Here is a 144,179-nt window from a genome sequence, read left to right on the forward strand (position 1 = left end):
TCTGCTGCCTTCACTACTTTATCCCTCAAAGCTACCCATTCTTCTTCTACTGTATTTCTTTCCCCCATTCCTGTCAATTGTTCCCTTATGCTCTCCCTGAAACTCTCTACAACCTCTGGTTCTTTCAGTTTATCCAGGTCCCATCTCCTTAAATTCCCACCTTTTTGCAGTTTATTCAGTTTTAATTTGCAGTTCATAACCAACAGATCGTGGTCAGAATCCACATCTGCCCCTGGAAATGTCTTACAATTTAAAACCTGGTTCCTAAATCTCTGTCTTACCATTATATAATCTATATGATACCTTTTAGTATCTCCAGGATTCTTCCAGGTATACAACCTTCTTTTATGATTCTTGAACCAAGTGTTAGCTATGATTAAGTTATGCTCTGTGCAAAATTCTACAAGGCGGCTTCCTCTTTCATTTCTTCCCCCGAATCCATATTCACCTGCTATGTTTTCTTCTCTCCCTTTTCCTACTGACGAATTCCAGTCACCCATGACTATTAAATTTTCGTCTCCCTTCACTACCTGAATAATGTCTTTTATCTCGTCATACATTTCATCAATTTCTTCATCATCTGCAGAGCTAGTTGGCATATAAACTTGTACTACTGTAGTAGGCATGGGCTTTGTGCCTATCTTGGCCACAATAATTCGTTCACTATGCTGTTTGTAGTAGCTAACCAGCACTCCTATTTTTTTTATTCATTATTAAACCTACTCCTGCATTACCCCTATTTGATTTTGTATTTATAACCCTGTAATCACCTGACCAAAAGTCTTGTTCCCCCTGCCACCGAACTTCACTAATTCCCACTATATCTAACTTTAACCTATCCATTTCCCTTTTTAGATTTTCTAACCTACCTGCCCGATTAAGGGATCTGACATTCCACGCTCCGATCCGTAGAACGCCAGTTTTCTTTCTCCTGATAACGACGTCCTCCTGAGTTGTCCCCGTCCGGAGATCCGAATGGGGGACTATTTTACCTCCGGAATATTTTACCCAAGAGGACGCCATCATCATTTAATCATACAGTAAAGCTGCTTGTCCTCGGGAAAAATTACGGCTGTAGTTCCCCTTGCTTTCAGCCGTTCGCAGTACCAGCACAGCAAGGCCGTTTTGGTTAATGTTACAAGGCCAGATCAGTCAATCATCCAGACTGTTGCCCCTGCAACTACTGAAAAGGCTGCTGCCCCTCTTCAGGAACCACATGTTTGTCTGGCCTCTCAACAGATACCCCTCCGTTGTGGTTGCACCTACGGTACGGCCATCTGTATCGCTGAGGCACGCAAGCCTCCCCACCAACGGCAAGGTCCATGGTTCATGGGGGAAGGATAGACTACTGCACGTATAGAAATAACTCAAATGTGACATAGAGAATGTCTTGCTGCAAGGCGAGAGAAATGGAGCAATTTGCATACAAACGGGTATTCTGTTAATCGTCAGAGAGAAGGAGACAGAGAGAGAGAGAGAGAGAGAGAGAGAGAGAGAGAGAGAGAGAGAGAGAGATAGAGATAGAGAAAGAGTATGTATACGAAGAGGTAAATGTTAATGATCATTATCTACGGGAAATAACAAACTAAAGTTCAGTCAGGGACAGTGAAAAGCACTATCACGCAAACATTTATAGCTTTGGTTACCATTCAAGTGAAACAGTACTAAGATGTAAGGTCCATGACTGCTACCGACAACGGTATGCAAGCACTGTATGCAAAGACGTACAAATAGCGGCAACTTCTACTGAGATCTACGGACCTGCTCCGTGTAACGACTGCAAGCAACTGAACACGAGATGCACTCTCCCGGCAGTTCTCTTACTAATAGTATCGTAACCCATAAGCGCCCGCAGGCAGAAAGAAGACCCCGTAGCCAACCAAACCAGAGTGGCGGTTACGTTCTGATCTGGTCTGCAAGACTTGGTCTCAGGGTTTAGAAATTCGGTTCTCTGGAATGGCGGCAATTCGTCCAAAGCGAAGAGACAGGAGCCATTCTCTGGTAGTCAAAATAACGCCTCGAACAGCCCTTCTGACCCTTCGGCGTATTGCAAATTATGAGGAATATTTAAATCAAGGCCGGTAAAATTACTTTGCCCCCACGAAACAACGGTTCTCTAGTTAGGCAAGTCTATGGTGGTATCTGTCTGCCGTGGAAAATTAGTTTTATGTGATTTAACTGACTATTTATTTCATTGACTTTCGAAACCCTGAGACCAAGTCTTGTAGACCAGAGCAGAACGTAACCGCCACTCTGGTTTGGTTGGTTACGGGGTCTTCTTTCTGCCGGCGGGCGCTTATGGGTTATGATACTATTAGTAGCAAAACTGCCGGGAGAGTGCATCTCGTGTTCAGTTGCTTGCAGTCGTTACACGGAGCAGGTCCGTAAGTAGGTTTTTATGTTGGTAACACCACGTAGCGCTCTGTACGAAAATCACTGACTGTGCTGTGTGCAATCTGCGGCTGGTTTGCATTGTGGGAATATTTGCTATTTTAGTGTTGGGCAGTTGGATGTGAACAGCGCGTAGCGTTGCGCAGTTGGAGGTGAGCCGCCACCAGTGGTGGATGTGGGTAGAGAGAAGCCAGAGTTTTGAGATGTTAATATGAGCGGACGATCTGGACGTGTGTCCGTCGTAAAAGGGAAATTTGTAAAGATGGATGTCATGAATTATATATAATGATGACTTTTGAACATTATTAAGGTAAATACATGTTTGTTCTCTATCAAAACCTTTCATTTGCTAATAGTGTCTATCAGTAGCTAGTGCCTTCAGTAGTTAGAGTCATTTATTTAACTCGCAGTTGGCGCTCGCTGTATTGCAGTAGTTCGAGTAATGAAGATTTTTGTGAGGTAAGTGATACATGGAAGGTATGGGTTATTGTTAGTCAGGGCCATTCTTTTGTAGGGATTATTGAAAGTCATATTGCGTTGCGCTAAAAATATTGTATGTCAGTTTAGTGTTGATCAGAATAAGTAAAGAGCGAAATGTCTGAGTACATTTAGTTTTGCTCAGTTGTTGGAAAATCAAATAACTAAGAGGTTTACCAGCACAGTCATTTACAAATTTTTCTAAGGGGCTGTTTCAACTTTCTGGGTATTAATCGGATCCACCTTTGTGATGTATCAAATGATTCATAAACTTGTGTAAAGTTTGAATCTACTGTTAGAAAACTATGTATGTTGTTATAAGTCTCTCTCTTTGTCAGAAAAGCTGGACAGGGTGGCAGTCGTTCCTAATGCACACCTTGTGGTAGGTTACAGAAACGTCTCTGCTCTACAGCCACAGTGCCACCTGATGATGGAGCAACGCCTCCGAAACAATTCGCAATTTAAAAAACTTAAAATTTAGTAACTGGTTATGTTATGCTTTTAATCATAATATTATAACCCTAAGTTTATCGCCTGTTAACCACGTTTACTGGCCTTCACTACGCCACATCTCAGAAGGCAGTTGTTGAAGTTATTGTTGCGGCCACATGCAGTAAGCGTTGCTTCACACAGTGGAGATTGGCAAACAGAGGCACGCCGGCGACCGAGGTGTTGCGAAGTAAGCACGCACAGATAGCCTGTCTGACAGCAGCAGTCTACCAACAGGCTGATGGAAGGACGCACACAGACCGAGCGCCGAGCGAAGCCTGGAGAGTGCTGAGTAAGGGGAAGTGAGGCCAGCACGCTAAGTTACGCTGCAATATACTGCAGGAGTAATAACAAAAAGCTACCACTGAGGGTAGAAAACGTCCTCCTGCCGGATGTAAATAGTGGAGCGCAGGCAGAAACAGACAGAAGCCATTAGGAAGCAGTTCGGATCTGAGGACGGACGTGGTCCGTGTCCGAATGTTCAATCTTCGTAGGTGACGGTTCCGGAAGTCTGTTCCAGCTCGCAGGAGTCATCCGTTCGCCGCCAGATGTCAACTTCAGCTCTGGAGGTCGGCCCGAATTCCGTCGGCACCATGGCTGACTACCTACAGCGAGAACTTCCAGCAGGACCGGCCACAGCGCGATATTGGTCACAGGAGCCGCCGGGTACTGACGCCCAGACTTCACGGCAACCTGGAGCCACAGCGCGTGGTCCGTCCATGACGGGACCTCGCGGACATCGCGACTGACGGCTTCCCAGCCGCCGGTGCAGCAGCAGTTCATCTCAACCAGAGGGCATCCTGGCTTCAGCGGAGCTCTGGTGGCCTGAGGCTCCCGAGTGCGATCAGCAGAGCGCGTTGCGCGCATTGTCAGAGAATCTACACAGTAGGAGCCAAGCGCAGGAATCCGCAGGGCTGGGCAGCGACGACGAGGGAGAAATTGTAAAGAAAGTTCAATAAATAATTGTAAAACTCCACGCCATCTCAGTCTTTGGCGCAGCCACTGTGTCTGCTGGTAACAAGTGGTGCAGAAGTCGTAACATTATACATTAACACTCAACCAAGTCCCTGATCGTCTGGTGCATGTTCCGCGCCAAACTTACGCAACAGAGAAATCGTCGCCACTAATTTTATCAAAACACAGACCTCCCACTGCGCTGTTTTCGCTGACCTCGCCACCTAGCAGTGCGGAGGAGCCGACCAGGTCGCAGGAGCGTGCGTCGAGTAACATTTCCCGCGGCGTAAATCTCGTGCAGCACAGTGTGCGGCTGGCTTACAACACGGCAGAGTGGCGGCTCGTTTTCTCCCGTCATCGGCAGAGGAGCGTTCGCCGTCTCACGGGCCCGCTGCTGCTCACGCCGTCACGCGCCCCCTCTGCTCCCTGGTTATTAATTACGCGCGATAATGGTGAGTTGCGCGCAGCTGGGTCGGCTGCCCGCTCCGCTGCTCCCGGCTGCACGGACGGCGCCAGAATCGCCGCTGGAGATCTCCTTCCAGACCGCCGGCCGCAGCCGAGGACGAACCGCCTGCCGCTGCTCCTGCAGGCGTGCCAGGGAGCTGCGCTTCTCGGTTTAACACGCAACAACAGCGCGCAAATTCGCGTTCAGGCGTCGCCACGAAGCGGTTACTCGTAGACAGCCCGCAAATGAGAAGGTGTGAACCGAGAAGCAATTGCCAGTACAACACTATTCTCGCGTCTCACATTGGCTCTTACGACAAAGGCGGAACTGTTGTAATGCGTCGCGCAACATGGAGCTCTATACACGGTACACCAAAGGATTTCCGACAAGTGACAGTGAACTGCTTCTCGAATCTGCCACTGGTAATCTTGTAATGCGAATTTATTTACGCTTCTGTGGCAGAATGTCACTGTTACAGCGTTGCTACACTTCATGTCTTCCAACCAGTGTCTCAGCAGCCGTTGGTTGTGATGATGATAATACACGAGGGTTGGAACTTAAATAGTGGCAACTATTTATTCACGAACGAGTTACATCTTTGCATCTGTTACTGTCCTTCAAAGTAGTCACCAGCGTTGTGTAGAACCCGTTGGAACTACACTACTGGCCATTAAAATTGCTACACCAAGAAGAAATGCAGTTGATAAACGGGTATTCATTGGACAAATATATTATACTAGAACTGACATGTGATTACATTTTCACGCGATATGGGTGCATAGATCCTGAGAAATCAGTTGCCAGAACAACCACCTCTGGCCGTAATAATGGCCTTGATACGCCTGGGCACTGAGTCAAACAGAGCTTGGATACGTGTACACGTAAAGCGGTCCTTGCAGCTTCAACACGATACCACAGTTCATCAAGAGCAGTGACTGGCGTATAGTGACGAGCCAGTTGCTCGGTCACCATTGACCAGACGTTTTCAATTGGTGAGAGATCTGGAGAATGTGCTGTCCAGGGCAGCAGTCGAACATTTTCTGTATCCAGAAAGGCCCCCTACAGGACCTGCAACATGCGGTCGTGTATTATCCTGCTGAAATTAAGGGTTTCGCAGGGATCGAATGAAGGGTAGAGCCACGGGTCGTAACACATCTGCGCAACGTAACGTCCACTGTTCAAAGTGCCGTCAATGCGAACAAGAGGTGACCGAGACGTGTAACCAATGCCACCTCATAACATCACGCCGGGTGCTACGCCAGTATGGCGATGATGAATACACGTATCCAATGTACGTTCACCGCGATGTCTCCAAACATGGATGCGACCATTATGATGCTGTAAACAGAACCTAGATTCATCCGAAAAAATGACGTTTTGCCATTCCGGCACCCAGGGTTCCAGCCAGCACAACAACGTCCGTTCCATGGCTGGAAGGGCAACGTGGGATCTTCCTGTCTTGGTTGCCTCGTTTCGTCGAGATTCCAGCGCCTGAAACCGGTGGTGGTGGGGGGGGGGGGGGGGGGAGTGGTGAAAAATCTCTGTAAATAGTTCAAGACAGTGGCCCGATGGAGTTGTAATGTACCTGGAGATGTGTCCATAAGTCCGCCTCATCGAAGATGGTTGATAGCCATGCCACTGATCCATGTGATGGCTTGCCGCATAGATGATCGAAAGTAAGATGCTTCAGGGTATATTAGCTCGTTAGGACAGATGTGATGTAGGGGTACTGGGAGGTAGAAAGCCACGATCATCTGTACAAGGGTCCAGACAGCTTCTGCTGCCCCCACTCGAAACGGTGTAAATCTGTATCTTAGACATTGCACTTAAGGCACGGGGGTAAGTCCAACATCGCGATGCGATGTAGTTCCTTACTTTTTGTATGTTTGCCGTTGTCGAGAATGTACCACGTCGCTGTGGTATCAGTTGTGCATTATTGATGTTGGATCGTTTTCCAAACTGTAGGTCATGAAACCTACGGTGACAAGCTTCAAGAGGTTTCGGGGCAGGTATGATCGGAAAAGATGATAGATGTCGCAGGTGGTCGTCTTCCTGGTCCTGGAGAGTTCCGTGTATATGTAGCTGTAATCCAAACAGAACCGGGTGACGTGTGACATCGGAGGTGGTATACGTGCCAATGATGTTGGCGGGCGTCTCGAAGCAGGCGCGAACTCGGTGGTCAACATCCCATGAAACTAATATCATGGCTTCTCCATAGCAGGAGAATAGTTTTGGTGTAAAGTGTCATGGTCCTAGTTCTGATCTTAACCAGATGAAGACCACAATTCCGCTATGGTAAGATGCGAGCATCATACTGGAATTTGAAGATGTGTCCGGAAAACGTGAAATACCGGAAATCCGCCTGTAGTATGGCTGCTATTGTAGCAGTGACGGGCAGAATCTGCACGATGTGGGGTATCGGGGCTGCCAGATGGGTATTGGCGCATGTGACTCTCTGGCACGTATTCAGCGGGCGTATTAGGTGCTCCTGTATTATTTCCCGGATGCGTTGCAGTAGCGCCCGAAAATAGATCGGCGAGGTACGGCGAATGTCTCGCGTGCACACGAGACAACGGAAGGTGTCCGCCAGTTGAAAGGAGATACGCTGTATGTGGGAAGGCACGGCCGGTCTTCATGGCGCATGATTTTGCGACGTTCATAATGATCCCTGTCCCTGCACTGTAACGGGTAATCCACGGCATCGCAGCTTATACGTCGGCCGCTGAACGTACGACGAGGGCCAAGTCGGCCGCGTAGGCTCTGCAGTGGGAGACATGGTTCCGGAATGGAATGCCTGTCAAGCGACGCCGTAATCCGCAGATGAGTGGTCCCATCGCAGTCTCATAAAGCACGGTCGAGCCGCATAATCACCTGCGTGAAAGTCGTGCGGATCACCATCTGTTCCATTATTTGCTTTGAGGAATGCGTTACTGACACAGTCAAATGCTTGGTTGAAGTCAATGAAGATTAAAGCGCTTGGCAGTGGGGAGTGTGTTGCCATAGCGATAACATCTCGATACTCGTTAAGGGCAGTCTGGATGTTATTACCACCGCCTAAGGATTTGTCGTAATACATGTTTGAGTCATATAGCCAGAAGGCCTGTGAAAATCCCGAAATCGGAATTGAGTAACATGGTCGACCGTTAACTATCGAGCCGCGTTCGTCCCGCAGGTTTCGGGACTGGTATGAGTAAGACTTACATGAACACTCGTGGTGGGGGTGCCGCGCCGGACAAAAGTTCCCAGTACATGTCTCTCCATTGTGGCAACATCAAATCTGGGAAGGTTCTGTAAAACTCATCTGTAAACCATCCGGACCGAGGGACGAATTCAGTGATCATTCGGCCACAGCTCCAAGGATACCGTCGGTGACCACTTCTGCAGTAAGGAGGACAGCTGCCGCAGCGTGTAGAGTCTAGTATACGATGGATCTCCTGGAGAACCTCGGCAATAGTCCCTGCACCGGCCGGTACTTCTTAATTGAGACGTCTGTAGTGCGTTGTGGAGGCCTCAGCGAACGGAGCTTCCGATGTCACACATCGTCCCTGAGCTCAAATATTGACCTTAAGACCTGTAGATGTCGGCAATTTCGAATGAAATGATGACTCGAAGGTCCTTCACCGTTAATACTGTGAAAGGTCTCTGTTGGATTCCTTTCATGTTAATTTCTTAAATCTATTGTCATTTACGGCATAAATTCCTCTTCTAAATTTACTGTGGTGTTTCTGAGTATCTGGGAGGAGACTGAGCAGTAAAACGTGTTACTTTTACACATAAACAAGAACGATCTGTCACACTACTACACTTTAAAACACAGTTTATATGTAATTCATGTCACACAGTCTCATACGGAACCTACATCCGCTTTCTTTTATATACTGTATATGATAAGATACTGTCATCCCCCTTCCCTTCTCTGTGAAAGAATGAATGAGCAAATGTATTTCTAGTTGCATGCTGGATGGTAGCAGACAAGCCTGTCTGCTAGAGAACAGTAGGACCAACGTCGGAACAGGTAGCTACGCTTTCTAAAAGCAAAGAGGTTTCTATCCTTAGTATGGTCCTGTCCGTCCCTTGTCATGTTGGTATAGGAAGCTGCCTCTCTGGTCACTTCCGTTTGTATTTGTGAGGCACCCCTCAGGAAGGGACCACGGCAGTCGGTCCGCGGCGAGCGTCTGAAGTGGTAAGATCTCCGGCTAAGCGCGTGTCGGCTAAGTCCGTAGGACAATGGATTTCTTAAGTTCAGCCTAACTGAAAATCTAATCACCTTTATTTCAGGTTTAGCTCTAAAATATCTAATGTTATCTTAAATTGCAACGCAGTGTAATTCGCGTGTGAAGTTCAGAATATCTTACGGTAGTTGCTTTGTCACTACTTTGTTTAGAAAGTGGAACCACGTGTTGATCAGTAACTCTAACTAAGATCTTCATTCTTAAATGCGAATCCTCGTGTGATTATAACGTCTCGTCTTGACAATATTTTTCAATATAGCAACTTTTCTTTATGTTCAACCCACATGGGGTGTACTTTGTGAGACCAGTACCACGTGCTTATACAACTGTTTGACCCATCAGGTTAATAGTATGATGATAGTAACCAGTTCGAGGTTTTTCTTTAGTAAATTGCGTTTCGATGTAATTTATTTTAACTATCAAAATTATCGTGGAGTTACACTCTTTGTGTAAACCAAGTTGACCACGTGAAGCATGTGGTGAAAGCATCAAAGTAGCCCTCTGCTATTCTTTTCGGGAAGATTTCACAGAGAGTTAATATGAATTTAATATACCAGTGTGTGGTAATTTCATGACGGACAGGATTGCGCTACGAACGTAACTTCTTTGGGTAAAAATTGAATCGGTTGGTTGTGGTTAATTTCCTCTTGCATATGTTTCAACGTTCTTCGTGTGTTATTTTAGGAATGCAGTGTTGTATGCAGTCTCCCAATCTTGGCTCCCTATTTGATGTGTTCCGTAAGATTACAAACCCACATTTTCACAGTCCTAAATAAGGCACCAGCTTAGTTATGACTCAAGTTTAATATGCTGAAATTTCAATGATCAATTGAAACAGTTGCTCAGTAATGCGAGGTTAACTTCCTCAGACAGCTCACAGCTTTTAACCCGCTTTTATTGTCTATCAGCACCGCTTTCATAGAAAATTAAAGCAACAACGTTACAACTGTCTTGCCCACATCCACGTATAAGGGCTCCTTCCAGATGTGTCAAGGTGCGGCGGATGTCCGGCTTGGCTCACATTAGCCATCATTGCTGTGTGGTCTCGTAAAGCATGATTTGTTTATCACAAGCTTGCCACGTTTCTGTCACCTATTGTCGTCATTCGAGCTCTCATAGTAGCGTGACGTCGAGTTTCCTTGGTCCTGCACTGCGCCATGTAGACTGTCTACGTAGGTTGATCGTATAGATCTCATGATCCTAAGAGGCAGTGCCAACGTTCCGCATCGAGACGCTCGGATGTTAGAGCGTCAGCGATATATATTCTATCGAGTTGGCTGGCAGAGTGGCTCGTGATGTGTGAATGCTCCAGACGGTCACCGTGTACCGATCTCCAAGTGTCGACGAGACAAAGGCGGCGAACGTGGGAGCGAAGTTCCGGACATGTGGTGAAACGTGGGTATTTGTCTGTACGCTCGAGAACACAGTTGAAATCTCTGCCTACTATAAGGTGATCGAATCTGCCAAGAAATAAAGACGTGGTACATCGGGAGCGATTCCTCCGTTTATCTGTGCTCGATGGGGCATAGAGATTGATGATCCTGTTTCCCTCAATTAAGACCATCCCTCTTGCCGTTGGAAGATATTCCACATCAAAAACTGCAGTCTTTTCTCGGAGTAGGATGGCCTCCCCTGTATGTTCTGTACCCGCCGGGGCGGCGTACGTCTCGTGTCCGTAAGACCCGGACCAAATTGCTGTCCTCAGTTCTTGTAGTAGGTCGATGTCAATGTACGCTGCCCTTAGCGTGTCACGGAGCAGCTGGTTTAACTTGGGAGCCGATACTATTGGTGTTGATGGTAGCTATTCAGTATAACTGGGGGATCCGTGTTGCCGATATGCACATAGCTGGTGTAGGTTGTTTGGTGGAATGTGAAATTCCATAGTGGTCGCAGAAGTCGTCGTAGGAACATCCCCCATGTTAGTGTTGATCTAACGGGGGAAAAGATAACATTTCCGCATCGGGTGAAAGTGGTAAATCCACGTCATCTATCCATGAAAACGGTACCTCAGTTTCAGCACTGGCGAGACTTGGAGGCGCTGGCCGAGTCGGCACAATCGCTTCGGTGACGACGGGCGCGATGTGTTCCATGTCTTCCGGGATCGTTTCTTCCTCAGAATCTCTGTTGGACGGCTCCCCGTCTTGCGGAGGACGCGTCTCCGTGGCAGTCGGAGAAGATTTCTCGTGTATGCCTTCAGATTTATGCGCCACCTCTTCGTCCTGCGAACGTGGCTCAGTGGCCGATTCTGCGGCGTTTCCTTCAGCGTTTAAGTGACTTTTGCTTCCGGCAATGTGTATTGGTGTCTAAGGAAGGAAAAGAAACGCGTCCTCCGGTACAAAAGCTGCAGCTTCTGCGGTCTTCAATGTGCATAAGACTACCGCTGGTATCCTTGTGAACCTTGAGAGGGCGGCACTGCCGGTGGCAAGGTGCTGTGACGCTTCCGGATAAATCTGACCTGAGAGACGCTTATGACCTGTGCCCCGTTAGGGCTGGACGTGCAGTATCGCCACATATGTGACTGGAAAGGCGGCTGTGGTTCGGTCGGTGTTCGTGACGTCATGTCGTAGTTTCGTGACGCGGCGTTGCAGGCATTCCTTACGGACGCCAGCCTTCTTTGCCACAACTGATACATGTTAGCGGTTGTAAATCACCACTTCTCAGCAGCCGCCTGTAGAAATGTGTGATGGGACATGCCGTTTGAGATCCATTCAGACTTACACCATGAAGCACCTAATACGTCGTAAATTGTGCCCATGTTTCGGCTACATGATTGTGGATTTTTCCATTCGGGCTTGGCGCCGCAATGACATCGTCTTCACGCACCCCGAAAGGCAGTTCGAAAACACGGACCGTTCTAAGGCCGAGTCCTGCGTGGTCTACATCCACAAACCCGTCGTTGCCGTCGGAGTGTCGAAATTTTAGTGCATGTCGCGTTTGTTCAAATGGTTCAAATGGCTCTGAGCACTATGGGACTTAACATCTTAGGTCATCAGTCCCCTAGAACATAGAACTAATTAAACCTAACTAACCTAAGGACATCACACACATCCATGCCCGAGGCAGGATTCGAACCTGCGACCGTAGCAGTCGCGTGGTTCCGGACTGAGCGCCTAGAACCGCGAGACCACCGCGGCCGGCGTCGCGTTTGTTGTATAATATTGTTGTAGGCAGTGTTGGAAGCCATCTCAGCATAAATGACACTGCTAATGATCGATAGGTGTATGCCGATGAGATCGTCACGGTATGGTTCAAATGGCTCCGAGCACTATGGGACTTAACATCTATGGTCATGAGTCGCCTAGAACTTAGAACTACTTAAACCTAACTAACCTAAGGACATCACACAACACCCAGTAATCACGAGGCAGAGAAAGATCACGGTATATCTTCACATTTTCACGTAGGAAGCGTTCGACGGTCAGTGCTTTGGATCATGCGAATTCATTCGAAAAGGTGAACTGTAAGAGTTGGCCCAGATAGTTTGTTCGACTTAGAAGAGCAGTGCCGTGGAAGTAAACAAACACTCCACGCAGAGTGGACGGTCGAGCGCGGTCCGCATTGCTGCCCTGCCTAACGCAGACTGCACGACCGAGCTATCCAACCACGACTCACGGCCCGCCCAAGTAGCTTCACGTATCTCCTGCTTTCCAAACTTCATTGACGATCTCCTGCATACCTTCTGGGACTAGCAGTCCTGGAAGAACGGGTACTGCAGAGACACATTTTAGCTACAGCTTACCGAAAGGCAAAGATCCCGGATTCGAGACACGGTTCGACATCAAAAGTTTTAATGTGGTATTAAGTTTCAGGAAGCCGTCTGTTAGAAGACGATGCCAGTTCGGAGTCGGGTCAGGATCACTTCGTACCGCGGAAGTGATCTGTATGGTCACATAGTTCAGCCGTTGGCATTTCGTAATTGAAAGCTATTAGCTATGATGCTAGCTGGCTGGGATATCCTCTTGCTTTACCCAGTACGAATATAACTACCTGGAGCCAAAGATATAGTGACAAGAAAGTAGTATGAGGAAGGCTCCAAGTTCAAAATGATTCAAATGGCTCTGAGCACTATGGGACTTAACAGCTATGGTCATCAGTCCCCTAGAACTTAGAACTACTTAAACCTAACTAACCTAAGGACATCACACAACACCCAGTCATCACGAGGCAGAGAAAATCCCTGACCCCGCCGGGAATCGAACCCGGGAACCCGGGCGCGGGAAGCGAGAACGCTACCGCACGACCACGAGCTGCGGACGAAGGCTCCAAGTGCTGTTATAGTGTATAGACATGGATAGTATGGGAACATCGTCATGAAAATTATGGTACAGTAGTTAAACTGGTACCAAATGTCACACAATGCAGAGGTTAAAATTTTGTCCGTGAGGATTTCCACATAAAAGAAATATTTACTTTTCTAATGTAAGAGTTGCGCATCTTCCTATTACAATAAAACATGACAGTTGTCATTACGTCCAGACCAACGAGTTTCTTGCATTCACAAAGAACGTTAAATTTTCAGTGTCACGAATATGTTAGAATGTTAACCTTCGATTTCCCGCTTCTTCAAATCCGATAGTTCCGTGTTTTCACCTTGCCTCTTCAGCGAAATTATGACACACCACACGACGCTATGCTCTCAGCCAATTCCTTGTTTTCGTTGAAGCGATATAAAATTTTTCGCCGAGCTCCTCATGAGCCTTTGCTGACCCATTTCTTAGCGCCACGTGGGAGCATTTTAGGACGCTATACTCGTACTGTATCTCTTCGTTACGGTATCTCCCTTCAGAAGCTATTTATTTAAATAACATTTACTAATCCATAAGCCAGCCCGGATAGCCGTGTGTGTTACAACGGTCCTTCTGGAAAGGGAAATACGCCAGCCACGGATCGAATCCGCTAAGGATTAATGAGGAGGGTCGGTGTGCCGGACATCCTGGATCTGCATAAAAAGTTCTGGGTTTACTTGCACCTCCATCATCTTCGACAGGGGTAAAACTGACTGTCGTGGACCGATTAGGCTTCAGCTTTTATAAGCAATGGACGGCTACTCATTGGCTGGATGACGTCACGGTGAAAACGGCGCGTACGGAGGTGGCGGCCTCTATGTCCATAGATTTTGTTTGCGCGCTTTATCCAGTGTTGCTTGCAGCGCCATCCATCGCAACAAGCGGAGAATTGCGAGAAATGTATGAAGTCGCCCTCTGTGCCATTCTTTACCAACTGTGAGCTTCCATGCATTGCTGAGTGCATATCCGGAGTCTCTGTTGAAATTATTTTCACAAAGTCTAATTTCAACTGCTTTCCTGATGACAGAGTCCCAATACTTTGAAGCGTGAGCCAGTATTCTTGTTTCATCGAATAAAATCTTACGTTTATTTAACAAACTGTGCTCAGCCACCGCTGATCCTGTACACTGCTGATATGCCCAAACCTCCCCCTCCTGTTCATCTTCTCCAGTTCGCTGATGACACCGCCTTCCTAGCCCTTTATCCTACCCTTCAACGGTCCCAACGTACTCTCCAAACCAACCTTGACCAATTCACCGCTTGGTGCAACCAGTGGTTCCTCCGTGTAAATCCCTCCAAGACCCAGGCGATCATCATAGGCCGCATCACCCGCTCCTTCCGCCTCCATGATTTCTACCTCACCATTTATGGCCGTCCTATCCACCTCACTCCTACCCTCAAATACCTTGGCCTCACACTCGACCGCCACCTCACCTGGACTCCCATTCTCCTTACCATCCAAAACAAAGCTCACAACCGCCTCCGCCTCCTGAAACTCCTGTCCGGCCGGACGTGGGGTCTGCATCCTTCCACCATCCTTCACACCTACAAATCCATGATCCGCCCCATCCTTTGTTATGCCAGCATCGCTTGGATTTCTGCTCCTCCCCGGTTCTATAAAGCCCTCCAAATCCTCGAACGCCATGCACTCCGCCTCGCCTTCCGCATCCGCCTTCCGTCCGCCACGCGCATCCTCTACGACCTCATCCCCTTCCCCCACCTTCTCCTTTTCTTTGAACACATCCGCACACTCTATATTGTCCGCCGCCTTGATCCCCCTCACCCCCTGGTGTCTCCCTTCCTCTCCACTCCCAACCAGTTGCCGCGTCTTTACCGTTGTGTCCCTCCCTCTCTCCATCTCCACGGCCTCCATCTCCTTTCCCAACACAACTTCCACCATCTACCCCTCCCAGATGATGAGCTTCGCCCTGACATCTACCCTTCCTACCAACTCTAACCCCCTCTTCCTGCCTCCTCCTCAGGGCTCCCTCTCCTCCCCCTCCCTCTTCCTGAGCGGCTTTCCCCTCCTACTCCCCCTCCATCTCTTGTGCCTCCTTTCAGTGTCTCTGTGCTCCCTCCTTTCCTGTCTTCCCTTTTCCTCTCCCAGCCCACGTGTCTCCTGCCTCTTCGTGAACCCACGGTTGCCCTTCCTCTCTTCATCCCGCCGCTTCCTCAGCTGTCCCATGCTCTCCCCTCCTTTTCCATCCTGTCTGACCTTTCCCTCAGCGGGTCCCACCTGGTAGTTTTACTCTTCGTCGTGTGTGCTCGAAGTGGGTTTTAAGTGTGTTGTTTCGGAGTGTTTTTAATACTGTGGCCGACTTTTAACCTGTGCATTCGCATTCAGTGTCTTCTCTGTGTTTCAAGAATCGCCAACTGTGTTTTTTAACTTTCTGGTGACTTTTTTTTTACTGTCCCCCATGAACGTCTACATGTCCATGTCTTTTTACCTCCATTTTCTCCCCTTACTCTGTTTTATGTTCCCCTTTTTTATCTCCTTATGTATGTATCATTTTAATCTTGTTTTAGTTGTCGTGTCTCTCGGCTGAAGAGCGGCGGATTGTGCCGCTGACAGCCCTCCCCTGCCCATATGAGGCAGGGGAATGAAATCACAATAAAGAAAAAAAAAAAAAAGCCACCGCTGACTTTTATAGATACCTGTTTTTCAGGTGACGCTGATGCTCAACACAGCGATTGGCAACAGTTCTTATAGACTGGCCCACATAATTTTTGTCACACTCGCAAGGAATGCTGTAAATTTACGGTACTCTCAGGCCAAGATTATCTTTCACGGGTCGCGACATTTCCTTAATCTTCCTGGGTGACCGGAACACTGGTCTGATTCCCTGCCGGCTCAGGACTCTGCCGATCTTGCTGGTCGTTGCACCGCAAAATGGTAGCCGCGTGATGTGTTGGTCCTCTTGATCTGTTCGAACAGCGTCCTTGCGAGGTTTATTTGCCAGAGTAGATCTGATATCACGATCAGAGTATCCATATTTTCTTTTTTCTGAATACCCTCGTCAGATGGTCAACCTCGGAGCCGAGATGATCCTTGTCCGAAATAGTCCTTGCTCTGTGCACCGAGGTATTCAGCATAGCTCCCCTCTGTGCTGGGTGGTGAAAACTACGTGCGTTTAGATATAAATCTCTATGCGTCGGTTTTCTGTTCACGGAATGTCCCAGACGTCCATCTCATTTTCGCTCCACCAGCACATCTAAGAAGGGTAGCTTCCCATCCTTCTCCACCTCCACTACAAGTCTTATGTTTTGGTGTTGTAATTTTTCCTCCTATCTACGTAATTATGTAGCTCTCAATTCGTTCGAGCAATCAATCATTAATGATAGGAAAAACAGTCATAGCTCAGTCACTCAAAATGATTCTGAAATTTTACTTGTTAGAATGAAATCAGGCGATGATTCTTCTTCTCTGCAGGCTCGTGCTTTGCGGCAGTCTGCTAATCTGTACAAATAAAATGCCTCGTAATTTTGGGAGCGTTGTATAATCAGTCGGGAAACCTCAGATCAAGCGGATATTTGGCTTTGATGAAGTTTAACCTTCCGAAGAAGTAATGGAGCTCTTGGATTATTAAATGCAGGTTCGTATCCAGTCTTTCGGAAGTCCCTTCTGATTAACAACTACGCAATATATCGATAAATATCATTAATTCTCAATTTTCAAATACACACCTTTGTATGAAGGAGCAATCTATATATATATTTCCTTTTTAATCGTACAGTTCGTATCAGTTATCTTCTGTTATAAATCTCAATAGTCAGAATACAGTTCTTCAAACAAAGCTCAGGCTAATCGGCACGAAGACAATCTCGGAATCTCCCTTTCCTTTTTTTTTTTTTTTTTTTAACAACCACCAGAGAGAGTACTACAAAGAATACTTATGCGCTCATGGCATAGCTATTGTATGAACTACTTTTCGCATGGATTCTGCGAGTATGAAGATAGAAAATTAGTAAACGTCATTCAAGGGTAGAATTGTATCTGAATAATTCATCGAATATAAAGAGATATTACAATTGCCCCTCGCAGCGAGCAAAGTTAATGATAATACACTTTGCGAGCTAACAGAAAAAAATTAGTTGGGTTGTTTATTCAAAAGATGAATATTTTGAATTAGTAGAATTTTGCTATAGAGAGTATGGGTAACATGTTAAGACAATAAGTTACGATAATACCTAAGCTGTAGCTTTTACATGTACCGGGGTGTACCCGCATCCCAAGTACATAACCAGGGAAGATGTAGATTGGTGTAATTACGAAAAAGGTCTACCCATTTCGGAATTGGCCTTCACAGGGAAACCCTGGAAAACCCGGAAGAATAGACCCCAGCTCAGGTATTAAAGAAGATAGGAAAGCCTAAATCCAGTAATTTTGAAATATATAGAAGCTCCATGGATTAGATCGAAGGAAAAGTGCCTCATAGCCAAAAAAATTTACAATGTTGCTCAAAAAAAATTTTTCAAAATTCTTCTTTCGACGATGTAGCCGGCGATCTTGTTCTGAAGTCGATGGAACAGGAACACTGGGTACGGACGCTGGGTAGGCGACGTACAGCGTTTGGTGGAGGCGGCACGGAGGACAGGCGATGGCTTATTGTACAGGATAGAAGCTGGTAATGTGCCGTAGAAACAGGAAGATGATCTCAGGAACAGATGGTCAGGGACGTGAACATGAAACAGGTTTGAAGTGGAATAAGAAAAGGTTCTGACTGAATAAATCCCTGGAAGAGAGTGGATTAAGGCAACGAAGTCCATATTTCATCGTTGAACTCCAAATCGGAGTGGATTCTTATATTATTCCATCTGTACTAGACTGGAACATCCATCAATCCTGAGAATCGCGAATTTTTTTTGTAGTCCTCAATACCAAAGTTGTTTTGCATTACAACTGCTGATTGTCCAAAACATTGCCAAATACACTGTGGGCATTTAAATTTTGTTGTAGCTCATATCGAATGTATTCCTCTCAAAAAATTTTTTAATCTAATCTTCGTTTTGTTATAGTGCAGGTGGAAGTAGAGCATTGAATCTGTCCGAGGTTTGCTTTCAATTACGAAATTATGGATAAAATTTAAGTTTACACCTGACGAAAAATTTTAAACATAGGCATATGACACTGACTCCACAAAAGGAATAATTTGAAAAATTTTTATTATTCTTATAATTAATTGATTTATAGATCCACTTGCAAATAAATACACTCCTGGAAATGGAAAAAAGAACACATTGACACCGGTGCGTCAGACCCACCATACTTGCTCCGGACACTGCGAGAGGGCTGTACAAGCAATGATCACACGCACGGCACAGCGGACACACCAGGAACCGCGGTGTTGGCCGTCGAATGGCGCTAGCTGCGCAGCATTTGTGCACCGCCGCCGTCAGTGTCAGCCAGTTTGCCGTGGCATACGGAGCTCCATCGCAGTCTTTAACACTGGTAGCATGCCGCGACAGCGTGGACGTGAACCGTATGTGCAGTTGACGGACTTTGAGCGAGGGCGTATAGTGGGCATGCGGGAGGCCGGGTGGACGTACCGCCGAATTGCTCAACACGTGGGGCGTGAGGTCTCCACAGTACATCGATGTTGTGGCCAGTGGTCGGTGGAAGGTGCACGTGCCCGTCGACCTGGGACCGGACCGCAGCGACGCACGGATGCACGCCAAGACCGTAGGATTCTACGCAGTGCCGTAGGGGAACGCACCGCCACTTCCCAGCAAATTAGGGACACTGTTGCTCCTGGGGTATCGGCGAGGACCATTCGCAACCGTCTCCATGAAGCTGGGCTACGGTCCCGCACACCGTTAGGCCGTCTTCCGCTCACGCCCCAACATCGTGCAGCCCGTCTCCAGTGGTGTCGCGACAGGCGTGAATGGAGGGACGAATGGAGACGTGTCGTCTTCAGCGATGAGAGTCGCTTCTGCCTTGGTGCCAATGATGGTCGTATGCGTGTTTGGCGCCGTGCAGGTGAGCGCCACAATCAGGACTGCATACGACCGAGGCACACAGGGCCAACACCCGGCATCATGGTGTGGGGAGCGATCTCCTACACTGGCCGTACACCACTGGTGATCGTCGAGGGGACACTGAATAGTGCACGGTACATCCAAACCGTCATCGAACCCATCGTTCTACCATTCCTAGACCGGCATGGGAACTTGCTTTTCCAACAGGACAATGCACGTCCGCATGTATCCCGTGCCACCCAACGTGCTCTAGAAGGTGTAAGTCAACTACCCTGGCCAGCAAGATCTCCGGATCTGTCCCCCATTGAGCATGTTTGGGACTGGATGAAGCGTCGTCTCACGCGGTCTGCACGTCCAGCACGAACGCTGGTCCAACTGAGGCGCCAGGTGGAAATGGCATGGCAAGCCGTTCCACAGGACTACATCCAGCATCTCTACGATCGTCTCCATGGGAGAATAGCAGCCTGCATTGCTGCGAAAGGTGGATATACACTGTACTAGTGCCGACATTGTGCATGCTCTGTTGCCTGTGTCTATGTGCCTGTGGTTCTGTCAGTGTGATCATGTGATGTATCTGACCCCAGGAATGTGTCAATAAAGTTTCCCCTTCCTGGGACAATGAATTCACGGTGTTCTTATTTCAATTTCCAGGAGTGTATCATTAATGATGACGTATGTTCATTTAACAAATCATCCAATCGCAGAATCTTCTTCATCCTCTCATGATCATTTATGGAAATATATTTCAACAATTATGTCCATAATATGAAACACACAAACTGCTATTCTTAAAAAGTTAATCAAAATTCTTAAATTAATTCTCCTGGTCGAGAAGGCATAATGAAAAATCTAAAAATTATAATAATTTTCTCTCGCGCAACCAGAGAGTTTCTTCAGTTGTTTGCAACAGTGACATTATCGACTGTTGCTTCATTTCACAATTCATTTGTTTTCTCGCGCGAACAGCGCACATCATACTCACAGCGTATTTACCTACATATCCCACACTGTTCAAGTTTCACACGCAATTCTCACATAAGAGCCGTGTCTTGAGGAAATGTAGATGCACTTTGATTGTATATCACTGTGGCTACTGCTCATAGTCCACACTTAGAAACACTAGTAATTAACAAATTCTTCTACCTATCTAAAATTTTTTGTGCTAAACTATCACAGGAGTAATCTCACTGTCTCTTAACCTATCACAGGAGTAATCTCACTGTCTCTTAACCTATCACAGGAGTAATCTCACTGTCTCTTAACCTATCACAGGAGTAATCTCACTGTCTCTTAACCTACCACAGGAGTAATCTCACTGTCTCTTAACCTCTAGACAACATAAACTTCTTGATATTTATATACACATTCGACTCATAGTCAAATTCCACTCTAAATTCTTCTCCATATTTGGTATCACAGATCTACGATCCTTCAAAAAATTTCTTAATATCATTATGCGGGAATAGTCCCTTTATTCTTTTCGATTCGGGATATGCCAACAAGTATGATCCAGGATTTGGTATATTTACAATAACATATGGTCCGGTATAAATAAGATTCCATTTCTTTATGTTCTTCATCAGTTTAGAGGAATGGATGTGTCGCCTCAATAAAACCTTTTCTCCAAGATGAAACGTCTGAATCCGGTGAATCCGTTTGTCATATGTCAATTTCCGTTGTATTGCCTTTTTAGTTAAATTGACAAGTGCGAGTCGAATCTTTTCCTCCCATTTTAAATTCTGGTCTTCATACTTCGGCAGATGGTTTATCCAGAAGTTCTTTTCAATCTGACTAAACATAAGCTCTGTTGGAGTAAAGTTAGTTGAGGTATGTGTCAGATTACTAAATATTTGTTCAAATTCTGACAAATAATCAGCCCATGATGTTTGTTCACTGTGACAGTATGTACGCATAAATCGGTTTCATTCTCGGAAAACTCGTTCTATTGGACTACCTTGTGGATAGTAACACGATGTCAAAATTTGTCGAATACCAAGTTGTGTTAATGTTTGCTTCCATTTAAATCCAGTAAAAATTCTGGCATTATCTGTAATTATGGATTTCGGTAAACCTACTTGCGGAAGATAGTCACGCACCAATCTCACTACAACAGCTCTGGCAGTAGCACACTTTAATGGATATAGTTTTACATATTTTGTAAACACGTCAAAGAATCCAACAATGGATTTGAATCCTCCTCTTGATCGTGGGAGAGGGCCGCAGATATCACACGAAATTAACGCCCTTGGCTCTCGTGGAATAATTGAATGCAGAACATGCTTACTACCTCTATTATCAGGTTTTGCCTTTTGACAGAGTAAACAGTTTTGTATTGTTTGGTGCACTTTTCTCCGAATATTCGGAAAATAACAGTATGCTCCTATTTTATTAGCACATTTAATTACACCAAAATGTCCCCATGGTAAGTGGGTAAACCAAATTAATTTTTCCTCATATTCCTTCGGGATACATACACACCACCGTGGATTGTTGTCCTTCCCACAATTGAAGAATAATACTCCATTTACTAATTTATAATGATCTAAACTAGCCCTTGAATTTTGTTGTTCCTTTAGCTGAATTATCTTCTTGCATCGAGGGTCTTTTAGTTGTAAATTTCCCATATCTCTACAAAGATGTACATAATAAGTCTTGTAGATATTGTCCTGCAACAGTAATACTGGAAAATCCGAAGTATTTACTGATTCTATTTCCGGCGTTAAACCTTCTGGGGATCTTGACAGTGCATCCGCAATAATATTTTCTTTGCCAGACACATGAATAATTTTAAATTGGTACTGTTGTAGTGTCATTGTCCAACGTGACAGTCTAGGATGTAATAATTTACATGTTTGCAAAAATGTTAGTGATTGATGGTCACTATACACAATCGTTTTCGAACCATATAAATAATAGTTAAACTTCTTGAATGCCCAGATAACTGCAAGTGCTTCAAGTTCTGTGGTCGTATAGGCTCTTTCACAGGGCGATAACACCCGACTAGCAAATGCTATCGGACAGAATGTTGGTACCCCTTTTATTTTCCTTATTTGGAAGAGACAAGCACCTAATCCAACATCCGATGAATCCGTGGACAGACAGAACTCACAATTCATATCAGGGTGATATAATAAGGATGTGTTAACGAGTCGGTCTTTAATGTCTCGAAAAGCTAGTTCACTTTCTTCAGTCCATTGCCATGACACATCCTTCCGTAGAAGCCGGTTTAATGCCTCAGAATTCATGGCTTGAGTCTTTATGAAACGACGGAAGAACGGTGCCATACCTATAAATCCCTTCAGCTGTCTTTTATTCCGTGGTGATGGAAAATTTCGAATTGCACTTATCTTCTTCTCGGTAGGCAGGATACCTTTCGCGTCTATCATATGTCCTAAGAACTTAATTTGTGGGAAAGCAAAATGAGACTTTTGTAAGTTTACTGTAATTCCGGTTTTCTTCAAAACAGCAAAAATCCTTTCCAAAATATGCAAATGCTCTTCCCATGTTTTCGTGGCTATTAATAAGTCGTCAACAAACACAGTTATACGACTACGCAATTCTGGTCCAAGAACATAATCCAACGCTGAAATAAATATTCCGGCACTAATATTAAGTCCGAATGGAACAACTCTAAACTGGTAACTTCTCCCAGCATAGATAAATGCGGTATATTTCCTAGATTCTTCATCCATTTGGACCTGCCAGTACGAACTTCTCAAATCAACACTAGTTAAGTACGAAACATCCTGGAAATTTTGAATTAATTCATCTATATTTTCCGGATGAGTTCTTACAGGTACTATTATTTTATTAATCTCTCTCGCATCCAGAACTAATCTAACGTCACCTCCAGGTTTTGGGACGACTAAGAGCGGAGAACAATATGGACTAGTTGATGGCTCAATCAAGTTCCATTCTAACATTCTATTTATCTCCCTTTGAACGGATTGTTTTAAACGCCAGGGGATCGGATAGTGCGTGTAACAGTAAGTCTGATGTGGCTTCACTTGTAGGTGACAAATATACCCCTTAATAATTCCTGGTTTCTCATCAAAAATCTCTTCATATGCCTCTAACAAATAATGAAGCTGCTGCCTTTTTTCTCCGGTAAGCTGATTTGATTCACTAGCTTTTATCATTGTTGTTTGGTTAAAGTCCTCCTGTTGTACCAAATCCTTTGATAGCTCCTTCCAACGACCGTTTGTAGTGTCAATTAATTGAATTATGGCACCACGACAATATTTCTCATGCACCGTTTCCTTTCTGTTTAAATCCAGTGCTATCTCTTCTCCATTTAATCTAAATTTAACTATTCCTTCCAAAAAATCAATCTGACAATCGTACTCCTGCATACTCCCAATACCAAGAATACAGTCCACTAATAACTTTTCCACTACAAGGAACGTGCATTTTATTGCTACATTTCCCATTTTCATCTCTAATTGTGTTTGTATTTTGACATTGGGAGAGCGTGCTCCAACAGCTCCGATGATTTTGCAGTTCTGTACTGGAAAAATTGGTACCTTCTTCTTCCTAATAATTCTCCGAAAAAGAGCGCCTGAGATGACATTGGCGGAAGCGGCGGTGTCTAATATCACATTCGTTGGAACTTCCTCTATTTCAACAAATACTTCCGATACCGGAACACTCGATCTGTCATTATGACACGTTATTAAATCCTTTGTTAAATCTTCAGTCAAGAGCTCACCATCATTATATCTTAACAATTGTAATTTTACTGTTTCGCCCCTAACAGATCCCCTGACCGCTCCTCCGGGGCACGATGCGGTCATGTTTAGTATGACTGATTGTTGGTCCGATTGGTATTTGTCTCTTCAGCTACTTCAGTGATTATCGGTTGTTGTGGTGAATCCTGTCTATGTTGTCTTCCTTGATTCGTGTAATTATTGTTGTTGTTGTGCTGGTCTTGGTAGAACTGTCCTGTGTTGCATACATTGGATTATATCGATTAAAATTCCTACTGTTCCTAAAATAGCCCCACGCTGCACCATTACTAAAGTTTCCATTATGGTACTAATTATTGTTTGCATTTTTTCCATTGCTAAGTCTCCTCGGAGAGTGTAGTAGGTTATGATTATTGTTACTGCTACCATTACTGCCATTCCCACTCGAGTTTTGCAGCTCGGATTCACTTCTATTGCTCTTCTTTGATATGACATTTCTCTTGCCCTTTTATTGTCCTCCTCAATTATATCAATACGATCGAGCGTAGTCATAAATGAGTCTATATCCTTATCATTTATATATAACAGCTGATTCCTTATACTGGCGGGTAGTCTGGACTATTCTAAGTATATCCGGCAAAGGAATCGGTACATCCCAATACAAAGATTTATTAATGTATTTCTCAAAATATCTCTTTAGAGATCCTCTAGAAAATGAGAAAGGCTCAGGATATAATACTTCCTGCCTAAGTCTTTTTTGTACTCCAGCAGACCAAAATTTTGCTAGAAAAGTCTGCTCAAATTCTTTGTAACATTTACAAGAAGATGTTTGTTCGGATGCCCACAATGCTCCTGATCCTTGTATATATCCAGATACAAAACTAATCTTTTGCCATTCTGTCCAAGATCGTGGAAATAGACCTCTGAAACTTCGAATAAAGACTACAGGATGAACATTCTTTTTGTCAGGGTTAAAGATTTGAAATTGTCTCTGTTTAATCATCTTTTCCTCAACGGTACTACGATTCCAAAAATCATCCTGTTCGTACTCTTCCCTGTGGCTATCCGTTATATCGAATCTAACTTGTGACGTTTCAGTTCTGTCTACGAGGTGCATTCAAGTTGTAAGGCCTCCGATTTTTTTTCTCCGGACTGGAAAGAGATAGAAACATGCGCATTGTTTTAAAATGAGGCTGCGTTCATTGTCAATACGTCCCAGAAATGGGAGCACTGTACGGCAGATGGAATTTTAGCGCCAGCGGCGAGAATGAGAACTGTTTTAAATACTTAAAATGGCGACGTTTTCCTTACTTGAACAGCGTGCAATCATTCGTTTTCTGAATTTGCGTGGTGTGAAACCAATTGAAATTCATCGACAGTTGAAGGAGACATGTGGTGATGGAGTTATGGATGTGTCGAAAGTGCGTTCATGGGTGCGACAGTTTAATGAAGGCAGAACATCATGTGACAACAAACCGAAACAACCTCGGGCTCGCACAAGCCGGTCTGACGACATGATCGAGGAAGTGGAGAGAATTGTTTTGGGGGATCGCCGAATGACTGCTGAACAGATTGTCTCCAGAGTTGGCTTTTCTGTGGGTTCTGTGCTCACAATCCTATATGACGACCTTAAAATGCGAAAAGTGTCATCCAGGTGGGTGCCACGAATGCTGACGGACGACCACATGGCTGCCCGTGTGGCATGTTGCCAAGCAAAGTTGACGCGCAGTGACAGCATGAATTGGACTTTCTTTTCGTCGGTTGTGACAATGGATGAGATGTGGATGCCATTTTTCAATCCAGAAACAAAGCGCAAGTCAGCTCAATGGAAGCACACAGATTCACCGCCACCAAAAAAATTTCGGGTAACCGCCAGTGCTGAAAAAATGATGGTGTCCATGTTCTGGGACAGCGAGGGCGTAATCCTTACCCATTGCGTTCCAAAGGGCACTACGGTAACAGGTGCATCCTACGAAAATGTTTTGAAGAACAAATTCCTTCCTGCACTGCAACAAAAACGTCCAGGAAGGGCCGCACGTGTGCTGTTTCACCAAGACAATGCACCCGCACATCGAGCTAACGTTACGCAACAGTTTCTTCGTGATAACAACTTTGAAGTGATTCCTCATGCTCCCTACTTACCTGACCTGACTCCTAGTGACTTTTGGCTTTTTCCAACAATGAAAGACACTCTCCGTGGCCGCACATTCACCAGCCGTGCTGCTATTGCCTCAGCGATTTTCCAGTGGTCAAAACAGAGTCCTAAAGAAGCCTTCGCCGCTGCCATGGAATCATGGCGTCAGCGTTGTGAAAAATGTGTACGTCTGCAGGGTGATTACGTCGAGAAGTAACGCCAGTTTCATCGATTTCGAGTGAGTAGTTAATTAGAAAAAAAATCGGAGGCCTCAGAACTTGAATGCACCTCGTACATCAGATCTTGACGTGGACGGAATTTCACGCGCAGATTGAAAATGTTGTTTCCTACTTCTCGCTGTTTCTAAATCCTCCTGCGAGAGATTTAGTGATCTTTCGATATTTCCTTTCCAACGCGAGAATTCTTCGCCAAGTTGTTCACGAACTTCCTTTAACCATTTGTTGAAAAAATTCTCCTCGGAACTCTCTGAGATTGACTGTAAAGCTACTTTCACAGTTTCTTCTATGGTTTCCGAAGGAAAATTTTGCCGCTGTAATGTCATTTCTGAAAACTTTCCCGCATGTACATTCATTCTATCTTCCACCGTCTCCTGTTTTTCCTTCACTTCGTCAAATTGCTTCTTTAGATTATCTTGGGATTCTATAATTTCTGGTATCATAGCTACGGAACACTGTATGTCCTCTTGAGCTTGTATTACTTGAGGAAACAGTTCTACTTGTTTTTGTATCGTGTCAATTTTGACGGATACATATCCGGTTAGTTCCGCTTTTAATTTACTATTGTTTTCTTAGCATTGTTGGCGGACCTGCTCAATTTGAGCAATAAAATTCTGTTCGGTCCTTTCTGCCTGTTCTTTTATTTCCTGTGTCTGGGTATTTAATCTATGATCTAATTCGGTAAAGGTTGCTCTTAATTGACTTTGTAATTCTGTTTGATTTTCGGCTAATTGATTTTGGAGTTCATTTTGTATAACGGATAAGTCTCGTTTTACCTCCGCTTGGCCTTCGGCTAATAGAGACAACTGTTGCATAATAACAACTAATGTGTCAACAACAGTCTGATCAGCTGTTGTATGAATGTTTTCTGAACCAGCGGGATTATTTATATTGCTACCGCTAGCCACAACAGTCTCAGAATTGCTATTCGTGGCCTCTGCTCCCGCGCAAACAGCTGAAGGCTGTAGCACGTCTCGTTGCTGATTCAATGACATTTTAAATGCCGCTCTAGTCAATACCATTAAATAACTGTCAATATCAGGTACTAATCACTAAATACAGTTTCAAATTTACTGTCGTAGACACACTTAACTTTCAAATTACTTCACAGATGGTATAAAGTTCAATGTCCAGATACGAAAATCACACAATATACAGTTCTACAATCTAACTACTACCTGGAAAAAAGTTCTTTCTAAATTGATTTCAAACTATTTTAACTACAGGATAAAAAAATTAGATTTCTCTGGCCTTTTTCTGTAGTCTCGGTGTTGTCCAATAGTTGAAATCGTTTCTTGGTATCAGCAATCTTTTACTATGGGCACCGTATCTCACTTAGGGTTCATTACTTCTCGTTCTCGTTGGTTTTCATGAAACAAAAAATACATATATTATATAACAATCCAAGAGAGTCCTGTCACACTGGCGCCACTGTAATTTTTCCTCCTATCTACGTAATTATGTAGCTCTCAATTCGTTCGAGCAATCAATCATTAATGATAGGAAACACAGTCATAGCTCAGTCACTCAAAATGATACTGAAATTTTACTTGTTAGAATGAAATCAGGCGATGATTCTTCTTCTCTGCAGGCTCGTGCTTTGCGGCAGTCTGCTAATCTGTACAAATAAAATGCCTCGTAATTTTGGGAGCGTTGTATAATCAGTCGGGAAACCTCAGATCAAGCGGATATTTGGCTTTGATGAAGTTTAACCTTCCGAAGAAGTAATGGAGCTCTTGGATTATTAAATGCAGGTTCGTATCCAGTCTTTCGGAAGTCCCTTCTGATTAACAACTACGCAATATATCGATAAATATCATTAATTCTCAATTTTCAAATACACACCTTTGTATGAAGGAGCAATCTATATATATATTTCCTTTTTAATCGTACAGTTCGTATCAGTTATCTTCTGTTATAAATCTCAATAGTCAGAATACAGTTCTTCAAACAAAGCTCAGGCTAATCGGCACGAAGACAATCTCGGAATCTCCCTTTCCTTTTTTTTTTTTTTTTAACAACCACCAGAGAGAGTACTACAAAGAATACTTATGCGCTCATGGCATAGCTATTGTATGAACTACTTTTCTCATGGATTCTGCGAGTATGAAGATAGAAAATTAGTAAACGTCATTCAAGGGTAGAATTGTATCTGAATAATTCATCGAATATAAAGAGATATTACAGTGTATACCATTCAAATTATCAACAAACTGCTGCAGTGCCTCATTGCCATGTGCCCAGATTAAAAATGTATCGTCAACATACCGGAAGAAGCAGGATGGACGTAAGGGAGTACTGTTCAACGCTCGTTCTTGGAAATCCTCCATGAAGAAGTTAGCTATGGCTGGTGACAGTGGCGAACCCATAGCTGTTCCGTCAGTCATTTCATATTTTCCACCACACAAAAAATAGGTGGTCGTCAAAGTGTGTCGAAATAACTTCAGTGTTTCAGGAGAGAAATGAGCAGCCAACAGTTTTAACGTATCTTCCACCGGCACCTTTGTAAACAAAGAGACCACATCTAGGCTGATCATGATGTCATTCGGACCTATCCTCATCTGCTTTATGATGTCAACAAACAATTTTGAGATATTAATATGATGGCTACAGTGGCCGACTATAGGTGATAATACTTTGGTTAAGTATTTTGCCAACCGATATGTAGGAGACCCAATTGCACTAACAATAGGTCTCAACGGGACATGATTCGCAAATAATTAGAAAACTTTCCGGCACTTTCAAATGAAAAACACTACACGTAGGCTGTTGAGATAACACGTACTCCATCCAGTGGGCGGGTGGCGGCGGGAAGGACATCCAACCACCCCTTAAATTAACGATTCCGAATACGTTACTGAAGCTGCGACGGATGTGGGACATGGGCATAAGAGAAGGAAGAAGAGACCACTTACTAATTTGGTAGCTGAGAGATCCGGCATTGGCGAAAAATTTGTTTATTACAATATTCTATTAGTCCATCTCCTCCTCACTCCTTTCTCTGTCAATCTCTTCCTTTTCCCTCTCTCTGTCCATCTCCTCTTGCTCTTCTCTCTGTCCATATCCCTCTTTCCCCTCTATTCACCTCCGCGTCCACCTCCACCTCCTCGCCCCTCTCTCTATCCATCCCCTCCTCATTCACCTCTCCTTCTTCATCTCTCTGTCCATCTTCTCAGGGAGCAAGGAAGGTGCCTCCACGTGTGCATTTTACTTACATGCTACATATAAGAAAGTAAAATGCCGGCGCTCCCCAGAAACGTTGCCCAATGGGACAACGGCCAAACCTTCCACCACCGGAAACCAATGCAATCAAAAGCCAAAAACAAAAACAGGTCCTCTTCAGGGCCAATCCTGACGATCGTCAGCCTGAACGTCGAGGGCATTACCAAGAATAAGGAGGATGTAATATCGCAACTATGCCGATCATAAAAGTGGGACGTACTGTGCCTGCAGGAAAGGCATAGAGATGAAACAGCAAACAGACCCAATATCAAAGGAATGCGCTTGGCAGTAGAAGCACCTAACAGAAGGTATGGGAGCGCAATATTTACCAGACCCGAGATGCTGCTCTCTTCCACGAGTAAGACGACCACCAACAACATTGAAGTGTTAGCGATAGAGAGTGGATCATTTACAATATGCTCCGTATATACACCCCCCGGCCAGAACTTACACACTTCAACGCCAAAAAGCTTCAACAACCAAAGGACACACTTCGTTGTGGGCGATTTTAACAGCCACAGCACCACCTGGGGCTACGACGAGACAGACGCCAATGGTCAGCTACTAGAACAATGGGCTGAGGCAAATAACCTCTCACTTCTCCACGACCCCAAGCTCCCCTGCTCCTTCAACAGAAAAATTTGGAAGCTAGGTTACAATCCCGATATTTGCTTCGTCAGCCGGAACATCTACGACACCTGCTGCAAAAGAGTATATGATGCAATCCCAAAGACACAACATCGACCTATTGGAATCCCAGTCTACTCAACAATCAAAACAACCAGAATACCTTTCCGTACGAGATTCAACTTTAAAAAGACTAGGTGGTCAGAATATTCCCAAGCGCTGGATGAGGAATTAGCCAGTCTGACCCCAACACCAAATAATTACCTTATCTTTGTTGAGACTTTGCGAAAGGTATCTAGACAATATATTCTTAGGGGTTGCAGACAACACTATATCCCAGGGCTCTCAAATGCCTCAAAGGACATCCTGGAGAAGTATCAAGTATTGTTCGCGGAAGACCCATTCAGCGACGAAACCATCACCTGTGGTACAGCTTTAATGTCAGCCCTCAGCGAGGCACGCGAGAAGAAGTGGATAGCAACCCTAGAAAGAATGGATATGTCCCACAGTAGCAAAATAGCTTGGAACCTGATTAAAAAACTGGATGGTGACCCAAGGCTAAGCAAGGTCCCGGCCAACGTAACTCCAAACCAGGTGGCCAACCAACTCCTTCTAAACGACAAGTTCAACTCCAAACGTCAGAAAACTAAAATCACACGCCTACTGCCAACGGAAAACAGCAACTTCCAGAAACCATTTAGCATGAGAGAGTTGAACAATGGCATAAATACCATGAGGAATGGGAAAGCCGCTGGGTTTGATGATATTTGCGTGGAACAGATTAAAAACTTCGGCCTTGGCGCCAGGGACTGGGTACTTGGACTTTTTAACGTGTGCCGTGAAACCTTTCAAATCCCGAAACTGTGGAGGAAGTCAAAAGTGGTGGCTCTTCTTAAACCCGGGAAGGACCCAGAGTCTCCGAAGAGCTATCGACCCATAACCCTTCTCTGCCATCTGTTTAAGCTCTATGAAAGATTGATCGTCAACAGAATAGAGAAGATCGTTGACTCGAAGCTAATTCCACAACAAGCAGGTTTTAGACCTGGAAAGTCCTGTACTAGTCAAATTCTAGCATTGACGGAACATATCGAGGATGGGTTTGAGAATAAACTAATCACCGGGCTGGCACTAGTCGACCTAAGTTCCGCCTATGATACAGTACATCACCGGACACTACTGCATAAAATCTACGAGACCCTGAAAGACTACCACCTAGTCAAGATAATCGAATCCCTGCTCCAAAATAGACAGTTCTTCGTAATGCTTGAGGGGAAAAATAGTCGATGGCGGAATCAGGAAAATGGGCTCGCCCATGGGAGCGTGTTGGCGCCAATCCTATTCAATATATATACAAATGACCAACCAACTCCAGACAAAACCAAAACTTTTGTATATGCAGACGACCTGGCAATAACAGTTCAAGGCAACAGGTTTGAAGCCATTGAGGAGAAACTAGAAACCGCCCTTTCTATAATGTCAACCTACTACAAAAAGAATTCTCTAAAACCCAATCCTTCCAAAACTTGAGTGAGTGCATTCCATCTGAACTCGAGGCAGGCAAAGTACAGGCTCAATGTTACCTGGGATGAGACATTACTAGAACACACAGATACTTCCGACTACCTTGGCGTCGTGCTGGACAGAACATTGACATAGAAATATCATTGCGAAAAAACACGCAAAAAAGTAGAAGCACGAAATTCCCTAATAAGAAAGCTGTCCAACAGCAAATGGGGTGCCAAACCTACCGAGCCCCGTTAGCCGTCACGTTTCAGGGTTCCCATAGGGCCTTCCCAGCTACCGTAGCGGTCCTGGGGCACACGAAGTCCCCGCTGTACATCGCCCCTATAGGCAGTCTTATGGGGTAATTGCGAGAAGGAGGTGCAAGAGCAGTTAGATGTATGGGAGGCAACGGCAGCACAATATGGAATGCATTTCTCTGCAAAGAAAAGTGAAATAATTGTCACAACAAGGAAGAAGAATAGGCCAAATGTGGATATAACTTGTGGACGGGAAAAACTACAAGTGGTAGAGAACTTCAAGTACCTGGGAAGCATGATTGAAAGTAAGGGGGGAAACGCAATGGAAATAAATGAAAGGTGCAGAAAAGCAGGGCAGTTCTACAAATGCATTAGGAGGCTTATTTGGAGCAAGGAGGTGCCACAGAAATCCAAGGGAATTATATACCGAACCTACTTTGTCCCCATATTGACATACGGAAGTGAGACATGCTTTGTGCTTCTCAACTGCCGAATATGCCTGCCCGGTATGGTGCAGATCCGCCCACGCAAAAAAGGTAGATATTAGCTTGAATGAAACATGCAGGATAGTGACAGGCGGCATGAAACCTATCCCCATAGAAAATCTTTACAGGGACGCAGGTTTCACAAACCCTGACACACGTAGGAAAGCCCATGAACATACCGAGAGGCTAAAACAAACCTTTGATGCTCGTCACTCAATAATTGGCCTAGAGTGTGGCCCCAGCAGACTCAAATCCAGACGCCGTTTCCTAAGTTGCGCCTTAGATGAGCCCCCCATCTACTATCCACTAAGAGAGGACCCACCAAGCGGCGTTTCTGGTGATTGGAAAACCTGGAGAATGCTTAACCGCATCAGAACTGGGGTGGCTCCTGTGAAATCTAATCTGATCAAATGCGGTTTGTTGAACGAAAATGACGACAAATGCGGCTGCGATACTCGACAGGACATGGAACATCTACAATGACCAGCCTGCCCGCACAGATGCACCCTCGACGATCTATGGCTGGCTAAAGAAGAAGCATTGGACATTGCCCAATATTGGGCAAACAAATTGTAGTTTCCGGACACGAAAAAGTAAAGTAAAGTAAGTCCATCTTCTCTTCTCCGTGTCCATCTCCTCCTCTTTCGTCTCTCTGTCTATCTCCTCATCTCCCTCCTCCTCTGTCCTCTCTGTCCACGTTATCACACTCACCCCAATAGGATGCTGGTGGCTCTTACCCCTATAATATTCATTAAAAGATTGAAGATAATATATGTAACAAACTTCATTGAATTCGCCCCAGATGTTTTGGATCACCTTTTTACCCCTGTCTTTGCTCACATACACACATGTCAAATACATTTCACATGTATTTAACGTATTTCAAGCGTATTTGCGCACATATTTCGTGGGTTAGTCTAATGAATTTCGTCCTGCAGTTTCATTTTAACGCAGCTTAATGTTTATGACGTCGTATTTTCCGAACTATGTGCTGCACACTGATGCAGTTTTGCGAGTACATCTAGTGGTACATGTGCCGCGACTGCGAAATGTATTGTGAATAGAGTTAACAGGAAAGAAGTAATAAATTAAAACGCGATGCATGACGTGGCAGTTTTTCTCGCATCTCAGTATCTCAGGTCGTATCTCCTAAAGTACACTCCTGGAAATTGAAATAAGAACACCGTGAATTCATTGTCCCAGGAAGAGGAAACTTTATTGACACATTCCTGGGGTCAGATACATCACATGATCACACTGACAGAACCACAGGCACATAGACACAGGCAACAGAGCATGCACAATGTCGGCACTAGTACAGTGTATATCCACCTTTCGCAGCAATGCAGGCTGCTACTCTCCCATGGAGACGATCGTAGAGATGCTGGATGTAGTCCTGTGGAACGGCTTGCCATGCCATTTCCACCTGGCGCCTCAGTTGGACCAGCGTTCGTGCTGGACGTGCAGACCGCGTGAGACGACGCTTCATCCAGTCCCAAACATGCTCAATGGGGGACAGATCCAGAGATCTTGCTGGCCAGGGTAGTTGACTTACACCGTCTAGAGCACGTTGGGTGGCACGGGATACATGCGGACGTGCATTGTCCTGTTGGAACAGCAAGTTCCCTTGCCGGTCTAGGAATGGTAGAACGATGGGTTCGATGACGGTTTGGACGTACCGTGCACTATTCAGTGTCCCCTCGACGATCACCAGTGGTGTACGGCCAGTGTAGGAGATCGCTCCCCACACCATGATGCCGGGTGTTGGCCCTGTGTGCCTCGGTCGTATGCAGTCCTGATTGTGGCGCTCACCTGCACGGCGCCAAACAAGCATACGACCATCATTGGCACCAAGGCAGAAGCGACTCTCATCGCTGAAGACGACACGTCTCCATTCGTCCCTCCATTCACGCCTGTCGCGACACCACTGGAGGCGGGCTGCACGATGTTGGGGCGTGAGCGGAAGACGGCCTAACGGTGTGCGGGACCGTAGCCCAGCTTCATGGAGACGGTTGCGAATGGTCCTCGCCGATACCCCAGGAGCAACAAATTTGCTGGGAAGTGGCGGTGCGGTCCCCTACGGCACTGCGTAGGATCCTACGGTCTTGGCGTGCATCCGTGCGTCGCTGCGGTCCGGTCCCAGGTCGACGGGCACGTGCACCTTCCGCCGACCACTGGCGACAACATCGATGTACTGTGGAGACCTCACGCCCCACGTGTTGAGCAATTCGGCGGTACGTCCACCCGGCCTCCCGCATGCCCACTATACGCCCTCGCTCAAAGTCCGTCAACTGCACATACGGTTCACGTCCACGCTGTCGCGGCATGCTACCAGTGTTAAAGACTGCGATGGAGCTCCGTATGCCACGGCAAACTGGCGGACACTGACGGCGGCGGTGCACAAATGCTGCGCAGCTAGCGCCATTCGACGGCCAACACCGCGGTTCCTGGTGTGTCCGCTGTGCCGTGCGTGTGATCATTGCTTGTACAGCCCTCTCGCAGTGTCCGGAGCAAGTATGGTGGGTCTGACACACCGGTGTCAATGTGTTCTTTTTTCCATTTCCAGGAGTGTATATGTAGTGCAATGATATATTTTTGAAGGTACATTCAACGGCAAAAGTGGATGCTGTCTGCTAAATTGTTCTGAAAAGAGTAAATACCAACGAAGTAAATTTAAACGTCTTGCATGATGTGGTAGTTTTTTAGGCATTCAGTTTTAATGATGTCGTATCTTCTAAACTAAGTGTCGTCAAATGATGTAATTTTTCTGGTATATTCAGTGGTATATGAGAAAACTATCTTAAAAAATTCGTCACAATTACAATTAGTAGTATAGAAGTAATAAATTGAAACGTGAAGCTTCATGCAGCGGTCTTACCCACGAACAGGGAAAATGTAGTATGCGACAAACGTCTTTCGTTTCATTGTTTTGTGGAAGGTCATCAGCAAGGAAAAGATTCCTAAAGGTTGGAAATTACGTGCAAAGTTTGTTTCAAGGCTGTAAGTGCTCTCATTCTCAAATATCTTCACTGGATAATTGAAGTATCGATATTCTTGCGTCGTGGTCTACACTGCTTTTTTGCCCCTACCGCTTTGATAGGTGAGTGTTTGTTAACCCCACAGTAATCCTTCCCAGACCATAACAGATATGTGTTCCAAGTATGATACAAATCTGTCCACTGTTTAGGAGGAGATGAAGAACATAAATATGTACGTCGTCTGCTTTTATAATTTGTATGGATAAACAGGATTCTTTAATGTGGTATTTTTTGTGTCCTGCCTACCCGTCAAATATGCGGTGCCTAGGAATCCTGCTTCTAGGATCGCTAGACAACAATCCAAGCAAATCGTATTAATGAATTTCATTTATAGAAATGAATGACAATGCTTAACTTTGAGAAATTTACAATGATGTGACGCAAGCAAGACGGCGACATGCCACATAAGCAGTCTCTTAAGCATATAAAGTTCGTAATACAAGAGAAGTAATACAGTTCCTAAGTCGGTGCTATACAAGTGCCTATTCTTGATGCCTCTGTCGAAGCCGGCGAACTGACGGTCTTCAACTGTTCCGCAGCCCGGCGGCGCGGCGCTTATGTCCTCTTTGTGTCGAGGGCGCTGCCGTCGGGTTATCGTTCAAGAGAAGGGTCGAACCGGGTGCAGTTGACTGGCGTCTTCTTCACAGCCGTCTCTGCTCTAACGGTCCCCACCGGCGTGCCGGCGCTTGGCTTTACGCCGGAACAGTATTTGCTGTCAGTAACAATTAATGGAGTAATTACGCCGGCTAGAGTCATCACAAAACATTTATCATCGATTGCGAATTTCTGAAATCATTATTGTAATATTCGCAATTTATATGATGATCACGGTTATATATATTGTCACATTTTAAAGTACATCTGTACACTCCCAAAACGCATTGTATATTCAGCGATGATTAAAGCCATCTTCTCATGTACAACTCACTTGCGCCGGCCGGGGTGGCCGATCGGTTCTAGGCACTTCAGTCTGGAACCGCGCGACCGCTACGGTCACAGGTTCGAATCCTGCCTCAGGCATGAATGTGTGTGATGTCCTTAGGTTAGTTAGGTTTAAGTATTTCTGAGTTCAAGGGGACTGATGACCTCATAAGTTAAGTCCCATAGTGCTCAGAGCCATTTGAACCATTTGAACTTACTTGCGAAGACATCTGTGATACTAGAAAACAGCTTGGCGACTAGGCACTGCACTCTAATACCTCTCCATCTATATCCAGAGATATTCTCCGCAAGTCAGCTTACTCTGTGTGGTGGAGGATACTTCTGCTACAACTTCTTCTTTTCCTTTCGCAAATGATGCTCCGGGTGAATGTTTTTCGGTAAATCTATGTATCTATTTGCCGTGTTTTACCTATCGTTGTACTTTCCCAGGACGTACAAAGATGACAAGAAATTGATATTGTAGCGCGTCTAATACTGGTGTAGTACCACCTCGGCAAGACTACAACAGAACCTGTTACTTATTATTAACATAACATGGGGTTATATGTAATCACTGCTTTGTCCGGCTAGTGATAGTTATTTTGTTAAATAAATCTCCACCAGGAAACTTGTAGCAATGTTGAAACTTCCTCGCAGATTAAAACCGTATGCCGGACCGACACTCGAATCCAGGACCTTTGCCTTTCGCGGGGAAGTGTTCAGTTGGTAGAGCAGTTGCCCGCGAAAGGCAAAGGTCCCGAGCTCGAGTCTCGGTCCGGCACACAATTTTAATCTACCAGGAAGTTTCAAATCAGCACACAATTAGCTGCAGAGTGAAAATTTCGTTCTTCTAGCAATGTTGTCTGTCAAGCAGTGTAAATGGTACTAAGTTCATTCACAAAAGTGATCATATATAACCAGTAACCAAGTTAAATCTATGATAAGTAATCTCAACTATACAAGAGTAATGATTTTTAGCAATCTTCAGTCTCATTACTAGTTGCAGATAGTCTATAGAATTTACCGCTACTGTTATTCTAGCTGGCAACACTTTGCTTTAAGCAAAATGAACAGTTTTGTCACACAGTACCACACGCACACAACACTAATGTATTTTTATCCTGTCAAAATATTTCATAAAAGTTGTTACGAAATAACCAGGCCTCATACGTCAGCAGATAACCATTTACGTCATGTAAGATGCTGTTTGCTTTCTTAGAAGTTAACTATATTTAAAGATTATTCACAGTCTAACTGGAATTCATTACCTCTGAATGGGCTCTGGGCCACCAATACACAATTATTATCACAATAATGACCAGCAACATTTATGTCTGCTTCAAAATTCAGTTTAAAACTGCCGCTGCAATATTTCATTAAGATGGCGGCCAACATAAGACAATCGCTTATTGATTTTCCTTCGGGCACTGTTTTATTACTAGCAAATAATATTGTAACCTCCACACAAAATAATTTACTAAATAATAGGAATACGAATCTAATTTAGTGTAACCTCTCTACAGAAATTCATTCACATTTAACCTCCACACAAAATTTGTTTCCCATTTAATCATCATCATCATCTTGGACAGTTTCCAGCCACTGGCTGGGTCTGTCGGGAACACAAGCCTCTCCATCGTGTTCTGTCTTTGCACCATTCCCCCTCTTCCACCTTCGTCCAGTTCTCTCCTCTTCTCGTCACACATTCCTTCACTCCCTTCACCCATCTATCTCTTGGTCTTCCTCTGGGCCTCTTCCCCTCCAGTTGCAGATCAAACATCCTCTTTGGAATTCTTCCCTCATCCATTCTCTTCATGTGTCCATACCACTGCAGTCTTGATTTTTCTATCCTGTCCTGTACTGTTTCCTCCTTTAGTCTTTCCCTCACATACACATTTCGCAATCTGTCTCGTCTTGTTACACTCAACCTGCTCCTCTGGAACTTCATTTCACTAGCCTGTATTCTACTTTTGTCGCTTTTGTGCATTACCCATGTCTCACTTCCGTATGTCAATATGGGGACAAAGTAGGTTCGGTATATAATTCCCTTGGATTTCTGTGGCACCTCCTTGCTCCAAATAAGCCCCCTAATGCATTTGTAGAACTGCCCTGCTTTTCTGCACCTTTCATTTATTTCCATTGCGTTTCCCCCCTTACTTTCAATCATGCTTCCCAGGTACTTGAAGTTCTCTACCACTTGTAGTTTTTCCCGTCCACAAGTTATATCCACATTTGGCCTATTCTTCTTCCTTGTTGTGACAATTATTTCACTTTTCTTTGCAGAGAAATGCATTCCATATTGTGCTGCCGTTGCCTCCCATACATCTAACTGCTCTTGCACCTCCTTCTCGCAATTTCCCCATAAGACTGCCTATAGGGGCGATGTACAGCGGGGACTTCGTGTGCCCCAGGACCGCTACGGTAGCTGGGAAGGCCCTATGGGAACCCTGAAACGTGACGGCTAACGGGGCTCTGGTGAAGCTGCGATAGGCCTAGCAAGCCAGTAGTGGATAAATCAACTGTTTCCCATTTAATGTACCCACAAAATTCTTTTCTCATTTAATGTAAACTCGAAACATAAAAATTCCTAAACCTCGAAATAAAAAAATTAATTCAGTAACCTGGTAAATATTTGTACGACAGCAGTGCTGCGTCATGGCCCTGTAAGATCATTCTGAATAAAAATGCAAAAAAATTTCTTACCTCAATAAAAACGACGAATATATCTGCTCTTACCTAAAAATTTTCCGGCACAGCTCTGTGCAATGCTGGCCCATACATTTATGATTTATGAAAGGAAGCAACTGATTTTCCTTTAGCAACAATCGGAATGATCATGGATTGGAGAAATTAGTAAATACTTTAAATTGAAATGAATGCTTGTTAGAAATTACTTTATATGACAAAGATTATTATTAGGACATTTTTTTAAAAGATTTACATGGGAGTTCACATAACATTACTAGATATGCGCGAGGCTGCTTTTACCTTATACAATAATACTCAGGCTCCGGCATCGCTGCACCGCGACCGGCCCAGCCAAAACGATACACCAGACTGCTCGCTAGCAACAACTTACTGCTACACAGTGCCTACTGCATACAACACTGCTCTTTGGTCTCAGATTCTCTTATAGCTTACATATCGCAGGCAGCGCATACCTCGTACAATATACATTAGACATTTTTTGTACCTTTATTATATGCATTGAGATTTAAAAGTATTTCTCAGTGTTAATCGCTTGTTGGCGGCCGCTGTGGTCAAGCGGTTCTAGGCGCTTCAGCACGGCGCCGAGCGGCTGCTACAGTCGCAGGTTCGAATCCTGCGTCGGGCATGGATGCGTGTGTCCTTAGGTTAGTTAGGTTTACATAGTTCTAAGTCTAGGGGACTGATTACCTCAGATGTTAATTCCCATAGTGCTTAGAGCCATTTGAACCATTTAATCGCTTGTTATTCAGCATTTACCAATAAACCGCACTGTAGAACAATAGCGCCAATGGCTGCGCTCCTTTGTAGCTGATCAGAAAAACTTAACATTAATATAGAACGAGAATCATAATGAAACAAAACTCTAAACAAAGAAGGTGACAAAGAAACTATATTTTTCAAATATTAACTAACGACATAATACACTTTTTACAGACCGTTGCGTTACGAGACATCAATGACATCCGATCAGTACAACAGTTCGAACAAGACGAAGGATTATTCTAGAAGAATCATAGATAACAAAAGATGGAGATTTTCATTATCTTTTTTCATGGGTACTGTCTGAGATATAATTTCTAACAGAATATTAAATTATGCCATTGACAATAATTATTTATTATTTTAGTACCGATGAAGTCCTTTTTATTAATATCACGAGAATTTTCATTCACATTCCACGCACTACGCTGTCGCGAATATGTTTCTGAATAAAATATAGGCGTGGATATTACAATATATACCAGCCTTATCGGTGTGATAACAGTCATATAGGGGAAATGGCACACACTGTACAAGAACGGTCCACCGAACAACAACAGACCTGCCTCCTTTTAAAACCCAAGAAACCTACTGTTTCTGAACACTGTACTCACACTGGTCATTCCGTGCTTAACACAAAAGTTAAGATTTTGACCACAGCCTAATCCTATTGGGATTCAGTCGTCAAGAAAATTGTGAAAATACGACTGGCAGACGACCTGTTCAATCGACGAGAAGGCTTCCTCCTCTACAATATTTTATTTCACGTCTGCACCCTGAGATAATTTTTTGTTCCTAGTCCTCATTGCCTAGCATCTTGACAGCTTCCATCAATTTTAATGATCAACGATCTATGTGATAAGCACTGACAATTTGCAGCTAGTCTATGTTTGTACACACTACACGCAACCAGCATTCCCATATTTGATAAATAAGTTTTATGTATGACCGACACTTTTGTGCCCGCATCTCGTGGTCGTGCGGTAGCGTTCTCGCTTCCCACGCCCGGGTTCCCGGGTTCGATTCCCGGCGGGGTCAGGGATTTTCTCTGCCTCGTGATGGCTGGGTGTTGTGTGCTGTCCTTAGGTTAGTTAGGTTTAAGTAGTTCTAAGTTCTAGGGGACTTATGACCACAGCAGTTGAGTCCCATAGTGCTCAGAGCCATTTGAACCATTTTTTTTTGACACTTTTGTGTTTATTGTGTTATCTGTGACGCATGCTCATGTTACTTCACTGTATAGCACGGAATCACGTCATTTTCACACTTCAGCGTAATAAATGTCTCGCTTGGAGCATCAGAATTCAGTCGCCAACTCACGCTGAAGATGGTTGTAAGGTCCACAGCTGAAATATCGGAAGAGAAAGTATTGCTGTCTCCCATGCTCGCTTAGAAGATGATAGCTCCAAGCACTATGGGACATAACGTCTGAGGTCATCAGTCCCCTAGACTTAGAACTACTTAAACCTAACTAACCTAAGGACATCACACACATCCAAGCCCGAGGCAGGATTCGAACCTGCGACCGTAGCAGCAGAACGGTTCCGGACTGAAGCGCCTAGAACCGCTCGGCCACAACAGAAGATGATGGAATATTGTACAGGGTGTCCATAAAGTCATTTAAAAAAGACTATAAGTTGGAAACTACTAGATAAGCAGAATCGTGGTTTGTTGTAAAACGTATACCAGCACTCAGTGACGTTTTTGCCTTTGTCCTATGTGGCAGATTTGTGTTGGAGTGCATCAAAATGGCGTGAGACCAGGAGAAGAAGCAATGTGTCAATTGGTATTCTCAAACTGGACTTCCGACTTATCGACGCCAGTATGGGAGTGCAGCAACGGCAAAAACAAGCATAGGGTACAGCGGGGCTGTTCCGCTCACGGGGATAATCCGTCTCAAATAAGAAACGTTGCAGCAATGCAGTTTCTCATAGAATGAAGGTCATTTTACCTTCCTTGTTTGCCAATCTCTCGGTGTCGCCGCATGTGGTTGTGGTAAGAGCGTTCTTAGTTGCGTTATTGACGGGACAGAAGAACGAACTGTACAGGTAAGTGAATTGGCATAGATTATTGCCACAGTTAAAGAACGCAACCTAACAAATTAACATGTACCATGCATAATATTGTGAAATTTTAAGCTCTTACTCTTACTTGTGTAAGAACACAGGTTATGGAGTTTGTGTATCAACAATTGTTGCTGGCTTTTTCCACAAAGCTCTCATTTGCCGCGTCTTTCGAAATGTCTGTACATAGGGCTATTTCGCCCCGTACATGTGGAGCTATTTCCGCTTAGTCAAATTGTTAGTTTAACCGATGTTTTACTGAGAAATTCTAGAGAAGACATTTTCTTGGTTCGTTTCAGATTGCCCACAGTTGCAAAAGGAAAAAGCCGAGTGCTACATGGTCCGAGGAAGATATGAAACAAGCAGTAACAAGTGTTATAAGCAGCTCCTCTGGATAACAATGTACTACATGGTTTCAGGAATTGGTGTTGCTGCAAATGATGAAAAATATTTACTTGTGTTAATGCTTGTAATGTCGACATTGGAATACATAGGGTGGAATAGCCTCTTGACTGGGTGGAATACCCCCACCATTTTTATGTATTGTGATTTCTGCCTTTTTCAGATGTTTGTTTAATTCTTTGCTCGTGTAAAGAAGTTTCGAGCTTTTCTCCCTGTTCCACTCCCAAACAGAACGAGGGAAAAATGACTGCCTATATGCCTCTCTACGAGCCCTAATCTCTATTATGTTATCTTTGTGGTCTTTCCGCGAAATGTAAGTTGGCGGCAGTAAAATTGTACTGCAGTCAGCCTCAAATGCTGGTTCTCTAAATTTCCTCAGTAGCGATTCACGAAAAGAACGCCTCCTTTCCTCTAGAGACTCCCACCCGAGTTCCTGAAGCATTTCCGTAACGCTCGCGTGATAATCAAACCTACCAGTAACAAATCTAGCAGCCCGCCTCTGAATTGGTTCTATGCCCTCCCTCAATCCGACCTGATAGGGATCCCAAACCTGAGTGGAGGCGGACATTATACCACACAGGTGGAGGTGGGTGGTTGTCAGTATTAGAGTTTCTAAAAATTTTCATGTCCTATTACATTGTGCTTGCATTTGAAATAGATGAAAAAGCCTCCTTGGTGTACCCCATTAAGGTGAGTCAAAACCTTTAAAGATACAGGTGGTGTCAAAGACATTACTCGAAGGGAAGTCTCCTTGTGTCTCATTCACGTTTCGACAGTGTGGAAGCTGTATTTCAGCGAAGCCCCCATATGTTATTTCGTCTTGCATCACGTGAACTGCAGTTAGCAAAATCAACTGTTCATGAAATGTAATGCCTTTTTGGGTACAGTAGGCAAACTGTCCAAGCATTGCAGCAAACCGACAGTCCTCTGCAGTAAGCATTCGCGTGTTCCATGCTGACCTCCACAGAAGCTGACAATGACAGCCCGAAAAAGTACCTGTGTACAGACGAAGCAACATTCCGCAGTTCCAGAACCGCCACAACATTAGGATTTGAGGCTTGGAGAACCCACGTAGCGCACGTGAACACGTCGGTGATAGCCTGAACCATAATTATACGTGACTGCTTGACACTTCGTACAGTCCAATGGTGCGCTGTGCCTGCATATGTTCAGGTCACTTATAAATCCACACAACTGGTATCGCAACTTTAAAGTTGCACCTTCTGGTGCAAACATAAATGCTATGTCATAGGTTACAGAACGCCACAGAGTAACTATTGGCGTAGCTAAGTAAAATTTTCAGCCCTCCTCAGTTGATAAAAAACCTTCGTCAATTGATAAATAAGACCTCCAACATGTATCGTCTTCCAGCTCGATGGTGCACCCGCACACTTGAGTTGGCACTTGGGCATGTTCTTAGTGACACATTTCCAGAGACGTGGATGGGTCGCGATTGTTCCCATCGCATGGCCACCGCGCTCTCCACTTGTCACACCATTAGACTTCCCTTTATAGATTACGTCAAGTATCGTGTGTTCGCAACACCACTCAATGACACTGCCACTCTTCGTGCTCGAATAAGTGAAAGAATCGGAACTGCCTAAGCTGCAGCGCTGACCCGCACATGGACAGAACACTATCTTCGTGTTATTCTACGAGTGACGACTGGAGTACATATTGAAATTCTGGCATAACACAAAAAATATTTGAGAGCTCCTAAACATTTTACAACAAACCAACATGCTCCACTAATTTTTAATTAATGATTTTTTGAATTTATAGCCTGACTACATGGACACACTGTATATTCACTAAACAACAACGTGGAACTTAACATGTTGTCGTTAAAATACTGATGATAACCACTAGTTTGGCCTCCGCTGGTGGTCAACCATTCAGCATCCTCGGTTATGCAGGCAGGCTTGTGACGTTGGCAAACTGGAAATCCAGGTACCGATTTAAAGGCATTTACGTACACTGCGCATTCTCGGAAGGGAGTGGAGCAGAGTGTGGCGTGTGGCAAGTGGCGAGGGGAATTCGCTGGCGGCGTTCCTAGCGCCGGCTCTCGACGTCCCGGGACAGCGAGGGACACGGCCGGCCGAGTGTTCACTCGCATTCCGAAACGTCGCGGCGGTGACCGAGCGATAAACGAAGGCTGCAGGCAGCAGGCTGCTGCTGCCTTTGATGTGGCAGCGACTTTAATTGCGACGGGGCCAGCCTGCAGGAATGCGCACGCCGAGACCGAGCGCCACATCTACAATTCATAAAGAGTCGCCTGGCAATTACTGCGCCGCCGCCCGAGGCGCTGTCGGCGTTCTCGTGGAGGCTGACAGCTAGCAAGACACAGCTGCCAACTCGCCGCACTGCGAACGTGCAAGAATCGGCGAAATAGCATTAGCTCGAGATGTCACGTACTGACTGTCGTGAAACTTGGACAGAGGTCACAATACATCAGACGTTATACATAAAACATCAAATCTCAGTTACCATGCGAGGCGGAATTGTAAACAAGGCGCCGGACGTACATTCCCTAGGATCGCGAAACCATACATAAAAAATAAAGGACAGGGAGAGAGAGTGGGTCCAAACGACAAGCGGTTTTTGTCATGTCATACAGTGGTACAGTTAGAATTGTGCAAGTTTTCAGAAATAAACTGAAGCTAAAATTGGATTTAAGACACAAGGTATAACTGGATCTAGGCTGCGCTACAAAGCAGGCAACAACAGTAATAAATATTTTGAATCCAGGGTCTTTAAGGTCAACTTCCACGACTGTCGAAGGTTTTGTGTCGGTCAGACGGCGAGGAACTTTAAGATTCGCTTCAGAGAAAACATTCGCATCCAGGATAAGTGCCCACGATACACAAAGGAAGAACATTTAGCTGGAAATACGCAAGATAACTTCGAAGCGTAGCAATAGGGCACCGAAGGGACAAGTATTGAACCTACTGGAGGAAAAGGAGATCTACATATATGCTCCAACTGAAAAGGACACCTTCACTGTAGCTTCGTTGTAAGTAATCCCAATGGATGAATGTGTGCCAGCCGCGGTGGTCTCGCGGTTAAGGCGCTCAGTCCGGAACCGCGCGACTGCTACGGTCGCAGGTTCGAATCCTGCCTCGGGCATGGATGTGTGTGATGTCCTTAGGTTAGTTAGGTTTAAGTAGTTCTAAGTTCTAGGGGACTGATGACCATAGATGTTAAGTCCCATAGTGCTCAGAGCCATTTGAACCATTTTGATGAATGTGTTTGCCGAGAAATGGCGTGTTGGTATTCCCAACTGCACAAGTGGAGTTAACGGCTTTGCTGCAATTTCCTCACTTCTGGAGACTTGTTTCAGCAGTTCGCTGTATGATGGATTCCAGCTGACCAGCATACAGAACGATCATCCAGTTTCTTGACACAGAAAGGGAGTACGCTTTATTAGTTTATTGTAGGATGGAAAAGGAGTACGGATTGCAGTGTCTCGCACAGTGCACAATATTTAGGGGGCGTCAGCGTTATTAGGCTGTACGTATAAACGTCACGGACATGCCATGCCCTGGGTAGCCGCACGTTGTCATCACCAGCGCAACGATTTCGGATGTGGAAGAGTGCATACGGACGAAGCGTCGGATCATGAAATGTGACACTACAGAGAAGGAACTGTACATCACATATTACACGAGAAATTCCATTATGGCAAAGTTTGTGCACAGTGGAAATCAGAGAATCAGAAGATGCTGAGAATGGGCGTTTATCCGACACGTCTATTGAGATAAATGAAGCAAGGAATGGATTTCATTGCTCACATTGTGACACGTGATGAAACGTGGTGTCACCACTTCGACGCTGCCTCCAAACAGGTGAGCATGGAGTGGCGTCATGACGGCTCCCCATGTCCAAAAACAGTCCTCTCTATCCCCAAGACTGGAAAATTGATGGTCGGTTTCTTTTTCGATGAAGAAGCACTTATTTACAGTCTACCACATCGTGCTACAGTTAATAATGTGCAGTATTACAACAGTTGCTAAGGTTGAAACAGACCATTAAGAGCAAGTGTAGGGGCAAGTTCTCAAATGGCACAGTGCTTCTCTAGGACATCGCTAGGCTACTTGTGGCAAAGAATACACTCAAGCTCTTTCAGAAATTTCAGTGAGAGGTCCTGGAACATCATCTTATGGCCCCGATATTACCCCGGGTGAGTGGCATACCTTCGGGCACAATTTCTTAAAGGTCAGAGGCTCATGAGAGGCCATGGAAAACTGGTTCCGTCGGCAACCCAGGAGCTCTTACACTGAAGCCATATATTCTCATCCTGTGGACTGGGATCATTAAATAAATGTCAACAGCAATTATCTTTGGTTTTACTGTTCTACATGAATTGTAACTGCAGAATCTTTCGCGAGTTCCCAGAACTGATCGGGATCCTTTGGTTTGGATACGAATGGAAAGTCTCAACCAAAGACTTCGTCTTGGTTGCAGATTTATGGGCCTGCGTTGTCGGGTGGGCAATAGTAGGACTCTTCTTGAAAGGTCAGAGGTGCTCTACGAAAAGGAAGCAGCTACTCGGGTAACAGAGTACTTGTGGAATGCACATGTGGAATGCCCAGCTGGTCGTTTGAGATACTATGATAAACACTCGTCAATCGAGACACAGGTAGCGAAATCAGACCGCGCTCAGAGAAGGGATGGTTCGACGGTCAAAATTTTATCAGTGAACTGTCAAGATATTCGTCACAAAGTTCCCGAATTTACTGCGCTCCATGAAATTTTTCCTGCTCATATTATTGTCGGGATCGAGAGCTGCCTGAAGCCTGAAGAAAAAGTTTTTAAGTTGTATAGGTTAATTGCCGTCTTCAGCAACTATAGTAACAGCCATATTAGTAGCAGACGTCTTTAGTTTTAAAGGATCTTCAGTGGTGATGGTAACAATATGGTTTTCTTCTTACAAGTTTGTTTTTTTATGGTCATTAACTGTTCACAGGCTTTACGTATTACTACAAAGTTTTTATTCTTTTCGTTACATTATTTTTTGTTTCTTTGTGGCATTTATTCGCCTTCCGCATGTATGTGTTGAGTATTTGCACACAGCACTCAACACAGTTACAGTTGTGTGTTGGGAAGTATCCCTGTCCTCTGGCTATTTAGCGTGTTTTGTTTTACTATTGCGGGATGCGTTCGTCTTTTGGTTGTTGTGATAGTGGTGGAGGTGTCACTCCCGTTCAGTGAACGTTTATACACTCCTGGAAATGGAAAAAAGAACACATTGACACCGGTGTGTCAGACCCACCATACTTGCTCCGGACACTGCGAGAGGGCTGTACAAGCAATGATCACACGCACGGCACAGCGGACACACCAGGAACCGCGGTGTTGGCCGTCGAATGGCGCTAGCTTCGCAGCATTTGTGCACCGCCGCCGTCAGTGTCAGCCAGTTTGCCGTGGCATTCGGAGCTCCATCGCAGTCTTTAACACTGGTAGCATGCCGCGACAGCGTGGACGTGAACCGTATGTGCAGTTGACGGACTTTGAGCGAGGGCGTATAGTGGGCATGCGGGAGGCCGGGTGGACATACCGCCGAATTGCTCAACACGTGGGGCGTGAGGTCTCCACAGTACATCGATGTTGTCGCCAGTGGTCGGCGGAACGTGCACGTGCCCGTCGACCTGGGACCGAACCGCAGCGACGCACGGATGCACGCCAAGACCGTAGGATCCTACGCAGTGCCGTAGGGGACCGCACCGCCACTTCCCAGCAAATTAGGGACACTGTTGCTCCTGGGGTATCGGCGAGGACCATTCGCAACCGTCTCCATGAAGCTGGGCTACGGTCCCGCACACCGTTAGGCCGTCTTCCGCTCACGCCCCAACATCGTGCAGCCCGCCTCCAGTGGTGTCGCGACAGGCGTGAATGGAGGGACGAATGGAGACGAGTCGTCTTCAGCGATGAGAGTCGCTTCTGCCTTGGTGCCAATGATGGTCGTATGCGTGTTTGGCGCCGTGCAGGTGAGCGCCACAATCAGGACTGCATACGACCGAGGCACACAGGGCCAACACCCGGCATCATGGTGTGGGGAGCGATCTCCTACACTGGCCGTACACCACTGGTGATCGTCGAGGGGACACTGAATAGTGCACGGTACATCCAAACCGTCATCGAACCCATCGTTCTACCATTCCTAGACCGGCAAGGGAACTTGCTGTTCCAACAGGACAATGCACGTCCGCGTGTATCCCGTGCCACCCAACGTGCTCTAGAAGGTGTAAGTCAACTATCCTGGCCAGCAAGATCTCCGGATCTGTCCCCCATTGAGCATGTTTGGGACTGGATGAAGCGTCGTCTCACGCGGTCTGCACGTCCAGCACGAACGCTGGTCCAACTGAGGCGCCAGGTGGAAATGGCATGGCAAGCCGTTCCACAGGACTACATCCAGCATCTCTACGATCGTCTCCATGGGAGAATAGCAGTCTGCATTGCTGCGAAAGGTGGATATACACTGTACTAGTGCCGACATTGTGCATGCTCTGTTGCCTGTGTCTATGTGCCTGTGGTTCTGTCAGTGTGATCATGTGATGTATCTGACCCCAGGAATGTGTCAATAAAGTTTCCCCTTCATGGGACAATGAATTCACGGTGTTCTTATTTCAATTTCCAGGAGTGTATTTTCCGACTAGGGAGAAAGAGAGAGAGAGAGAGACGGACATACATTTTGTATTATTACTTTCTTAATAAGTTAATTTACTTTTATTTTTTTAAAGGGGGTGTATTTATCTTTGTTTGTATGTGTGAGTGAAGGGAGCTAATACACTATATAATCAAAAGTATTCGGACACCTGGCTGAAAATGACTTACAGGTTCGTGGGGCCCTTCATCGGTAATACAGGAATTCAATATGGTGTTGGCCCACCCTTAGCCTTGATGACAGCTTCCACTCTCGCAGGCATACGTTCAATCAGGTGCTGGAAGGTTTCTTGTGGAATGACAGCCCATTCTACACGGAGTGCTGCTCTGAGGAGACGTATCGATGTCGGTCGGTGAGGCCTGTCACGAAGTCGGCGTTCTAAAAACATCCCAAAGCTATTCTTTAGGATTCAGGTCAGGACTCTGTGCAGGCCAGTCCATTAGAGGTATGTTATTGTCATGTAACTACCCCGCCACAGGCCGTGCGTTATGAACAGGTGCTCGATCGTGCTGAAAGATGCAATCGCTATCCACGAATTGCTGCTAAAAAGTGGTAAGCAAGAAGGTTCTTAAAACATCAAACATCAGTGTCGCCCTGTCCTGTGATAGTGGCTCGGAAGACAACAGGAGGTGCAAGTCTCCTCCATGAAAAACGCAACCACACCCTTACACCACCGCCTCCGAATTTTACTGTTGGCACTATACACGCTGGTTGACGACGTTCGACGGGCATTCGCCATACTTAAACCCGGCCATCGGATCGCCATATTGTGTACCGTAATTCGTCACTCCACACAACGTTTTTCCACTGCTTAATCACCCAATGTTTTCGCTCCTTACACAAAGCGAGGCGTCGTTTGGCATTTACCGGCGTGATATGTGGCTTATGAGCAGCCGCTCGACCGTGAAATCCAAGTTTCCTCACCTACCGCCTAATTGTCATAGTACTTTCAGTGGTTCATGATGCAGTTTGGAGTTCCTGTGTCATGGTCTGGATGGATGTCTGCCTATTCAACTGTCGGAGATCTCTGTCAGTCAGCAGACGAAGTCGGCCTGTACGCTTTTGTGCTGTACGCGTCCCTTCGCGTTTCCACTTCACTATCACATCGGAAACAGAGAACCTAGGGATGTTTAGCAGTGTGGAAATCTCGCGTAAAGACATATGACAATAGTGACACCCAGTCACCTGACCACGATCGAAGTCCGTGAGTTCCGCGGAGCGCCCCATTCTGCTCTCTCGCGATTTCTAATGACTACTGAGGTCACTGATACGGAGCACGTGTCAGTAGGTGGCAGCACAATGCACGTAATATGAAAAACGTGTGTTTTTGGGGGTGTCCTGATAGTTTTGATCACATAGTATATCTCTCTTGTTTCTTAACAGCAATTACTAAGTTGCTGGGAGAGTGTTTCGTGTCGGCGGCTTCTTGCTTCGTGGGACTGTCTTAACTGCGGGAGCACACGCACGGCTTTTGAGCTGTTCCTAGCGTGGCTGCCCATTTGTTTGTAGCTGTGCGTCCTGGCCGTCTGTGCTCAAGTTGAGTATCTTACTTTATCTGAGTTGCACTGTCCACGAAATTTTGTTGTTGGCCAAGAGGCCTCTGATCAACTGACTTCGCAGAGTAATTTTTCTCCGTAATGATTAATACATACTGTTTCCTTGTTCTAAGTTATATTATAATTTTTTTGTGTAAACCTGGTGGTAATCCATACGTTATCTTTGTTAACAATTATTTTTTGGGTTTCCGGATAATGTCTAGGACTAGAACCGGCTTGAAGAAATTTTGATTTTTTAAATTGGCCGTTTTATTTAAAAATTTTAAAAAGGCCGATATTGATCAGATCTATTTTCTTGAATTTGTTTGAGGTTACTTTTATTGTAATTTAACGGCTATCTTGCCGTTTTGAACGCCTGTAACAGCAAATTAAGTTAATTTTTCTATTTTGCTTACAGGGGATCTGTTGTCAAAGAAAATATATAAAAATAAATATTAAAGAATAAATTATGTTAGTTAAAGGGGCCTAGTCTCTCCATGTTATTTTCCCGAATTAGGTAATACAAGATTACAGATTCTATAGCGGATGCTTCCAAACATCCCTTCTACGACGCTGAACCACAGCAAGTGTTTTGTGCGCCGTGTGGGGTGTTGCGTTGTCGTCCAGGAGAACAATGCCTCTGCATAATTTTCCGCGGTTCTTGTTTCTACTTTTGCCCACAAGAATCTTGCTCTCACGCGGGTTTCGATTTCGAAACACGTCTCCAGTTGCCATGCTATATCACTCACACACTATACAGCACTTGTTATCTGTTTGGCAGCAGAACTGGGTCTTGCAGGGAACCCAGAACATGTACGCCCTACAGACAATTCGCCACTCTTGTTGTGTAATTGCATTAGTGTGGTATGACATGTGTAACTTACATTCTGAAATCCTTACCTACAATTCCACACCGCACTGCGGAATAGTTTCAGAAGTCACCCTTACTCCGAAAGTAGCCACTCCCCCCCCCCCCCGCCCCCCGCCCCGCCCCCTCAAGCTTGCAGCCTATTGTGAGTCCGCTCATAATTCCAAAAGGTTGTGTAGCATTCTACATCGAGGTGACAGGTGATGAGTTTCTCTGAAGGCTTCTAAGGAAGTTACTGGCTTTTCCAGGATACAGCGAATTCTTACAAGCTACGTCCTCTACGTCGTAATGCTTGAAAATTGCTCATTTTGTTAGATGTGTACGTAGTAGGAAGTATAGTCTTTATAGAAGACTGTGATTTTGAGTCAGCGCTGCTAGAATCAACGTGTTACAGAAGGGTCTTCCTGCTTTTTTGAAAAACGAAACTAATGCAACGTGTCATCAGTTGCTCTTCTTAACATTCTACGTGCCAAACGCAGAGTTATGACAAATGGGTGAGGTTCTCAGTAACAGCCTGCTAAATGCTACACTGTGTATCCCGAAACTACAATCACATGAAACGGAACCAGCTGTAAATGGGATTTTGGATGATATAGTAACTCCCCCGCCAAAATTGGTAATTCTTAGGCTACCGTCTTCGGTCTGCTCATTTCGTTCTTAGGCGAATCTGCGTAGGAGGAAATTATAATTAATAACACCCATTAATACGATGTATCGTCATAAATTATCAAACATACTCTCAATAATTACAGAATCAAATGCAAGTGGACTTACATAGTCCATCTTCTTTACCAAGACATTCGATAACTACATGTACGCTCTAACCCACTCACGCTAACAGAGTAATGCGACAATTTTTATCGCAAATTTTTCTTGTTTACTGTTGTGAGATGTGAAGAGAACCAGTTGGTATGGATTCAACAAGTAGTACCTGATGTGAGTTAAGTTGCATTGTGTTTTCAGGTTATTGATATGATATTTCATGTTTTATGGCGATGTGTTTTACTGATGTCAGCTTCACTGTCTGGGCAGTCGGTGCGTGTGGCTGCCATACGGATTCCCTCTACTAAAAGGGACTTTTTGTTAACTTGACGCACAGAGAGTTAGCCATAAAATCGTGCTGTAGTGCAAGAAATTCGTGATATTTTAATCCTGTCGCGCTTGCTAAGCAGTAATCTATTCCTCTGATCTTCGGTCTCCCTTTCCCGTACGGAAATGAGACATTTATCGTTTTTAGGGCTCCATACAGAACCCTTATAGGATACATAGTGGTCCGTCTGTCTGTCCGACAGTTAAGGCCCCCTTTTCTCAGGAAGTGGTCGGGATTCCGATTCCAAATTTATGTCAAAATACTAAGGCCGATGGCTATGCGTCATTGGAAAAATTCAAGGTTCTGCGTCAATGGAATCAAAAGATACGACCATTTTTGACTGATAATTCGATGCTTGCAGACTCGCTCGTCAAAACCTATAAAGTACTTCCCGTTGATCTAGACTCATGAAATTTGACAGGAAGCTAGGAAAAAAAGCCATAATTGTTAAGTCGTAACAATATGTCCGCCTGCTTAGCTGGATGATAACGTGCATGCCTCCCTAGCACTGGGCCCAGGTTCGATTCCCGGCCAGGTTGGAGATTTTCACCGCTCGGGGACTGAAATAAGACTTGCGCTTGCCGGTCGAACCCGAATAGGACCTCCGGGCCAACTATGCAATACGATCATTTAATTTTGTAACAATTTCACATAATTTTTTTTGCCGTTTGTTGTCAGTCCATCTGCCCACCAGTCTGTTACGACTCCTTTTTTTTACAGGAATAGGTAGAGGTATGAAGTTAAAATTTGTGTCAGATACTAAGATCTACGGTCCTGTGGTTCTCTAGAGAAATTTAAGCTTATGAGTGGATGAAACAAAAAGATACGGCCATTTATATAACATATTTTGATAACCGCAAATTGACTCATCAATATCTATAGGGTACATCCGTGGACCTAGAATCATGAGATTTCGCAGTACAAGTAAAGGAAAAAAATCAGAAAATTATGAATTTGTAATTATATCAGACAGTAAATACATTTTTATCTTTAGTTGTCAATCTGTCTGTCTGCCCATGTGCTAAGACCTCCTCATCTCAGGAACGGGCAGAGATGTCAAGTTGAAATGTATGTGAAATACTAAGGTCTGTGGTCCCTTGGCGCTGGAGAAAAATTAAGCTTCTAACTCAGTGCAGTGAAAAGATATACTAGCGAACTCACATATCAAAACCTGTAGGCGAACTACCTACGTATATATCAGGTCTGGTGATCCAGCGGTAAACCTCGTGCCTGGAAACCGAGACGTCATGGAATTGAATCTCAGTCGGACCACGGGTTTTTCAGTCTCCGTTTAACCCAGCCTTCATCTCTCGACGATGGGGAGAGTCGTCAGAAATAGGAAGTAGTTTCGAATGGACGTTGAACTGTAGGTCCTCTTCCCCTGTTGGATAACGGGAGTGGGTTGGAGACACGTATGTCGCCGAATTGGAGTGAAATTGAAGGACTTTCACTGAGCTACTTGAGACACACGAAATCATTGTAGTCTATATAAACCGTAAGTTCGTTCGGAACACTCAGAGCGCTCAATTCCTGCCTGCCGTTGTCCGTTTTCTTCTTCCTTTTTCTTCTTAATTGTCTAACGTTTGGTTGATAGGACATGCGCAATTGAGCATCGTGAAATCAGTTAATAAACCACTTCAGTTGCAGAAGACTTATTTGTTGAATTAAGACTGGTTTCGGGAGGTTATAATCCCATCTTATTGTAGCTTCTGTTTCCATATATAGTGATTCGTCTGTACTTACACCTCTGTCGATATCGGAACACATTGCTTCAAGGATATAAAATGCAGGCTAAAATACCAAGGAAGGCGTTTTTGTAAAAGAAGAAATACTGTAACATCGAATATAAATTTAAAGGTTAGGCACTCTTTCCTGGAAATGTTTGTATGACGCGAGGCGGAGAGCTTTTTGGAGGCGAAACGCGGCGATAAACATTACAAACAGGAAGAATACAGAAGCGTTTGAAAAATGAAGCTACGGAAGAGTACAGTGGATTTGACGGGTACATCAAATAACTAATGAAGAGGTACTGAATGGAACTCGTAGAAAAATTTATGGCACAATTTGAGCTGAAGAAGGGGTCAGTTGATAGGAAACATACTGAGGCATCAAGGAATCGCTAGTTTGGTAATGGGAGGAAACATAGCGAACAGGGGGCTAGGGTAAAGTGTAGAGAGCAACCACGACCAAAGTTTAACAGTAATAAGCAGGTTTAAGTTGTTGTGGGTTGTAACAATTACATAGAGATGGAGAGGCCTGCGCAGGTGAGGGAAACATGGGGAGTTGCATAAAACCAGTCTTTGTACTAAAGAAAACAACAACAACTACCCAGGATGAAATTTTCACCCTGCAGTGGAATGCGCACTATTTTGTAAGTTCCTGGCTACGCGACGGACCAGGACTCGAACCCTGGGCACTTCGTGATAACTGCTCTACGGGTTTAGCTATACAGGTACGACTCACGAATCACCCTCACAGCTTCCCTTCGCGATTGTGAATCATGCTTGAAAGCTGATAACAGAGCAGCTGAAGACGGGTTTCACAAAACTCAACAACTACAAAATTTACAAAAATGGGTTATATAGGTATTCGTGTATTTCTAAATGAGACGAATGCATTGCAGTACACGGTTTTTATGAAAAATTACTATTTGCCTGTGTAATCTTGCAAACAAAACTGTAAAATTTTTCGAAACTCGACACGTAAAACGATGATTTTTGCTAAATGTGAACATCTACTGCTTGTGGTAGACATTCATTGTTAAATTTCGACAGGTAGCTCACTACTTCCCGCTCTGAGGGCTGAGTTAAATGCCCCGTGATAGGGTATTTGATACCATTCAAAAGAGATTAAGAAAACTTGAAGCCACAAGCTTACCATCACACTACGATGGCGTTCTGATACACGGTGGTACCAGTTAGATTCTGGGAAGGACTGACATGTGTGGGCCTGTGATTTCAGGCCACTGCTAACAGAGCAACAAAAGAAAACGTATGAAGCCAGAGTTCTTACATATGCAGATAGTTTCAAGGATTTTAATCAGTCATCTGTAACAAAACCTAGAAACAAGAACTTAAAGAGGTTTCTTTGATATATCGTCAGAAAAAAACCCGACAGTTGTATGAGAAGGTCGTAGAGCGTTGGGATGAACATGGCACTGAAAGAAGAGAAGTTCAGTACCTTAATGAACCAATTTATTAAGTTATTATTTGTTCAGCTGTTTAAATAAACAAGAACAGTACTTCCATAAAATAATTAATATGTAGATGTTCAATTTTACACATTTTTCGTTTGCTACTGAAAACTGATAGAAACATTATTCCACCGATGTATTTCAATGAGGTGAGAAAAGTCACGGGATACCTTCTGATATCGTCTCAGACTTCCTTTTGCCTTGTGTAGTGCACGGACTCAACAGTCATTGTAAGTCCCCTGCAGAGATATTGAGCCAATGCTGCCTCTTTAGCCGTCCACAACTGCGAAAGTGTTGCCGATGCATGATTTTATCACATACTGACTTCTCAATTATTCCCATAAATGTTCCATTGAATTTATGTCGGGCGATCTGGTTAGGCAAAATATTCTCTCGAAATTTCCAGAATGTTCTTGAAATCAATAGTGAACAACTGTGGCCCAGTGACATTGTCAAGCATAAAAATTCCATCGTTGTTTGGAAACATGAAGTCCATAAATGGTTACAAACGGTCTCCAGATATCCCGACTTTAATCATTTCCAGTCAATTCTCGTTTCAGTTGTATCAGAGGACGCAGAGATCATCCCACGTAAACACAGCCCAAACTATTTTGGAGCCACCATAAGCATGAATAATGCCGAGTTGAAACCTTGGGTCCATGGCTTCGTGGGCTCTGCACCACATTCGAAACCTACCATCAGCTCTTAGCAACTGAAATTAAGACTCATCTGACCAGGTCCGATTTTTCAGCTGTCTAGGACCCAAGCGACACCGTCACGAGTCCAGGAGAGGCGCTGCAGGCGATGCTCTGCTGTTAGCAAAGACACTCGCGAAGGTCGTCTATTGCCGTAGCCCAGTAAGCACTGACAACTCTACGCAAACGCTACTGCTCTCGGTCGTTAAGTGAAGGCCGTCGGCCACTGCGTCGTCCGTGGTGAGAGCTAATGCCCGAAATCTGGCATTCTCGGTACACTCTTCACAATGTGGATCTAGGAATATTGAATTCTCTAACGATTTCAAGTGTTCAGATGTGTGTGAAATCTTATGGGACTTAACTGCTAAGGTCATCAGTCCCTAAGCTTACACACTACGTAACCTAAATCATCCTAAGGACAAACACACACACCCATGCCCGAGGGAGGACTGGAACCTCCGCCGGGACCAGCCGCACAGTCTATGACTGCAGCGCCTTAGCCCGCATCTCGTGGTCGTGCGGTAGCGTTCTCGCTTCCCACGCCCGGGTTCCCGGGTTCGATTCCCGGCGGGGTCAGAGATTTTCTCTGCCTCGTGATGGCTGGGTGTTGTGTGCTGTTCTTAGGTTAGTTAGGTTTAAGTAGCTCTAAGTTCTAGGGGACTGATGACCATAGATGTTAAGTCCCTTAGTGCTCAGAGCCATGTGAACCATTTTTGCAGCGCCTTAGACCGCTCGGCTAATCCCGCGCGGCTCTTACGATTTCCACGATAACTGTAATTATAAGATCTATAACGTCACCTATGGTACAGGACTTTCCCATTACGTCCAACGTTCGGGTGCTCTTTATATGCCGGAGAGCCCTGGCAGTAGAGACAATGTAAGGGAAAATAAGCAGAATAAGCAGAAGATATGAATTGAAGTTTGTGTTGTGGAGGGCAGTCAACTTGAGTAGTTTGTGCAGCAGTAGTGCCGTGGAATTGTAATGGTTAGCATTTCAGTGGAATGTGCAAAAAGATCCGGGTTCGAGTCCCAGCTGCAGCGCAAATTTTAATTCATTTCTTCTGCTTCAATCATTATCGTAGATAAAGAAGAGACTTAAATGTCTCAGGGAAAAATATAACTAACGATTTCCGAAACTGAATATACCAAGCGTCCAGCTCCAGCTACATTCCGCGTTCAAAATACTAATTCCTGTCGTGCGTCCATAATGACGTCGGAAACATTTTCACTTGCATCGCCTGATTACAAATGACAGCTCCCCCATTGCACTTCTCTTTTGTACCTTATGTACACGATACTATTCCCATCTGTATATGTACATATTGCTAACCTTTGACTCCTCAGTGTACGTATCTGGGGTTCATTTGTGAAATATAATTTTGTATGAAATCAGCTGAGTGTAGTGTTCAACACCAAGAACAACTGCGAGCACCTGTGCCTTGGAGTCCGATCTCTATTGTTGCTATCCGAGCACAACTAAAGGCCTAACTCAGACCTTGAAAGACATTGAGGTTCAATGCCATTGAGGTTCTTATAAGAATCGAGGGGCATGAAAGGGAAGCAGTGGTTGGGGAGGGAGGGAGACAAGGTTGTAGCCTATCCCCAATGTTATTCAATCTGTATATTGAGCAAGCAGTAAAGGAAACAAAAGAAAAATACGGAGTAGGTATTTTCCGTGGAAAAGAAATAAATACTTTGAGGTTCGCCGATGACATTGTAATTCTGTCAGAGACAGCAGTTGAACGGAGTGGACAATGTCTTGAAAGGAGGATATAAGATGAACATCAACAAAAGCAAAACGAGGATAATGGAGTGTAGTCGAATTAAATCGGGTGATGCTGCCGGAAATAGATTAGGAAATGAGACACTTAAAGTAGTAAAGGAGTTTTGCTATTTGGGGAGCATAATAACTGATGATGGTCGAAGTAGAGAGGATATAAAATGTAGACTGGCAATGGCAAGGAAGACGTTTCTGAAGAAGAGAAATTTGTTAACATCGAGTTTAGATTTAAATGTCAGTAAGTCGTTTCTGAAAGTATTTGTATGGAGTGTAGCCATGTATGGAAGTGAAACGTGGACGATAAATAGTTTAGACAAGAAGAGAATAGAAGCTTTGGAAATGTGGTGCTACAGAAGAATGCTGAAGATTAGATGCGTAGATCACATAACTAATGAGGAGGTATTGAATAGAATTGGAGAGAAGAGAAATTTGTGTTACAACTTGACTAGAAGAAGGGATCGGTTGGTAGGGCATATTCTGGGGCATTAAGGGATCACCAATTTAGTATTTGAGGGCAGCGTGCAGGGTAAAAATCGTAGAGGGAGGCCAAGGGATGAGTACACTAAACAGATTCAGAAAGATGTAGTTTGCAGTAGGTACTTTGAGATGAAGAAGCTTGCACAGGATAGAGTAGCATGGAGAGCTGCATCAAGCCAGTCTCTTGACTGAAGATCACAACAGCAACTACACCCTACGGGATGTGCTGGAAGATAACACGAGGAAAGAAATTAAGAAATCCCGTTTCGAGTTCCGATTTGATACCAGTTTTCAATTGGCTCAGCTTATTCATTACAAAAGAGGCTGATACTAGTGGTTGTCGAGGCCAGTCCTCGGTCTAGCAGTTACGTAAGTCGACCTCTGAGCCACTAAGACGGACTCGAGAGTAAGCACGGGCTCCCATCAGCCGCTTTCTGCGCACCTAATAGCTTCAATAGCCTCCTTCGACGCTAAGCGGCAGTACATCCTCGTTATGAGAACTCGGTTGCGCAGGCGTATCCCTTTGACCCGGCAGCCATCTGGGAGGCGCGCGGCGATTTACTGTGTGTGTTCGGCGGGGCACTGCAGAGCGGCGAGAGGCGAGAGTTGCGCAGTCTGCAGAGAGGATCGCCGAGGAGCTGGGCGGGGATGGAACTGGGCGTGTCGGGTCGCGGCCGGAATGTGAGCACCCTGCGGCCGGCTCCGATCCCACTCTCCACTGGCGCAACGGCGCGCCTGATGGACACTGGTGCACCGGTGAAACCGCCGTCAAAATACTCGCCCTCCACCTGCAGCGTTAGCGGGCGCGATGCTTATCTCCCGCTCCCCTTAAGCACTGTCCGGTCGACGCACCCGCAAACCTGCCGGTATCCCTCAGTGGACTGCGAGATACCAGACAGGGAGCGCGTTTCGTCACAAGATGAACGCGGTGGAAATCGTTCCGTAGCCGGCGTCATCGCGCTGCGCCGTGTGGCAATAGCGGAGAGCGATGGGCCCGCCTGCATCTCCACGACTGTTCTCCGGGATGTATAACTATGCGCAACAGCGGCGAAAATTATAATGGCGGTCGGCAACACCGTGCTTCTTCACCTGGAGACGTCCGCGGTCATTGCCTCGTAGTTCGCGAGGAGATGGAAAATATTCGTACGAGCAGGTTTTTGGAAGGAAACTTATGTGGAAGTTCCGGAAATAAAAGTGGAAAGAAGCAGCATACATGAAATACAAGGTGGAAACGAACTTGTAACATCGTTTCGCGGTCGTGCCTCTGTAGTTTCCGGTAACAAGAGGAAGAGGGAATTTGAGTTACTAGTCTTTCCCTAATCCCTAATCCTCTTAAATGGGTTGTGTTGGAGGCCTACGAGGATAGCTCAAGAGCGAGTGATTTTCCAAGGATAACCGGTGGGTCAAAGCACTGCTAGAAAGAAACATTCGACATGTCCTAACAGGTAGTTACATTTTCGGGCGGAGTGATTAACACGAGAAAGAAATGGCCCATGAAATTTCCTGCATACGGCAGCTTATTCTGAAGGCCTAAATAGCTGTATCTTGTGTGTGCGTGTGTGTGTGTGTGTGTGTGTGTGTGTGTGTGTGTGTGTGTGTGTGTGTGTGCGTGCAACATCTCGTCATAATCTATTGGATCGATTACGGCCAGACATGGTACACTTATCACTTACTGTCTGTAAAGAAGCAATGTAGTGTTAAAAACCACCTACCTCTTATGGGGTGATGGGGGTGGAAAGAAACTTAGCTCACCGCTTGCAGTTAACCTTTATACATTCACCCACTAGAGCACTCAGCGTCTTCCAAATTTTTACACGTAATTTCAAACCCTCACCAAGCTTTCCCTTACTCACAACTCATTCGAAATTACCGAAGGGAAAAAGTTTATCACTTATTAGGCATTCGCTGTTCATGAAATAAAATTGCCGCATCAGTCACGACGTTCTACTTCATTGCTTCCTTACTACTAAATCTATTCTCAATGCGTTTTGCAGACGTTATTCACATATACCACCAAATGTACTTGCAAAATTATATTATTATACGTTGCACAGTACAGGAGATATGACGTCATAAAAACTGTGATGCGTGAAAAATCTTCCGTATCAAGTGTGACATTCTAATTTATTACTTTTTTCCTGCAAACTCTGTTGGCAACATATTTCGGATGCAGTATCCGTATATTCCACTGAATTTAACAACAAAATTATATCAATGTAGGACTCATATCTCAGGACACACAACGTCATAAACACTGGGTTGCGTGGAAGACAAGAATTTCGTAAGACAGAGAGCAAGTTGTCCAGACAACACTCATGTTGTGATTCATACTGAGACCACTTCGCAACTTCCAACATACTTTAAACATAATTTCAGACGGTTTCCTAATTTCTTCCTCGTTCACGTACTCATTGTCAAATCCTTGACACATTAAGTCATTTTTTTAAGTAAACAGAAGTTTGAAGCTGTTGTCTTGTGACAGCCAGAGCGAGAGCACCAGCAGCAGCGAGTACTGTTTGTATAAAGCGTTTATTTTGCATTTTGTTTACGACCTTCCACTAAGGAAGGGATTCTATTTGTGTTTATCTGCTCTGCATAGAAACTAACAGTTCTTGATCGTTAGGAGAGAAATTTATTTTGTACTTATTTGCTGCGCTTAGCTTTTAAATAGTTTTTCTGGGAAAACCTAGCGTAGTTTTCGCGTCTCTTATTTCAGTGAGTGTTTCTTGATTATCAGAGTAGCTCATTAGAAGATTATCTTGGGAATTTGTCACCGTATAGAGTAGGGTAAACATAGTCATGTGTAGGGACTGTGGTTGTTGTGAGCGGACGCAAGGAGAATTGGCCACTCTTCGGGGGCAGGTGGAGGCTTTGTCTGTTAGGCTCATCGAGCTCGAGGCGCAGGCGTCGGCTCGTAGTGGCGTTGGGGCAACTGTGGTGAGACCTATGCCTACTTCGGTGGCCTTGGAATCACATGGAACCCCTGATGTCGCTGCGTCTTCCGGCAGTGAGCATCTTACCGGTCAGCCATCACTCCAGGGTGAATGGCGGACAGTGGTGGGCTCGCGTGTGCCTGGCCGAAAGGCGAAGGTGGGATCTGGCCGCGTGGCAGCTGCCTTACCCCTTTCCAACAGGTACGGGGTGCTTCCTAGTGGTGATGACATCGTTTCCGAGCCACCACAGGATGCCTCGCCTGTTGGGCCAGTGGCCGATTCTCCGGCAAGGTCCCGACAGTCACAGAGAGCGGGCCTATTAGTTATAGGGAGCTCCAACGTTAGGCGGGTTATGGAGCCCCTCAGGAAAATAGCGGATAGGTCGGGGAAGAATGCCAGTGTGCACTCGGTGTGCTTGCCGGGGGGTCTCGTCCGTAATGTGGAGGAGGCCCTTCCGGCAGCTATTGAACGCACTGGGTGTGACCGGCTGCAGATAGTAGCACATGTCGGAACGAATGACGCCTGCCGCTTGGGTTCTGAGGCCATCCTTGGTTCCTTCCGGCGGCTGGCTGATTTGGTGAAGACAACCAGCATCGCACGCGGAGTGCAAGCTGAGCTTAATATCTGCAGCATAGTGCCCAGAGTCAATCGCGGTCCTCTGGTTTGGAGCCGTGTGGAGGGTCTAAACCAGAGGCTCAGACGACTCTGCGACTATAATGGTTGCAAATTCATCGACCTCCGTTATTGGGTGGAGAACTGTAGGGCCCCCCTAGACAGGTCAGGCGTGCACTACACACCGGAAGCAGCTACTAGGGTAGCAGAGTACGTGTGGCGTGCACACGGGGGTTTTTTTAGGTTAGAGGGACCCCCCCCTTGGGCGAAACGATAAAATACCTGACGGCTTACCAGAGAGAACATCAGCATCGTTGATAAAGAACGTCCGTCCTCAGAGACCAAAAACAGGAAAAGTTAACGTAATATTGGTAAACTGCAGGAGTATCCAGGGCAAGGTTCCTGAATTAGTATCGATTATTGAAGGAAATAGTGCGCATATAGTATTAGGAACGGAAAGTTGGTTAAAACCGGAAGTGAACAGTAACGAAATCCTAGACACAGAATGGAATATATACCGCAAGGATAGGATAAACGCCAATGGTGGAGGAGTATTTATAGCAGTAAAGAATTCAATAATATCCAGTGAAGTTATTAGCGAATGCGAATGTGAAATAATCTGGGTTAAGTTAAGTATCAAAGGTGGGTCAGATATGATAGTCGGATGCTTCTATAGACCACCTGCATCAGCAACCGTAGTAGTTGAGCGCCTCAGAGAGAACCTGCAGAACGTCGTGAAGAAGTTTCGTGATCATACTATTGTAATAGGGGGAGACTTCTATCTACCAGGTATAGAATGGGATAGCCACACAATCAGAACTGGAGCCAGGGACAGAGACTCTTGTGACATTATCCTGACTGCCTTGTCCGAGAATTACTTCGAGCAGATAGTTAGAGAACCAACTCGTGAAGCTAACGTTTTAGACCGCATAGCAACAAATAGACCGGAACTTTTCGACTCCGTGAATGTAGAAGAGGGTATCAGTGATCATAAGTCAGTGGTTGCATTAATGACTACAAGTGTAATAAGAAATGCCAAGAAAGGAATGAAAATATATTTGCTTAACAAGAGTGATAGGGCACAAATCGCAGAATATCTGAGTGACCACCATCAAACGTTCATTTCTGAGGAAGAGGATGTGGAACAAAAATGGAAAAAATTCAGAAACATCGTCCAGTACGCCTTAGATAAGTTCGTACCGATTAAGGTCCAAAGCGAGGGGAAAGATCCACCGTGGTGTAACAATCATGTACGAAAGGTACTACGGAAACAAAGAAAGCTTCATCATAGGTTTAAGAGTAGTCGAATCATAGCTGATAAGGAAAAGCTGAACGAAGCGAAAAAGAGCGTAAAGAGAGCAATGAGAGAAGCATTCAACGAATTCGAACATAAAACATTGGCAAACAATCTAAACAAGAACCCTAAAAAGTTTTGGTCATATGTAAAACCGGTAAGCGGATCTAAATCCCCTATTCAGTCACTCGTTGACCACGATGGCACCGAAACAGAGGACGACCGAAGAAAGGCAGAAATACTGAATTCAGTGTTCCGAAACTGTTTCACTGCGGAAAATCGTAACACGGTCCCTGACTTCAGCCGTCGCACGGACGCCAAAATGGAAAATATTGAAATAAACGATATCGGAATTGAAAAACAACTGCTATCACTTAGTAGCGGAAAAGCATCCGGACCAGACGAGATACCCGTAAGATTCTACAGTGATTATGCTAAAGAACTTGCCCCCTTTCTATCAGCAATTTATCGTAGATCTCTGGAAGAACGTAAAGTACCTAGCGACTGGAAGAAAGCGCAGGTCGTTCCCATTTTCAAGAAGGGTCATAAATCAGATGCGAATAATTATAGGCCTATTTCGCTTACGTCAATCTGTTGTAGAATAATGGAACATGTTTTATGTTCTCGTATTATGACGTTCTTAGATAATACAAATCTCCTTCATCATAACCAACATGGATTCCGCAAACAGAGATCATGTGAAACTCAGCTCGCCCTATTTGTCCAAGAAATTCACAGTGCCGTAGACACTGGCGAGCAGATTGATGCCGTATTCCTGGACTTCAGGAAGGCATTTGATACGGTTCCGCACTTACGTTTAGTGAAAAAAATACGAGCTTACGGAATATCGGACCAGGTTTGTGATTGGATTCAGGATTTCCTAGAAGAAAGAACACAACGTGTCTTTCTTAACGGTTCAAAATCTGCAGATGTAGAGGTAATTTCGGGAGTACCGCAAGGAAGCGTGATAGGACCTTTATTGTTTACAATATACATAAATGACTTAGTTGACAACATCGGTAGCTCCGTGAGGCTATTTGCAGATGACACGGTTGTCTACAAGAAAGTAGCAACATCAGAAGACTCGTACGTACTCCAGGAAGACCTGCAGAGGATTAATGAATGGTGCGACAGCTGGCAGCTTTCCCTAAACGTAGATAAATGTAATATAATGCGCATACATAGGGGCAGAAATCCATTCCAGTACGATTATGCCATAGGTGATAAATCATTGGAAGCGGTAACGGCCGTAAAATACTTAGGAGTTACTATCCGGAGCGATCTGAAGTGGAATGATCACATAAAACAAATAGTGGGAAAAGCAGGCGCCAGGTTGAGTTTCATAGGAAGAATTCTAAGAAAATGTGACTCATCGACGAAAGAAGTAGCTTACAAAACGCTTGTTCGTCCGATTCTTGAGTATTGCTCATCAGTATGGGACCCTTACCAGGTTGGATTAATAGAAGAGATAGACATGATCCAGCGAAAAGCAGCGCGATTCGTCATGGGGACATTTAGTCAGCGCGAGAGCGTTACGGAGATGCTGAACAAGCTCCAGTGGCGGACACTTCAAGAAAGGCGTTACGCAATACGGAGAGGTTTATTATCGAAATTACGAGAGAGCACATTCCGGGAAGAGATGGGCAACATATTACTACCGCCCACATATATCTCGCGTAATGATCACAACGAAAAGATCCGAGAAATTAGAGCAAATACGGAGACTTACAAGCAGTCGTTCTTCCCACGCACAATTCGTGAATGGAACAGGGAAGGGGGGATCAGATAGTGGTACAATAAGTACCCTCCGCCACACACCGTAAGGTGGCTCGCGGAGTATAGATGTAGATGTAGATGTAGATGTAGATGTTATACGGGGGAGTTGAAGTGTTATAGAATTAGGGATTTAATTATTGCTTACTTTACGGAAAGAACCACTGTGGAGTTGTGATCCACCTACAACCCATAGGGGTGAGAGGAAAAGGGAGAGACATTAAAGCATAATTCGCGAATTTGTTAGATGATTACATGACTTAGTATTTGTATAAAAATACTGTCAGAATGAGATTCACGATTATCATTAGTGGTTGAGATCGGGTGACATAAAATTTAGCAAAACGACCTGTTAGTATTTATTTTCTGTATTTCGTTGATTTGGAGAACTCTTAAAAGTATGACGTGCAGTTTGTCATTTATGTGTGCTCTTCAGTGTTTCAACCAGGTCGCGAGAATGAGCGGTCCTGCGAACCCATATTTTGTTTCATGAGCTAAGACCAGGCTACACGACTGAATACCAAAGATAAATTTAACGTCCTCTCTGGCGTCGTATGGAGTAAAACACCGGAGAAATAGACGTACTTGTGTGAAATAAATGTCACATATTGAGCCGTAGCGCCTTTATATCGGTCCTGTCTGGAGCCTGTGTATCGGGAGTACGATTCATGCGTGCACATTGACATATGGTCTGTAGCGAGCTCAGTCGAGTACGTAGTTCTAATTTGCATCCACCAGAGTGCAGTAGCTGACAGAGACATTCAAGAAACGGGTCAAGAAAATGTTTTGTGAATTGTTCTGTTTCTTGAAGGCTTTTTTATTTTTCCTTGTACTGTTTTGTATATGTTTTTAGTAGTGTGATTGATGCGTGAATGTGGTGTAAAGTAAATCTGCGGATCATTGTTATACTGATAAACGCTAATCGGACTAGCGTGAGAAGTTTTTAAGACAGTGTGAAAGCAGAGGACGGGGAATTTTGTATCATAATATGTTAAGTAAGTGTAAGGTAAAACGAAGGTTAATTCGAGTGCACTTGAAAATAGTTAATAACGTGAAGTATAAATAAAATATCAAAATGTTAAATATTTATTTTGGAAAAAAGTATGATTCGAAAGTGTGTTATTTGTTGATTAATTAGTCATGAAAAGCGCGGACCAACACGGGAGAATAATTTTTTTCTATTTGACTTAAAGAAAACTGATCAGTCTGAACGGAGTATTCTTCACGCGTCTTTACTCTTGGAGATAGAGAACGCTTACAACAGTCTAGAGGGTCAATGGTACGGTCGTGTGTAGTATGAGCTGCGAAGGAAGTTATAGTTTGCTAGTTTTAGTTGTGCTAGATACCTCAAAGTTGCTCCAAAGAGAAGGCATATTTATTCCGGTGTGTTTTTCTGTTTTTAAGTAATTTTGCGTGTCAGAAAAGACAGTAAATTCCACGTGACATATTTAGCAGATCGGTGACCAAAAAGTGGAGTGTTTTAGAAACTGATAAAGTTAATAGTATGGCGAGGAGTTTCATTTAAGAACAATCCGTGCTTATTAGCTGTTCAGATTGCCGAAAGTATGTTACCATAAAGTTGCTAACGTGAATGGAAGGGTTTGTGAATGGCTGTGCTAGGATTACCACAGGCTTGGCAGTGAACTTGGACAAGTTCACAGGTAGGTGCAGGACAAAAGGAGCCGCGCGGCCGCAATATGTCAATGTTCAACATTTCATAAGTCGCTGGGTCGATATCAACCAAACTTGGTACACATATTACTAACGATCTCGAAAGAAATACTGTTGAGGTAGAAACTACCAACCTGTCATTGGTGTGGCTGTAGGGGTGATAAAGGAGTGATGGACAAAGCAGTGGAGAGGCGTAGGTGGGCAGAGAGAAGCAGATGGTGGGATGGACAGTTAGAGAGTGGGGAGAGACAGACCGAGAGAGGAGGGAGCAGGAAATGGACACAGGAGAAGGACGACATGAAATGAGACAGGGGGAGGAGTATGTGGGCAGAATGGACGAAAAAAGGGGGGGAGGGGAGGAGGAGGAGATGGACTGAGAGACGAGAAGGGAGGAGATAGACTAATAGAAGATTGAAATGAACTATTAATTGGGCAACGACAGTTTCTTCAGTTGGTGTTAAAGAATTATGTGGAGTGGTTTGGAGCTCTGGATATCAGGAAGTCGGCTTGTACTTCTCGTCGGGTGCAAGAGGATAGTTCTGGCCTCTCGGAGAGGCGGTGGTGTTGCGGAGTGTATTTTGGAAGTTGGTAATCAATGATCCTCAGTAAACCATAGTGCTACTGTGTTGTTGTTGTTGTGGTCTTCAGTCCTGAGACTGGTTTGATGCAGCTCTCCATGCTACTCTATCCTGTGCAAGCTTCTTCATCTCCCAGTACCTACTGCAACCTACATCCTTCTGAATCTGCGTAGTGTATGCATCTCTTGGTCTCCCCCTACGATTTTTACCCTCCACGCTGCCCTCCAATACTAAATTGGTGATCCCTTGATGCCTCAGAACATGTCCTACCAACCGATCCCTTCTTCTGGTCAAGTTGTGCCACAAACTCCTCTTCTCACCAATCCTGTTCAGTACCTCCTCATTAGTTATGTGATCTACCCATCTAATCTTCAGCATTCTTCTGTAGCACCACATTTCGAAAGCTTCTATTCTCTTCTTGTCCAAACTATTTATCGTCCATGTTTCACTTCCATACATGGCTACACTCCATACAAATACTTTCAGAAAAGACTTCCTGACACTTAAATCTATACTCGATGTTAACAAATTTCTCTTCTTCAGAAACGCTTTCCTTGCCATTGCCAGTCTACATTTTATATCCTCTCTACTTCGACCATCATCAGTTATTTTGCTCCCCAAATAGCAAAACTCCTTTACTACTTTAAGTGTGTCATTTCCTAATCTAATACCCTCAACATCACCCGACTTAATTCGACTACATTCCATTATCCTTGTTTTGCTTTTGTTGATGTTCATCTTATATCCTCCCTTCAAGACACCATCCATTCCGTTCAACTGCTCTTCCAAGTCCTTTGCTGTCTCTGACAGAATTACAATGTCATCGGCGAACCTCAAAGTTTTTATTTCTTCTCCATGGATTTTAATACCTACTCCGAATTTTTCTTTTGTTTCCTTTACTGCTTGCTCAATATACAGATTGAATAACATCGGGGAGAGCCTACAACCCTGTCTTACTCCCTTCCCAACCACTGCTTCCCTTTCATATCCCTCGACTCTTATAACTGCCATCTGGTTTCTGTACAAATTGTAAATAGCCTTTCGCTCCCTGTATTTTACCCCTGCCACCTTTAGAATTTGAAAGAGAGTATTCCAGTCAACATTGTCAAAAGCTTTCTCAAAGTCTACAAATGCTAGAAACGTAGGTTTGCCTTTCCTTAATCTTTCTTCTAAGATAAGTCTTAAGGTCAGTATTGCCTCACGTGTTCCAGTATTTCTACGGAATCCAAACTGATCTTCCCCGAGGTCGGCTTCTACTAGTTTTTCCATTCGTCTGTAAAGAATTCGTGTTAGTATTTTGCAGCTGTGGCTTATTAAACTGATTGTTCGGTAATTCTCACATCTGTCAACACCTGCTTTCTTTGGGATTGAGTGCTACTGTACAAGTTTCGAAAGTGTGGCTGACTGCATTGTCTTGAATGTGCGGGGAACCGGCGTAGTCGTTTAGTCATTTGCATGTTTGCAACGTGGTCGTTACTGTTTAGTGGCCGTATATGTATGATGCAAGAAGACACTGCATAGTGCAAAGTGAAGCCATTAGGTAGGTCGAGGTGTATTCTAAGGTCGAGGCGGATTTGGTGAGGTTTATTAGAAAATGGTAAACTCCTTTTTCTTCAAATGGAAATTTGAAGCTTGGAGTTCATGTGTGTGTTCATCACCTCTTTGACTTCACGCTGTTATTCTCTTTTGATTATGGAATAGATTATTGGCGGAAGAGACAAAAACCATTCTGAGACGATTCCGTCATCGCTTGCACCTCATGTTTTTAATCTGATGGTCGGATCCGACAGTTTTTCCAAAGTAGCTGGCAGGGCATTGATTAGTGGTGTATGATAAGTGACAATTTTAAACCTGCCTCACAGGTCAAAGCAAGGCTTGCCACCCTTACGTAAAGTGATAGTATCTGCGTAGCTGTGCGTACATAGCCCTAGTCTGCCAAGAAACGGCACAGAGAAAGTCTGTGGAGCAATAGGTCTTGGGATTTGTGTCTTGCGCCGCTCATTGCTAAGTGTGTGTGGAATCTGGCCGTGATCCTGAGTCGGTCTTCGCCAGACGCTATAGCAGCCTCGATGCTAGGACGACGAGGGATGTATGAAACCCCACCGAGAAAATTTGAAATCTGTTCAGGGATATCTTCTGAGTGTTTTGGTACCAACGGAAAAAAGCACCAATCGGAGCATCAAAAATGCGAATAAGTTTCTGTTTATTTTGGAGACCCTGACTGAAAAATGGGGTTCCAGCTTTCTCATTCTACCTTCCTCAGTACCTTAAAAAATTTTCCCAAATAGTTTTGCATGCGAAAATATTCACGTTTTCCTTAACATGCAACTCACCTCAAACTTCCAGAAGCTCCTCTAGCTGTAACTCATTCAGAGCCACAAGGCCATCGCAGTTAAGTCACTTAAACCCAACAACTCCCAGTTCCCCCTTCTCATCCATTAATTCAGCCCAACTCACTGCTATTATCTCTTTGTGTCTCTCTGTCATTGTCTCCTGTGTCACTGCTGCAGTCATCTTCGGTCTGTCCTACAACTGCTGTCTCCTCCCACTGTCATTGTCTCCCTCTTGCTTTGTCTTACTGCTAACATTTAATTCATTCCTTCCTACTACTGTCATATACTCTGTCTCTCATTATCACTGGCTCTCATCCATTTTCACTTTCTCTTTCCCTTTATTCCTCCCTCCCTCGCACTGTCTCCTTAACTCTTTTCCTAGCGCTGTTCTTCCACTGTCAACTATACTGCAATGCTACAGTGTTACTCACTTCCTCTCACACTACTATTGTCTCCTTAGCTAATTCTTTAACACAACCGCTGGATTCTACCTTTCAGTATTTATTACTTTTCCGTGTCTTTCCCACAGTCACTGTCTTCTTATCTCTCAGCATAAAAATGAGCAAATTTGTTCGAGTGCAAAAATTTTTGAAAAAAATTTAAAGGTGCTGAGGAAGGTAGAAATGAGGCAGCACGTACCCCAGTTCTCAGTCAGGAACATATTCGCATTTTTTGTGCTCCGATAGAAGCATCTTTCCGGTGGCTCTCTCCTTTTCCTTGCCACTGCAGGGAATGTAACTTAAATAAAAGGAAATCTATTGGTTAGTAAAATGGAGATAGTTCACTTATGTGAAAATGAAATAACTCAAAACTAATTTTAGATATCATACCAGATTTTACGTCCAAAATATTTTACATGTCTTCATTACTACAACCTGGGGCTCCCACATGATAACAGAGGCATTTTACAGTATATTTCTCCGTGCTGCGATACTTTATAGACGTACGTTTTCACCTTACTCCGGATTTTAAGTGCGTATTTTACATGTCCCGTGTGGGGTTGCTAGTCCCCCATCGGGCGCCTTCCCACGTGGCGGATAGGGGAAAGCCTCTCAGATATGGTTGGCACCGGGGAAATGAAATAATGAAATACCCGGGGTGGACCAAAACTAGCAACGTGGTGGCGTCTGTACTCTAGTGGAGCGGCCTACCAAATGCGTCTGTACCCCATGTCAGGGGCGGTCTGGAAATTATATCGCCAATCCGTTCTGAAGCAAGCGTGGCGATTATGCTTCTCATCTTCGCGATATGTTGTGTGACATTAATGTTAAATTTTCCAGAGTAATAGAACCACAGTCGGATCTCCGGGTGGGAGCAACTTTGATGTCCCAAACACCAAGAGGTGCTGAGAAGAAGATACAGGCAACGACAGACTAGAAGAGATCGAGAAAGAGCTTACAAAAATCAACTGGAGTATTGTTGGTTTAAGCGAAGTACGCCGAAAAGGGGAAGACTGTCTCCGTTTGCACTCTGGCAACTTGTTTTACTTTTGTGGCGACCCAGAAGGAAAATCAACAAGAATATTGCTGATAGAGTATCTGTCTTAGAAGGAACTTCCAGCAGGACAGCTCGAACGGTCCTGTCAAATAGGTATAAAATACAGATCGTTCAGGTGTACGCTCCCACCTCAGAAAACCCTTTTATGAAAGTCTGGGTAGCACCTGTAAAAAAGGCAGCGATTGTCACTTCCAGATGGTCATTGGCGATTTCAATGCAAAAGTTGGCAGCAAGAAACAAGGCGACACAGTGGTGGGCAACTATGGGATTGACGACCGAAACGATAGAGGTGAGAGATTAGTCCAGTTCGCTCAATACAACAATATGTCCATCATGAATACGTTCTTTAAGAAGCACCCTGCCGAAAATGGACTTGGAGTAGCCCAAATTTCAGTGTAAAAAATGCGATAGACTTCATTCTGTCAAACATTCCGCAGATTGTAAAAGACGTATCAGTGCTAAATCAGTTCAGCACTGGCAGTGATCACCGTCTTGTGAGAGCAAGGGTCGAATTCAACGTAAGAAATGAAAGGAATAAACTTATGAAAGGGAAGAGAAGGGTAATCAACCTCAAAAACCTGGAAGAACATTCCTCGAAATTCCAAGAAGTCCTCCAAAGCAAGTTCCACGTAACTAAAGATGGTGATTTGGCGGAAATGATTGTTTGAAGTGCACAAGAAGTCGGTGGCCTATACCAAAAAAAATAAACAACCAAAGAAATTCAGTGCCAAAACTGAAACCCTTTTACAACAAAGGAGAGAAATGAAAATCCAAACTTATCGTGACATGGTAGCGTATTCCGAACTATGTAAGGCAGTGCGAAGAGAAATGAAAACTGACATACAAAAATTCACTGAAGACACCTTACGAGCAAGCTTGGAGAACAAGACAAGTTTAAAGTCAGCCAAACGCAAACTCACAATCGGTAAAAAGCAGATTGTCGCACTCGATGGAAATGACAGTCGAATCACTGAAAAGGAGGAGGGTTTGAAGTTCATCAGAGACTTTTATAGCAATTTGTATAGCAATCCAAGGGAAAATTTGAATGTATCTAAATTAAATGATGTACCTAGTGTTCCAGATACACTCCCGTCGGAAGTCGAGTGTGCTCTAGATAGCATGAGGAAGGGAACAGTGCCGGGTGATGATGAGCTCAGTGTTGACATCCTCAAATGGCAGGAGAGGTAACAATAAATCACTTGGCAAGAGTATTTACGTCCTGCCTCCACTATGCTTCAATCCCACTATCGTGGAACAAGGCTAAAATTATTTTGATACACTAGAAAGGAAGTATTCACAATATTAAAACCTACCGTCCTATCAGCTTGCTCTAAATTTTGTACAAAATTTTCACAAAGATCTTGTTAAGTCGAATTAGTTCCACCCTAGACTCAGCCCAACCTATAGAACAAGCAGGATTCCGAAGCAATTTTAGCACTGTTGACCACATTCTGACCGTTAGTGAAGTGATAATCAGAGCGAATGAATACCAACTGCCTCTCTGCATTGCCTTTGTTGACTCTGAAAAGGCATTTGACTCAGTTAGCCATGTAGCTGTCCTCCAAGCTTTGAGTGAGTAAGGAGTGGGAGCAGCACAAATTGAAATGCTCAGGAAAATGTACGCAAATTCTTTAGCTTATGTTAACATCGGCGAATCAACTCAAGAATTCCGTATCATGAGGGGTGTCAAGCAAGGCGATCCCATCTCCCCAAAACTGTTCTCTGCTGTATTGGAAATGGCTATGTCAAAGCTGAGCTGGGAAGGTAAGGGAATTAGAATTAGCGGAAGAAGGCTTACCAACTAGAGAGTTGCTGATGATATTGCTTTACTGGCCAAAGACTTCGCACAGCTCCAAAACTTAGTTACAGACCTTGAATCGGAATGTCAGCTGGTTGGCTTGAACATGAACTTTTCCAAAACAAAAGTAATGTCCAACAAATGGGTCCCAGCTGGGGATGTGAAAGCCAAGGACAGTCTACTAGAAGAGGTCAGTGAATATGTATACCTTGGCCAGATTATAAATATGAAGGAAGACATAAGGCCAGAAATCTATCTACGCATCAGGCTTGGCAGGCAAGCATTTGGGAAGAATTCAACAGTATTCAGATAAAAAATGCCAGTAAATCTGAAGAAAGCAGTATTTGATCAATGCATTCGCCCTGTGATGACGTATGGCTGCGAGACATGGACACTGAACTCATTTACAAAAGGGAAACTTAGGACAGCACAGAGAGCCATAGAGAGATCAATGCTGGGCTATACAAGAAAGGATAGGAAAAGGGCAGATGACATCCGGTCTGTGACGAAGATTAATGACATCTTAGTAAGTTTCTTGAAATGGCAGTGGGGTGGCCATGTCGCAAGAAGAAAAGACAACAGATGGACGAAGCTAGTACTGGAGTGGAGTCCGAGAGAGCACCGGAGGCCTAGAGGAAGACCACCAAACAGATGGGACAAAGACATCAAGAAGATCGCTGGTAACACCTGGCAGAGAACTGCCGAAGACCGTCCCACTTGGAGAAGACTGTTGTAAACCTACCTGAATCCTCGACTCGAAGAGGCTAAATCATTTAATGATTAAATTGGCTGATGGTGATGATTTTACATGTACAAGTAGGGAAAATTTGAATCTCTGTATCTCTGAATGGATGAGGATATGGAGACAATTCTCAAGTTTGTTCCAGATCTTAGGAATAGGTCGCAAAAATTACAGGCATTTGCTGTGCATTGCCATCAAAGAATCCAGGACTTGGTTTTGGTACCCATAAAATAAAAATTGTGGGGTATTTCACGATAACGGGTGAAGATATTTGGAAAGAGGGAGATAACTCTTCTAGATATACAGAACATACCGTTAAAATTTGAGCAATCTGCTGTGGTTATTTGTTATTTAGATCTTACCTCATATACGACTTTACGTGTATAAGTAGAGTATCTTTGAACGTCCGTATCTCCGAAACGGATAATGATATTAAGAAAATTTTTAAGATTGTTTGAGATCATGATCTTAGAAACACATCGTAAAAATTTCAGCCATTTGCTGTGCATAGCCATCTTGGACTCCTCGACTTCGTTTTGGTCCACTGGTGACTGCGTAAACGTAGTAAAAGATCTCTTTTCCCGAGGTTTTCCGAGGACTGCCCCTGAATTGATGGTGCCTGTATGATTCCCATCAAGCCCACAGTAGACCACACCAAATGCAAAAAGAACCAACCGGTTTTCTACATTTGCCTAAGCAGGAGGAAGAGTGAAATATTCATAATTTGACTGTATGCTGTAGGATAGTGGCACTAAGACGCTCTTTCTGTTGGGTATAGCCGGCCGAGGTGGCCGTGCGGTTAAAGGCGCTGCAGTCTGGAACGGCAAGACCGCTACAGTCGCAGGTTCGAATCCTGCCTCGGGCATGGATGTTTGTGATGTCCTTAGGTTAGTTAGGTTTAACTAGTTCTAAGTTCTAGGGGACTAATGACCTCAGCAGTTGAGTCCCATAGTGCTCAGAGCCATTTGAACCATTTGTTGGGTATACAAACGGTCCCAGGACCAAGGGCTATCCAGAACGCTTGACCTTACGCTTCTAGAATCCAAAGTATGAACACCGGAAAATCTTGTTTTTATGTGCGGTATTTTGCAACATACTGTGATTGAGTTGTTTTTGTAAGCTGTACATAGTTCTACGCCGCTATCGACAGTGTGCCTGCAAAGAGGTTTTTGTCCATTTTCGCGCTCTTAGAGATGGTTGCTGTGCAACACATGGGGAGTTCAGGAGAAGTTGGTTGGCTATCACTGAGCAATGTGTGATTATAAAAGTGGTATTGTGATGGTTACAACTAATTAATTGTAAGAGCCTGTAGGATATGACACGGAGCGGGATAGGCGACGAACTTTGGTGTTTATTTTGAAAAAAAAATCGTGTAGGAAGTCATTTATATTTGTGAATACCTGCCACGGCACCTTGACTACGCCAGACGCATCAAGTTCAGTGGTTTTCGCGATGGGGAAAATGTTATTACCCTCTCAACAAGTCCGGGAGAGAAAACTGACAGCAGAGTCAGTAAGTAGTGCAGTTAATACTCAATTTCATCCAACCACTGACTGACGCAACACCAAATTTAAGAGTACTCATAGCTTGTGAGAGGTCGACAAGTGGGTGGTACTTCGCACTCTCATTATTATTCACTTCCTCCACTATTTTGTGTCATAATGCGAAAATTTCGCAAAGAGTGTTTTGGAATAGACGTTTCCTAGCAACACTGTTTTTATTCATATCCTTTTGTTCTACTCCTGACCTCTAGTTTCCGGATACTAGCCCCAGGTTCAAGCAGTCATTCCAGCCATCAGGCAAGCTGTCAGGCTGGAATTTCTTTCATTTTATTTGCTGCTTGCCGTAGACACATCGCGTCATGGGATAAGGCAGGTCGTATTTTCTCCCTTAGTCAGTATGTCAGTGCCCAGACGTGAGCTGTCCTCATGGACGAGGTTGAGGACATCTCGCATCCGGAGCCCAGCGCAATGTTACCTTTGCCACTCCATATGATAGTATGCCAGTTAAATCTTTTGAATATACTGTTATTTTGTTTTCCTCTGCAACTATATATACTATTGATATAAATGTTGATTGTTTGTTGAGTGTGGCCGAGCGGTTCTAGGCGCTTCAGTCTGGAACCGCGCGACCGCTACGGTCGCAGGTTCGAATCCTGCCTCGGGCATGGATGTGTGTGATGTCCTTAGGTTGGTTAGGTTTAAGTAGTTCTAAGTTCTAGGGTACTGATGACCTCATAAGTTAAGTCCCATAGTGCTCAGAGCCATTTGAACCATCTGATTTTTGTTTGTTGTGTCTTAGGTCTCACTGCAGTTGTTTTGTCATTCTTTTATGTAATGAAGCTTCAGGGCCTTGGAGATCGAGTCTGACGAACTATTTCTTTCCATGCTGTTCCTATTTACTCACACTTATAAGTCCTATGTGTGTTCTAACCGTCTGGCTGTGTAAGACGTGTGCAGTGTATTATGATGTGATTCAGGGAAGCGCTCCTTTTTTTCACTGAGATGCATCTGGTGTGAATACACTGAGTGAGGGCCATGTCGCCATGCCTCTGCTGGGGCCCATATGCCTCAGGCTATGATTCGTCATCGCTACTGGTCACAGCCAAACTAAATTTTAATTTGACTGTGACGAGCCCCATTCTAAAGCAGTCACTCGTGTCATTAGCCAAGTTGAGAGGCTACAATCATTGCTGGTCATAGCTAAATTTTAGTTAGGGTATGTCCAAAAGTGATGCATGGTCGCTGCATCACGGCTTGGCTGATGGTGAAAGTGATTGTTTAAAAATGTGGCTGGTCGCAGTCAAACTAAAATTTTAGTTTGGGTGGGATCAGTGGTGGAGACGAATCCCAGCCAGACGTCTTGGGCGACGGCAGGAATGATTGTCTGGGGCTGCGACCTATAAACTCATCGTAAAGAACCAACATACTTATTTTTTACTTTTAAGGGTTTCTCCACTCTTCGGCAGTTATCCTGTATTCCCATTCCCCAGCTTTTATGATCGGGGCAATCATCCTATTTCAGATCACTCTTGTTCATCATTCCAATTACTCTCGCTCAACATGTTAATCTCGGCCGCCCATGCTTCCTCATTCCTGGCGTCGACCATTCCAGAACTGCTTTTGGCAATCGACCTAGCTCCATTCGCCGTACATGGTCATACCACTAAACAGCACTATTCTCAGTTCTCTGCGTGGCTGGTTGTTCGACATCCGTTATCTCCCTAATTTCCTCATTTCTTCTCCACTTGTTTCTGGACATCCTGAGGCTGCCCTCCTTATTCCATCCATCTCTATTGCCTGTACTCCGCTTCTCTGTCGCTCCATCAGCTTCCATCCTTCTACACCGTATGGAAGTGTAATTTACACTACTGTTTTCAGAATTGTCTTCTTTGTTTCTTTTGATATTTTCCGGGTCCACAGAACTCCAGTTAGCATCATAATTGCACCTCTTGCCTGATGAATCCTGTGTTCCTCATCTGTTTCACAGCTTCTTGGGAAATGGACAATGAATCTTAAGTATTTAAACTGCTTTACAGCTTTAATAGTCCCTTGCGGCAGTACTATGTCCCTCCCATCGCCTTTCACTACTAGATACTTAGTTTTGCTCAGATTTATTCCAAGCCTGCCTGGTTTAAATGCTTCCATTAATTTCCTTTTCACAAATTTGAGATCCTCTCTCCTTCCTACTATCAATACCTGATCGTCGGCAAATAACAATGAGTAGATAGTACCATGCTGGAAAGAAAATCTAATACCTCCGCATGACTGATTCCACAATTCCAGTATGCACTGCATATATAATTTAAGCAGAGGAGACGACATATTGCGGCCTTGTGCAAGTCTTTCGATGTATGGAATTCTCACTCAGCTTGCTCCCTACATTAACTGCTGAATACGATTGGTCGTATGTTCTTTGAATTAGGAATTATGTGTTGTTTCTAGACCCATATATTCCGTTGCTTCCCTTAGTACATTCGTGGGTACAGAATTACTCGGTTTTTCTAAATCCTCAAATGCTAGTTGTGCTTCCTTACTCTTGGAATACATCTTCTCACTTATTTCTATAAAAGCTGGATCCATACAAGAGCGTCCAACTGTAAAATATGGCCGGCCGCGGTGGTCTCGCGGTTCTAGGCGCGCAGTCCGGAACCGTGCGACTGCTACGGTCGCAGGTTCGAATCCCGCCTCGGGCATGGATGTGTGTGATGTCCTTAGGTTAGTTAGGTTTCAGTAGTTCTAAGTTCTAGGGGACTGATGACCACAGCAGTTGAGTCCCATAGTGCTCAGAGCCATTTGAACCATTTTTGTAAAATATGGCTGCTCCTCTAGCATCTATGTCTCAATCTCATACTCCAACCTGCTTTCAGTATAGCACTAAAAAGTCTGCTGATAGAAGCAATGACACTAATACCTCTACAGCTATTTGGGTGCGTCTTGTTTCCGCTTTTGTAGATAGAAGACACGTAGGTGTTCCTCTCTCCTTCCACAATCTGATTGAACAATTTACTCTGGCCGCTGTGGTCAAGCGGTTCTAGGCGCTTCAGTCCGGAACAGCGCTGCTGCTACGGTGGCAGGTTCGAATCCTGCCTCGGGCATGGATGTGTGTGATGTCCTTAGGTTAGTTAGGTTTAAGTAGTTCTAAGTCTAGGGGACTGATGCCCTCAGATGTTAAGTACTATAGGGCTTAGGGTCATTTGAACCATTTGAAAAATTTACATGTAAGTCTCACCATTTCAGGGGGCCTCAAATGCAATCCAAACTGATCTTCCCCTAGGTCAGCTTCTACCAGTTTTTCCATTCGTCTGTAAAGAATTCGCGTTAGTATTTTCAGCTGTGACTTATTAAACTGATAGTTCAGTAATTTTAACAGCTGTCGACATCTGCTTTCTTTCGGATTGGAATTACTATATTCTTCTTGAAGTCTTAGGGAATTTCGCCTGTCTCATACATCTTCCTCACCAGATGGTAGAGTTTTGTTAGGCCTGGATCTCCCAAGGCTGTCAGTAGTTCTAATGGAATGTTGTCTGCTCCCGGAGCCTTGTTTCGACTTAGGTCTTTCAGTGCTCTGTCAAACTCTTCACGCAATATCATATCTCCCATTTCATCTTCATCTACCTCCTCTTCCATTTCCATAATATTGTCCTCAAGAACATCGCCCTGTATAGACCCTCTATATATTCCTTCCATCTTTCTGCTTTCCCTTCTTTGCTTAGAACTGGGTTTCCATCTGAGCTCTTGATATTCATGCAAGTGGTTCTCTTTTCTCGAAATGTCTCTTTAATTTTCCTCTAGGCAGTATCTATCTTACTCCTCGTGAGATAAGCCGCTACATCCTTACGTTTGCCCTCTAGCCATCCCTGCTTAGCCATTTTGCACTTCCTGTCGATCTCATTTTTTAGACGTTTGTATTCCTTTTTGCCTGCTTCGCTTACTGCATTTTTGTATTTTCTCCTTTCGTCAATTAAATTCAGTATCTCTTCTCTTACCCAAGGATTTCTACTAGCCCTCGTCTTTTTACCTACTTGAATCCCTGCTGCCTTCACTATTTCATTCCTCAAACCTACCCACTCTTCTTCTACTGTATTTCTTTCCCCCATTCCTGTCAATTGTTCCCTTATGCTCTCCCTGAAACCCTGTACAGCCTCTGGTTTAGTCAGTTGATCCAGATCCCATCTCCTTAAATTCCCACCTTTTTGCAATTTCTTCAGTTTTAATCTACAGTTCGTAACCAATAGATTGTGGTGAGAGTCCACATCTGCCCCTGGAAATGTCTTACAATTTATAATCTGGTTCCTAAATCTCTGTCTTACCATTATATAATCTATCTGAAACCATTCAGTATCTCCAGGGTTCTTCCACGTATACAACCTTCTTTCATGATTCTTGAACCAAGTGTTAGCTATGATTAAGTTATGCTCTGTGAAAATTCTACCAGGCGGCTTCCTCTTTCATTTCTTAGCCCCAATCCATATTAACCTACTACGTTTCCTTCTATTCCTTCTCCTACTGTAGAATTGCAGTCACCCATGACTATTAAATTGAGAGGCACCCACATGCCTTGCTCATACTGTGGCATCAAGCAGTCAGGCCTGCAAGATGAGTGGTCTGCCAAGCGAGTGGATTCATTCTTATTTATCGAGTAACATGAACTCTCGTACTCACAATTAAGTTACAAATTATCCTCCTGTAAAAATAATACGCAACGGAAACGCACATCTATCAGTAATTTACAGAACTCTGACTGTTCACTACGCACTGGCAATACCACATTTTCTTTTTTTTTTTATTTAACGGCTTTTATCAACACGTGGCCATCGCACTGAATATGAGTGGCGCACACATTATAAATTCTGGATATCATGACAACATACAATTCGAAGGAAAAGCCACCAATCTTTTTCTTTTCACTATCTTATTTATTCCGATAAATTCTATAACCTACAACAATAACACATGAGAAATTCCGCCCAGTGGGCATGGCTTTACATTGGTGAATCTCTATCTTTTCGTCTCGTAATTATTTAACGCTACGGTGCACTTTCTGGATAGGATGGTGGATCTTTTATTGTTTCTCACACTTCGACTCTCACAATCATCATCACGAAACTTTTATCCAGACCGAGCAGTACAAAAGGAACACGCATAACCCACTACCTCTGAAACTACCTTGCTACTCTCCCATGCAAACCACACATACTTAAATTACATATCATACACTACACTACAACATGAAATATTACACAGGGAACAGTCACAACATTATCACTTTCAGCTTTCCCACTTCAATTAATATTTATCCCAGTTTCACACGACACTGCCCCACTTCGTAATTCTACTTTCCTACTATGAACTCTGGAGATATATGCACGTCTTCCTGTGCATTGCAAGCCAAGTGGCGTTGCTGGATAGACAGCTGACTCACCTTATTTCTCTCTGAGAGTGTTATAGTTTGAATCAAGCGTCACACGGAAACATATCTCGCAAAGTAATATTAAGAACATATTCATCACACACACCAGTCCTCAATTGATACCATGGACGAGTACTTCTCTTTATCCTTGGTCTCATACACAGATTGAGACTCGCACAGTACTCACCACATGGAAGTACTCGTCTCTAATTTCAAGTCCTGCACATGCTATTTCTTAAATATTTCAACTTATAGTACACACGCTAGTAAATCAGTTTAACTTAAGCACACAGAAGTATTTCAACTTTTTGCTACACGTGGTTTCGTTGTGACCGTTGGTCACTTCCGAAGATTACTACGATCCCATTAATATTAAATGCCTGACATTTAATTCTCCCCACAAAAGTTCCTGAAGTAGAGAAATTATTATTTCAAACTACTCTTAAATATTCCACATGCATACCATGTCTCCACTCTTTTGTCTTTACGGAGCACAACTAAGACAGGTCTTAACAGCACAAGATCCAGCGGCAGAGTGCGAAACATGGCCGTTCTTCAGGTCCTCTCGCACCTCTGCTGAAGTGGGGGACCACCTTGCTACCGTATTGGTCAGCCACATTTCATGCACTCAAAGCTCAGGTAAATTTCATCTCTTTGGTTTCACCAAAGGTGGCCACAGGATCGTCTCAAAGATGATCATATATTCAAGTTCACTATCTGCGGTTAGCAGACGACCATACATTCATTCATTTCACAGATCTCACCAAACTGGATGTAGGGATTAATTTTGTGGGAGTGCACATGTGATCAATTAAATAAATAAATTGTTACTTTCCCACACTGGTATCCGGCTTCGCTGTATTAATTGAAATTGAGTTATTTTACAAAAAAAATGTGTTGTTCTGACAAAAATAATGAAGTATGTTGTACCTGTTTTCAATGTCGGGCAGTACTGCACCCTTTCAAAATTTTCATCTCCCTTCACTATCTGAATAATTTCTTTTATCTCATCATCCATTTCATCAACTTCTTCATCTGCAGAGCTAGTTGGCATATAAACTTGTACTACTGTTGTAGGCGTGGGATTCTTGTCTATCTTGGCCACAATAATGCGGTCACTATGCTGTTTGTAGTAGCTTACCCATAGTCCAATTTTTTTTATTCATTATTAAACCTACTCCTGCATTACCCCTATTTGATTTTGTATTTATAACCCTGTATTCACCTGACTAAAAGTCGTGTTTCTCCTGCCACCGAACTTTCCTAATTCCTACTATATCTAACTTTAACCTATCCAGTTCCATTTTTAAATTTTCCAACCTACCTGCCCGATTAAGGGATCTGACATTCAATGCTCCGATCCGTAGAATGCCTGTTTTCTTTCTCCTGATAACGTTGTCCTCTTGAGTAGTCCCCGCCCGGAGATCCGAATGGGGGACTATTTTACCTCCGGAATATTTTACCCAAGATCATCATTTAATAATACAGTAAAGCTGCATGCCCTCGGGAAAAATTACGGCTGTAGTTTCCCCTTGCTTTCAGCCGTTCGCAGTACCGAAACAGCACGGTCGTTTTGGTTAGTGTTACAGGGCCATATCAGTCAATCATCCAGACTGTTGTCCCTGCAACTACTGAAAAGGCTGCTGCCCCTCTTCAGGAACCACACGTTTGTCTGGCCTCTCGACAGATACCCCTCCGTTGTGGTTGCACCTACGGTACTGCTATCTGTACCATTGAGGCACGCAAGCCTCCCTACCAATGGCAAGGTCCATGGTTCATGGGGTGGGGATTCCAATATGCAATTTCAATATGCACTGCATATATAGTTTAAACTGAGTAGGCGACATATTGCAGCCTTGTGTAGTCTTTCGATATATGGAATTCTCACTCAGCTTGCTCCCTACTGTAACTGCTGAGTACGATTGGTAGTATGTTCTTTGAATTAGGAACTATCTGTTGTGTTTCTAGACCTATATATTCCATTGCTTCCCATAGTACGTTCGTGGGTACAGAAGTACTCGATTTTTCGAAACCATCAAATGGTTCAAATGGCTCTGAGCACTATGGGATTTAAATGCTCAGGTCATCAGTCGCCTAGAATTTAGAACTACTTAAGCCTATCTAACCTAAGGACATCACACACATCCATGCCCGAGGCAGGATTCGAACGTGCGACCGTAGCGGTCGCGCGGTTCCAGACTGTAGCGCCTACAACCGCTCGGTCACTCTAAATCCTCAAATGCTAGTTGTGCTTTCTTACTCTTGGAATACATCTTCTCACTTATTTCTCTAAGAATAAACGTATGATCCATACAAGAGCGTACATCCGTAAAACCTGCCTGCTCCTTTACCATCTATGCCTCAATCTCATTCTCCAACCTGCTTTCAGTATAGTGCTAAAAAGTCTCCTGATAGAAGCGATAACATTAATATCTCTACAATTATTAGGGTTCATCTTGTTTCCTCTTTTGTAGATAGCATATACGTAGGATACACGCCATTCTCTCGGTGATTCCTCTTCCCTTCCACGATCTGATTGAACAATTTATATGTAAGTCTCACCATTTTAGGGGGCCCCAATTTCCACAATTCCATCACGATTCCCCTCTGTGCACTTACTTTGCCATTTCTTGCCCTTTCCAGCATCTCTGTTATCTCTACCTCTAGTATAGGTTCTAAATTACCTGATGTACTGCTCTTTTTGTAGACTTCTATCACGTGGTCTCTTCTCTTTTCTACTAGAAGTTCTTCAAAGTGGGTTTTCCACTGTCCAATAGATACAGTCTGTATTGTGGGTGTAGGACTGCTAATCATTTCATTGAAAGGTCTCTGTTGGATTCCTTTCATGTTAATTTCTTAAATATGTTGTCATTTACGGCATACATTCAACTTCAAATTTACTGTGGTGTTTCTGACTCTATCTGGGAGAAGACTGAACAGTGGAACGTGTTACTTTTACACATAAACAAGAACGATCAGTGACACCTTAAAGCACAGTTTATATGTAATTCACGTCACACAGTCTCATATGGAACCTACATCCGCTTTCTTTTATATAGTGTATATGATAAGATACTGTCATCCCCGTTCCCTGCTTTGTGAAAGGATGAATGAGCAAATGTATTTCTAGTTGCATGCTTGATGGTAGGAGAGAAGTCTGTCTGCTAGAGAACAGTAGGACCAACGTTGGAACAGGTAGCTACGCTTTTTAAAAGCAAAGAGGTTTCTATTCTTGGTATGGTCCTGTCCGTCCCTTGTCATGTTGGTATAGGAAGCTGACTCTCTGGTCACTTCCGATTGTATCTGTGAGGCACCCTCGGTAGCGGCCCACGCCAGTCTGTCCACGGCGAGCGTCTAAAGTGGTAAGATCTCCGGCTAAGCGCGACTATGCTAAGTCTGAAGGACAATGGATTTCTTAAGTTCAGCCTAATTGAAAATTTAATCACTTTTGAATCAGGTTTAGATCTAAAATATCTTATGTTATCTTAAATCGCAACGCAGTGTAATTCGAGTGTGAACTTGAGAATGTCTTCCAGTAGTTGCTTTATCACTACTTTGTGAGCAAAGTGGAACCACGTGTTGAAGATCCATAACTCTAACTAAGATCATCAATCTTAAATGCGAATGTGCGTGAGATTATAACGTCTCGTCTTGACAATATTTTTCAGTATAGTAACTTTTCTTTATGTTCAACCCACGTGGGGTGTACTTTGTGAGACCAGTACCACGTGCTTATACAATTGTTTGACCCATCAGGTTAATAGTATGACGATAGTAACCAGTTCGAGGTTCTTTCTTTTGTAAATTGCGTTTCGATGTAATTTATTTTAACTATCAAAATTATTGTGGAGTTACTCTCTTTGTGTAAACAAAGCTGACCACGTGAAGCATGTGGTGTAATCATCAAAGAAGCCCTCAGCTATTCTTTCCGAGAAGATTTCACAGACAATTAGTATGAATTTAGTATACCAGTGTGTGGTGATTTCATGACGGACAGGATTGCTCTACGACCGTAACTTCTTTGGGTGAAAACTGAATCGGTCGGTTGTGGTTAATTTCCTCTTGCATATGTTTCAACGTTCTTCGTGTGTTATTTTATGAACGTAGTGTTGTATGCAGTCTCCCAATCTTGGCTCCATATTTGGTGTGTTCCGTAAGATTACAGACACAGATTTTCACAATCCTAAGTAAGGCACCAGTTTTTTTATGAATCATGTTTAATATGCTGAAATTTTAACGGAACAATGATTAATGTTAAAATAAATGTCCTGATATAAACTGATTTATTTCTTTTTATTTAAATTCTCTTTTATATATATATATATATATATATATATATATATATATCACCGGTTGTTGTAAGATGACTATGAAAAAATTGTAATTAATGTTAGTGTGGTTGGGAATTTGGTAAACTAGTCTGGATACCTGGTGAAACAGTTGCTCACTGTAGCGCACAGTTTTTAACCCTGTAAGGGATCCGTGATCCCACGAACATAGATGCTAGAATCCGACGCACAGGTCGATAGCAGACAGGAGTCGATTGTCGAGCACTGCAGGAGGCAGTGAGACTAGTGCTGAGTGCGGAGTAGCACTGGAGGGTGTCGAGTGACAAGTAGTGCGGGAGAGACGGGCATGAATGGCGGTCGAGTGAGTTGTAAACGGTAAAATTCACGAGAGTATGACGAGTGAGCTCGTCCCCATTATCGTCGTGTGGTTGACCCTCACTAATACCGATTCGCGAGTGATATGAAACAGAAAGTGACATGTGCCGAATTACGTGTTTCGCGACAGCCGCGTCGGCCAGAAACAACCATGAATTGCAGTGGGGATTGTTGCGAATGTTAACCATCAGCATTGCGTGTGACGAAGTACTGAAAATCAGCAATCAATAAAAAGATATAACCGTAATTAGACGTGTAAGGTGAAGGTAGCAACTGCCTCAGAATTTGTGTGTTCGTAGAAAATACAATACAGTTTGTACATCGCGACCTTTGTGATCCTTAATAATAGACAAACTTTCAATCATTCGACTATTGAGTTGCAAAACAGCCGCACTCGGTTGAAATGGCCCCGAAACCACAGCAGAAAAACCGATAGCCTGTCATCCATTAAGCACACGGTCATATAATCATAACAATTAACTGTTTGGCGGCTTCGATAAATTACACAAAATCCAGTAAAGGAATTATTATCTTGAACATCAGCACCGCTTTCAGAACAACTTAATGTATCAACTTTACACCATCTTCCTTATCATCATCCATGCCTCTGGCGATCTCCTATACCAAAGCGAATGTTCTGTTTCCCAAGGCAAGGCAAATAAATAAAATAAAAACAGAGTGTACCTTTAGAACGTCTATTTACAAAAGAAACGCTTTATCAGCGACGAACCGGCCAGTTAGATGGAAAATTTTACAATAGTCTATGTGACGAAAATGTTTAAAAATTTAGGATCTCCAGTCTCCTAGTGCTTACGAACATCTTGCACGTCACACTGCTGAGTTTTTTTTTAATCTTTATTCATCAAAACCAATATCATACAAAGTAACCAACCATCTAAGACATTAGTGGGTCGAAATTACATACAAAATTACAAATTTTCAGCAGCATTCACCAAGACTCTATCTACTTATTGTTAGTATCAACTACAGGATGGGAAGTTAGTTCTATGAGTATTCCTACTATTTGACCTACCGTTAACCTACCATGCTATCTACTCTATCCTACTCTACTAACAACTACATCCTGCAGCGTTACGTGTGTGCCAGTAGAAATATAAACCTACTATCTCTTGGGCTGGCCCACCGAGCTAATCCCAGTGGGCGTGCCCCTGGCACCGGATTGGCCTTAATGAAAATCGCTGCAGGTCTTTAAAAATATCCTACTATCTATTTCCTACTAGTAATTTTATCTACGAAGTTATAATCGGTGAGCTGTGTCTATAGTCAGTAAGTTCGCACCCTCCCCCTAGTCCTGGACGCGACGGAAACCGATCGTCACGGTGGTCGGCCAGTACGCACACTGGCGGCATGGGATGGTGCGTGTTGTCACGTTTTGGCACTTTCGTTACTCTATCTCCCTACGATATTCTCTCAGGACTTTGGCGGATACCTCGCTGGCTAATTTATCGATGATAGTGAAGGTGACTGGGTTCCTATTTAGATGGAAGGTTTGGCAGTGAGTTCCTTAACTCTGCGGCAAAGTCGTCGAAAATGGGACACTCGTAGACCACGTGGTCCGGCTTACCTACCCCGGCACCACAGTCACACGAGGGTGTCGCTCTTTTCCCGAAACGACAGAGATATGCCGGGTACGGGCCATGCCCTGTGAGGAAGTGCAGCAGTCCCTTACTAGGCTGAAAATGCTTCATTCTCAATCGTTCTTGGATGTTTGGTAACAGTTGGTATGTCCTTCTCCCTGTCTCACCCCATCCCAGATTTCTTGCCAAAGTTCCATCCCCCGTCTTTTGATTGATGGTTTATCCCCCACTCTGACCCCCATAATATTCCCGTTTTTTTTCAATCTGCCCCTTTTTTACCCAGTACCATGTGGCCTGCTTCGTGATTTTTACATCTAGGGGGCACAGCCCCATGAGAATCAACAATGCTCCCCCAGGAGATGTACGGTAGGCCCCGACTGAGCGCAATAGCATGTTCCGCTGCACTCTCGTCACGGCCATAGCAGGAACGACCCTCGTGAGCCTGTGAGCCCAGACTCCGCACCCGTAGCCCACGATGGAGGCAAGGATTGTGTTGTGGGACAACTTGATGAGGGTTGGTGTGAGATGAAATCGCCTGTGCCCTATCGTAATGAGGTTATTTAGTGACTTCAATGTGCCTGGCGAAGCTCCATTTCTCATCTAGTACTACTCCTAACAAGGGAACCTCCCCATCGCACCCCCCTCAGATGTAGTTATAAGTTGGCACAGTGGATAGGCCTTGAAAAACTGAACACACATCAATCGAGAAAACAGGAAGAAGTTGTGTGGAACTATGAAAAAAATAAGCAAAATATACAAACTGAGTAGTCCATGCGCAAGATACGCAACATCAAGGTTAGTATAAGCTGAGGAGCACCGTGGTCTCGTGGTTAGCGTGAGCAACTGCGGAACGAGAGGTTCTTGGTTCAAGTCTTCCCTCGGGTGAAAGGTTTATTTTTAGGCAATTATCAAAGTTCAAGCACTCACACATAATCAACATCGCTCTCCAAAATTCCAGGAGATGTTCAGATTTGCTTGGACATATGCAGGATCTGACGGTCTACACACGGAAAAATTTGAAAACGTTAAAAACATGTTTTGACATAGCACAGAGAAAACTGTGCGACTGTGAAACTATTGCATTCATTTGTTCCAGTTTATGTGACAAACTCTTATATTTCATCCTTTTTTGGGAGTGATTATCACATGCACGAGAAAACCTAAATCGGGCAAGGTAGGAAAATCATTTTACCCATTCGCCAAGTGTACGAGTTAGGTGGGTCGACAACATATTCCTGTCCTGTAACGCACAAGCCGTCACCAGTGTCCTAGCCGGCCGCGGTGGTCTCGTGGTTCTAGGCGCGCAGTCCGGAACCGTGCGACTGCTACGGTCGCAGGTTCGAATCCTGCCTCGGGCATGGATGTGTGTGATGTCCTTAGGTTAGTTAGGTTTAAGTAGTTCTAAGTTCTAGGGGACTGATAACCACAGCAGTTGAGTCCCATAGTGCTCAGAGCCATTTGAACCAGTGTCCTATAGAATATATCAGACGTTTTTCCCTGTGGAGGAATCGGTTGACCTATGACCTTGCGAGCAAATGTTTTCGGTTCCCATTGGTGAGGCACGTCCTTTCGTATACTAATCGCACGGTTTTGTGGTGCGGTCGCAAAACAAAGACACTAAACTTATTACAGTGAACAGAGACGTCAATGAACGACCGACAGATCATAACTTTGCGAAAATGAAGAAAGTAAATTTTAGACTTGAGGGAAGACTTGAACCAAGGACCTCTCGCTCCGCAGCTGCTCACGCTAACCACGGGACCAAGGCACTCCTCAACGCATATTTTCCTTGATGTTGCCTATCTTACATATGGACTACTCAATTTGTATATTTTGTTTATTTTTTTTAGTTCCACACAACTTCTTCCTGTTTTCTCGATTGATGTGTGTTCAGTTTTTCAAGGCCTATCCACTGTGCCAACTTATAACTAAATCTGAGGGGGTTGCGATGGGGAGGTTCCCTCGTAAGTATCTTGCATCCCGACGACGTATTACTGGTGTGCCATCTATCCTGACTGTAAGGTTTCTGGCCAATTGGCCTTTTAAGAGTAAGTAGGTAGATTTATTTGGTGCGACTTTTCGTTTGGTTCTATGACACAATTGTGATAGTATTGTCACGGTTCTTTCTATTTTCGGTTCTAATTCCTCTTGGCTACGGCCGCCAACCAACACTGCTGAGTTAGCTGTGATATAACTGTGCGCTCGAGTAACGCGACAGAGAAAGCGAGCGCGCGGGCAAGAAGCGCCCACCGGGCGATCTGCGGATGCGGCGGTAATGCTCGCCGTCCGGCCGTGACGGCCGGTGAAAGGTTCCCGGTGCGGCCGGCGGTGCCTCGGCTCTGGCGCCGCCCCTGCTGCTGCCGCCGCGGCACGGCGTGCCTCTGCGGTCGCCACCGGCAGGCCTTCTTGTCGCGCCTCGGCCGCCGCTGTCGCCCAGCCGAGCTGTGCCGCGCTGCGACTCCGAGCCGGACCTGTCCGGCAAGAAACTGGATTCTCTCACCTCGCCTCGCCTCCCGCAGAGGCTGTCAACCGCTCCCTTTTACACGTCCCTCCGATCGACGCTTCCCGAATACTAAGCGCACGGCTGCACCGACCGCGATTTACACTGCTGGCCATTAAAATTGCTACACCACGAAGATGACGTGCTACAGACGCGAAATGTAACCGACAGGAATAAGATGATTTGATATGCAAATGATTAGCTTTTCAGTGCATTCACACAAGGTTGGCGACGGTGGCGACACCTACTACGTGCTGACATGAGGAGCCGGCCGAAGTGGCCGCGCGGTTCTGGCGCTGCAGTCTGGAACCGCGAGACCGCTACGGTCGCAGGTTCGACTCCTGCCTCGGGCATGGATGTGTGTGATGTCCTTAGGTTAGTTAGGTTTAACTAGTTCTAAGTTCTAGGGGACTAATGACCTCAGCAGTTGAGTCCCATAGTGCTCAGAGCAATTTTTTTGCTGACATGAGGAAAGTTTCCAACCGATTTCTCATACACAATCAGCAGTTGACCGGCGTTGCCTGGTGAAACGTTGTTGTGATGCCTCGTGTAAGGAGGAGAAATGCGTGCCATCACGTTTCCGACTTTGATAAAGGTCGGATTGTAGCCTATCGCGCTTGCAGTTTATCGTATCGTGACATTGCTGCTCGCGTTGGTTGAGATCCAATGACTGTTAGCAGAATATGGAATCGGTGGGTTCAGGACGGTAATACGGAACGCCGTGCTGGATCCCAACGGCCTCGTATCACTAGCAGTCGAGATGACAGGCATCTTATCCGCATGGCTGTAATGGATCGTGCAGCCACGTCTCGATCCCTGAGTCAACAGATGGGGACGTTTGCAAGACAACAACCATCTGCACGAACAGTTCGACGACGTTTGCAGCAGCATGGACTATCATCTCGGAGACCATGGCTGCGGTTACACTTCACGCTGCATCACAGACAGGAGCGCCTGCGATTGGGTACTCGACAACGAGACTGGGTGCACGAATGGCAAAACGTCATTTTTTCGGATGAAACCAGGGTCTGTGTACAGCATCATGATGGTCGCATCCGTGCTTGGTGACATCGCGGTGAACGCACATTGAAAGCGTGTATTCGTCATCGCCATACTGGCGTATCACCCGGCGTCATGGTATGGGGTGCCATTGGTTACACGTCTCGGTCACTTCTTGTTCGCACTGACGGCACTTTGAACAGTGGACGTTACATGTCAGATGTGTTACGAGCCGTAGCTCTACACTTCATTCGGTCCCTGTGAAACGTTACATTTCAGCAGGATAATACACGACCGGTTGTTGCAGGTCCTGTACGGGCCTTTCTGGATAGAGAAAATTTCGGCTGCTTCCCTGGCCAGCACATTCTCCAGATCTCTCACCAACTGAAAACGTCTGGTGAATGGTGGCCGAGCAACTGGCTCGTCACAATACGGTAGTCACTACTCTTGATGAACTGTGATATCGTGTTGAAGCTGCATGGGCAGCTGTACCTGTACACGCCATCCAAGCTCGGTCTGAGTCAATGCCCATGCGTATCAAGGCCGTTATTGCGGCCAGAGGTGGTTGTTCCGGGTACTGATTTCTCAGGATCTATGCACCCAAATTGCGTGAAAATGTAATCACATGTCAGTTCAAGTATAATATATTTGTCTAATGAATGCCCGTTTATCATCTGCCTTTCATCTTGGTGTAGCAATTTTAACGGCCAGTGTGTAGATAGTACGCCTACGTGGATCGCCGACGCATGAAAAACTTATTTCTGCCGTGTTATTAATAATTACGAACGCCCGCGTTAACCGTCTACTCCATGTTATTGCAGGAGGCCTAGATGCGCACCCTACTCGGGGAAGTAATTTCCAATGAAAAGTTGCCCTGAGTTGTTCGCGATTTCTTCTCATCTCGTCTTTGTGCTCTCGACATTTTATCTTAGTCTGATTCTGGAAAAATCTCTCTCAGAGTCATATTAGAATACACAAAAGTTTCAGATAATGAATTACTATCAGGACAATTGGTAATTTAGTTTGCACCATAAATAATCTTTCGACGTGGTTACCTAATATCGAAGAACTGCTTTAGCAATTCTTGTTCTTACCCTCTGCGAGTTTGCAAGCACGCTCAGTTTTGACCAAGGCGGTGTACGTCTTTTGCTGCCGTAAATTATCTTTTAGCTGCCGCGAATTTGGGTTTTGTCTTTGCCGATCGACAATCTCGGTTGTGATGGAGCAGAGAATCTGCCAAGTGATTTTATGCGTGTCTGTGAGGGGTATGGAATATGTCATTAATTTCTAGAATGAAATTTCACTCTACTGTAGGCACCCGACAGTGTGAGCTGATTTCAAACTGTGCGGTAGGTTAAAACTGTGTGCCGCACTGCGGCTCAACCTTGAACCTTTGCCTTTCGCGGGCAACTGCTCTACCGACTGAGCTATTCATTAAATCAGCGCACACAGTGCTTCAGAGTGAAAATTGGTTCTGGAAACAATCCGCCAGTTTATAGCTAAGCCATGTCTCCACAGTAGCCTTTCTGATGAGAGTGCTGCTCCATCAAGACATGCAGGAGAACTTCGAGGAAGTTCAGAAGGTAAGAGAGAGGTACTGACGGAAGTGAAGCAGTGAGGGCGGGTCTTGAGCCGTGTTGGGCAGTTCAGTCGCTTGAGCACTTGCCCTTGAAAGGATAAGGTCTCAATTTTGAGTCCCATTCCGGCTCACTGTTTTGATCTGCCAAGAAGTTTCAAGTCGACAATATTTTCATAATTATTTAATCTTCGGTGGTAGTCTATACTCGTATTAGGATGACTTTAAGTGTATCTAAATCCACGCTACCATAAATTTCAGAAGTAGGTCGAACTTCAGTGGAACTCATTCAGCTTTCACAACGAGCACTGCAATTCCATTGTGCTCTTACGCATTTCATGGAAGAAACTTAAAACAATGACTATAATGTTTCTGACCGCAAATGATTGGTCTAGCAAACTGTCCTCATGCTAAATTATATTTCTGAAGGTTAATATAGTGAATCTCAACTACATGTCTGTGCAGACAGAAAGACAGAAGTGTGTTACTTTGACTGAATGTATGTCACTTCGAATGATTAGGCATTAACTGACTACTGAAAAGCCGGCCGCTGTGGCCGAGCGATTCTAGGCGCTTCACTCTGTAAGGGCGCTGCTGCTGCGTTCGCCGGTTCGAATCCTGTCTTTGGCATGGATGTGTGTGATGTCCTTAGATTATTTAGGTTTAAGTAGTTCTAATTCTAGGGGACTCATGATCTCAGATGTAAAGTCCCATAGTGCTTAGAGCCATTTGATCTGACTACTGAAAATGAACTCATACAATAGTGAAAGTCGAAGTTAAAACCGTTCTGGTTTGATTAATAGCACATTCTTTGAAACAAGAAATGTAACCTTGATCGTATTAATTAAGGCACACCGTTATTGTCAATAACAATGAGATCTGCGGACGAGAGATAGCTAGTGTTCATCAATCTGATACCTGAATGTCAACAAAGTGCAACTGTAAAAATGGGTACGGAGTTAATGAGTTATACCTCTTTGCCTAACCTCTGTATTTCCTAGCATTTATCCCGTTGTATGGGATTCGCTGTTTTCCAAGATATGGCAACTTTTCCCTGACTTTCGCAACAAGCGCAACTTAACTTACGGGTGCACCACCTATTTGCGTATCGTATGTATATCTGCGTGTTATAGTACTTGTTAACTGAAACTTCCTGGCAGATTAAAACTGCTTGCCAGGCCGAAACTCGAACTCGCGACCTTCACGTTTCGCGGGCAAATGCTCTACTGAGCTACCCAAGAACGACTCACGATCAGCCCTCACATCCTCAATTCCGCGATTGCCTTGTCTCCTACCTTCCAAACTTCACAGAAGCTCTTCCGCGAACCTTGCACAACTAGCACTCCCGGAAGAAAGGATATTGCGGAGACATGACTTAGCCATAGCCTGGGAGATGTTTCCAGAATGAGATTTTCACTCTGCAGCGGAATGTGTGCCGATATGAAACATCCTGGCAGATTAGAACTGCAAGGGTCGCAGGAGAGCTTCTGTGAACTTTGGAAGGTGGGAGACGAGGTACTGGCGGAAGTAAAGCTGTGAGGAAGGGTCATGAGTCGTGCTTCGGCAGCTCAGTTGGTAGAGCACTTGTCCGCGAAAGGAAAAGGTCCCGAGTTCGAGTCTCGGTCCGGCACGCAGTTTTACTCTGCCAGGAAGTTTCATATCAGCGCACACTCCGCTGCAGAGTGGAAATTTCATTCTGGATACTTCTTAACTGTTTGTGCATCATAATTTATGAGGCGGAGATTGGGTACCAGCTCACCATTTGTCCAAACGAATGTAGAAATCCATCTAATAACCACAATCAGAGTGGAGAGAGTACCACACGAACAGTCAACTCCGACGCGCAGATGAGATCCGGGTTTGCCTCTCCTCGCCGTTTAGTAAGCTAGCGCGTCACGAGTTGGCTATAAATGGTTCAAATGGCTCTGAGCACTATGGGACTTAACATCTGAGGTCATCAGTCCCCTAGAACTTAGAACTACTTAAACCTAACTAACCTAAGGACATCACACAACACCCAGTCATCACGAGGCAGAGAAAATCCCTGACCCCGCCGGGAATCGAACCCGGGCGCGGGAAGCGAGAACGCTACCGCCCGACACGAGCTGCGGACAGTTGGCTATACAAGTAAGTCTCTTAGCATAAAGTGTTGCCTGGAAAACAACTGAGTATCATTCAGTTCTATGAAAATAATATGCATTTTTTATTGTATTACTTGTGTTTCTCTACGATTTGTTACAGTATAAATGTTTTGCCTGTACAGCTTCCTTCTTTTTTGAATCATTTTTTCCCCTGCTAACATACACTCTTTTATGAACTTCAGTCTTTCAGTTCTAACACACATCCTTTTCACATATTATATAAAGACCTTCTACAAAGTAAATACACAATTATTATGGAAGACATTGTGAAGAAGCGCCACACCAATACACAACATATATGTAATTCAGGAAATCTGTAATAAAACAAGAGTCCAAATAACTGGGGATAATGAGAAAAGAAAAGAAAATATTAACTTAGGAGTTCGAAACTGTTGCAGCTTTTCGCCATACCATGAAGAAATTGTACTGCGCTGGAAAATTTAACTACAGAATTACACATACGATTTTAAGGAACAGGTTTATATAATGATGATGCTATTTGCATATGATCAAGTTTTAATCTCGACCACTGAAGAAGAGAAAGAAGTTCAGAAACGGAGCAAGTCAGTAACGCGTTGGTCACCTCTGGTCTATATGCAAGCAGTTATAATACTTGGCATTGACTGACAGTTCTGCTGGATGTCCCCATGAAGGGTATCGTGCCAAATTCTCTCCAACTGGTGTGTTAGAGATTACGAAAATCCCGAGGTGGTTCGAAGGCCAGGCCTGTAATGGTCGAAACGTACTCTGTTAGGGAGAGGTCCGACGACCTTGCTGGCCAGGTAAGGTTTGGCAAGCACAAAGACAAACAGCGGAAACTCTCTCCCATGCTGCCGGGCGTTCTCTTGTTGGAATGTACGCCTAGGATGGCTAGCCATGACAGGCAACAAAACTGGGCATAGAACATCGGCGATGTACCGCTGTGCTGTAAGGGTGCCACGGATGACAAGCAAAGGATTCCTGCCATGAAGATAAATGGTACCCCACACCATCAGTCCTGGTTGTCGGCCGTATGGCGGGCGACTATCAGGTTGTATCCCACCGTCGTCTGGGACGTCCTCACAGACGTCTTCTGCCTAGTACCTCACTGACCAAGCGGTTCTAGGAGCTTCAGTCCGGAACCGCGCTGCTGCTTCGGTCGCAGGTTCGAATCCTGCATCGGGCATGGGTGTGTGTGATGTCCTTAGGTTAGCTAGGTTTAAGTAGTTCTAAGTCTAGGAGACTAATGACCTCAGATGTTAAGTCCCATCGTGCTTAGAGCCATTTGTACCATTTGTACTCACTGACTAGAGTAGAATTGTCTTCAGTGAAGAGCCCCGTTTCGAATTAAGTTCCGATGCACGTCTATTCGCCCATATACATCTCTGCAGGAGTCATTCACCCCTGTCATCTGTGCCGGTGGTGCACAACAGTTGCCTCGGCGACGATTTGGTATAGCGTCATTTTGCCATTCACGGTGAACTTTAACCAAGGCAGCACGCGAATAGTTTAAAAACTTAGCCCTTTCGGAAACGCTTCCACCCTTAGGCCAAAAGCCAAAGATCGTTCCCTTTTTGGCATCAGATAAATCGCTCCGTCTCTGCACTACGACAATGACTGCAGTATGTTTCGCGTCCCCCCGTCACGCTTTATATGCCCTTCATTGCTTGTGCCGCCACCTGCCTTATGCGAGTGGTTATTGCACGTTGACACCGAACATAAGCAGTGTTCACACTGACGTGACAGAACTATGTGTAGATATTACGAAAGAAATTATAACAAAACCCGTCTGGATAGCTCTTTAGCATTTTGCTTCCTTGATTTGGGTATCGAACCTGCCCATCTGATTAACGTTAGGTGGTGTGTTGGAAAGTTTGTATGTGTATTTAATCCGGTTTCCCACGTTCGAATAGGAGAGTAGCGGACTTGTACCCTCGTCCCATCTCAGTAACAGAATTCGCAAAATAATTCGAAAAACTTTCACACATTCACATGCAATATGACTAGACAGAAACCGGTGTGGTGCACACTAATTCCAGCTGCCGGGGGAGAGGGTGGGGGGTGGGGGAGGCGAAGATGATGGCGTGGCGACAGGGAGTGCAAGCGGCCATAATCTACCACCAACACTGCCAAATCCAGATTAAATGACGACCCAGTTAACATATGGTATAAAGTCAGGAAGATGAAGAAGAAGGAGGAAGGAAATGAAAATACTACACTACTGGCCATTAAAATTGCTACACCAAGAAGAAATGCAGATGATAAACTGGTAGTCATTGGACAAATATATTATACTAGAACTGACATGTGATTGCAATTTCACGCAATTTGAGTGCATTGATCATGAGAAATCAGTACCCAGAACAACCACCTCTGGCCGTAATAACGGCCTTGATACGCATGGGCATTGAGTCAAACAGAACTTGGATGGCGCGTACAGGTTGAACACGATACCACAGTTCATCAAGAGTAGTGACTGGCGTATTGTGACGAGCCAGTTGCTCGGCCACCATTGACCAGACGTTTTCAATTGGTGACAGATGTGGAGAATGTGCTGGCCAGGGCAGCAGTCGAACATTTTCTCTATCCAGAAAGGCCCGTACATGACCTAAAACAGGCGGTCGTGCATTATACTGCTGAAATGTAAGGTTTCGCAAAGATCGAATGAAGGGTAGAGCCACGGGTCGTAACACATCTGACATGTAACGTCCACTGTTGAAAGTGCCGTCAATGCGAACAAGAGGTGACCGAGACGTGTATCCAGTGCCACCCCATACCATCAGGCCGGGTGATACGCCAGTATGGCGATGACGAATACACGCTTCCAATGTGCGTTCACCGCGATGTCGTCAAACACGGATGCGACCATCATGATGCTGTAGACAGAACTGGATTCATCCGAGAAAAATGACGTTTTGCCATTCGTGCACCCAGGTTCGTCGTCGAGTGCACCATCACAGGCCCTCCTGTCTGTGATGCAGAGTCAAGGGTAACCGCAGCCATGGTCTCCGAGTTGATAGTCCATGATGCTGAAAACGTCGTCGAACAGTTCGTGCAGATGGTTGTCTTGCAAACGTCCCCATCTGTTGACTCAGGGATCGAGACGTGGCTGCACGATTCGTTACAGCCATGCGGATAAGATGCCTGTCATCTCGACTGCTAGTGATACGAGGCCGTTAGGATCCAGTACGGCGCCCCGTATTACCCTCGTGTACCCACCGATTCCATATTCTGCTAACAGTCACTGGATCTCGATCAACGCGAGCAGCAATGTGGCGATACGATAAACCGCAATCGCGATAGGCTACAATCCGATCTTTATCAAAGTCGGAAACGTGATGGTACGCATTCCTCCTCCTTACACGAGGCATCACTACAACGTTTCACCAAGCAACGCCGGTCAACTGCTGTTTGTGTATGGGAAATCGGTTGGAAACTTTCCTCTTCTTGCTGTCGGTTAAATTTCGCGTCTGTAGCACGTCATCTTCGTGGTGTAGCGATTTTAATGACGAGTAGTGTAATATAAAAGAAAATGTTGAAGAAAATAGGTAAAATCGACTCTGCATATGTTGCGAAAAGTGTAGTCAAGATTGAAGATACATTTTTGGCAATACGTTCTGAAAAGTAGAAGGTACATTGGAAGCCCTGTAAAAATATGGAGCAAATCTAGGTGCAACAGGCCAAGCAAGGCCTAAAATATACCACGAGAAGAAGAATAAGCAGAAGAGGATTTTTTGAGCTTTCACCTCACATACAGAGTAAGTCCGATCTGTTGCTACAAAGTTTCAGCGGCTGCTATAGGCAAGAGTGTTTTTGTATCAGGGGTGGGAGCTCTCATGGATATTCTTAGAAAGATATACCGTACACTTGGGAGAGGTTAGCGTGGACACGGCAGCAGGTGAAATCTGTGAGGGGTCGACGGCAGCAGCGGCGGACAGAGCCGCTGGACTGGCGGGGCAGGAAGCGGCGGTGTCCAGGCAGCGTGGCGTGGCGCGCTTCCTGCTGGCCGATGTCCGTTCCGCCGTGGCGTGGCGCGGCGTGGCGAGCCCAGCCGAGACGGGACCCGAGCAGAGCACGTGGACGCGTCGGCGCCCCACGCTCTGCAGGCCAAGTGGACCGCACGGCCGCGGCTGCTGTCCGCTGCCCGGCACGGAACCCCGGCGCACTGCGGGACATTGCTCTCTCTTGTCTCGGAGTAGCGCCCATCGCACGTACAGTGGAGATCGCGAGTTCTAGTCCCGCCTCGATTGCGAGACACAGAGCGTGGCACACAGAGGAACTCTGGTTGATGCCGCCTTCCTTGACTTCCGGAAGGCACCCGATACAGTTTCATACTGTGATCTAGAAGCCTCCTACTCCTTTTATGAACTAAACTGTGTACCTAACTAGCACGACTTCAGTGAAAATTCTGTGAAAATATTCCCCTTTTTACACAGAATTCTGATCCGCGAAGTAATAATAACGCGATCTGACTGCTAAACGATTAATGTACCCAGAAGTAGTATAGACTTTAATACTGCAGACAAGCTTTTGTGTTAGCAGAAGAGCCAACACCGTATTACGAGTGGAGGCCGAAATGCACGCGTGTTAGCTCACGCAGGCTGGCGTGAGGAGTGAAGAACTATACTAACGTGATGTCTGGAACATGACAAGGGAGGAGAATTCAGAAAGCGGACGTAATTATTTTGATACTTAACTTCAATCCATTAATGATGAACGTCGTTCTTGACGGTACATGATTAACAATATTATCTGTTCAGAATACATTCTTGAAGATAGTAATTGTAGTACCTGATTATGGTGCCTTGCTAGGTCGTAGCAAATGACGTAGCTGAAGGCTATGCTAAACTGTCGTCTCTTCAAATGAGAGCGTATCTAGACAGTGAACCATCGCTAGCAAAGTCGGCTGTACAACTGGGACGAGTGCTAGGGAGTCTCTCTAGACTAGACCTGCCGTGTGGCGCCGCTCGGTCTGCAATCACTGATAGTGGCGACACGTGGGTCCGACTTATACTAACGGACCGCGGCCGATTTAAATGTTACCACGTAGCAAGTGTGGTGTCTGGCGGTAACACCACGCAAGCAATAGAAGAAACCTGAACATGTATTTAATTGGATACAATATTTCGATCAGAACACACTGGTCTCCCGATACGACAAGAAAGTATTCGTGCATCCTCCCCTACAAAGAGCAGACTTGCAATTAGAATGTGAAACCTCCCTTTGTATGATCTAACAACTATCTGCAGTGAATATACTCAAGGTCAACTGCAATTCTCAAAGTTCTCAGCCACACAAACCTACCTTATACTTGCTATAACCGCATGCAAAGAATCCATACCTATCATAAAATGGGTGTACAATATACATATGTATGTATGTATGACCCCATATCATCGTAAATCACTAGACAGATTTTAACCGACTTGGTACACATACTACTTGCTATCTGGAAAGAAAGACAGTGGGGATATAAACCAGCAAACCCTTATTGGGATAGGGGTGATAGCTTGGGAAAAGAAGGGGACAGAAAGAGGTGGACAGACAGGAGGAATGAGAAATAGATCGAAAGGGGATAGAAGGGAATTGACAAAATGGATCAAATGGCTCTGAGCACTATGGGACTTAACATTTCAGGTCATCAGTCCCCTAGAACTAAGAACTACTTAAACCTGACTAACCTAAGGACACCTCACACATCCATGCCCGAGGCAGGATTCGAACCTGCGACGGTAGCGGTCGCACGGTTCCAGACTGGAGCGCCTAGAACCGCTCGGCCACACCAGCCGGCGGGAATGGACAGAAAAAGAATCGAGTGAGAGATGGACAGAGAGATGGAGAACGGACAGATAGAGGGAGACGGAGGAGAATATGAACAGAGCGAGTGGAGGAGGAGATGGACAGAACAGAAGGAGGCGATGGATAGAGAGAGGGTAACGTAGGAGATGAACTAGTAAAAGGATGGAATAAATACATATCCAGGCAACGCGGGTTACACAGATCGTTTAAAGTATTTCTGCTGATGACAGAATGTATCTAGTAAATGTAACAACAATCAACAGCCGATTTAGGTAACGATATTCAAGAATATGGGAATAGCCCAAGAACATGTAATAATTTTCAGACTTGACAGGGATCAAAATAATTAAAGACAAATTACGAATATCTTCGTATTGTAGTTTAATAAACAACAGAGACATAGCGGTAACCAGGTTACATTTGTCCTCTAACAGACCACGTGCAGTACAATTCCACAACAAATTTGAATCAGAACAAAAATAAAACCCATATAATATTAAATTTCTATGTTAATAGTGAAGTAGTCGGATATTAAAGTACATGACCTACATTCATAAATGAAATACCTGTACTGATCCTTGAACGTGGAACAAAGCCTCTCGCTTTGAACAGCTGATTTAACCTAGTACACAAGGAAGATGTAAAACTGAACATTCTGCAAATGAAACATTATGGCAATGCGCGCTTGTAAGCAACTATCTCACCATAAATTTCTGTATGTTGTGGCATAGAACTACCACTGAAATGAAACCAGACAATATCACTGAATTAGAAAGGGCAGCGTGTTTTTGATGCACCCAGTCCCGAAGATACGGAAAACACAAGTCAAAATGCTTCGTCCGGCAGTCTACGGGAGTCGCTGTACCAAATTCTGCCGCTCTTACACCAGATTAGTTAGACAGCTACATTTCCAAACTACTCCGTACACATTTAATTTCCCTATGCAGCCAAAGACTGCGGCATCCACAGGGCATGAAATCCATGGAAAGAGTATCTTCGCACCTTAAGAGTGACTAATAACTCACATAGAGATATGTGTTTTTTTAGGATTCTGTACCTCAGTCCGTAAAAAAGTAAACATTAGAGTATCAATTTGTTGTTCGGCCGTTTGTTTGTGTTTCAAACTGTTAAAACACCATTTTTTCAGGAGCGGGTATACGTATCTCGTTGAAATTTATGTCACATACTGAGGTCAATGGTCTCATGCTGGCGTAAAACATCGAAACTAAGTCAATGAAATCAAAAGATACTGTCATTTATATTACATATTTTAATAGTTGCAAACTAACTCAACAAAAATATAAGGTACTTCCCTCCGGTTTAGAATCACGACATGTGACAAAAGGACCGTTTCACAGTACAACAAAAGGAAAAAAACCGAAAACTGTAAATCTGTAATCATAAACACGAAATCATTTTTTTGTGGTCACTTCTACAGCCACAAAGATACACCGCAATCTACAGTAGGGAGCGTGGGTAAATTACCCCCTACTACTACTAGTAATTTCCTTTCGTGTTACACTCGCAAGCAGAGTGAGGAAAAAGCCACTATCTATATGCCTCCGTATGAACCCCTCATTTCCCATTTCCTCGTATCTTATCTTCTTAATCCTTACTAACATTGTATGCTGGAGGCAGTAGAATCGTTCTGCAGTCAGCTTCAAATGCGGCTATCTAAATTTTCTTAATAGTGTTCCTCGAAAAGATTGTCGCCTTCCCTCCAGGGGTTCCCATTTGAGTTCCTAGGGCATGTCCGTAACACATTTATTCGAAACTGCCAGTAACAGCTCTAGCAGCCCGCCTTTGAACTGCTTCGATATCTTCCTTTAATCCGAGCTACTGCGGGTACCAAACACTTGAGCATTATTCGAGACTAGGTCGCACTAATGTCCTAAACACGTTCTCCTTTACAGATGAAGCCGACAGTTGAAGCCGACAGTTCTCCTTTCCTTCCACAATCCTAACATGCTCGTTTTACATCAGTTCGCTTTGCAGTGCTACGCCCAGATATTTAAAGGACGCGGTTGTATCGACGAGGACACTACTAATGCTGCATGCGAACGTTACGGGTTTGTTTTTCCTACTCATCCGCACTAACTGCCATTTTTCTACATTTAGAGGTAGCTGCCATTCATCATATCAACTATTCATCTTGTACCCTGCTAGGGTCATTCAACTTCGACACTCTATGGTACACCACAGCAATATCAGCAGACTACCGCAGATTGCCGCCCAGGTATCCGGAAAATCATTTATGTTTACAGAGAATAATAGCGGTCCTATTGTACTTCCCTGGGCAACCCGTGACGACATCTTTGTCTCAGATGAACACTCGCCGCCGAGGACAACAAACTAAGTTCTGTAACTTAAAAAGTCATCGAGCCTCTCAAATGTGTGTGAACCTACTGCATATGCTCGTACCATCTTTAACAGCCTCCAATGGCGCACCGTGTGAAAGGCTTTCCAGAAATCTAGAAATATGGAATCGGCCTCTTGCTGTTCATTCGTAGTTCGCAGCATATCATGTGAGAAAAGGACAATCTGAGTTTCACACAAGTGATGCTTTCTAAAACAATGCTGATTTGTGTACCTAAGATTATCGGTCTCAACAATATGTATTATATTCGAACTACGAATGTGTTCAAAAAATGGTTCAAATGGCTCTGAGCACTATGGGACTCAACTTCTGAGGTCATTAGTCCCCTAGAACTTAGAACTAGTTAAACCTAACTAACCTAAGGACATCACACACATCCATGCCCAAGGCAGGATTCGAACCTGCGACCGTAGCGGTCTCGCGGTTCCAAACTGCAGCGCTTAGAACCGCACGGCCACTTCGGCCGGCTGTGTTCAAGAATTCTGCAGCAAACCGAGATTAAGGATACTGGTCTCTCATTTTACGAATCCGTACTTTTTCCATTCTTCTATAAATGAATCACCTGCACATTCTTCCAGTAGTTACGACTTTGCGCTGGGTGAGGGCTTCATGATAGAGGCAAGCAAGGTAAGCGGTGAAATGCTGTATGGTACTCATTGAAAAATCGAGCTGCAACTCCCTCCTGACCTTCAGATTTATTTGTTTTTAACTCTTTCAGTTGTTTCTCTATGCCAAACGTGCTGATTACTACGGTGTCCATACAAGGGTCTGTGCGATGGTCAAGCTACGTTATGTCTGTACGGTTCTCCTGTGTGAACAATTTCTTGAACGTGAAATTTGAAAGTTCGGCTCTCGTTTTGTTTTCTTCAGCTGCCACACCAGACTGATCAACGAGTGAGTTATGGTATCCTTAACCAGCGCAGTGTCTCTTTCTTTCTGACTCTCTGTCTTTTTATAGCCAATTATTTCAGGCAAGCTGCAGATATTTTAATTAGTACTGCTTCACCGTTACTACAAGCTTCTTTCGACTATGGTGCCATTCTCAAGCAAACGTCTAGTGGGAATAGACGTCCGTATTGCGACAGTGAGTAAACTGTCTACTGTCTGTCTATTTGATGCTGGACCAGTACATGTTAGCCGGCCGGAGTGGTCGAGCGGTTCTAGGCGCTACAGTCTGGAACCGCGCGACCGCTACGGTCGCAGGTTGGAATCCTGCCTCGGGCATGGATGTGTGTGATGTCCTTAGGTTAGTTAGGTTTAAGTCGTTCTAAGTTCTAGGGGACTGATGACCTCAGAAGCTAAGTCCCATACTGCTTAGACCCATTTGAACCATTACATGTTACATAATTTCTATTTGTGTAGAATGTTTTTGAAACACTACGGCAGTTAGATTGACATAATATACGAGAATAAACGGTCAATATAGTTGTCAAAAGCATTTACGAGAAAATTCTTTCTCAAAAGTCTTTACCAGAAAATTCTACACAAACAGAAATTACGTGCGTTATAACAGTCATCAATAAATACACAGTCGACAGTTTACTCACTCACAGACTATTCTGCAGATATTTGTTTCACAACGCAATGTTACGTGCAGTAATCGCTCATTGTTGTGTGACGATGGATAAATTCCGAAACGCGTCATATGATCAGTAAAATCATTCCTTGCCTGATGTTTTGAGTTTTTCTATTGCGACCTAGGCAGCCTAAATGCGTAACTACTGGTTGTTATAATAATGGTTACCTGCCTCGTGCATGGTCTTATGTCACATTTATATTATTGAAAAGCATTCTCGAAAATCTAGGAATCTCTGGAACCGATACCTTGCCAGTGTCAGAGTCGATAACAGCAAAAACAGTCGAAATTCTCCATTCCCGGAACTGTCTGTATACATAATTAAGTTTCTGTGGAAACCTCAGGGCGCGAGTGCTACTCGCGCCTAACCAGTTTTATTTTTCTAATGGATAGTTTTCACGTTTATTGAACAAAATACGATGTACTCAAGAACCAGACCATGTTTGTGACTAGATTCAAGACTTCCTAGCAGTCAGAACTCCACACGTCTTTCTCAACGGGGCGATAAGTACAGAGGTATAGGTAATTTCGGGAGACCCCTCAACGGAATGTTGTAGCGCTGTTACGGTTTACAATGTGTATGTTATCTAGTAGATGATATTGTTAGTAGCTCCGCAAAGCTGTATGTTGTATATAGAAACTTACAATATTCGGAGACTCTAGTGAAATGCAGGAAGACCACAAAGGATCGATGATAGTTGCTAGGATTCGTAGTTGAACAGAAACGTAAATAGTCAAGGAGGTCCATCACTGCTCGATTACATCATTGGCAAAAAAACTACGGGAACAGCATCAACCGTCTGCAGTGACCTAAAGTGGAATGATTACGTGCAACTAACTGTGGGAGGAATCTTCAGAAAATGCAGTTCGTCCATTTAAAAAGTGACCTGCAGTGCACTTGCAATGACCGATTCTTGAGTACTGATCATCAGTCTCGGACCCTTACGAGGTTGGTTAATAAAAGAGACAGAAGAGATCCAACAAATACCGGCAACTCTCATCAGAGGATATTTACATAAACGCGAGAACTTTACGGAATCACTCACCAAAATGCAGGCACATCGATAGCGGCGTTGTGCGTCACGTAGAACTTGATTGTTGCAGATCCGAGAGTGTGCTTTCCTAGAAGAGTTGGGTAACTGGTTTCATCAAAGCTCGTAAGACTAGTCAAAGCACCAGCGCGAGAAAATCAGAGAAACTAGACCTGAAACAGAGACTCATCGACAGTCAGTATTCTTACGCATTATTCGCTAATGGTACAGAGAAGTGGAGGAGTGAGTGGGGATGGGTGGGGGGGGGGGTGAGGGGGGGTGAGGGGGAGAGGGGCCTGACATGATACCAGAAGCACCCTCCATCACACGACGTCTGATGGCTTTCCAAGTATAGATGTATATGCAGGTCACCTGTGAGAGTCGTAGGTATGTCGTTGTTGTGGGTCCCCATACAGATTAAATAAAAACTGACGTTACAGAAAGTCGTCAGGTGACTTTTCTGTGGCATATATTAACACAGTTTGGATTCTGTTTCTGTGCTGTGTACAAGACATCCGCCCAGGAAATACTGAAAGAGTACTTCGTACGTGTAAGAGTCAACTGGAAATATCAGACCAGCTCTCGCTACGATGTAAATCTTATTAAAGTATGCTACGTAACACCCAAGCAGGAGGCCAATATGAGATTAGTATCTAGTGGTATTCACTTCAAGAAAAGTCGCCAACTCTGACAGCAAGATATGGGAAACAATCAGTGCTCTAGAGCGCCAGAATATCGGTGTAATATGACGATACCACGAATGCAAAGCGGAAAGGCCCACCTCGTACACAGTCTTTGTTGGAAACGCTGATAAATTCCATGTTTTGCTGTACGGTCAATAGACCTAAATCTCATAGCAATCTGAAAATCTGTCACTGTTTAGACCGCGGAGGTAACATCAAACAACTTTTTTACGGTAGTAAGAAAGGGTTGAACAATTTTCTTCGACTGGTCGATGTAATGAAGCACCATTTGAGCTGTGGTTCTTTTGGATTGATCGCATCTACATACCAAAATGAAACAAATACCTTCATAAGGACGAGAGAAAAGGCACCTAAAGACATTTTGGTGGGTGATTAAGTTTACTTTTTATTTTATGTAGTTTCTTCCCTGACAAACTGAAAAAAAGTCAAACAAGTTTTCGAGCGTTTTTCTTATGAACCCTCTGCCAGGCACTTAAATATGATTTACAGAGTATCCATGTAAATGTAGGTGTAGATGAACCGCCAACCGAAATACTGATTTTAGTTTTGACGTGTCTAAATATAATTTACTTTCAGTTGGAAACGCAATAGTATTTGCTGAGAAAAGTTTCTATTGTGACCTAGGATGTGTCTTTTACCAAATGACCACTTTGTTTTCTCACCACCCCCTAAGTTAGGGGGAATCGTCAAGATGGAGAATATCAGTTAGGTACTTCGCGTCCGGTACCAACTCTTCTTCCGTCAAGAGGCTGGCTCCCCTTTTTACCGCGGCCATTCTCCAAATTGCTCGTCATCTTCTATGTTGGCACAAAGCAACTGGAGAGAACCCTCTCATCGGATGCTCCGACTTACATACACATCAACATCTACGAGGGTAATCACAACGTGCGAGTAAAATGGCGCGGCAACTGAAAATGTTCTTCAAAGGCGAAGTACGCAGGACAGTGGTCAAAACGTCCAAGCTGCACACAGATTCACCGTTGAACTCTCGCGGTGTATGGACCAGATACAGTGTCGTGTGAAGCCGTAGAGAAATGGTGACCACTTGACGAAAGGCGTACAGACGTGGAAGACACCGATCGGGAAAGAAGGAAATCGACATCGACCAGTGACTACTACGTACAGGTAATCCAGTACTGATTCGCAGCAGTCGCAGATTTTCCAGCCATGACGACGTTCACGCAGCAGCTCTCGAATGGCTCCAAGGTCAAGGAGGGGATTTCTGTAATCCTGGTGCTGAATGTTCGGTTGAACTCACCGACCGTTGTTTGCAAGGATTTAGTGATTTTCTTGAAAAATAGTATCATGTATCTGTCACTTTCAGGTGTTGTGGAGAATACAGTAAAAGTTACTTGGCCTGCCTTAATAATGTGTGACTTACTTTTGAAGCCTCATCTGACATATACATTCCGCTTGCCACTACATAGTGCGTGACGGAGTGTATTTCATATCAGTGATATTAGTTTGCCGGCCGAAGTAGCCGTGCGGTTAAAGGCGCTACAGTCTGGAACCGCAAGACCGCTACGGTCGCAGGTTCGAATCCTGCCTCGGGCATGGATGTTTGTGATGTCCTTAGGTTAGTTAGGTTTAACTAGTTCTAAGTTCTAGGGGACTAATGACCTCAGCAGTTGAGTCCCATAGTGCTCAGAGCCATTTGATATTAGTTTTCTGTCTTATTCAATTTGCGCATTGGAAGATAGAAAAATGGTTGCAACATGGCTCATTATTCTGTTAAATCTTTCTTATAGAATTCTCATGGTGCCTACGATGATCACATCCTAATGGCGCACAGTCTTTTCGAATACAGTTTCTCTAAAATCATACAGCAGTGCTCCTATAACTGCGTCTTCTCTCTTACACATGTTACCAGAACCTCCACAAAAATCTGAGTCACTGCAGACGGTTTTTGCTGAGTATCTTACGGTACAATATTCCGTTGGGGGTACTCCCGAAATTACCTATACGTCTGTAGTTTTCGTCCCGTTGAGAAAACCGTTTTGAGTCCTGTCTGCTGGAAGTCTTGAATCCAGTCACAACCAGTCATCTATCCTAATACTGATTTTACGTGATCGCCCCATATCCATGTCGTTTATTATTATGATCCCTAAATACTGATTCGATGTTCAGGATTTTTACCACTAATTTTGTAATCGGGTACCAGAAGGTTCATTCTTTTTCTTACAGGTATTATTTTACATTTACTAACATATAGGATGCAACGCGTATAAGTGCAGATATTTTAATATTTGTTACCTTAATATGCATAGAAATCAGTGCTTTGGTTGTTTTTTCTCTGTGTCCAACAAATGGTTCAAATGGCTCTGAGCACTATGGGACTTAACTTCTGATGTCATCGGTCCCCTAGAACTTAGAACTACTTAAACCTAACTAACCTAAGGACACTACACACATCCATGCCCGAGGCAGGATTCGAACCTGCGACCGTAGCGGTCGCGCGTTTCCAGACTGAAGCGCCTAGAACCGCTCGGCCACTTTGGCCGGCTGTGTCGAACAGTCGTCCCACAAACACATTATATAATTTACTACCTGATGTTTTCTTCACGGTTGTAGCTGCACCATTAAGTGGACTAAGCCTGTCAATATAGACTAACCTTTTTGCGTCCACACGTCCAGACTTCAACACCTGACTTGCTGCTCAGGGAAAAATAAGTATTAATAGTTCGCTCTTGTCACATATACTTGGAGGTACTCATCAACTTAAAACATATAAATTGCAATAGCTATAATTATTAGTGTGAAAATGACGTAAGTACTGATCTAATTTTGTTCAGTATACCGTCTTCAATCACCAAAAGAAATATATGCACTTGCATCCTCTTCATCCTATGTTAAGGAGAGCTGCCACTCATTAAAATTAGTGAAAATTATTTCTACGTCGTTCTGGATTTCTTACGGTTGTCTAACGATGACACACACAACAAAAACTACTCAAAATTATTAATAAATGTTAATAAAACTCAAGGAGCATGCATATAATGTCAGAAATCTCTAATTCCGACAACAGACTTACGCCTGTATGGAATGTAGTGAAACGACAGACAGGACAACCAGCCACAGAACACGATAGCATAGCTACTGAGCTGAATGAAAGGTTCACATGTGGCAAATACATTTAATAATCATTTCTTAAAAGTAGTAAAAAGTATAGGGACAAACAGCACAAGAGAAAAATCATGGCAGTGTGTTGAAAAAGTAACACTGAAAAATTCAGTCATACGAATGTATCACCAATTTCTTCCTCTGAAAATACGAAAATTAAACATTCTCTCAAAAATGATAGCTCATCTGGTTTTGACGGTATTTTCAAAGGAGTACTAAAGATTTGTTCCCATATCATAAGACCGGTCTGGTCTGAAATGTGTAAGTCAACGCATTTTTCCAGAGAGAATGAAATATGCCATTGGTAAATCCCTCTTTAAGAAAGTTGATAAGAGAGATGTCAATAACTAGCAAACTGTTTCACTGCAGACATCATTTTAAAATTTTTTGTAGAAGGTAAATATATTCTAGAATAGCATCTTACCTAAGCAACAATATCCTCAGCAAACCACAGTTTGGGTTTCAGAAGAGTTGCTCTACAGATAATGCCATTTACATATTCACTCACCAGATATTACAAGTATTAAATAACAAAACGGAGCCGGTTGGTATTTTCTGCGATCTGTCTATGGCATTTGACCGTGTAGATCACATTATTCTCCTTGATAAATTGTAGTTTTATAGGGTTGATTCGTGTAACATGTAAGTAACGAACTAACTTATCCTGTCTGCTAAATCGTTTATGTGTATTGAGGACATCCACATCCCACAGTATTACGCTCCCATTCGGGAAAACACGATGTTCATTTCTGTAAAACATTTGCCGTCAGGTATAAGGTACAGAACTCGATTGATTAAATATTCTTGGAGCCAATCACATCTACGAAGATGCTCCGTATGATCATATCTTGCTTAGCAATTAAGGATGTAATACAGTGTGCAACATCTTATGTAAATCAGGGAAGAAAGAATCTACCTGTTCAGCTACATCTGTTGTTTACAAGACGTCATTTATGGAAAAAGCGACCTGTGTTTCGCACGAGAGCTTTGGCCGATTCTTTGAGAAGGGCTTGTTCTCATCCTGTGGCACTGAGAGGTACTTGTACTGCGTTGCATTTGCTCGTCAGTTAACCGCGTCTCACAACCAGCTCCACTGTTCGTCAATGTACTCATGTTCGTACGCTGCAATCTGTGAATTTAAGCCATTTCTGCAGTAACTGAGACGAGGTTTGTATGTGTGTATGCTACATTCACTAGAATGTGCGGCGTCGCGTAATTAAAATATTTTTTTGAGCTGTGACACTACGTGTGGGAAGAGGTGAAGCAGTTTGCGTCGTTTTATGCTTACAAGCCAACTTTTGCATCGTTTCATGCTTACAAGCCTACTTTAGCATCGTTTTATGCTTACAAGCCGACTTTTGCATCGTTTTATGCTTACAAGCCAAATTCACCGGCACTACACAACGGTAGATCCGGTATTACTAATTCGCCGCAAGACGCGTGGAGAGGTCAGGAAACGTTTCTTCTGCCCGTCCTCGAATGTTCCTCGTAGTCTCAACTACGTCCGCGGCCAGAATCCACAAACCTTTAGCGAAGTCTGGTGCGACAGTCAAATTGCACTACGTATTGCTCCCTAGTTCTCCTGTCTAACGTCTAACGGGTCCAGATTCTTTCTCCGCACTGTTATTCTATTAAAATCAGTCTAAATAACGATCCCCAGCATCATTTTTACCCGCGAGACATGGTGAGAACCTCTCTACTCCAAAGTAAGTGATTAAAGTCCTTAAGCTATGTGAATGAGTCCTATTAGCAGGAAGATTACGAGATCAGAAGACTAGTCTGTAATATGTACACCGCTAACATTTCATAGAATGCCTCCAATTGGCTTCTAACAACTCCAGCTGATGTCAGTAGGTCAAAACATACGTATAAATATGTTTTAAACTTCCACGGAGACAAATCGGATCTACGTCTTTAATCAAACGGCTAGGTCACTAACCAAACTGCAAGGTTACAGTCATGTGATTCAAGTAAGAAATGTGGAAATTGGGCCCTGTATCTGGCATATGTTGGTTAAGCATCTTCGAAAATAATGGATTATTTATTAAATGTGTATTATATGAAATAATAATCACAATTAATTCGGTTTATGCCCTTAAAGAAACACCTGAAATACAATGATAATACTATTCTTGTTCAACCCCTAGCACATCTGATAAGGTCTGGGACAAGATTCTAAAAATTACTTTAATGAAACAGTCGTAACCCTGAATCTGTTCCGTAACTGTTATGACGTTAGCAGAAAGTCAGAAATGAAAGCAAGCTCGTCGTAGAATCTGAAAACATCTCATCAAAGTGAATCTTGAAGTACAAAATAGCTTTAATGTCCCTTCGCATCATATCACGGTTGTAGTTCGATCTCACCATAGTAAATTATAGGGGAGGCTAAAGTGGATGCAGAATCAGTCACTGGCGGCAAACCACTGGCAGTCGCCAAAGGCTGAGTAGCGAATCAGCCAGAAATCTCTCAGTTCTTCGACACATCTGCTCTGGAGCCGTCACAACCCAGCTCTTGGAGATAAAAATGAAGCGGTGAAGGCTCTCTTCGGGGAAGTAATTTTGTATCGAGTGTTTGTTGAAGGGGAAACTTGCATTTTCGCGTTTCCATTCTTTACTCTACTCAAATTGACTGAAATACAGATTTCTGAACTCCGACTGGTAAAAATGTACCTTAGAAAACGCTACTCCCTTTCCCTAGGCTATTCTTTAGGTGGTTAACCACTAACGTGTATCCTACCATACAATACTGAAAAAGGGCATCTCCCTCTCTTTCCGTCTGTCTCTGTGGCCAGTGATGTTGGTTTTTATCGGCACAATCAGTTTCCTCTGTCTAACCTCTAGTTTATTCATATAAGCCAGTCCTGGCAGTTCTTATATTGAGTAAACATTTGGCCTATGTGAAGTCAATGTTGAGCGGCGTCTCACTCTTACAAATCTTCTCAGAACAGCGGATTGGAACTGCATTCAGAGAAAACACAGATTTCTACGTCTTGTGCACGAAAGTTCCTTCTTGGACGTCTCCAAAAATTGCTTTCCTTCTCATTCCACTGCTGGTTTATGACAATGGTCACGGCTGGGGACTTTGGTGGGAGTACAAAAAACTATCGAGTGGCCGACGAGCCATTGACCTACGTGCCTCCCAACGCTTCATTCCAACAATCGCTCCAAGGATGGTGGCCTACATGAGTCCACGGTACTGTCATCTTGTTCCAATCTTCTTTTAGAGTCGTCTCATTTATACAAGACATACACTACTGGACATTAATATTGCTACACCACAAGGCGACGTGCTACAGACGCGAAATTTAACCGACACGAAGAAGATGCTGTGATACGCAAATGATTAGCTTTTCAGAGCAGTCACACAAGGTTGGCGCTGGTGGCGACACCTACAACGTGCTGACATTAGGAAAGTTTCCAACCGATTTATCACACACAAACAGCAGTTGACCGGCGTTGCCTGGTGAAACGTTGTTGTGATGCCTCGTGTAAGGAGGAGAAATGCGTAATATCACGTTTCCGACTTTGATAAAGGTCGGATTGTAGCCGATCACGATTGCGGTTTATCGTATCGCCACATTGCTGCTCTCGTTGGTCGAGATCCACTGACTGTTAGCAGAATATGGAATCGGTGGGTTCAGGAGGGTAATACGGAACGTCGTGCTGGATCCCAACGGCCTCGTATCACAAGTAGTCGAGCTGACAGGCATCTTACCGCATTAATGTAACGGATCGTGCAGCCACGTCTCGATCCCTGAGGCAACAGATGGGGACGTTTGCAAGACAACAACCATCTGCACGAACAGTTCGACGCCGTTTGCAGCAGCATGGACTAACAGCTCGGAGAGCGTGGCTGCGGTTACCCTTGACGCTGTATCACAGACAGGAGCGCCTGCGATGGTTTACTCGAGGACGAACCTGGGTGCACGAATGGCAAAACGTCATTTTTTTCGGATGAATCCAGGTTCTGTTTACAGCATCATAATGGTCGCATCCGTGTTTGGCGACATTGCAGTGAACGCTCATTGGAAACGCGTATTCGTCATCGCCATACTGGCGTATCACCCGCCGTGATGGTATGGGGAGCTGCTGGTTACACGTCCCGGTCACCTCTTGTTCGCATTGACGACACTTTGAACAGTGGACGTTACATTTCAGATGTGTTACCACCCGTGGCTCTACCCTTCATTCGATGCCTGCGAAAACCTACATTTCAGTAGGATAATGTACGACCGCATGTTGCAGGTCCTGTACTTGCCTTTCTGGATTCAGAAAATGTTCGACTGCTGCCCTGGTCAGCACATTCTCCAGACCTCTCACCAATTGAAAACATCTAGTTAATGGTGGCCGAGCAACTGGCTCGTCACAATACGCCAATCATTACTCTTGATGAACTGTGGTATCGTGTTGAAGCTGCATGGGCAGCTGGACCTGTACACGCCATCCAAGCTCTGTTTGACACAATGCCCAGGCTTATCAAGGCCGTTATTACAGCCAGAGGTGGTTGTTCTGGGTACTGATTTCTCAGGATCTATGCACCCAAATTGGGTGGAAATGTAATCACATGTCAGTTCAAGTACAATATATTTGTCCAATGAATATCCGACATCATCTGCATTCCTTCTTGGTGTAGCAATTTTAATGGTCAGTTGAGTACAAATTCGAATAAAAGAGAAAATGAGGAATAAATTACATTTGTCAGATACTGACAAGCACTGGTTCTGTTGTATATTACATTTCTTGGTGTCGATTAATTATTCCGATCAATGGATCCTTCCATTATGATTTTACGTATGTCACAGGAGAAATGGCTACGTAATAAAATGTAGCCAAGTGCAGCGAGCACCATGAGGCATCGGTTCCATACCTGGGGTTAATTACCCCTGAAGGGGTAAAAGAAATTTTCTGAGGGGTAAAAAGTAAACGATTAGATTCTGTTTCAGTCATGAAAGTAAATTATTTTCAAAAAATCATGACTACTATCACTATTTTGTAAGACTCTAATACTGCTTGCATAAGTTATCAATAATTCCTTTTTCTCAACTAGGTGCATTAATCCGGTGGAGGTAACTTGTTCCTCATGTAGTCCACCAACCACAGAAATTCGTTGTGCTTTGTCCCGTACATCGCTGTTGATAAAATTGAGACGTATAAGTAACAAATGCTAAATATCTCAAGTAAAAGTATTCTCCAAGGTACAGATAGCATCTGCAGTCGTCCAGTAATTGCTTTATTACTCGCTTCGAAACATATGAAATAATTAATTGACATCACGACGCAGAAGTAACCACATAAGGCTGTACACATTATTATTATTTTTATTATTATTAGAGTGGGTAGACACAAAGCATTAACAGTCTGAAGTCGTCCAATTTGTGCCAATTCAGAAGGAAGGATTTCAACAATCAAGTGATTCACAGACAGTAAATATAGGGCACACGTCCGAACTTGTCCGATTTTAAATGGGGTTGCAGTGTTCAGCTCAAGCAAGTGTCGCAATGCAGGGGAGGTATGTCTTGTATCAAATATCTATCCTCACTGTGGATCTTATCTGAGAAGAAGATGGACCACGACAGTCATCGCCCAAAGGAAACGCCCGCTATCAGTCACGGTCTACCTGCATTCCGAAAGTTCTCGCCCACCGCAGTAAACATGACGGTCTGCTCGGCTGTGACGGTTGCTGCAGTTTATTTCTGCCGTAGTTTGTTCGTGGCTGCAGTGCTGCCCTGCGCCGCATAGACACCGCCATTCAATGGCCGCAGCGTTAACATCCTGCTGCAGGGAAAAGAGCGCCAACAATGGCCGACACAAAGTACAACGATATACCCTCACATATGGGTATTGTCACATATGGGTATTGCAATGGTTGTAGTTCTTTCAAAGTTTAAATCATCTTATCATTCTTTTATGAAGCATTCTCTGTCCTAATATGAAAAATTGTGTTATACATTGTCACCAAAATTTTTTGGTTTGCTTTTTATTATGTAAGTTATTGATAATGCATATTCAGCCCCTCTAATAACATATCTTATTCAGTATACAATTTTCGAAGGTTCATACGTCTTCAATTGCCAACAATGACAATGATTTGTGTAAATGTGATTACAAGGAAATATTTTCATGGTTTGATTTAACATGTAAAGGGCGCGTGCCTGTGGCGCTAGGAGAGGGAGGACAAGATGTGTACGTGTTACATCACCGATATGTGTGCGTACTGTTGACCTTTTGTTACTATGACCAAACATCTTATTTACATTACATGTATCGTACGGCCTGCCGGAGTGGCCGAGCGGTACTGGGCGCTTCTGTTTGGAACCGCGGGACCGCTACGGACGCAGGTTCGAATCCTGCCTCGAGAATGGATGTGTGTGATGTCCTTAGGTTAGTTAGGTTTAAGTAGTTCTAAGTTAGAATAAATAAAGTAAAACCCAGTAGAAACTCGGTGATTGTGGAGGTGGCTACAGAAGAAGACAAAGAGAAATTGTTAAAGAATCCCAAACTGAACTCGGTAGTCAAGTGTGAACCGCCGAGAAAAAGAAACCCACTGGTCATCCTATACGATGTACCATCAACAATGACGAATGCAGAACTGTACCAAAGCATAAACGACCAAAATTTTGATCAAATGAATAAAAATGAATTTAAGGATTCTTTCAAGCTAAGATTTAAAACGGGACCTCGCGATCGTGATGTTGTACATCACGTCGCCGAGGTCACAGCACCAATGTGGAAGCGAATTATAACAATGGGCAGACTGTATGTTGGCTTCCATGCCATCAATATTAGGGATTACCTTGTGGTACCTCGTTGCCGTAATTGTGGAGACCTGGACCACATTCTAAGGCACTGCACCAGGGGATCGGCTTGCTCCAGGTGCGGCGAAGATGGTCACACACGTAAAGAATGTAAAGCCGCAAGCGTATGCATTCCCTGCAAAAGACGTGGGAAGAAAAGCTGCGGAGCCTCAGGACGAAATTGCCCTACGTACCGCATGCTAGAGCAAAGACTCATATCTAGAACGGACTATGGCTGAGTACGTAAAACAGAACAGGATGCCAAAGCGAAAATCCCCTAGCAAAAGGAGGAGGGATGCCATTAGGGCAAGCAGATTCAAAGAATTCATTAAGTCTCTTTCAAGGGATCCGATACCTGAAACAGTTGACAAAAGCATCCAAACAGATCCACCAAAAATAGATAAATGTATCCAGACAGAAACTATCCCTATGGCTACTCCCTCCTCTCTCAGCAGGGAAGTGAAGCCGACCAAACACCAGCAACGGCAAAGGCATCCTGTGCCTGAGGTCTCAGCAAATGAAAGTAACCAGAAAGAACAAAAGCCTGTGCAAGAGAGCACAATAACAAGCTCTCTAGACACCCCAGTGGTGAGACTACCGCCAATAGATCTGGTTCTGATATATCCAAAATTATAATTTACTATGCAACTGGCGAGATTGGAGCAGCCGGCTACCTTGACCACTGGCTTACGACATGTGGTCCGCGTAGGGCACGAATATGGAAGAAGAGTCACCTTCTCGGTAATCGAGGCTGTAGACAGAATACAGCTTAAGTCAGTGAATCTCCCCACTGACTTCGGAGCCCTGCCAGACTTACTAAAGAAAGTTTTCGAGAGACGAGGAGAAAAGTTTCACCTAAACGACATTTACGAACAGTCAGTTCTGGCTGATGGACGTATCACGTATGACTGGAACAAGACTTGGCCAGAAGACCACATACATACATACTTTCCATATATGACAAAAATTACCATTGGCCAACTTAACACACACAACAGTCGACTTGTAATGCAGGAGCTGCGAAGGGAAGTGGAGGAGAGGAGGCTGGATGTGCTCTGTCTACAAGAGCCGTACTCCCTCGACGAAAAAATTACATTTACAGCCGCGACGTGGCAGGTAATCAGCCAAGGAGATAATCCGAAAGCGGCAATAATTATCACGAACAAAGCCCTGAAAGTGACTATACTATCACAGTTCGCTAATAGTCACTGCAATGTCGTGGAGTTGCTATCTCCCAGTGAAACAATAATACTAATTAACATGTACTTTCAGTACGGAGATAACATTGAAACGCATCTTGACCATCTGGCAACAGTAACCACGGCATTGAAGGGACGAAGGATGATAATCACTGCTGATATCAATGCAAAATCCCCCCTGTGGCACAGTGGCACAAGGGACACCAATGGAGAGAAAGTAGAGGATTTTATCATGGCATCACAACTAGTGATAGCTAACAAACCTGGTAATCCTCCAACCTATGCGGCGGGAGGAGGACCAGGTACGAATATTGATATAACTTTAGCCACCCCCAATGCAATTAACACAATACAGGAGTGGAAAGTAGAAGAAAACACCACTACAAGTGACCACAACCTAATCACATTCATTGTAGGTGGAAAAGGGTCCTGCTGGGCCATGGGGTGGGAGATGCAGTTTAATTACAGAAGGGCCGATTGGGAACGATTAGCCAGGGAGTGCGTCATTCCTGCCTTGCCAGAGGGTGGAGCAGACTTTGACATAGACGTAAACGACCGAGCAGAAGAACTGACCAACGCAATAACTAGCGCGGTGAAAGCTGTCGTACCGACCAGGAGGAAGGCCATTGCAGCCTCTCCATAACCATGGTCGCCTGAACTAGAGAATATGCGCCGGTCTCTTAGAAGGCTGAGAAGGTATTACCAGCGCAGTGTCGTCTGGCCGGAACGGCAAAGATGGCTGATGCAGTATCGGGAGGCTAAACTTCGTTTTCAGGAAGAACTCCAGGCTGCTAGGATACAAAGCTGTGAAAATTTCGTCCAGAGGCAATTGGCATTGGATCCCTGGGGTACACCGTATAAACTAGTACGAGAGAAGATCCGCTCTCCACTGGAGTTATCAACAGTCAGGCACGGGGACAGGATGACGGAATCCTGGCAGGAAACTGCTGAGGTCCTCCTCCGGTCCCTGCTGCCTGATGATAGCGCGGATGGGGAATCTGATCAGCAACAACAACTAAGACGAGACAACCTTAATGAATACACCAAAAATACGGCAGTCTACCCTTTCTCGGAGGAAGAGGTGGCTGCCCACATAAAATCACTTAAAAGGGTTAAAGCTCCCGGGCCAGACGGCATTGTAGCTGAGGTGGTGCAATTCCTAGCTCCCCAGCTAACTGCACCACTCACTCACTTATACAATGAGTGTTTGATACAGAAAAAAATTCCAAGGGTGTGGAAGTCCGCAAACGTAGTCATTATTCGGAAAGGGTTAGATAAAGATCCTACAAATGTAAAATCCTATAGACCAATCTGTTTAATCAACATACTAGGGAAAATATTAGAAAAGTTACTAGCTGACAGACTGGCTGCACATAGAGTGCTGCGTGGGGTGAGCGACAGGCAATTCGGCTTCAGGCCTGGGCGATCGACATCTGATGCAATCGCCCTGGCTACTGAGGTCTGTGGCTCTACCCCACATAAGTACGTGGTGGGCATTATGGTTTACATCAGTGGCGCCTTCGACAACCTGTCAACCTGTGGTGGCCTTCGCTCTTCTCCTGCTTGCGGGAGAAGGAGTGTCCAGGGCCGCTATATGGTTGTCTGAGGAGCTATTGTGAGGAACGGGAGGTCTGGCTATCATCTTCTAGCAAGAGAATTGGAAAAGTTATAACAAAGGGCTGTCCTCAGGGTTCCGTGCTAGGGCCCCTGTTTTGGGACATCCATATGGAGCCTTTACTAGACACCCTACAACAAAGTGAAGAAGTGCTAGAGGTGATAGCCTATGCAGATGACCTCCTCCTGCTGGTCGGCGGCCGTAGCCGCGAAGACATTGAACCTAAAATAGAGACTGCCTTAAACAAGTTACAACTATGGTGCCAAAACACCAAAATGACGGTGTCACCAAGTAAGTCCACCTACTTACTATTGAAGGGACAATTAATCCGTAACCCGACTGTACGAATCAACCGCTCGCCGGTTCTTCGGAGACGTGACGCACGATACTTGAGCATCATCATTGATGAGAAGTGGAATTTTGGGAAACACATCGAAACCGTAACCCAGAAAGCCCTCAAAACACTGAATAACCTCATATCCATAGGACACAGAAGATTTCATCTTCCACCACACCTTATAAAACTTTATCATAACAGTATATTAACATCGATAGTGGGTTACGGATCGGGAGTCTGGGCACACAGGCTCACGAGGGTGGTGATCGCCATGACAGTAAGAAGGGTTCAAAGGAACATGATTCTTAGATCGGTAGGTGCTTACAGAACAACACCGGGGGGAGCACTACTAGTCGTAATGGGGCTTTGCCCGCTGGACATCAAAATTAGGGAGCAAGCTGCATGGTTCTGGACTAAAAAGGGAAATATAACAAAAATAGAGGAGGTCTTAGGTATTGGGGAAAGGGACAAGGGTGAGATTCGGCAAAGAGGAGTGCAATTATGGCAAGAACTGTGGGACGCGGATGAAACAGGGTGCAGGACACATGAGTTGATACCAAGCATTAGGGAACGGCTAAGAATGAAGTACTTTGAACCCACCAGAGGGCTAATCCATTTCCTCACTGGACATGGACCTTACCCGGCATACTTATGCCGGTTTGGGAAAAGGGCCACACCCGCGTGTGAATGTGGTGAACCGGAGGGCACTCCCGATCATGTGATTTACGAGTGCCCCCTCTTCAATGATGTTGCCTCTACACTACGGGACCAACTACCTGACCACGACACTTACAACCTAATAACACAAGAAGACACCTTCCAAATAATAAATAGACTTGCCAACGAGGTATCACAGAAGGTGTTGAGCGAATACATGAGGGAACAAGATTGAATAGCACAGATTATGACTATTGTGCCCCACTCCCATTCCGCCTGTGCGTGGATAGGCCGACCCTTTAGTCTGGAATCCGCCACGCACGGGATTAGGGGGGGTGGGGAATATGAATAACCCGGAATTGACAATATACTGGAGATGACGTAGGTTAGAAATAGTTAGTAGGAATTAGACTAGAAATCTAGATTTAGGAACCTGCAGCGATTAACATCCTGGCCTGCCTAGTGTCAGGGGCACGCCCATCGGGATTAACTCGATGGGCAAGGCAATAAAGTAGGTTTGTACATCGCTGACACATCTGTGACGCTGCAGGAAGTAGATAAACTTAGAAGTTAAAATAAACAATTGTGTAGCTGCCCATTGAATTTAGATCATAGCTGTAGCTCACAACTTACTATATATTGTAATTAGCTGCTAGTTGTAACTAATAGTAGAAAAGCAAGACCCACTAATCAAATAAGGAGGTGGGTTGGATATATAAATATTATTGTTGATTGTAAATAAAGATTTTTTTAAAAAAAAAAAAAAGTTCCAGGGGACTGATGACCTCAGATGTTAAGTCGCATAGTGCTTAAAGCCATTTTGTATCGTACGCCTCCACAGGTTGAACCATATTTATGTTATGTTCATATCAGGATGCTCTTTGTCAGGCAGAAGAGATACGAACGTCAGACAGAAAATAAAATAAATTATTAGGCTGGTGCATGAGTTCGGAGCGTTTTTCCGTATAGCATCATTTCACGCTGTCTTCCTGATCATTGTTCTTGGATTGTGTCTGTAAGACGTTTATCTTTTTGACGTACATGTCAGCAGTCATGGTTACACCTCGAGGGAGCAATTCGTAGTACACCACAACATCGCTGTTCCACAAGATGAGTAACATTATCTTTCGTGGATGCGCGCAGGCCTTTGTACGTGTAGTTTCTCCTTTGCTTGGGTCAACCACTTCTTTCTTTTCCCTATGTCAGCATAGACACCATTTCTCGTGACCAATAACGATACAGATCAGGAATGGTCGGTGTTGTTCACGAATCAATTGAAGACGAGCTAGCAGAGATGCACATATGGACACCAACCGATTTTTGGAATTTTGGCTTACAGCGTGTGTTACCCATAACTAGAATTTTGAAACTTCCACACTGCACGCAAATGTCGCACGATGGTGGAATAAACCCACTTCGTCACATTTACCATTTCTGTAATACGCCGGCGTCGATCACTGCGGATTAATGCGCTTAAAAGATCTTCATCAAACACCGAAGGTCTTCCTGAATGCGGAGATTTATTTATTTACTACAATTAGCTTACTATCTATACAACATTTTTTGAGAAGTATTATTACTTATACAATTCTACTAGTACAATTGCTACTATGACAGTGTGTTAACAACTAGAGTTCCTATTTAGTTCTTTGTTAATATAAATAGAGGTAACAAAATAAAGTAGAAACACTGGAAAACGTAAATAAATAATGATTAAAGTCAATAAAAATGGTAAAGCAAGATGTGAGGGAAGTCAGTAAAAGAGAAAATTTGTGCCTGAAATCGTAGCTGTTTCAGCGATGAGGGCTCTGGAAAACGTGGAGCCTGTCGTCACTGAAACACCTTTACAAGTATTTGGTTTTCCAACTAATATCTTTTGCTTTACATAATAGTTTGGCTTCATTAATTGTGTGTGCTTCATTAATCGTAATCTAATAGTAATTACACAACATTTATACCATGTTATGTTATATTGTTAGGGTTTGTCACATCTATATTGGTCTTTTGACCTTGTATGGATAATTACATTAATATTTTAATGTTCACTTTCTGTACCAGTATCTGAACGACAAAAATCACTAATATCAAAACGATACTCCTTAAAACGAAAAGTCCACTTTCTTGCCATGCTCTGTCCAACGGCATTATCGCCGTACACGGTGGGAATGTTTCTGGCTGCCTCAGTTGTTGTTAACCCTCTATTAATCTCAGACAGAAGAATGTGTCGGAAACGTTCCGATTTCTCCACTTCGCATTCCATTTTCTAGCGTCCACTGCTCCAGTCACTATTTCCAGGTAACAGAATGACAATACGTAAACTCAAATAGCAAAAAAAACTGTTGTTGTTGTGGTCTGCAGTCCTGAGACTGGTTTGATGCAGATCTCCATGCTACTCTATCCTGTGCAAGCTTCTTCATCTCCCAGTACCTACTGCAGCCTACAACCTTCTGAATCTGCTTAGTGTATTCATCTCTTGGTCTCCCTCTACGATTTTTACCCTCCACGCTGCCGTCCAGTACTAAATTGGTGATCCGATGATGCCTCAGAACATGTCCTACCAACCGATCCCTTCCTCTAGTCAAGTTGTGCCACAAACTCCTCTTCTCCCCAATTCTATTTAATACCTCCTCATTAGTTATGTGATCTACCCATCTAATCTTCAGCATTCTTCTGTAGTACCAAATTTCGAAAGCCTCTATTCTCGTCTAAACTATTTATCGTCCACGTTTCACTTCCATACATGGCTACACTCCATACAAATACTTTCAGAAACGACTTCCTGACACTTAAATCTATACTCGAAGTTAACAATTTTCTCTTCTTCAGAAACGCTTTCCTTCCCATTGCCAGTCTACATTTTATATCCTCTATACTTCGACCATCATCAGTTATTTTGCTCCCCAAATAGCAAAACTCCTTCACTTCTTCAAGTGTCTCATTTCCTAATCGAATTCCCTCAGCATCACCCGACATAATTCGAATACATTCCATTATCCTCGTTTTGCTTTTGTTGATGTTCATCTTATACCCTCGTTTCAAGATACTGTCCATTCCGTTCAACTGCTCTTCCAAGTCCTTTGCTGTCTCTGACAGAATTATAATGTCATCGTGAACCTTAAAGATTTTATTTCTTCTCCATGGATTTTAATGCCTACTACGAACTTTTCTTTTGTTTCCTTTACTGCTTGCTCAAGATACAGATTGAATAACAACGGGGAGAGGCTACAACACTGTCTCACTCCCTTCCCAACCACTGCTTCCCTTTCATGTCCCTCGACTCTTATAACTGCCATCTGCTTTCTATACAAATTGTAAATGGCCTTTCGGTCCCTGTATTTTACCCCTGCCACCTCCAGAATTTGAAAGAGAGTATTCCAGTCAACATTGTCAAAAGCTTTCTCTAAGTCTACAAATGCCAGAAACGTAGGTTTGCCTTTCCTTAATCTTTCTTCTAAGATAAGTCGTAGGTTCAGTATTGCCTCACGTGTACCAACATTTCTGCGGAATCCAAACTGATCTTCCCCGAGGTCGGCTATTACTAGTTTTTCCATTCGTCTGTAAAGAATTCGCGTTAGTATTTTGCAGCTGTGACTTACTAAACTGATAGTTCGGTAATTTTCACATCTGTCAACACCTGCTTCCTTTGGGATTGGAATTATTATATTCTTCGTGAAGTCTGAGGGTATTTCGCCCGTCTCATACATCTTGCTCACCAGATGGTAGAGTTTTGTCAGGAATGGCTCTCCCAAGGCCGTCAGTAGTTTTGATAGAATGTTGTCTATTCCCATGGCCTTGTTTAGATTCAGGTATTTCAGTGCTCTGTCAAACTCTTCACGCAGTATCATATCTCCTATTTCATCTTCATCTACATCCTCTTCCATTTCCATTATATTGCCCTTTAGTACATCGCCCTTGTATAGACCCTCTATATACTCTTTCCACCTTTCTGCTTTCCCTTCTTTGCTTAGAATTGGGTTTCCATCTGAGCTCTGATATTCATACAAGTGGGTCTCTTTTCTCCAAAGGTCTCTTTAATTTTCCTGTAGGCTGTATCTATCTTACCCCTCGTGAGATAAGCCTGTACATCCTTACATTTGTCCTCTAGTCATCCCTGCTTAGCCATTTTGCACTTCCTGTCGATATCATTTTGAGACGTTTGTATTCCTTTTTGCCTGCTTCATTTACTGAATTTTGTATTTTCTCCTTTCATCAATTAAATTCAGTATCCCTTCTGTTACCGAAGGATTTCTAGTAGCCCTCGTCTTTTTACCTACTTGATCTTCTGCTTCCTTCACTATTTCATCCCTCAAAGCTACCCATTCTTCTTCTACTGTAATTTTTCCCCCATTCCTGTCAATTGTTCCCTTACGCTCTCCCTGAAACTCTGTACAACCTCTGGTTTAGTCAGTTTATCCAGGTCCCATCTCCTTAAATTCCCACCTTTTTGCAGTTTCTTCAGTTTTAATCTACAGTTCATAACCAATAGATTGTGGTCAGAGTCTACATCTGCCTCTGGAAATGTCTTACAATTTAAAACCTGGTTCCTAAATCTCTGTCTTACCATTATATAATCTATCTGAAGCCTTCTAGTATCTCCAGGCTTCTTCCATGTACACCACCTTCTTTCACGATTCTTGAACCAAGTGTTAGCTATGATTAAGTTATGTTCTGCACAGAATTCTACCAGGCGGCTTCCTCTTTCATTTCTTAGCCTTAATCCATATTCACCTACTACGTTTCCTTCTCTTCCTTTTCCTACTGTTAAATTCCAGTCACCCATGACTATTAAATTTTCGTCTCCCTTCACTACCTGAATAATTTCTTTTATCTCATCGTACATTTCATCAATTTCCTCATCATCCGCAGAGCTAGTTGGCATATAAACTTGTACTACTGTAGTAGGCGTGGGTTTCGTGTCTATCTTGGCCACAATAATGTGTTCACTATGCTGTTTGTAGTAGCTTACCCGCACTCCTATTTTTTATTCATTATTAAACCAACTCCTGCATTACCCCTATTTTATTTTGTATTTATAACCCTGTATTCACCTGACCAAAAGTCTTGTTCCTCCTGCCACCGAACTTCACTAATTCTCACAATATCTCACTTTAACCTATTCATTTCCCTTTTTAAATTTTCTAACCTACCTGCCCGATTAAGGTATCTGACATTCCACGCTCCAATCCGTAGAACGCCAGTTTTCTTTCTCCTTATAACGACGTCCTCTTGAGTACTCTCCGCCCGGAGATCCGAATGGGGGACTATTTTACCTCCGGAATATTTTACCCAAGAGGACGCCATCATCATTTAACCATACAGTAAAGCTGAATGCCCTCGGGAAAAATTACGGCCGTAGCTTCCCCGTGCATTCAGCCGTTCGCAGTACCACAACAGCAAGGCCGTTTTGGTTAGCGTTACAAGGCTAGATCAGTCAATCATCCAGACTGTTGCCCCTGCAACTACTGAAAAGGCTGCTGCCCCTCTTCAGGAACCACAAGTTTTCTGGCCTCTCGACAGATACCCCTCCGTTGTGGTTGCACCTACGGTACGGCTATCTGTATCGTTGAGGCACACAAGCCTCCCCACCAACGGAAAGGTCCATGGTTCATAGGGGGATGAACAATGAACTACAAATAAAAAATATCTGTCGATAAATAAATCCACAGAAACCGGATTACAAACATACAAAACAAAAACGCTACGAACTTAGCATCAACCTAATATGATCACTGTTGACTGAAAAAGATTGTGGCATTGCTATTCTTGTTTGAGTGCATCTAGTCCTCTTCATCAGAATTTATTGTAAAGTAAAACACCAGTTAAGTACCCAAGTGTCTTCTACCTGCTGGGCAAGGTACGAACTTTGGACAGGGGGTTTGGTGGACGTTTCCTCGATCTTATCTGGTCGGAAATCTCACTGGGAGCAAACTTCGTTGGACGCTTTTTATAGGACACCAGTTGACAGGACAGCAGCGTCATCCGTGTGCGGCGGTGGATCCGCTGTCACCGATTCCCCCCGGCGGGCGCTAACGGTCGCGTGAATGGGGCGCCATCGGAAGGCCGGACCGGCACAATGGGAGCGCGGCTTTCGCCGCGTGTGACAGGCAGCGCCGTCACGGCTGGACGTGCCGGAACAAACGGCTATCTGCGCGGAATATCTGGCTGGCGGATACGCGTCGCCGCCGCCGCCGCGTGGCGTGCCTTGGCGTGGGCGTAATGAATGGCGGGCCCGCTGACAAATGGGGTCCCCTCTCTCCGCTCAGCTCGCGGTTACAGTTACTCGGGGCAGCGCATGCGTCTGCGTCTCCGCCTGGGCCCGCGGAGTCTGCCGTGTTGCGTGCCATCTTCTGGCAGCGACTGATAGCATCTCGGCTTTAAGTAACAGCTGCGGAGAAGCCGAGTTACTGTATGCGCGTCCGCAGCCTAGGTCGCTACGTCTCGCCATTGCGGTGCTAGTCCTTAACAGTTTGACTCCAGCGGAGTAAGAGTTTTCATTTCCAGCACGAGGTGGACTAGGAGAATACAGATATATTGCCACTTCTAGAGTAGGTGAACCATCATCTTGAAGATGGTTTTCTACTGCTTTTATTATTTTATCGCTCCTCCTTCCCATCCCCAAACTACCAGTGTCTTACTGTCAAAGTAAATTTTCCATGGTCAGAGAATAATATCAATCCGTGGTTACATGCCACTCCATTTCCTCCTCAATCCCTACCCCCGTTCTAACAACCGACTGAGGTAACTCTGTGGTTAGCACCGCTAGACTTGTATTCGGGAGGACGACTATTCAGATCCTTGCCCGGCCAATATGATATAGGTTTCCCATGATTTCCCTAAATCGCTTGCCCAGATGGTTCCATTGAAACGGCAAGGACGATTTCGTTTTCCGTCCTTTGCCGACAGAATGTTAAAACCTTTCCTTCCTCCTCACATTCCTAGTACTAATATGTCTGTCGCAGCACCACAGAATCTCTCTCGCTGTCTACAATGTGATGTTGGGTTGAAATCGTCCCGCCGGCCGGAGTGGCCGAGCGGTTCTAGGCGCTACAGTCTGGACCAATAAGATCGCAGGTTCGAATCCTGCCTCTGGCATGGATGTGTGTGATGTCCTTAGGTTAGTTAAGTTTAAGTAATTTTATGTTCTAGGGGACTGATTACCTCAGATGTTAAGTCCCCTAGTGCTCAGAGCCATTTGAACCCTTTTTAAAATTGTCCCAAATTTTCCATGTTAATGACTTGTAAGTCACCTAAGTCACCCCTTCCAGTACTTAAACACCATCAGGACTGCCACAAATCATCCCAGAGACGCCGAATGCTATGGAATCAGAACCAATGTCGACAGTTTTCCATTATGTGTACAAGTCACCCCTTTCTCATACACACTTCAATCCTAAACGTGTTGGAGATGCATACATCAGTGTCACATACCAGTAATTTACATTGCAGCAGCTCAAGAGGTCCAGTGTGTTCTGGAATTATCGTATGGCAACGAAACTTGATAGATACGCTAATGCGTTGATGCATAACCGACACACGCCGGAAAAAAATCAGTTCTAATTTTGGCCTTAGGTGCGTATCTGGCGCTCTGCAGATATCGTCAACGTCTCCCGTGCTGAGTCTGAATAAATTGTGTAAGCTGCACTTAATAATAAAATCAACATTATGCCATTCTCTCTTGTTTGATCGTTTCTGCCAAGTCCCGATCGTAATCCATTACATATGGAAACGTTTCTGTACGTCTCTCTTGAATTCACAGCCTCAGATTTGCACCTGGTGGCTATAACTGGAACTAACTTTTTTCCAGTGTAAATCGGTTCCGCACTAATCCATCGGGATATCTACCAAGATTCGCTGCCATACGAAACCCAAACCGGTCCTCTGCAAGTACCTGCACTTTTATTTTAACCACCGGGTACGTATCAAGTTTGGCTGAAATTGCTGCAGTCACTCTAGATTCCAGAAGTATGGTGCTGCATACATTAATGAAAGATACACACAGAATATAACCTCGATATTATCACAGCCTGTGCATCGAATTTATGAGAAAGTGGTATTCTATAAGAGAAAGGACGAAACATGGAGTTGCCAACCATAACGGTTTTTGGAAACAAAAAAAGCAAATTCAACTTTCTATTATGAATACTGCGAATATTTTTGACGAAAATGAAGTAAAAAACTTTCTCTCTTCTAGTACTGGAGCTCCAATAAAAGTAATTCCACCAAAACCCATGTCAGCCAACCTGGGCTCATGCTTATTTGTTGACCTATTGGAGAGAGAAAATTTTCCACACGTCTCCACTCCTCCAATCTTAGGACCCGCAGGAAGACGCACGCCAAATATTAGCGGCCAGTGAGAGCTCTTGTTACGGCTTAGCCTGTGAGACATGAGAAAATGCACCTTTCTTCTATTTGGATATGTCTAAACTCTTTCCACAGTTTTGGTAAACAGCTTTCGCGTCGGTATGTCTGCCGAGGGCGTAACTTCTTACTTAATCAGCGGACATTCAACCCTCAACTGGCGCCAGAATGTCGCTTGGGGGCCTAAACTATAGACAGTTTCTAAGTTTTCTTTCTTGCTGGAGCCATTGTGTCTGCAAGAGGCATGTCTCCTCTGTTAATCAATGTAGAGTTCTACTCGGTGAATACTGCCAAAAACGAACCATGCCTAACACCTGCCAGGCTTGTAAAGCGACTGCCAAGGACAGAGAGGCTCTGTTGTGTACATTATATAAGCTCTCTCTTGTCCATTTGGCATATGAGCCGCCTTGCTAAAAGAGGCGTGCGACACCCTCATGAGATTATCCCATCCAAACATAACGTCATCCAAACGAAAAACTATTATTTCACTAATATCTGACTTGCTTGTTCCTTGACCTGTTAAGAGGAGTATGAAATTGTCTACCTAGATTCCATTAAAAGCAGCTAATTACAATGGTGATTGCAATTGTTTGTGCTCTGCTTAGGCCCTCGTTAACTGCTGGTGGAAACCAGTCTTAACCGACTTGTAATCACAGGTGACAGATATCTCTGTCAGGGTCAAGTAGTGAGACACACAATAGAATCTTTCCATGTTCCTTTTATTAATCTACTTCTTCGTCGTCCGTTGTTGGGTTGGATTTTCGAATTACTTGGCTTAGGCAAAGATTCAAAAGTGCGGGCCCACATTTTTACCAGAGATGGAAAACAAAAGAATACAATGGCACATTTTTTTCGATGATGTTGGTTATATCCATAAACTTTAGCAACAGTTTAGAAAAACAAAAAGATAAGAGAGGTTTCTGACATTTATATAAATGGCTTTTTGTTTTAAGTTAATTTTAGTACATGTTTAAGACAGTGCGTTTGTTATATTTTAATACCACACGGTATTAATTGCCTAGCCACTCCCCGTACCTGATTCCCCCACCCCTCCACCCCCTTTCCCTCACTGCACATCATCGATGTTACATGGATTTGTATGATGCAGAGCGAGATTAGTAAAACGTGGGATATTGCTAAATGTTCTTACAACTCTTACTATACTACTATTTATTTTATTTTACAGCTGTTCGCTATCAATTTCTTTTTTAGTTTTCATAACTCGTAATTAATCAGAAATAGACTTAATAGTTAAATATTTAAAATATTTTCAGTCTCTGGTATGTGATTGAATAAATACTCATTAATGCTTTATTTTGTCCATATGTCTGAATGATATTAAGTAATGGTAAATAGTTGACAATTCGTAGCTGCGAAATATTTGGATAAAGAATGTTTATTAGATGACTCACTGAAAACATTTCAAAGCTGCTGGCAATCAAATCCTTGAATTTTGTGGTAATGCAGGAAGACATAATCCAGGAGACAGTTAGTTATTGATCTTCAAGACGTTAAGCAACGCGTACAAGAGATGGATCCAGTTACGAGTATGAATGATACGGATGGTAACGATTTGTATCTGCATAAAACATCTACCATTCAATTACACGAGTGTAATGTAAAAGCTTTGTATCAAATTAAGAAATATGTTGGTGGATGAGGAGCTGCAAACAGTAGGTGTGTTGGTGAAATACTTCCAAATTTTTTCAATCGTAGCGTAATTTCCCGACCTATTTCTGATTTTTTGTTGCGAATGCGTGATCCTAGGATGAAATATTCCAGGTTATCCACTTAAAACAAATTACCCATTTATTTTGTTAAAGGTTCATGATGTGGAGACGAGGTTTTCGGTAAATATTAGAAAATAGAGGGACACGTATTTACCCCATTTTGCGCCTGTAATGCCAGTCAGTATACAGCACTAGAAGAAAGGAATTTCCTCAGGACAGGTCAACGCAAATGCACCACACACTGGTGTTTCGCAATACAAAATAGCTTCCGAATACTGAGCATTATCTAGGAAAAACTGCGCCGAGTCTTCACCATGACAACAACTCACTCTGTTAGTATCGTGATAGAAAATGCCATTCTACATTAATGAAGAATCAGACGTGGAGGCTTTCTCAGAAGCCGAAACCGAATGAGATACCTATGTTTGAAATATACAATTAAATAATTATATTTACAAGAAGGTCACGTAGTTCCTCTCAGGCAGAGTGTCTAGTCTACGTCAGAAAGAGAAGTTTCCCATCCAATTTTATTGAGACAAGGCCTACATCCAGACGTCTGCATGTATAAGAAAATGAGATCCGCACCATATCCGCAAGACCTTTATCCGAATCTGCAGATACTAGACATTCGTAAAATGGAGCTCTGACGACAGACTTGTCCCTGGCTTCAGTTTTTGTCTGTTGGAACTCGTGATGTACACTCCGTATACTAAGATTGAAGTTATCTTACACCTGTCGTCACACACTGTATATGTTCGTTGTTAACGTTTGTTCATATTTCTTCTTCTTTTTCCTAACCTAAACCCCCACCCCAGCACCCTCCGCCCACGTACCCAACCATTCCTTTCCAGAGCGAATGTTGTTTACCCCACCTACGAGGGTCGTCCAATAAATAATGCACCACATTTTTTCCCAGAACATATTTATTGTTAAGAGTCAGAATTTGGTGACAATATACACCAACATATCTTGCCCATTTCCTAATTTTCTACGTAGTCTGTCACGTTCTATGGCCGTACGCCAACGTTGTGGAAGAGCATGTATCCCCTGCTGGTAAAAGCTCTTGTCCTGTAGCCGTAACCATGTTTTCAAGGCATGACTGCCGGCCGGGGTGGCCGAGCGGTTCTAGGCGCTACAGTCTGGACCCGCGCGACCAATAAGGTCGCAGGTTCGAATCCTGCCTCTGGAATGGATGTGTGTGATGTCCTTAGGTTAGTTAGGTTTAAGTAGTTCTAAGTTGTAGGGGACTGATGACCTTAGAAGTTAAGTCCCGTAGTGCTCAGAGCCATTTGACTGACACTTTCGTCATCTTCAAAGTGTGTACCCCATAGAGAATCTTTAACCTTCGCAAAGAGACGGAAGTCCGAGGGTGCCAGGTCAGAACTGTAGGGTGGATGAGGCAGTAGTGCCCAATCCAATTTGACGATGTATTCCCGGATTCTCAGAATTGTGTCTGGGAGTTCGATATTGTGTTGGAGCAAGATTTGTGCTGGAATCTTGCCCTATCGAACACTTCAGAAACGGTTCTTGAGTTAATTCAGGGTCTTTGCATGTGCCTCTTAATTGATGGTTGACCCTCTTGGTATCACACCCACAAGAATGACGACATCACAATCCCACAAGACTGTCACTATGACTTTTCTGGCAGAGGGGGTGTCTTGAATTTCTTCTTTTATGGTGAAAGAGGATGATGACGCTCCATGGACTTTATTTTTGTCCCCAGCGCAAAGTGGTGCACCCAGCTATCGCCCCCTGTAACGATCTATGACAGAAAGGCCTCTCCATTGTTCTCAAAATTCTCCAACAGTTCAGATGAAATGGCCTTTCTCTTAACATTGGGGTCCTTTATGAGCATTCATAGAACCCATCGTGAGCACCTCTTTGAGTATCCGAGAGTCTCCATCTTTACAGATGCAGTTCCAGTGCTGACCGACAACTGTAGAGCCAGTTATCGAGTTGTGGTGCGCTGTTCGGCATGTATAATGTCATCTGCACGATTCAGCGTGTCTGGAGCAGTGACTATGACAGGACATTCCGAGCGTGGCTGATCATGGAGCTCTCTTTCTGCATTTCCTGAGGCTATAACGTTCTTTACCCTGAGAGATTGCAGGGCACTCTCACTTCTGATTTGGTGCAGGGAATACGAGCTGCGGCGATTTGACTTCATACATTGTGATGAAATGGTGGGCAGCAGTTTATGGTCTTGTTTGCAAGCTCTAGGGAAAGAAATACGGTGAGCTTTACCTGCATTTAAAGGAACAGGGTGCCGACTTCTACAACTGCAGTAAAGCATGGCGTTGGTGGGGCGACAAAGCGCGTTTTTTCTGGAGAACGATGAAGAGACATTTCCAGACAGCCCCGTGCCGCAGTTGTATTGTGGAGAAACACATTGGCTTGGTGCCACGGACAGGGCCAGACGTCCAAGTACATGGCCTAGCGCCGAAAAGTCGCCGACAGCGCATTGTAGGCTTTGTTAGCGAGCAAGCCACCAAAAGAAATGTAAACTTGCTGCAAATGTCCGTGGGACATGAAAACAGGCTCCCAAATGTACAGACTCTGTTTCAAAACATGTTTTGTCAATGCTAGTTTATGGCCATTCTTTGCAAACTTTGAAATGGACGCAACAGGGGAGATAACAAGCTGTTTATGGAGGGCTTTGCTTCCACCCTGTATTGTGTTAGCAAAAGACACGGCAAACGCGTGGGAAAGAGGCTGCGAAGGTGAAATTTTATTTCCATTTTCTGCCAATGAACTTTAACTCTCTGATTGGTCAAATCGGTTTGCAGTGCAAACACCATTCACCGAGCTTAGAATGCCAGGCTTCAGCTCATGATTGGCTTGTGCGAAATTGGGGGAGGTCAAAAAAGAGAAATGTGCTTTTGGACCTGAGCTGATGAGGCAATACAGAGAAAGGGATGTCGACACTCTGGTACAAGTCTCTTGTACTGGCACTTCGACAGTAAAGAACTAAAGGTCTCTACCTAAATGGTGAGACTTGTGTCCTTTGCTAGGGTGTGACTTAAAGCCTGTGCCAGTCATCTTCTGAACTGTCAGAGGTACTGCTTGTATCATCACGGTCACAACAAGTGACACGTGGATGTACTTATTTGTCTTGAGTCGGCCGTCTAAACATTTGACGTATTCCGACATGCACAGTCGTGGCATGGTGTCAAATTGGTTTGGCAGACCAGAAAATGGGTCCACCTGCACACTGGAATCCATCGGGGTTTCAGAGGCTCTTAGGGAAGTATCTGCGTTCTGAATTAACCGAACGTGAGACCGCGTACTTACATTTTTGGGAACTCACATTTAACAACAGATTGCCGCCGTTCATGACTTCAGTCGCCAAACACATCATAGTGTGTCGCCTTGACCAGTAGGATGGTAAAGTATTCACTGCTGCAGCATAGGCCTATAATATCTATTTCTCAGCACCCTGTTCTTTCGAACCATATTTTTCCTTTTTTTTTTTTTTGTATGGTAGAATATAGATGCTTGGTGGTGGCGTAGTTTGATGCCATAATCTGGATTCACGTGTATGAAGTGAGACAGAGCGAGTAGTGTTCTGGTCAGCGTCGTGTGTCGATCACCAGCAGATCAATTTCTCCACCATAGATCCCATTTTAGTAAGGCTTTTGTTAAATAAATATTTTTTTATGATGTTTCTTTAATAATTTTGTTGTCTTGTCTTGTTTAAGATCAATAAATCGATTGTGAATTAGACTACAACTTCTCCCTGAGATCTGTTTAACAGTTCCTTTGCATTTTTATGGCAGTCTAGATCAGAAACATAAGGAGTAGCTTTTTCATTTGGTGTCCACTGCGTGGATCCTTTACTCCTCTAACAGTAATCGTCTTTCAACCCATCGACCAACTGTACTCCTATCAACTGCAGCATCGTCATATACTACACGCAAACGTTTACGGGTGTTCACCACGGTTTCTTTTTCTCCACAGAAGAATTCAGTAACAGCACGCTGCTTGTAAAGTGAGTCGCATGTAGACGCCATTTTGTCGCTGTTTTACGGCTCTGCCATTTGTCAGAATGGTTTGAAATTTCACCGCCTTACTGAACAAACATCAAATGTAAAGCACCAACAAGAACGTTTGTCTATGTATATTAACGCCTTTTTTAAAAATGTGGGGCATTGCTTATTGAACGACCCTCGTATTTGCGTCTAGTGTTATTCGAAGTGAAAGTGTGACAGTATTTTCGAAACGTTTGCGAATCTTGAGGTGGGATGTACGTATCAGCCCGGTATTTACCTAATCGGTAGTGGGAAACCGCTTAAAATCCATATCCAGGCACACCGACCTACGCCGTTAATACCGGACGGATTCGATTCGGGGTCGGAGCTACGCCCCCTCTCCCTGAAGCGGCGTGCTAACGCACACGGGCGTCCAGGCGGATCCTATATATTTTAAATCACGTTAATTTGCTACACTTCTCAACTTAACTAGCGTTACATAGTATATTTATAAATGTATTTGACAGGAACATTAATAGATCTCCTGATTTTTTACGAGTATCATTAAAAAGAAACACTGAAAGATCCCCTGATTTTTTATCAAACATTATTTGCGACGTATGTGGTACGTAGACGAGAGTCAACCTATAAAACGAAGATCGCAGTGTATGGAATATCCCAGAAGGGTCTTGTGGCAGCTTTCGATTATAGCGATAGTGACCTCTATAACAGAAAACGAACAGGAATGAGGCACAAGTAACCCCGTTGCTGGTAGAACGGTAACTCGATGTGCTTGTAATTATGCCGAACACCGTGAAATCCATCTCAGGCCTTGCAGATGTCAACAAAGCATACAATTCGGGAAGGACATTGCGCACCGAATCTAATTCGTAGCGTTTGAGTAATAACAGACACTTAATAATAATTATTGTTGTTAACGATCGAATGTTATCCAGTACAAGACGTATTACTGGCTGTGTCCTTTTAACCACAAATAATTACTGCGGATACTTGCAAAGTTACCGGCGGATATTCAGAACAGCGCAGGGTATTACCCACAAACGTGTTATTACTGTAAACATCTGCGGATATCCGCATCAAGTTCCCTCATTCGTTATCTCTCCCAACTTACTATGGACTTATCAGTTTTCCAGTGCTTACACGCCTTAAAATCTGTCTCCCAATACTTCGATGAGAAGTCGAAATTTAGAGCTGTGGTGGCCAGTCCAATTGAATTACTAAGCTATGAAATGTATTTACATACTATGAATACGATTGGACACCAGCTATACAATTTATTACGCCGGCCAGGATGACCGAGTGGTTCTAGGCACTTCAGTCTGGAACCGCGCGACAGCTACGGTCGCAGGTTCGAATCCTGCCTCGGACATGGATGTGTATGATGTCCATAGATTTAAGTAGTTCTAAGTTCTAGGAGAATGATGACCTCAGATGTTAAGTCCCATAGTGCTTAGAGCCATTTTTATACAATTTATTAGTAGTCTAACAAATGAAAATTTGTGCCGGATTGGGAGAACGGAACGCTTTATGGTAGCGGTCGGCTTGTAATACCCGTCACACAGTACTCGTTAAAGCCTGTGCTATGGTAAGTGAGCGGGACTCACCTTATGAGAAAGGATTGTCGCATAGATATTGACCGTGTGTGCCTGAATGGTGGCAAATCAGACTTGCAACCACTCTGTAATAACAATGATACGTCAAGTAAGTTCGAAATGCAATTACACGTCAGGATGGATCAAAAGCAACCCAAAAGATGCTACCAATGTGATAATAATACGGTCGCCAGCCTAATTAGGCATTAACTGAGTTTCTTCCCTGTACAATTTGGTATATATTCATGCAAAACAAGTTATAACAGTGCATAATATAGTAGAATTTTAGAACCAGAAAATCTATCGAACTGATGGTTTCACGAACTGTACTGATATGGAAAACCATGAATACATAACACTACACTATAATGTTTATTACAAAACTTTATACTGTCTATCAATCTGATTGAAATCGGACATAGGTTACTCCAGAAATTGTACTTTCCTGCCACACACAAAATGTCAATTTTGATAAAGATAAACACTGATACATTTTGACTTTTATATGGACTTTAACTTTTGCTGGTCAAACCAATTTAGAACACTTCAAAATTCAAGTGAATTAGGGGGGGGGGACCCTGAAACTGTTATGATCCCTGTATTAAAAAAATGATTACTGAATTTATTATTCGTTCAAGATTTCCAGTATATAAGTTACTACTCTTTTCATCTTATTTACTGCTCATTTAAATGCCTTTAAATCTGTCTCGAAATAATAAACTTCATTACTATATCAATACTAAAGTTATCTTTCAACTTCGTTAGACCTTCGCTATTGATTTACTGGTTCGTTAACAAAACATTTCTTTAACACCATTCTAATATAACTAGGTCTGCAAATAATTATTATTAACACAATTTTTAATTTTCATTTCGGGACACTCGGATTGCACAACGTTTGGAAAGGACCCTGTCTAGGTTATTTGTGAGTATAATTAAATGATGGAAAAGTTCTGGTAAAATTTAGGTTATTATTGCACCAAACAAACATAGTTCACTCTTTGATCCATACGAATACAGTACTAAAAGTTTCAACCTGCTAGTATCGATGCGTCAGTTGGCGGGCGGCAAGATGGCGAGGCACAGAGTACACATACAACAGCTATGGCTCTTGACGGGCGGCACTTTAATTCTTCTTAGCGTCGCAATACTTTTCCATTTAGTGCCTATGGAATTTTGCCACACTGTGTGGGCGTTGGAACGGCATACCCAAAGCTCAGTAAAGCTATGTCTTCCAGGAGAGCCTCCTCGCTCCAGAAGGTGTTGCTCAAACCAGTGCCAAACTCCAACAACTACTACTGAGCCCGTTGTGCCGTGCAGTGCCCGTGCGCATTTTCCCGCGCTCGCCTGCCATCCACCTTTTACCGCTTCCTGACAGACCGGGTATTCACCCGAGGTTTTGCATTCTACATATCCTAACACATTGCCTACGTATGGACCAGACGCACAGTTACAATTTTAAACATCTTACAACAGTTTCAACATTTGTTACATTTCAATTCTATTACAATATTACGTGACATTTGACATAAACATTAATATTCACATTGAAACTTATTTAGAGTTTTCTTAACATAATGGCATGAAACAAAAAGAAATGAAATCAGAAAATCAATGACACAGGTTTATCGTAAAATCAAATGAACAGAATTACTTATATGTACAATAATACAGAGTCGTTGATCTTACAGCCTAAACCACTTTGGCTATCCGTGCACGGTTCACGACCATACGAAAACTGCCATATGTCTTAATGTCTCCTTTCCATACTGATCGCATACAAGGCGTAAGAGTTACGCATAGGTTGAGACTCGTGTTTCTGCTCGTAAGATTGCCTTGCTTGGGCATAAAATACGGTGTCCATAAACACTTGCCAACTAAATTACTAAGATTCATCAAATGTCTGAACTAGAAGGGAGGAACAACTTGAAATGTTGGGATGGTCTGAAAGAATATCCGTGACGGTCGCCTACTGTAAAAGTGTCGCGCTTTAACTGAGCAGTAGTTGCAGAAGGTAGTTTCGATGGAGGCTCTAAGAAGACACTTTTACTTCCAGTACGGTCTCCCCGTTAGTGAGTGGAGCGTGACAAGAAGAGCGGAATCAGCCAACCCAGAGGCTACACACGTATCTAACGCAGCGCGCGGCGGACTCCGCTTCAGCCCTCGACATCCCTGAGGCGTTCTCCGCGGTCCACCCCCTCCCGACCACAGGGCTCCGCCCCCGAGCGCGGCAGTAACTCAGTGCTGGCAGCTGGCTATTTGGGTCGCCCCAAATCTCTGGGAAAAACGTGGCGCGGCCGCCAAGTGGCGCCTTTTAATAAGAGGAGTGTCTGCCGGACTCCCCGAGGACGCACTACGTCATCGTAGATGGTCTCGTATTAGGGGCTGTCAGGCCAGGGCTAGGCCGCTGCCGCGATGCGCCCAGGAATGCGGACAGGGGCGGAACACCGTAACACGGCTTTCTGTTTCCAACGGTGCTTTTAAGAAATGTTCCGTAGCGAACAACTTCCTCCTTATTTGGTTTAGTTGTCCAATTCGATTCCTGGTCACACATTTTACTATTTCTTTTTTTATTTTTTATACGTTCGTAATATTTCCACTCGTAATAGCCACTTGTCAGTCTACTGCGGCTCTCACCTCAGATTGCTCCCGTTAATCACACGTCTTTGTTCTGTCATTTTAAGGAACGTATCGTATTTTTAGCATTCCGTCTACAACAAAACAAGCCTACAATTTGTTTCTTCATGTTTACCCACAAATGTTTCAGTGATGTTACACAGTCTGCTTATCGTCATCAGAGTGAGAAAAACAGTTTCAAGAAAAACTAGTTGTTTGATGGTAGTAATAACAGGCAACTAGTATAAGTTGTTCCATTTCATGCCTAAATTTTCGTCCATATTACAACAAAGATAGAAAAACCAATTAATTGCTGATGACAGGCTGTGGTAAATTATTAACTCTCCGACCGAGACAGAGAGTAACATGGAATTTCTCTGTTAATGTTCTCGCACCTTGGGACATTTTTCTGACTTCCGCTTCTTTTTCTGTTTCGAAATAACAGCATTCATTTTATTTGTCCTGCATTCTTTTTCTGAAAGTGCAAACTGATCTCCAGTAAAGTAGTTTTTTTTTTCCAAAAATGAAAATCTTTTATAAAGTATAACAGGGTCATGTGGCTAGAAAAAGATTCTATTCAGGTTTAAAAGTGTTGTAATCGAGAATACCTCGACAATACTGAATTCAATAGTCTGTGTTATACTGTCACTCTGCAACACAAGAATGATCGAATCCTGCATCGGGCATGGATGTGTGTGATGTTCAAATGGTTCAAATGGCTCTGAGCACTATGGGACTTATCTTCTGAGGTCATCAGTCCCCTACAACTTAGAACTACTTAAACCTAACTAACCTAAGGACATCACACACTCCCATGCCCGAGGCAGGATTCGAACCTGCGACCGTAGCGGTCGCGCGGTTCCAGACTGTAGCGCCTAGAACCGCTCGGTCACCACGGCCGGCTGTGTGTGATGTCCTTAGGTTAGTTAGGTTTAAGTAGTTCTAAGTTCTAGGGGACTGATGACTCAGAAGTTAGGTCCCATAGTGCTCAGAGCCACTTGAACCGTTTTAACAAGAATAATCAATAAGAGAAATCAAATTAAGAAGTATTATCAAAAACCAGTTGTAACTTAAAAACATTTTGAAATAGAATCTATTGCAACTAACACAAATTTTCATTTTCAAGACAGGGAATATCGTCAAGACACTAAAGAAACTCAGTTCATTTGCAAATATCAAGTTGCACGCGGTAGAACACCTTCACCTATTTCAAGGTAGTACATCGTGTACGACTTTAAGTCCGCAGGTTACATAAATAATTTTTAAAATATACGTGATTTTACTCACCATAAAAGTCTCTAGCTGATGAATTAACAATATCCTACAAACAGTCTTACTATACTATAAAGCATTTAAATATTTAGTACTCGCAATATTTACAAGCGCTGAACAAAACACAATCTCATGTCCCACAACGAGGAAAGCAGTATAAAATTACGGAAACTGCATATAGTAGTTACTAGTGCGCATTCATTCAATGTAACTCTAAAATTGATCACTACATTGAAACATCTACTGGAAAATATCATGTGTTCCTGAGTATAGTATCCTCAAGCTACAACAGTCTGCACGACATTATTATTGAAACAGTTTTCGTGAATCTGATGAGCGTAGTACAAACTTGCATGTCTTTAAGTATTGAAATGATTTATGTTTTACAGTAGAATAAAGCGGAAAACACTGAGAATGGTGTAAAACCAACGAAACACATATGCGTAAACAGAGAGAAATAGCACGGGTATCGTATCATGCAGGAGACTAACACGTTTTTCCCATTGCTTCCGTCACTGTACGTATTTATTCACGTAAGTGTCTCATGCTGCTATCGAAACCTGACACAAGGCTCTTCTACGATATTCCATTCAGTGGAATCTTCGTTTCATGCTATGACTTTGCGCACAGCTGGACTCTGGGCAACGCAACGTATATTTACAATTTAGAACCAGATTCACATTTATTGCAACATAATATACACAGTATGTCCTCTATTAACATCTGTCTACAAATTAGCCTCCTTACTGCGAGTAGCTATATTACCAAACATAATCATTTCAGTTTCTTCTGAAGATACTGGAGCTCACTCTTTCTCCAAGTTGTCGTTATGAATACAACTCCGATACATAATCGTTCACTAATTTTTTGATTTACATCCGAAAGCACTAAATAAATTGTCAGATAATTTTCAGTATGAAAGTTCAAACCACAGCTAGCGGCCTATAGACCCTTTATTCTGTCATAATTAGATACGAGACGAGAGCCCTCAAACTCTCGTTATCTTGAGTTCCACAAAGCATCAGCGAACTCAAGCCGCACTCGTGCTTCCTCTCGGGCACTACTTATGTTTCCTGTTACTCTGTGATGTTCAGAAATTTAATATGACAGCAGCATGCTGTAACTGTCGCACACTGAAATGTACGATGATCAACATTTAAATGTTAGTCAGCTTGTCTCGAAACTAATTATCATCAAATAAATCAGTAGTCCAGTAGCTGAGGGAAAGTTAGTTTAAATTCACCTATAAAGAGCGATGTACTCGAAAACCTCCTTTAAAGAGGGAAAAGTCTTGAATTTTGTGCTTATATGATATGCACTGAGTAGAATCTGCTTCTTTGGACATTCTAACGCGGCTTCTGGTAATTTGTTGTACCTTCTCGATGGACTGAAACTCTAAATATCCTTACCAACTCCTGTCCCTTCCCTGTCTAGCTGCAGAATCTCTCACAGCGAGTGTTTAGTTCCACATTTATGGTTACCTATTACTTTCCGTTTTCTTCTAATATGTCCATAAACCTCAATGGGACATAATTTTTTTTATCCAGGAAGATAGCTTTTCACGTTATCAGTCTGTTATGAAAACCGGTAAATATTTTTATTCCTGATGTGCTTATACAATGGTGTAGTTTGACATGGATAGCCTCATATTGGGAACTATCCTGCCTTTCTCCCCTCGTTAAAATGCTGTTCTCTTATACATTTTGGTAAAGAAGTAACTTCACAGAGTATAGAAATACTGGTACACTATTCATTCATTTCTCGGCACCGACCACTGCACACGCTATATATACACACGCCAACTGAGATCACTACGATGACGATGAAGTTTTGTTCGTATTTTTTATACCACACCTTCCCATTCGCTTCCCTGAACAGCTGGGTCAACATCACTCAGTAATGAAGGAGATTTTGAGTACAGAAAGATGGTAATGTGCTAATGTTATCCACTTAAAGCCTAAGTTTAGGATTATCCTGAAAGAAAAAGATTATAGTGCGATTGGCTGCTGCGAAATTACAGAGGTATTTTATTATTGTCTACTCCAGTTACATTTTTACCTAGCTCCTACTCTTCCTGCCAACGGCCTTGCCGCAGTGGTAACACCGGTTTCCGTCATATCACCGAAGTTAAGCGCTGTCGGGCTGGACTAGCACTTGAATAGGTGACCATACGGTCTGCCGAGCGCTGTTGGCAAGCGGGGTGCACTTAGCCCTTGTGAGGCAAACTGAGGAGCTACTTGATTAAGAAGTAGCAGCTCCGGTCTCGTAAAATGACATACGGCCGGGAGAGCGGAGTACTGACCACATGCCCCTCCATATCTGCATCCAGTGACACCTATAGGCTGAGGATGATACGGCGGCCGGTCGGTACCGTTGAGTCTTCCAAGGCCTGTGTGGACGGATTTCTTACTCTGTGTTATCTACGTAATCCTTTATATTAGGCAGGTACTTTTTAACTGTCTGTTTTAAAAACATCGTTTTAGTGAGCTCTTTAGACATTGTGTTGTGCTTTTTGAATCCTGGTTGGACATGCATTTCTGAGACTTTTGCACATTTCTGATTGGTAAATGTAAGTTTGCTTAAGATGTAGTTCCATAACTGTCGACAGAATAGTTTTGTGTAGTAATTATCGCCGGACGAAGTGGCCGTGCGGTTAAAGGCGCTGCAGTCTGGAACCGCAAGACCGGTACGGTCGCAGGTTCGAATCCTGCCTCGGGCATGGATGTTTGTAATGTCCTTAGGTTAGTTAGGTTTAACTAGTTCTAAGTTCTAGGGGACTAATGACCTCAGCAGTTGAGTCCCATAGTGCTCAGAGCCATTTGAACCATTTTTTTTGTAGTAATTATCAAGCATTTGCGTGTGTAACTGATTGGTATCAGAGGAACGAGAGCCGTCGTTTCCAGCCTTTTTAATGGAAATATATTGTGAGATCATTAAGGGGCAACTCTGATATACAATAGCTGGTTCTTGAATCTCTCACGCATGTGCAGTTATCTGCAGGACTGTGTGTTCTGCTTCTATATATGGTGTACGATGCTTACTTTCTAGGTAACCCTCGTAAATTAATTAACTGCTTTGCTACATTCTGGATACTGTCGGATACAAATCTGACTCGTAGGTTTTAGTTTCGGAGTTTGCAGAGAGATGTACCAGACCTCATTCCGCTACTTTTAAGACTGATTTTCGTTAACATATAGTTTGGGCAAATGTCATATGATTTGAAAACTTGGTGGATGATACTTCCGAATGCTGTTTTTTTCTATAAGTATGTATATACCAAGTATAAGTGTGTACTGTAAAGGTAGGCTTCTGACACGAGTAAATGTACAAGATCTACGCTGTTCTGTAGCAGACTACGCGTCCCATCTTAAGTAAGAATCATCTCATGAGAAAACTGTGTACCCTGCTCTGAACTGAGCTTGCAAGCTGATTACGTGGTGCTTAAAACCTGCCCCTGTTGAAAATATTTATTGTCTGCCTACCTCCAAATATTCGTCGCGAAGTTGTCGTTGGTCATGAATGACTGAAAGCTGAGAACGTTGAAGTGCACTCAATAGTTGTCCATAAACCACCTCAGCCTAGCCTACTATTAAAAAAAAGAAACTCCTTCGAACAGCAGAATCTTTGAAACTCCCTTCCGACAAGGCAAGACTTTTTCGATGGAAACCCGTATATCTTGCGGCCAGCCACAACGAGAAGTGGAGGGTTTGGAGGTCATTTAACCGCTTAAGAGATGTGATCGGCAGTACGAAGTCCTCCCTTAAACCATAGGGTTTAATATCGGGGGAAGCAGGTGAGAGCGTGGCGTAGAACACACTGCGGGACACCTCTACCGGTGCCCTCTCAGTCCATTTACCTATTCGACGCCGGACCTCATGGCTCTGAACACTATGGGACTTAACTTGTGAGGTCATCAGTCCCCTAGAACTTAAAACTACTTAAACCTAACTAACCTAAGGACATCACACACATCCATTCCGAGGCAGGATGCGAACCTGCGACCGTAGCGATCGCGTGGTTCCAGACTGTAGCGCCTAGAACCGCTCCTTCACTCCGGCCGGCCCGGACCTCATGCTTTCAAACGATAGCGTCCTACCTGTGACTGAATTCTGGACAAATTTCATTTGATTTGCAAATTCGGTAGATGTTATTTACGGATGGTATTTTCCCTGAAAATATGAATGTGCCTCGTATAACTGTACGTGCTGTAAAGGTAAGCACCTGACACGAACAAATAAACATGTTTATACTATCTACGGCGCGCCAAAGAGACCAGTGTTACCCAAGAACAGGATTCGTAAGTAGTTCGATGGGCTTATCCTTGGCCACAAAGCATCTGGAGAAGGTGGTGAGACAATCTGGTCTCATTCCGGCGCGTTTTAAACCATCCACGAAAGTTTATTGCGTACTGGGAGTGGACAGAAATAAGGCAACACCAAAATCACATTACCATATCTAATACGATGTAGGAAAACCTCTGGAGTTCAAAACAGCTTCGGAATGTCTTAATACGGTCCTGTATGGTTTTCAAGGCAGTCTTACATCACTCTTCGTGGAAAATAGTTGCAAGTCCGGGAAACGATGACTGAGATGGATAGCAATCACGCACCCTTCTCTCAAAAATAGACTAGAAAGACTCAACAATACTGAAATATGTGATTGTAGTGGAAAGGAGAGGTGCGACAATTCATCCTCATCCTCAGAAAACCAGTCATGGACGATGTGAGCTGTTTGAACAGCGACCTGTTATCTCGGAACAAAGCATCACCATCGGGAAACGAACGTACCGTGGGGTGTACCTAACATCCAAAATGCTCACACAATCTTTGCCAGTAATGCAACCTTGCAGAGTAATCATGGGCCCATGCGATACGATGATATAGCTGCTCGAATCGTTACGGGAACTCGGCCAGAAGCTGGCAACGATGTAAAATAAGACCCATAAAGCCAAATAACTTCCTTCCATTGCTGCATAACCCTGGTTTCATAGGTTAGGCACAACATTTTCCGGTTACGAGCATTTGCATCATTGACGAGTCGTTTTAGGGTTCCAATTCGACACTGCTTACAGACCGCGTTGTTCTGGTATAATAATAATGGCGTGTTACGAGGACCTCCCGTCGGGTAGACCGCTCGCCTGGTGCAAGTCTTTCGATTTGACGCCATTAGGGAGCGAAAGGCTATTTACAATTTGTACAGAAAGCAGATGGCAGTTATAAGAGT

The sequence above is a fragment of the Schistocerca nitens genome, chromosome 8 (assembly GCF_023898315.1).
Source record: "Schistocerca nitens isolate TAMUIC-IGC-003100 chromosome 8, iqSchNite1.1, whole genome shotgun sequence".
Lineage (NCBI taxonomy): Eukaryota > Metazoa > Arthropoda > Insecta > Orthoptera > Acrididae > Schistocerca > Schistocerca nitens.